At 40.0% G+C, this 144179-nt stretch overlaps 1 protein-coding gene across 3 annotated transcripts; it reads right to left on the bottom strand.

Moving 5' to 3' along the window:
- Window positions 1–4670: 4670 nt before the first annotated feature.
- Window positions 4671–113189, bottom strand: RNF145 (ring finger protein 145). Of its 3 annotated transcripts, XM_060144145.1 has the most exons (16): window positions 112876–113189; window positions 106131–106334; window positions 97442–97550; window positions 77177–77268; window positions 69294–69529; window positions 66646–66821; window positions 63112–63252; window positions 60417–60599; window positions 53058–53205; window positions 51803–52159; window positions 49341–49533; window positions 42756–42824; window positions 30019–30062; window positions 6053–6089; window positions 5348–5394; window positions 4671–4862 (listed from the first exon to the last, which is right to left on the bottom strand). In XM_060144145.1, the coding sequence occupies exons 2-14, from the start codon at window positions 106312–106314 to the stop codon at window positions 6075–6077; spliced, it is 1947 nt and encodes a 648-aa protein (XP_060000128.1). In that variant the 5' UTR covers window positions 106315–106334; window positions 112876–113189; the 3' UTR covers window positions 4671–4862; window positions 5348–5394; window positions 6053–6074. The 3 variants fall into 3 exon arrangements, with proteins under 3 accessions (XP_060000128.1, XP_060000129.1, XP_060000127.1); XM_060144146.1 differs by lacking the exons at window positions 4671–4862; window positions 5348–5394; window positions 6053–6089; window positions 30019–30062 and adding an exon at window positions 44560–44599 and having other exon boundaries at window positions 42759–42824; XM_060144144.1 differs by lacking the exons at window positions 4671–4862; window positions 5348–5394; window positions 6053–6089; window positions 30019–30062; window positions 42756–42824 and having other exon boundaries at window positions 47908–49533.
- Between the last annotated feature and the right edge of the window lie 30990 nt (window positions 113190–144179).

The following is a 144179-nucleotide window of genomic DNA, read 5'->3' on the forward strand; positions in this document are numbered from 1 at the left end:
CAGGATATGGAGGACACCTGGGAAGGCACCCAGCAGCCCACGGGGCTCACATGGGCAGGCCCCTTCAAGGGCACAGGGGCCATCTGGGCAGGCACCACTACAGGGCTGGGCACACAGGAACCATGCATGTAACCCTCATTGCAGAGCACCCCAAGCCCACTTGTCGCTCAGAACTGACACAGAGCACCTCAGAGCAGGACTTGAACTAACAAACAGCAGCTCCGACAGGTCTGTGACCCTGGGCATCACTCTGTGCGGCCTCCCTCCACCTGGTCTTCCAGAGACTTCCACTGCAGCCGGGGCACCAGGCCTCTGTCTCCACCCACCACCCAGCCCTCCTCTCCCTGACTGCTGGGTTCCTCTCATTAGGAGAGGGTTTTCTTGAAGTTGTCTCCCACTCATGGGCCAGATAAAATGATTAGAAAACAAGCCAGAGCTGCAGCCCCTTGTCTATCCTGACTCTCAGGAGCCCACACCTGTTCCTTGGACCTGGCCGGTTTCAGCAAGTTCCATTTTCTGCAACTGTGAGCCCCTGAGGGGTGATGATTGGCTGACCTGGGCAGCCTGACCGTGCCGGCCAGCCCTCCCCAGGTGTGCCTGGGTTGAGATCAATAGAAACACCGCTCCAGGCAGCAAGAGCCCCTGCAGCCGTGCCTGACGCCATTTTCTCTGCCCTGTCAGCAGTCTCGGGGCTGGGCTGGTGGGAGGGAGTGAGAGGCCACGGCTTTGTGGGTGGCCCAGTGTGAGTGGGGCTCTGCTGGACTTTCTGCAGCAGTTGCCAGGCTGCCACCTGCTAAAGAAGAGGATGTGTCACCCATACCTGCTGCTGGAATTTCTCCCCGGGCAGAGGTGAGGAAGCAAGAAAAAAGGCAGTGGGGGTCAGGAGAGGAGGGGTAGCTCAGGTAGATAAATGGAAAGCTTCCAGAAGAGCGCCCGGGGCTAGGACCATCCTGCCTGGCCTGCGGGAGCCAACTCAGCAAGCGTGCTGTCACTGGCGTGGCTCCAAGCCCTTTCCTCCAGCCTGTAAGGCCCTTACACATATTTAGGTTTGCTTCCCTGGGCAGGGTGGATAAAGTTCAGGAGCAGCTGGCCTGGGGCTCAGCTAAGGTTCACTCAGAGACCTCCACACCAGCTTTGCAATGAGGACGCTCCTGTGGGGCTGAGGTGGGTGCCAGCAGGCAGGCTGCTGGCTGCATGTGAGAAAATTCCCCACCTCTGACCAACTTCAGAATTGTTCATCAGTGTAGCAAGTGTCCTGATAGGGTTTTCCTTTTCTCTTTTTTTCCCATCTTTATTGGGGTATAATTGCTTTACCATGGTGTGTTAGTTTCTGCTTTATAACAAAGTGAATCAGTTATACATATACATATGTTCCCATATCTCTTCCCTCTTGTGTCTCCCTCCCTCCCACCCTCCCTATCCCACCCCTCTAGGTGGTCACAAAGCACCGAGTTGATCTCCCTGTGCTATGCGGCTGCTTCCCACTAGCTATCTATTTTACATTTGGTAGTGTATATATGTCCATGCCACTCTCTCACTTTGTTCCAGCTTACCCTTCCCCCTCCCTGTGTCCTCAAGTCCATTCTCTAGTAGGTCTGTGTCTTTATTACCATCTTGCCCCTAACTTCTTCCTGACTGATAAGGTTTTCATCTGTGTAACTGGCGGGTTCTTAATTAGCAGCTTGAATGGTGATATCAAAAGTCCTGAATCAGGATTGAAATACTTACCCCCCACATGTACAGGTGTAAGAACCTAGGGAGGCCGTGTGCACACAACACCTTTAGGGCTTCCAACTTGACCGCGCAACATTCTGGTGTCCAGCTACTGCTTTCGGATTTCTGGGGGCCCAGTGCTGACTCTATGGGTTCCATAATCCAGCCTCTGTCTGCCTTAAGTAAGACCCACATTTCCAGGATCCTACAGAGCAGGGTCTGTGTGACTGTTCTGTAGCTTCTCTAACAAATGACCACAAGCTGGGTGCTTTAAAACGACAGGAATTCATCCTCCCCCAGTCCTGGAGACCAGACATCTGAGATCAATGTCTTGCAGAACTAAAGTCCCTCTACAGGCTCCAGGATAGGGTTCTTCCTGCCTTTTCCAGCTTTTGGGGGCTCCAGGCATCCCCAGGCTTGTGGCTGCATCCCTCCTGTCTCTGCCTCCATCTTCACATGGCTTCTCCTCTGTGTCTCTGTCTCTCTTTTGTCTCTTACCAGAACCCTGTCATTGGATTTAGGGCCATTCTTAGAAATGATAAGATGACCTTATCTCGAGATCCTTAACTACATCTGAAAAGACCCTTTTCCCAAATACGGTCCTGTTCATGTGTTCTGGGGGGACACATCTTTTGGGGCCACCATTCAACACATTATCTGTGCATGAAATAACCCTCTCATTTTAGGAGATTGCCAAGGTCCTGTACAGACTGGCACAGACATCAGCCATGTGAGTGGGGGTTTGGGGAGAATGAGGACCCAAGAAGCACCTGGAAAGGATCAAGTCGTGGTGAACTCTTCCACCATGGGGCCATGAAAACAGCCACTGCACTCTGTCCGTGGAAAGGGTCCCAGTGCCAAGTCCGAAAGTAGTTACCTTGCAAAGCTGGCTCTTCTGGGATTTCATCATCAATAGCATCATGTAACCAATAACTATGGTCTTGGAGGAATCGCTTTCTGGTGTGTGATGACGGCACTGTCACTTTAGGCTCATCAGACCTAGAATAGGAATGTTTGAAGAGAAGAGTTTGGGAGATTGGGAAGGAAACTTCTTAGGGAGATTTTGAACCAATCTTCCCTGGTTGTCAAGGAAACCAAGCAGGTTTGTTCAGGTTGTCAAGGAAACTGCTTTGAAGCACCATTACCTGAGTGGTGGTCTCAGCATGAGCTGTGGTTTGAGAAAAGTGTGATGAGACTAAGCCTTACTTTCTGTGACAGCTGGGGAGGCGTTTGTAAAGTACCTTGGTTTTTAGGGCAAAGGTTCACTGCTGGAACCAAGTGTCTCCCAAAATGGGCCGAGCCTCAAGGTGTTTCTTTCCTCTTCATGCGAGAGTCCAGGGCAGGTGGGTGTCAGGGCCCAGGCTCTGTTCCCCTTGTTTCTCCTCCCTGCTTCTGGGTGGAGAGCTCCAACCAGCAAGGTGGGATGACCATGTGGGCACCAAGCCCTCTGTCCTACCATGCAGACTGGCCAAGGCCCTCACCTCCTCCAACACTTCCCCTTTGTAACAGGAGACACTGTGCCCCAGCTGCAAGGGGTGGGAAGGCTGGGAGGTGCAGGGGAGCCATGAACAGGGAAAAGGGAAGTGGGTTCTGGTGGGCAGCTAGGCAGCCCTGCCGTGAGGGTCACCCGGACACCAACACACAGTCTCTGGGTCCTGTGAAATGTGATTACACATCAGCATGATCTCTTCGATGCTCTGTGTTTCTGGAAATCCTATAGGAGGTGGTTCACAGCCGGTAAAGCTAATGTTCTCAGTGGAGGTAGTCAAGCCAAAGGTCTGCAGTTCAGACTGAAGGTGTCAATGTACATACAGAACAAAACCATCTAGTGTGAATGTAGTTCAGGCACGTTTAGCATGAATGCAGTCATGTTGTGCCTAAAATCTTCTATCTTGTGCCTCTCCTCAGGGACCCCCTCCTCAGTTCCTGAGGTTCCTGTAACTCACATACAAGGGAATGGAGAGTGGGCTCTGTCCAGTCTGAGCCCTGAGTTACCCTGTGTGTGAGTCTGCTCGGGGATGCCATAACAAATACCACAGACAGGGCAGCTTAAACAACAGACCAATCTCTAGCCCTGGTTGCTGTCCGCAGGCTGGTTTCTCCTGAGGCCTCTCTCCTTGGCATATAGACAGCCATCTTCTCCCCATGTTCTCACATGGTTTCCCCCTGTGCCTAAATGTGTCCTAATCTCTTCTTGTAGGACATCAGTCCTATTGGATTAGGATCCACCTTACTGACTGCATTTTACCTTGATCATCTCTTTAAAAACTCCATCTCCAAATATAGCCACATCCTGGGGTCCTGGGGGTTAGTGATTCAGCATATGAATTTTGGAGTACACGACTGAGCCCACACCAACCTGCTTAGGAAAAAACACATGTCTTGGTCCCTCTTTCCCTCAAGTTACATGGGAATCATGCGATGGCTCAGGGAGAGGCCACTCCTGCAGTGTTTGTGTCCCAGCTGGGGAACCCTTCTCTGCTCTATTTGATCACACAGCAGCAGTGCCAGCCCCTTCCTGAGGTGAGCAGTTCTGGGGTTTTGTGCCATATTGCCTGGCTTGCTGAGGTGCTCAGTGTCAGGTAACCAAGGAGACAGCAGTCTAGTAGGGATGCCGGGGACTCTCAGGGCAATGGCAGATGTCTCACCAGACACCACAGCAAATGAGGGAAAACCTTTGGGGGGAATCAGGAGGGAGAGAGTCACAGTCTCATTTATGCTTCAGAAAGACCACACTGGGGTGGGATATGAGATGCACCATGAGGGTGTTACCAAGTCCGAGCTCACACTGTTCGCTGCACGACAGGCCAATGAGTCAGAGACGAGGTGTTGAGGCAAGGAATATGACTTCATTCGGAAAGCCGGCAGACCGAGAAGATGGCAGACTAGTGTCTCTGAAAAACCATCTTATCGGGGTTTGGATGCCAGCTTCTTTTATGGAACAGAAGGGGAGGAGATGAGGAAGTAAAGTAAAAACGTCATAAGATTTGCAAATGTCCCCTGGAATGGCCAGCCTCGGGGAGGTGATGTGTCAATTTCTTCTTTCTCGATGCCATACACAGGTAGACAGGGTCAGAATGTACGAAGGCACTTTGGTTTAACATTCAGGCAGAGGGGCAGGGTTCCCTGAGGCAGGCCATTATGTATGACTATAATAACAAAAGCAACAAAGAGCAAAGGTTAAAGTCAAAGAAACAGATCGAACTTGGAGTCCTATTTAGCTCTTCCCTGTTAAAATTCCCCACTGTCAATGTCCATTCCACAGTCTTGTGGAAAAAGGGATGACAACGTTCTAACTGCCCAGTCAGATGGATCTTTCTGGGAGTGTCCGCCATTGGTGTCAGTGTTCCAAATGGTGAGATTTGTCTTTTGTTCCGCTTTGGAAGTGTCTACTTTACACCTGTAGATTTAAAAATATTCACAACCTAGAAGTTGAGAGTTATCAGGAATTTTGAGGGCTTCAAGCCCAGGAGGCCGCATCTCAAGTTAAGGAATTTAGCTTTTTTTTTTTTTTTTTTTATGTATAGGAAGATGCAAGAGTCTGGGCTCACCAAAATCATTTTTTTGATATGTACCACAGCTATCTGGGATCTGTATCCTATATTTGCATATCCTGAGTTTCCTCAGAGCTCACCGGTTCATGTTGGAGTGCTGCAATCACTGATGACTGATCCTCTCCTCCTGGTCAGGAATTTGACCAATATTAGGGAGACATTTCATGATCAAATTTTGTCCCTTGGTGCTGGGAGGCCCATCCCAGGTCAGGCAAAAATTCTCAATATGCCACTCCAGGTGCTAATTTTCGGATTAGGCCCTATTGATAATTAAAGATTCTCTGGCTCCTCTGTCTAATTATGATAAAGTCAACATTTTCCCTTGTTGCTCCTTCCCATAATTAGAATCACATTATTACAATTATTTTATGTTATAAAAGTGATGTACTTCCTTAAGATTTTTAGCCACAGAAGTTTTGCTGGAGGCCTGGTTACACACTGGGTACTGCAAGAGACAACAATATTATAAAATAGACAGGATATAAGTAATGCAGCTAGTAACACTGAGAAAGACAGAGTGCAGCAGGGAGACACTTGGAATTTGGAAGTAAAAACAAAATAAAACTATGATTATCATAATATCAAGTCCACAGGAAAGCCAGGTGGAGACGACAAATTCTGACAGGACCCAGTAGAAAGAAAAAGATAAAAGTTTTGTCTTTGTTTACAAAGTCATACTTTATCAACTTGTTGTAGGTCACAGCATAAGAGAAAATGTTTTTCCGAAAAACAAAGATTAAAGCCAATATATTTCCCAAAGTCATAAAGTTATAAATCATATTTACCAGTTTATTCAGTCCCATGTCATTAATTCCTGTTGATCTGGATGAAATAATCAGGTTTCCCATTAGTTTTGTCATTTGTTGCCCAGTCCACTGATATTATCTAAAGGCTATCAGAAACTTATATTTGTTAAAAAGTTCCTTTCTATCAGTCTTCTTAAAAATCTTCATTTTGTAGAAGCATCCGGACAAAATTTAAAATAGGATGGTTATGCTGGCGAGGGCCTGCACTCTGCTGAGTACTCACCGCCCCCCACCAAGTGGCCGGACTCCAACATTGACCAGGGACTGGGTCTTGGTGCTCCGGTCTGGTGTCAGGCCTGAGCCTCTGAGGTCAGAGAGCCTAGTTCAGGACATTGGACCACCAGAGACCTCCCGGCCCCACAGAATAACAATCAGCGAGAGCTCTCCGAAAGATCTCTGTCTCCACACTAAGACCCAGCTCCACCCAACAGCCAGCTAGCTCGAGTGCTGCACACCCCATGCCAAACAACTAGCAAGACAGGAACACAGACCCACCCATTAGCAGAGAGGCTGCCTAAAATCATACTAAGTTCACAGACATCCCAAAACACACCACCAGATGCGGCCCTGCCCACCAGAAACACAAGACCCCGCCCCACCCACCAGACACAGGTGCTTGTGTGCTCCACCAGGAAGCCTACACAAGCCACTCACCCACTAGGGGCAGACACCAAAAACAAAAACAACAGTAACTATGAACTTGTAGGCTGCAAAAAGGAGACCTCAAACACAGTAAGTTAAACAAAATGAGAAGGCAGAGAAATATGCAGCAGATGAAGGAGCAAGGTAAAAACCCACCTGACCAAACAAATGAACAGGAAATAGGCAGTCAACCTGAAAAAGAATTCAGGTAATGATAGTAAACATGATCCAATATCTTGGAAATAGAATGGAGAAAATACAAGAAATGTTTAACAAGGACCTAGAAGAACTAAAGAGCAAACAAACAATGATGAAGAACACAATAAATGGAATTAAAAATTCTCTAGAAGGAAATAATAGCAGAAAAACTGAGGCAGAACAGATAAATGACCTGGAAGATAAAACAGTGGAAATAACAACCACAGAGCAGAATAAAGAAAAAAGAATGAAAAGAATTGAGGACATTCTCAGAGACTTCTGGGACATTAAATGCACCAACATTCAAACTATAGCGGTCTCAGAAGAAGAAGAGAAAAAGAAAGGGTCTGAGAAAATATTTGAAGAGATTATAGTTGAAAATGTCCCTAACATGGGGAAGGAAATAGTCAATCAAGTCCAGGAAGCACAGAGAGTCCCATACGGGACAAGGAGAAACACACCAAGCCACATATTAATCAAACTTTCAAAAATTAAATACAAAGAAAAAATATTAAAAGCAGCAAGGGAGGGGGCTTCCAGGAAGATGGTGGAAGAGTAAAACGCGGAGATCACCTTCCTCCACACAGATACATCAGAAATACATCTACATGTGGAACTGCTCCTACAGAACACCTATTGAATGCTGGCAGAAGACCTCAGACCTCCCAAAAGGCAAGAAACTCCCCCACGTACCTGGGTAGGGCAAAAGAAAAAAGAATAAAGACAAAATGATGGGGATGGGACCTGTACCAGTGGGAGGGAGCTGTGAATGAGGAAACGTTTCCACACACTAGAAGCCTCTTCGCGGGCGGAGACTGCGGGAAGCGGAGGGGGGAGCTTCGCAGCCGCGGAGGAGAGCACAGCAACAGGCGTGCAGCGGACAAAGCGGAGAGATTTCCACAGAGAGGATCGGTGCCGACCGGCACTCACCAGTCCGAGAGGCTTCTCTGCTCACCGGCCGGGGGCGGGCAGAGATGGGAGCTGAAGCTCGGGCTTCAGTCAGAGCGCAGGGAGAAGACTGGGGTTGGCAGCGTGAACACAGCCTGAAGGGGCTAGTGCGCCACAGCTAGCCGGAAGGGAGCCCGGGAAAAAGTCTGGACCTGCCGAAGAGGCAAGAGACTTTTTCTTTCCTCTTTGTTTCCTGGTGTGCGAGGAGAGGGGATTAAGACCGCTGCTTAAAGGAGCTCCAGAGACGGGCGCGAGCCGCGGCTAAAAGCGCGGACCCCAGAGACGGGCATGAGACGCTAAGGCTGCTGCTGCTGCCACCAAGAAGCCTGTGTGCGAGCACAGGTCACTATCCACACCTCCCTTCCGGGGAGCCTGTGCAGCCCGCCACTGCCAGGGTCCTGGAATCCAAGGACAACTTCCCCGGGGAGAACACACGGCGCGCCTCAGGCTGGTCCAACGTCACGCTGGCCTCTGCCGCGGCAGGCTAGCCCCGCACTCCATACCCCTCCCTCCCTGCGGCCTGAGTGAGCCAGAGTCCCCGAAGCAGCTGATCCTTTAACCCCGTCCTGTCTGAGCGAAGAACAGACGCCCTCCGGTGACCTACACACAGAGGCCAAGTCCAAAGCTGAGGCCCGGAAGCTGTGAGAACAAAGAGAAAGGGAAATCTCTCCCAGCAGCCTCAGAAGCAGCGGATTAAAGCTCCACAATCAACTTGATGTACCCTGCATCTGTGGAATACCTGAATAGACAATGAATCATCCCAAATTGAGGAGGTGGACTTTGAGAGCAAGATTTATGATTTTTTCCCCTTTTCCTCTTTTTGTGAGTGTGTATGTGTATGCTCCTGTGTGAGATTTTGTCTGCATAGCTTTGCTTCCACCATCTGTACTAGGGTTCTATCTGTGAGTTCTTTTGTTTGTTTGTTTTTTTATTTTTTTCTTAATAATTATTTTTTATTTTAATAACTTTATTTTATCTTATTTTACTTTATTTTCTTTCTTTTTTCCTTCCTTACCTCCTTCCTTCCTTCCTTCCTCCTTCCCTCCCTCCCTCCCTCCTTTCTTTCTTTCTTTCTCTCTTTCTACTTCTACTAATTCTTTCTTTCTACTTTTTCTCCCTTTTATTCTGAGCCGTGTGGATGAAAGGCTCTTGGTGCTGCAGCCAGGAGTCAGTGCTGTGCCTCTGAGGTGGGAGAGCCAACTTCAGGACACTGGTCCACAAGAGACCTCCCCGCTCCACATAATATCAAACAGCGAAAATCTCCCAGAGATCTCCATCTCAACACCAGCAGCCAGATACACTCAACGACCAGCAAGCTACAGTACTGGACACCCTATGCCTAACAACTAGCAAGACAGGAACAAAACCCCACCCATTAGCAGAGAGGCTGCCTAAAATCATAATAAGGCCACAGACACCCCAAAACACACCAACAGACGTGGACTTGCCCACCATAAAGACAAGATCCAGCCTCATCCACCAGAACACAGGCACTAGTCCCCTCCACCAGGAAACCTACACAACCCACTGAACCAACCTTAGCCACTGGGGACAGACACCAAAAACAATGGGAACTACGAACATGCAGCCTGCAAAAAGGAGACCCCAAACACAGTAAGATAAGCAAAATGAGAAGACAGAAAAACACACAGCAGTTGAAGGAGCAAGATAAAAACCCACCAGACCTCACAAATGAAGAGGAAATAGGCAGTCTACCTGAAAAAGAATTCAGAATAATGAGAGTAAAGATGATCCAAAATCTTGGAAATAGAATAGACAAAATGCAAGAAACATTTAACAAGGACCTAGAAGAACTAAAGATGAAACAAGCAACGATGAACAACACAATAAATGAAATTAAAAATACTCTAGATGGGATGAACAGCAGAATAACTGAGGCAGAAGAACGGATAAGTGACCTGGAAGATAAAATAGTGGAAATAACTACTGCAGAGCAGAATAAAGAAAAAAGAATGAAAAGAACTGAGGACAGTCTCAGAGACCTCTGGGACAACATTAAATGCACCAACATTCGAATTATAGGGGTTCCAGAAGAAGAAGAGAAAAAGAAAGGGACTGAGAAAATATTTGAAGAGATTATAGTTGAAAACTTCCCTAATATGGGAAAGGAAATAGTTAATCAAGTCCAGGGAGCACAGAGAGTCCCATACAGGATAAATCCAAGGAGAAATACGCCAAGACACATATTAATCAAACTGTCAAAAATTAACTACAAAGAAAACATATTAAAAGCAGCAAGGGAAAAACAGCAAATAACACACAAGGGAATCCCCATAAGGTTAACTGCTGATCTTTTAGCAGAAACTCTGCAAGCCAGAAGGGAGTGGCAGAACATATTGAAAGTGTTGAAGGAGAAAAACCTGCAACCAAGATTACTCTACCCAGCAAGGATCTCATTCAGATTTGATGGAGAAATTAAAACCTTTACAGACAAGCAAAAGCTGAGAGAGTTCAGCACCACCAAACCAGCTTTACAACAAATGCTAAAGGAATTTCTCTAGGCAAGAAACACAGGAGAAGGAAAAGACCTACAATAACAAACCCAAAACAATTAAGAAAATGGGAATAGGAACATACATATCGATAATTACCTTAAATGTAAATACACTAAATGCTCCCACCAAAAGACACAGATTGGCTGAATGGATACAAAAATAAGACCCATATATATGCTGTCTACAAGAGACCCACTTCAGACCGAGAGACACATACAGACTGAAAGTAAGGGGATGGAAAAAGATATTTCATGCAAATGGAAACCAAAAGAAAGCTGGAGTAGCAATTCTCATATCAGACAAAATAGACTTTAAAATAAAGACTATTAGAAGAGACAAAGAAGGACACTATATAATGATCAAGGGATCGATTCAAGAAGAAGATATAACAATTGTAAATATTTATGCACCCAACATAAGAGCACCTCAATACATAAAGCAAATACTAACAGCCATAAAAGGGGAAATTGACAGTAACACATTCATAGTAGGGGATTTTAACACCCCACTTTCACCAATGGACAGACCATCCAAAATGAAAATGAATAAGGAAACACAAACTTTAAATGATAACGTTAAACAAGATGGAGTTAATTGATATTTATAGGACATTCCATCCAAAAACAACAGAATACACATTTCTCTCAAGTGCTGATGGAACATTCTACAGGATAGATCATATCCAGGGTCACAAATCAAGCCTTGGTAAATTTAAGAAAATTGAAATTGTATCAAGTATCTTTTCCAACCACAATGCTATGAGACTAGATTTCAATTACAGGAAAAGATCTATACAAAATACAAACTCATGGAGGCTAAACAATACACTGCTTAATAACGAAGTGATCACTGAAGAAATCAAAGGGGAAATCAAAAAATACCTAGAAACAAATGACAATGGAGACACAACGACCCCAAACCTGTGGGATGCAGCAAAAGCAGTTCTAAGGGGGAAGTTTATAGCAATACAAGCCCACCTTAAGAAGCAGGAAACATCTCGAATAAACAACCTAACCTTGCACCTCAAGCAATTGGAGAAAGAAGAACAAAAAAGCCCCAAAGTTAGCAGAAGGAAAGAAATCATAAAGGTCAGATCAGAAATAAATGAAAAAGAAATGAAGGAAACGATAGCAAAGATCAATAAAACTAAAAGCTCGTTCTTTGAGAAGATAAACAAAATTGATAAACCATTAGCCAGACTCATCAAGAAAAAAAGGGAGAAGACTCAAATCAATAGAATTAGAAATGAAAAAGGAGAAGTAACAACTGACACTGCAGAAATACAAAAGATCATGAGAGATTACTACAAGCAACTCTATGCCAATAAAATGGACAACCTGGAAGAAATGGACAAATTCTTAGAAATGCACAACATTCCAAGACTGAATCAGGAAGAAATAGAAAATATGAATATACCAATCACAAGCACTGAAATTGAAACTGTGATTAAAAATCTTCCAACAAACAAAAGCCCAGGACCAGATGGCTTCACAGGTGAACTCTATCAAACATTTAGAGAAGAGCTAACACCTATCCTTCTCAAACTCTTCCAAAATATAGCAGAGGGAGGAACACTCCCAAACTCATTGTACAAGGCCACCATCACCTTGATACCAAAACCAGACAAGGATGTCACAAAGAAAGAAAACTACAGGCCAATATCACTGATGAACATAGATGCAAAAATCCTCAACAAAATATTAGCAAACAGAATCCAACAGCACATTAAAAGGATCATACACCATGATCAAGTGGGCTTTATTCCAGGAATGCAAGGATTCTTCAGTATACGCAAATCAATCAATATGATAAACCATATTAACAAATTGAAGGAGAAAACCATATGATCATCTCAATAGATGCAGAGAACGCTTTCGACAAAATTCAACACCATTTATGATAAAAACACTGCAGAAAGTAGGCATAGAGGGAACTTTCCTCAACATAATAAAGGCCATATATGACAAGCCCACAGCCAACATCATCCTCAATGGTGAAAAACTGAAAGCATTTCCACTAAGATCAGGAACAAGACAAGGTTGCCCACTCTCACCACTCTTATTCAACATAGTTTTGGAATTTTTAGCCACAGCAATCAGAGAAGAAAAGGAAATAAAAGGAATCCAAATCGGAAAAGAAGAAGTAAAGCTGTCACTGTTTTCAGATGACATGATACTATACATAGAGAATCCTAAAGATGCTACCAGAAAACAACTAGAGATAATCGATGAATTTGGTAAAGTTGCAGATACAAAATTAATTCACAGAAATCTCTGACATTCCTATACACTAATGATGAAAAATCTGAAAGTGAAATCAAGAAAACACTCCCATTTACCACTGCAACAAAAAGAATAAAATACCTACGAATAAACCTACCTAAGGAGACAAAAGACCTGTATGCAGAAAATTATAAGACACTGATGAAAGAAATTAAAGATGATACAAATAGATGGAGAGATATACCATATTCTTGGATTGGAAGAATCAACATTGTGAAAATGACTCTACTACCCAAAGCAATCTATAGATTCAATGCAATCCCTATCAAACTACCACTGGCATTTTTCACAGAACTATAACAAAAAATTTCACAATTTGTATGGTAACACAAAAGACCCCGAATAGCCAAAGCAATCTTGAGAACGAAAAACGGAGCTGGAGGAATCAGGCTCCCTGACTTCAGACTATACTACAAAGCTACAGTAATCAAGACAATATGGTACTGGCACAAAAACAGAAAGATACATCAATGGAGCAAGATAGAAAGCCCAGAGATAAACCCACGCACATATGGTCACCTTATCTTTGATAAAGGAGGCAGGAATGTACAGTGGAGAAAGGACAGCCTCTTAAATAAGTGATGCTGGGAAAACTGGACAGGTACATGTAAAAGAATGAAATTAGAAGACTCCCTAACACCATACACAAAAATAAGCTCAAAATGGATTAAAGACTTAAATGTAAGGCCAGAAACTATCAAACTCTTAGAGGAAAACATAGGGAGAACACTCCATGACATAAATCACAGCAAGATCCTTTTTGACCCACCTCCTAGACAAATGGAAATAAAAACAAAAATAAACAAATGGGACCTAATGAAACTTCAAAGCTTTTGCACAGCAAAGGAAACCATAAACAAGACCAAAAGACAACCCTCAGAATGGGAGAAAATATTTGCAAATGAAGCAACTGACAAAGGATTAATCTCCAAAATATAAAAGCAGCTCATGCAGCTCAATACCAACAAAACAAACAACCCAATCCAAAAATGGGCAGAAGACCTAAACAGACATTTCTCCAAAGAAGATATACAGATTGACAACAAACACATGAAAGGATGCTGAACATCACTAAGCATTAGAGAAATGCAAATCAAAACTACAATGAGGTATCAGCTCACACCAGTCAGAATGGCCATTATTAGAAAAATCTACAAGCAATAAATGCTGGAGAGGGTGTGGAGAAATGGGAACCCTCTTGCACTGTTGGTAGGAATGTAAATTGATACAGCCACTATGGAGAACAGTTTGGAGGTTCCTTAAAAAACTGAAAATAGAACTACCATATGACCCAGCAATCCCACTACTGGGCATAGACCCTGAGAAAACCATAATTCAAAAAGAGTCGTGTACCACAATGTTCATGTCAGCACTATTTACAATAGCCAGGACATGGAAGCAACCTAAGTGTCCATCGACAGATGAGTGGATAAAGAAGATGTGGCACATATATACAATGGAATATTACTCAGCCATAAAAAGAAATGAAATTGAGTTATTTGTAGTGAGGTGGATGGGCCTAGAGTCTGTCATACAGAATGAAGTAAGTCAGAAAGAGAAAAACACATACCGTATGCTAATACATATATATGGAGTCTAAAAAAAAAATGTTTCTGATGAACCTAGGGTCAGGACAGGAATAAAGATGCAGATGTAGAGAATGGACCTGAGGACAGGGAAGGTTAAGCTGGATCGAATTGAGAGAGTAGCACTGACAGATATACACTACCAGATGTAAAATAGATAGCTAGTGGGAAGAAACTGCATCGCACAGGGAGATCAGCTCTGTGCTTTGTGACCACATAGAGGGGTGGGATAGGGAGGGTGGGAGGGAGACACAAGAGGCAGGGGATATGGGGTTATATGTATACGTATAGCTGATTCACACTGTTATACAGCAGAAACTAACACAACATTGTAAAGCAATTATACTCCAATAAAGATGTTAAAAAAATAAAATAATAAAAAGACATGAAAAAATTGTCAACATCATGAATAATTAGAAATATGCAAATCCAAACAACAAAGCAGTATCACCTCACACCAGGCAGAATGGCCATCAGCAAAAAGTCTACAAACAGTAAGTGCTGAAGAGGTTGTGGAGAAATGCGTACCCTCCTGTGCTGTTGGAGATATGTAAACTTTTAACAGCCACTAATGTGAACAGAATGGAGGTGTCTTTAAAAGGTAAAAACTGAGTTATGATATGATCTGCCAGACCCACTACTGGGCCTATAACTCGAGGAAACCAGAATTGAAAAGGCAGAGACACCCAAACGTGCACTGCAGCATATTTACAACAGCCAAGACTTGTAAGCCACGAAAATGTCCATCGACACATGAATGGACAAAGAATAAGTGATACATGTACACAGTGGTATATAAGCCCGGAAAAAGAATGAAACATTGATTGCCCTTTGTAGCACCATAGATGAGCCTAGAAATAATCATACTGTGTGAAATAAGTCATAAAGAGAAAGACAAATATCCTATGATATCATTTATGGGATTATCTAAAAATTGATTCCCTGGTGGCACAGTGGTTGGGAGTCCAACTGCCGATGCAGGGGATATGGGTTCGTGCCCTGGTCGGGGAAGATCCCACATGCCGTGGAGCGGCTGGGCCCGTGAGCCATGGCCGCTGAGCCTGCGCCAAGGAACATATTTTCACACAGAAAGACACTCACAGACTTAGAAGACAAACTTATGGTTAAACAAAAGGAAAGTTGGGAGGAATGGATAAGTTAGGATACGGGAGTTAACATACATATACTAACACATGTAACATATGTAATCACCAAAGACCACCTTGTACCAAGGAACGTCTACTCAACACTGTGTAATAACCTACATGGGAACAGGATCTGAAGATGAATAGATATATGTATATGTATAAAGGAACCAGATTCTCTACACCTATAACAAACAAATTTTTTTTTCAAAAATTGTCCTGAGGTCGGTAATAGACAAAAAAGTTCAATACAGGGCAAATTTTCAAGAAGACAATTTCAAGATGTAAATTTTACTCACACTTAAAAAAAAAAAGGACATGGCAAAATGCTCAATATCACAAATTATTAGGGTCATACAAATCCTAACTACAAAAAGGAGCGGCAAAGGGATGAGACACAAGCCCTTGGGTGTTTGTCCAGGTACATTCCACTCTAATTTCCAATCAGCAAAAGGACTTTCCCTAAGGCTCAGGTTGCCCCAATTACCAGAGCGGGACATGAAGATATCAGGTTGGTTTGTGGACAATTCCCAAAACAACAACTTGAAAACTGGTGCTTGGGGGAACTACATAGTCATAAGGCCCTCGAGGCTGTAAATGACACATGTGTCTTGGGGTTATTTATAGAAAACAACTTCAAAACTAGGCAGAATTTCAGGAACCAGATATCAAGATGTAAATTTCCCTCAGAGTGATTTTATTATTATTTTTTAAAATGCCCACCAGAAGCTGCTCAACATCGGAAATTGTAGGTAATGCAAAAAAAGACTGCAACGAGGTATATCACCTCTCACCTGTCAGAATGACCATCACCACAAAGTCTCAAAAGAATAAACGCTGGAGAGAGTGTGAAGAAAAGGGAACCATGTTATACTGTTGCTGGGAATAAAATACTAACAGGCACTCTGGAGAACAGTATAGAGGTTCCTTAAAAATAGAAAATTAGAGCTACCTTAGGATCCAATAATTCCACTTCTGGGTGTAAATCCGGGGAAAACCAGGAATTGACAAGACACATGCACCCCAACGTTCACTGTAGCACTGTTTCCAAGAGCTTAGACTAGGGAGCAATGACAGTGTCCACAGAAGGATGAATGGATAAAGAAGATGTTAGACATATATACACTGGAATATTACTCAACCATGAAATGAATGAAATAAGGCCAGTTGCAGCACCTTGGATGTACCTACATGATCACACTAAGTGACATAAATCAGACAGGGAAAGATAAATTTCGTATGATATCACTTAGAGGTGGAATCTAAAAATTGATACAAATGAACTAATTTACAAAACAGACAGAGAGTCACAGATTTAGAAAACAAACTTATGGCTACCAAAGGGGAAAGGTGGCGGGGGTGGGGGGGGGATGGGGAGGCATAAACCAGGAGGTTGAAATTGGAATACATATTCTTATGTAGAGAAAATAGATAATCAAGAAGGACCTACTGTATAGCACAGGGAATTCGACCCCACAGATTCTAATAACCAAAAAAGAATACATAAGAATATGTAAGAATCCAAAAAAGAATATATAGACATCTTTGTATAACTGATTCCAGTTGTTGTACTCAAAAGAGGAACACAACTTTGTAAGTCAGCTATACTCCATTATACAATGAAAATTAAATTCCAAAAAAAAAAACAATAAAAAAACAGAGAGAGAGAGAGAGAGAAATGGTTTCTAAATTGCTTCAGGTGCAATGACCCAAATTGGCATCACATCCCTGGAGCCAGAGCTGGCTTGGGTGCCAAGGCTGTGCTGTCATGGGGCTGAGAGAGCTGGGGAGGAAGTGCCAGCAAATGAGGTGCCCCTAGAATTGCACTGCCTGATCCCACTACAAGGATCCAAAATCCCCAGGTCCAGGCAAGCCCACCTACTGCTAAAACATGGCTCAGACACCGAAAGGATGGGGGACGCCCTGGGCTGGAAGATATTTAAAAAGTCACCTAGTCTCCACTTCTGCTGGTGTTGGGGTTCCCACCTCTAGACTTTTTTTAGAGCCACCCCACAGATTAAGACAGTACCCTCAACAGCCGGTTGTACAGCGTGGAATGAACAGGAAGGGGGGAAGGAATGAGACACAAGCCCTAGGGTGTTTGGACAGGACCAAGCCATTCTAATTTCCAATCAGGAAGAGGAATTTCCCGAAGGCTTAGGTTGCCCCAGTAACAAGAGTGGGACTTGAAGCATCCTGCCCCTTTGTGGCAGGTTCCCGAAACAACAAGTGGAAAACCAGTGCTCGAGGGCACTGCTATTCACAAGGCCTGCAGGGTAGTAAATGACACCTGTCCTAGAAAAATGTATTGGAATAAGAAATTGAAAAGGACTTGAAAATAAGGCAGACTTGCAGGAACTGGATTTCAGGAAGTACATTTGACTTGGCATTAAAGCCCATGAAAAGCTGCTCAACATTACCAATGATTCGGTTGGCCACAAAGGGCGTTCAGGTTTGTGGCCAACCGAATATGCAGGAAATGCAAATCAACAATACAAAGAGGTAACACCTCGCACCAGTCAGAATGGCCATCCTCACAAAGTCTAAAAACAAGAAATGCTGGAGAGGGCCAGGAGAAAAGGGAACCCTGCTATGCTGATAGTGGGAATGTAAATTGCTAACAGCCACTCTGGAGAACAGTATGGAGTTTCCTTAAAAATCGAAAAAAATAGAGCTACAGAGGATACAGCACTTCCACTGCTCGGGGTGTATCTTGGGGAAACCATAAATCGACAGGACACAGGCACCCAATGTGTAGTGCTGCCCTGCTTTCAAGAGCCTCTACTTGAAAGCAACTTAAATGTCCTTGGAAGAAAAAATGGATAAAGAAGATGTGGTACTTATATACAATGGAATATTACTCGCCATGAAATGAAGGAAATGTGGCCATTTGTAGGAACTCAGATGGACCTAGATACGATCATACTAAGTGACATACGTCAGGCAGAGAAAGAGAAATATCACATGATATCACTTATAGGTGGAATCTAAAAATTGATACAAATGAACAAACTTACGAAACAGTCACAGATTTAGAAAACAAACTTATATTTACCAAAGGGTGGTGTGAGGGGGGGAGGTATAAACCAGGAGGTTTAAATTAGCATACATACCCTTACATAGAGAAAATAGTTAATCCATAGGGACCCACTGTATAGCACATAGAACTGGAATCAATGCACTGTAATAGCCAAAAAGGAATATATGAGAATGGCAAAAATCTGAAGAAGAATATATAGATGTCTCTTTGTAAGTGAATCAGGATGCTGTACAATAGAAAGAAACACAACATTGTAAATCTGCTACACTCCATTAGAAAAATAAACTTAAAAACAAAGAGAGAGAGAGAAAGTGTTCCTAAATTCATTCAGGGGCAGTGACCCAACCTGCTGTCACATCATCTGGAGCCAGAGCTGGATGGGGACCCATGGCTAGACTGCCGTGGGGCTGAGAGAGCTGATAAGGTTCTGCCAGCAGATAATCCCCATTGGATTTCTACTGCCTAATCCCCACTTCATGGGTCCCAAAACACCAGGTGCAGGGGAGCCAACCTAAAGTTAAACATGCCTGGGAAACCCAAAGGATGGTGGACCCTCTTGGTGGGGGGGCGCGGGGGGGGAGAGATTTTAAAAGTCACCTAATATCCACATCTCCTGATGGTGGGGTTCCCACCTCCAACCTCTTTCCTTAGAGTCTCCCCACTAGGGCAACACAACAGACTCAACAGCCAGCTTCGCACGTGTTTAAATTTTTCCGGTGGATGGAGGGTTGTGGGGGAAGGGAGGAGACCTTAAGCCCTGGAGTGTTTGGACAGGCACAGGCCACTCTAATTTGCAATCAGGGAGAGGACTTTCCCAAAGGCTCAGGTTGCCCCCGTAACCAGAATGGGGCTTCAGGAACTCCTGACACCTTGTGGCCATTCCCCGAAACAACAAGTTGAAAACCGGTGCTCAGGGGCACTGCAATTCACAAAGCCCGCAGGGTTGTAAATGACACTTATCCTCGAAACAAGACTTAGGGTAAGTAATTGAAAAGGACTTGAAAAGGCAGAACTGCAAGAACCGGATTTCAAGAGGTACATACGACCCGCCATTAAAAAACATGAAAATCTGCTCAACATCGCTGATGATTGGCTTGGCCAAAAACGGCATTCAGCTTTATCCATAAGGTATTAACGAAAAAACCAAATGCTCTTTTTGGCCAACCCAATATTCGGGAAATGCAAGTCAACACTACAAAGAGGTATCAGCTCACACCAGTCAGAATGCCCATCATCACAAAGTCTAAAAACAAGAAATGCTGGAGAGGACGTGGAGAAAAGGGAACCCGGCTATGCTGATGGTGGGAATGTAAACTGCTATCAGCCACTCTGGGGAACATTATGGAGTTTCCTTGAAAATCTAAAAAACTGAGCTACAGAAAATACGGCAATTCCACTCGTGGGCACATATCTTGGGAAAAGTATAAATCGACAAGGCACATGCACCCCAACAGGGCTGAAGTGCAGCCCTGTTTAAAAGATGCTAGACTCGGGACTTCCCTGGTGGCACAGTGGTTAAGAATCCTCCTGCCAATGCAGGGGACACGGGTTCGAGCCCTCGTCTGGGAAGATCCCATGTGCCGTGGAGCAACAAAGCCAGTGCGCCACAACTACTGAGCCTGCACTCTAGAGCCCATGCTCCGCAACAAGAGAAGCCACCGCAATGGGAAGCTCGTGCACCGCAACGAAGAGTAGCCCCCACTCGCCGCAACTAGAGAAAGCCCGCGCGCAGCAACGAAGACCCAATGCAGCCAAAAATAAATTAAAAAAAAAAAAATAGATGCTAGGCTTGGAAGCAACCTAACTCTCCTTGGAAGGAAGAATGGATAAAGAAGATATGGTATTTATGTACAATGGAATATTACTCAGCCATAAAATGAAGGAAATAAGGCCAGTTGCCGCAACTCGGATGGATCTAGATACAATCATACTAAGTGACATAAGTCAGACAAAGAGAAATATCATATGATATCACCTAGGTGGAATCTCAAAACTGATACAAATGAACAAACTTACAAAACAGAAGCACAATCACAGATTTAGAAAACAAACTTATGGCTACCAAAGGGGAAAGGAATGGGAGGGGAGTATAAACCAGGAAGTTTAAATTAGCATACATGCCCTTACATAGAGAAAATAGGTAATCAATAAGGACCTACTGTACAGCACATAGAATTCGACTCAACACACTGTAATAACCAAAAAAGAATATATAAGACTGGTAAGAATCTGAAAAAGAATATATATTTGTCTCTCTGTAAGTGATTCAAGTGGATGTACACCAGAAAGAAACACAGCATTTTAAATCATCTACATTCCATTATAAAAATAAAGTTAAAGTACATAAACAAAGAGAGTGAGAGACAAATTGTTACTATTTGTTCAGGGGTGGTGAGGCAACCTGGTGTCACGTCATCTGAAGCCAGTGCCGGCTTGGGTCCCAAGGCTGGACTGTCATGGGGCTGCGGGAGCTGGTGGGGATGGGCCAGCAAATGCAGCCCCATTGGAGTTATACTGCCTGATCCTCACTCAATGGGTACAAACTCTCCAGTTGCACGGGAGCCAACCTACAGCTAAAACATGTCTGGGACACACAAAGGATGGTGGACCCCGTGGGCGGGAAGAGATTTGAAAAGTCACCTCATCTCCTCATCTCCTGGTGCTCGGGTTCCCCCCTCCAGCTTCTTTCCTTAGAGTCTCCCCGCTTGGGGAAGGTTCACCCTCAACAGCCAGTTTTGCATGGCTTGGAATTTGTCCGGGGGATGAAGGGGAAGGGGGAAAAGGAATGAGACACCACCCCTAGGTGTTTGGACAGGCACTTGCCACTCTAATTTCCAATCAGTAAGAGGAATTTCCCGAAGGCTCGTGGTGCCCCAGTAACCACAATGGGGCTTGAAGCAATCCTTCCGCTTTGTGCCTTTTCCTGAAATAACAACTCGAAAACTGATGCTCAGGGGCACTGCATATTCACAAGGCCTGCAGGGTTGTAAATGACACCTGTGCTCCAAAAATGTCATGGGATAAGTAATCAAAAAGGACTTGAAAAGTAGGCAGAATGCAGGAACCATATTTCCAGTGGTAAATTTTACTCCCACTGTTTGGAAAAACAAAGTACATGAAAAGCTGCTGAACAATGCCAAGAAGGAAGGAAATGCAAATCCGCACTACAACGAGGTATCACCTTTCACGAGTCAGAATGGCTCTCATCAGAAAGTCTAAAAGGAAGAAATGCTGAGCGGTCATGGTTCCTCCAAAATCTAAAAATTGAGCTAGCAGAGGATACTGCAATTCCACTCCTGGGTGTCAATCTGGGGAAAACTATATATCGACAAGATACACCCAAACGTTCACTGTATCATGGTTTACAAGAGCCTCAACTTGGAAGCAATGAAAAGTGTCCACTCAAGTATGAATGGATAAAGAAGAGATGGTACATATAAACAATGGAATATTACTCAACCCTAAAATGAATGATATAAGCCCATTTGCAGGAACTCGGACAGACCTAGATAGGATCATACTAAGTGACATAAGTCAGAGAAAGATAAATTTCATATGATATCACTTAGTGGTGGAATCTAAATATTGATACAAAAAACTCACTTACAAGACAGACACTGAATCCCAGACTTAGAAAACAAAATTATGGCTACCAACGAGAAAGGTAGGGGAGGGAGGAGGCATAAATTAAGAGGGTTAAATTAGCATACATACCCTTATATAGAAAAAAGAGATAATAAGTTTCTACAGTGTAGCACGGGGAACTCAACAAAACACACTGTAACGACCTCAAAGAAAAAAGAATCTAAAAAGAATATATAGATGTCTTTGCATAAGTGATTCAACTTGCTGTTCACCAAAAAGAAACACAACATGTAAATCAGCTATACTCCTCTATACAAATAAAATTAAACTACAAATAAGGAAAGGGGGGAGAGACGGGCTTCCCTGGTGGCGCAGTGGTTGAGAGTCCGCCTGCCTTTGCAGGGGACACGGGTTCGTGCCCCGGTCCGGGAAGATCCCACATGCCGCGGAGCGGCTGGGCCCGTGAGCCATGGCCACTGAGCCTGCACGTCCGGAGCCTGTGCTCCGCAACGGGAGAGGCCACAACAGTGAGAGGCCCGCGTACCGCAAAAAAAAAAAAAAAAAAAGCGAGGGAAAGAGAAATGGTTATTCAGTTTCCTGAGGTACAGTGACCCACCCTGGACTCACATCAAAGGAGCCAGAGCTGGCTTGGGTCCCCAGGCGGCACTGTCATGGGGCTGAGGGAGCTGGGGAAGTAGTGCCAGCAACTGCAGCCCCCTTGGACTTGTACTGCCTGGTCCCCACTACATGGATCCATATTCACCAGGTCCAGGCAAGCCCCCCTACAGCTAAATCATGCCTCAACACCCTAAGGATGGTGGACCCTCTGGGCTGGAAGCGATCTGAAGATTCACCTGGTCTCCACATCGCCCGGTGTTTGGGTTCCCACCTCTAGCCTTTTTTTTTTTTTTTTTTTTTACAGTCGCCCCACCTGCAGGAGACAGCGTCCTCAACAGGCGGTTGGGAGCTTGGAATTAGTCCAGGGCATGCTGGGTGGGGGGGAGAAGGAATGAGATACAAGTTCTTGAATGTTTGGGCTGGCACATTCCCCTCTAATTTCCAATCAGGAACAGGATTCTCCCTAAGGCTCAGGTTGCCCCAGTAAACAAAGTGAGGCATGAAGAAATCCTGCCGCCTTGCGGCCGTTTCCCGAAACAACAACTTGAAAACCGTTGCTTAGTGGCACTGCATATTCACAAGGCCCTCGAAACTGTAAATGTCAGCTGCGTCTTGAAGCTAGCCATCTAAAATGACTTCAAATTAAGGCAGAATTTCAGGAACTGGATTTTAAGTGGTAAATTTTACTCCCACTGTTTGGAAAAACATAAAGGACATGAAAAGCTGCTCCACATCACAAAGAGGAGGGAAATGCAAAATAGCACTACAATGAGGTATCACCTTTCACGAGTCAGAATGGCTCTCATCAGAAAGTCTAAAAGGAAGAAATGCTGGATGGCAAGTGGAAAAAAAGGAACCCTGCTACAGTGGCTGCTGAGAATGTAAATTGCTAACAGCCACTCTGGAGAACAGTATGGTGGTTCCTTGAAAATCTAAAAACAGAGCTACCAAGCTACAGACCTACTAGAGAATGGACTTGAGGATGTGGGGAGGGGGAAGGGTAAGCTGTGACAAAGTGAGAGAGTGGCATGGACATATATACACTACCAAACGTAAAATAGATAGCTAGTGGGAAGCAGCCGCATAGCACAGGGAGATCAGCTCGGTGCTTTGTGACCACCTAGAGGGGCGGGATAGGGAGGGTGGGAGGGAGGGAGACACAAGAGGGAAGAGATATGGGAACATATGTATATGTATAACTGATTCACTTTGTTATAAAGCAGAAACTAACACACCACTGTAAAGCAATTATACTCCAATAAAGATGTTAAAAAATAAAAATAAAAATAAAAACTGAGCTACCAGAGGATACTGCAACTCCACTCCTAGGTGTCAATCCAGGGAAAACCATAAATCGACAAGACACATGCACCCCAACGTTCACTGTAGCGCTGTTTATGAGAGCCTCGACTTGGAAGCAACAAAAGTCTCCGTCGAAGGATGAATGGATAAAGAAGATATGGTACGTATAAGCAATGGAATATTAACCATGAAATGAATGAAATAGGCCAGTTGTAACAACTCGGACAGACCTAGATATCATCATACTAAATGACATAAGTCAGACAGAGAAAGATAAATTTCATATGATATCATTTAGTGGTGAAATCTAAAAATCAACACAAATGAACTAACTTCCAAAATGGACACAGAATCACAGAATTAGAAAACAAATTCATGGCTACCAACGGGAAAGGTGGGGGAGGGGAGAGGCATAAATTAGGAGGTTTCAATTAGCATACATACCCTTATATAGAGAAAACAGATAATCAATAAGGACCTGCTATATAGCACAGGAACTCGACTCAACACACTGCAATGACCTCAAAGGAAAAAGAATCTGAAAAAGAAAATATAGATGTCTCTGTATAAGTAATTCAAGTTGCTGTACACCAAAAAGAAATGCAACATTGTAAAACAGCTATACTCCTCCATACAATTAAGTTACAAAAAAGAGAGAGAGAGAGATGGTTACTAAATTTTTTGAGTCCCAGTGACCCAAACTGGCGTCACATCCCTGGAGCTAGAGCTGGCTTAGGTCCCCAGGAGGCACTGTCATGGGGCTGAGAGAGCTGGGGAAGTAGTGTCAGCAAGTTCAGCCTCCTTAGACTTGTACTGCCTGGTGCCAGCTACATGGGACCAAATTCTCCAGGTCCAGGCAAGCCCGGCTACAGCTAAATCATGCCTAGTACACCCAAAGGATGGTGGACCCTCTGAGCTGGAAGAAATTTGAAAAGTCACCTGCTCTCCACATCTCCTGGTGTTGGGGTTCCCACAGCTAGCCTTTTGTTTTCTACAGTCGCCCTACCTGCAGGAGACAGCATCCTCAACAGGCAGTTGGGCGGGGCTTGGAATTAGTCCAGGGCATGATGGGTAGCGGGGGAGAAGGAATGAGATACAAGTCCTTGAATGTTTGGGCTGGCACATTCCCCGCTAATTTCCAATCAGGAAAAGGATTTTCCCTAAGGCTCAGGTTGCCCCAATAAACAAAGTGAGGCATGAAGAAATCCTGCTGCCTTGTGGTCATTTCCCAAAACAACAACTTGAAAACTCGTGCTTAAGAACACTGCAAAATAGATAACTAATAAGGACCTGCTGTATAAAAAATAAATAAATTAAAAAATTTTAAAAAAGAACACTGCATATTCACAAGGCCCTCAAGACTGTACATGACACCTGTGTCTTGGGGCTAGTCATCTAAAACGACTTCGGAACAAGGCAGAATTTCAGGAACCGGATTTCAAGTGGTAAATTTTACTCCCACTGTTTGGAAAAACATAAAGCACATGAAAAGCTGCTCAACATGGCAAACTAGGAGGGTAATGCAAATCAACACTACAAGGAGGTATCACCTTTCAGGAGTCAGAATGGCTGTCATCAGAAAATCTAAAAGGAAGAAATGCTGTGGAGGGCGTGGACAAAATGGATCCCTGCTACTCAGCTGCTGGGAATGTAAATTGCTAACAGCCACTCTGGAGAACAGTATGGCAGTTCCTTGAAAATCTAAAAACAGAGCTACCAGAGGATACTGCAATTCCACTCCTGGGTGTCAATCCAGGGAAAACCATAAATCGACAAGACACATGCACCCCAACGTTCACTGTAGCACTGTTTACAAGAGCCTCGGATTGGAAGCAACGAAAGTATCCACTGAAGGATGAATGGATAAAGAAGATGTGGTACATATATACAATGGAATATTACTCAACCATGAAATGAATGAAATAAGGCCATTGCAGCAACTCAGACGAAACTAGATACAATCATACTAAGTGACATAAGTCAGACAAAGAGAAATATCATATGATACCACTTATAGGTGGAATCTAAAACTTGGTACAAATGAACAAACTACAAAACAGAAACAGAGTCACAGATTTAGAAAACAAACTTATGGCTACCAACGGGGAAGGTGGGGGATGAGGGGAGGCATAAATTAGGAGGTTTAAATTAGCATACATACCCTTATAGAGAGAAAACAGATAATCAATAAGGACCTACTGTGTAGCACAGGGAACTCGACACAACACACTGCAATGACCTCAAAGGAAAAAGAATCTGAAAAAGAATCCATAGACGTCTCTGTATAAGTAATTCAAGTTGCTGTACACCAAAAAGAAACACAACATTGTAAAACAGCTATAGTCCTCTATACAATTAAAATTAAATTCCAAAAACAAAGAGAGAAATGGTTACTAACTTTCTTGAGGTGCCCATGACCCAGCCTGGCCTCACATCCCTGGATCCAGAGCTGGCTTTGGTCCCCAGGTGGCACTGTCATGGGGCTGAGGGAACTGGGGAAGTAGTGCCAGCAAATGAGGCACCCCCGGAATTGCACTGCCTGATCCCACTACAAGGATCCAAATTCTCCAGGTCCAGGCGAGACCCCCTACAGCTAAATCATGCCTCAGTGCCCAAAGGATGGTGGACCCTCTGGGCTGGAAGAGATTGGAAAAGTCACCTGGTCTCCACATCTGTCAGTGTTGGGGTTCCCACCTCTAAAAACATAACCTTGAGTGAAATAAGGTGCAGAAGAGTACATACAATATAATTCCATAATTCCTAAACTACATGGCTTAGGCATGTGTGTCTAAGTGGTAAAATACTATGAAGAAAAACAAGTAAATAATTATCATATAAGTGAGAACAGTAGTTACCTTTTGGAGGAGGAACACTTTGTAGTTACAAATGGATACATGAAGCACAGGGATAGTTTCTGAGTTGCCAATACCATTCTATTCCTTGACTTGGATGGTGGTTAACAAATGTTCACTCCATAGCTGTTTCTTAAACAATGTATATAATTGTATGCATGTTTCTGTATGTATATTACAGGTGACCCCTGCACAATGAGGGCATTAGGGGTGACAACCCCATGCAGTCAAAAATAGGAGTACTTTAATCTGCGCCTCAAAAACAAAGGAATTGATAAATGACTCACCCAAGGGCATGAAGCTGAAACAGTTCCGATAGCATCAGGACTCAAACCCTAGTTCTTTTGATTCCACATATTGTGATTTCTAATTGAACACAAACTTTTCCCCACACTTAAATATCTATAAAATGAAAATACAAGTACTATATTTATTGGGAAAAAATCTGCATATTAAGTGGACCCATTCAGTTCAAACCCATGTTGTTCAAGGTTTAGCTATCTATATCACAATAAAAAATTGTATGAGTCATACTATTAATTTGTTAATTTATTCAATAAATACTTATGGAGCAACTTTAGGATGAAAGGCACAGTTCCAACGAGCATACAGTAATAGAAAGAGAAGGTCTCTATTCTCATGGAGCTTACAGCTTTGTGGGGAGATAGTAAAAAGTAAGCCAATAAAAAGTAATTTCAGATTACTATAAAGAGTACAAAAAACAGGGCTACATACAATAGAAGGAGGCGTTGGGGATGAGAGCCTTGAGCCAGATTTGTCAGAGCAGGACTCTCTGAGAAGATGACATTTGAGAACTGGAGAGTGAGGTGCCTCATATAATAATTTGGAGTAAGTGAAAGGCACATACTTAGGGGAAGTGCCTTTCAGGGAGAGAAAATAAGTTCAGAGCTCAGAAAAGTCTGGAGAAGGAAAAGTGACACGGGAAGGACCTGCAAGCTAACATCAAACATCTGAAGGATTTGCTTTGGATGGACTCAAGGAAGTGGAGTGAGGATCAGCAGGTAAACCGCAACTAAGGCGCCCGCAGGCTGCGTCTAAGACCCAGCACAACCAAATAAATAAATAAATAAATGTTTTTTAAAAGAAAATATCAACTTAAAATCATAGACTGTCAGAGCTAGAGGAGACTAGGAGCAGACAATCTGAATGCCCTCGTTTTACATGAAGCCCAGGGACAGGGCAGGGACTGCCAAAGAATTGACAGTACAGCCTGTAATGGCAGAGACAAGCTTTAATCTAAGCTTGCTACCTCCTCCTCCAGCGCTGTACCGTTATTTAACTTGTAGTCCTCTCAAAAGCCATACGTGTTAGAACTGGCTAAATGTGGCCAGTCCACAAAGGTGTCAGGAGGCAGGCCACAGAGGAATTTTTTTTTTTTTTTTTTTTTGTGGCACGCGGGCCTCTCACTGCTGTGGCCTCTCCCGTTGCGGAGCACAGGCTCCGGACGCGTAGTCCCAGCGGCCATGTCTCACGGGCCCAGCCGCTCCGCGGCACGTGGGATCCTCGCGGACCGGGGCACGAACCCGAACCGCCCGCATCGGCAGGCGGACTCTCAACCCCTGCACCACCAGGGTAAGCCCCCCACGGTGCAATTTATATTCTTTATTGACAGTTAAAACTTGTGCAACTTGCAAAACCACAGTGACATCTAGTGGTGCTATTTGATAATGCAACTTTTGATGCAACCCTCGGTTTAAGCAAGCTTGTCGTAAAAAACCAAATATTGTTCTGTCATCTGGGGTTGGTCTGCTTTCTCATAAATAGGATTAATTTTTAACAGAAATATAACATACATGAAGTTGTGCCTTCCTTAATGCATCACACCGAAAGACACATGGTGATACATGCCCTCATTGTGCAGGGGTTGTAAGGTCGGATCTTAACAAACGGCACCGCGAAACAGAGGAAAGCTTCAAGTGAGCTTTATTAGGGAGCGCTCCCGGGCGAGGTTCACTGGTCCGAGAGAAAGGGGCCAGAGAAGTCGCACCCGGGCGAGGGTTGGGCAAGATCTTATAGGGGAAGAAGGGAAAGGGGTGTGGTGAATCTGGGAGCGCGCAGGGTATTTCTTATTTGGTGGTCTTTTCGGGTATCCTGGGGGACCGTTGGTCCCGCCCCTCGAAAGGCGGGAAGGCTGGGCTGGGTTCAAAGTCCCCAGGTCAGTTCCTGGAACTGGGTGGTCCGGAATGTCTCCAGGGCAGCTTCTGGAACTGGGTGGTCCGGAGAATTTCGTTCTGATGCAACCTGTGAATCTGATTGTGTTCCCCTGCCTCGGGCCAGTTGGCCTTACAGGGGTCACCTGTAATATACATACAGAAACATTCATACAATTATATATTGTTTAAGAAACAGCTATAACACACTAACAAACGCAGTAAGGTAGATAGCTAGTGGGAAGCAGCCGCATGGCACAGGGATATTGGCTCGGTGCTTTGTGACAGCCTGGAGGGGTGGGATGGGGAGGGTGGGAGGGAGGGAGACGCAACAGGGAAGACATATGGGAACATATGTTTATGTATGACTGATTCACTTTGTTATAAAGCAGAAACTAACACACCATTGTAAAGCAATTATACCCCAATAAAGATGTAAAAAAAAAAAAAGTTACCAAATCACAAAGATAAAAAAAAAAAAAAAAGAAACAGCTATAGAGTGAAGATTTGCTAACCACCATCCAAGTCAACGAATAGAATGGTATTGGCAACTCAGAAACTATCCCTGTGCTCCATGTATCCATTTGTAACCACAAAGTGTTCCTTTGGGGACACATGGTCCCCATCATTGGTGATACTAACTTTGATGACTTGGTTTACCCGCCTTAAAGTTACTCTCTTTTCCTTTCTAATTAATAAATGATTTATGGAGCAATATTTTGAGACTATATAAATTTCTTTTTCAAACTTTCTTCCGCTAGTTTTAATATTCATTGATGATTCTTGCCTGAATCGGTTATTACTTATAATGGTTGCAAAATGATAATTCCATAATTTTGTCATTCCTTCCTACATTTGTATTAGTTATTATTTTACTGAAAGAAGAGATTTCCCTATTCTCTTATTTATGTTTATGTTCCTTAGTCTGGATTCATGAATTCTTACATCATCTATCACCTATACAATAGATTATATGTACAGATATTCAGTATGGCTACCATACTGGACAGCAGAAACAAAAAATTTCTTTAGGTTTTCAACCAACTATGTCTTCTCTTACCTCTGGAACTTTGTCTTTGCTGTTGTTCCCTCTCACTCGAAGACCTAATCCCAATAGATTATAGATTATGAAAGAATTAATGAGTATGTTCATGTATGCATTATATGGTACACATTATATATGTTCGATATGTTGTAGATTATATATTCATGTATATATTATAAATTATAATGTTTACTATACATAATCTATACTCTATCACTATTTTTATTTCTCTTCAAAAATACAAATGTCATGAAAGTCAAAAAAGTATGAGAAGGGTGGGAGGGAGGGAGACGCAAGAGGGAAGAGATATGGGAACATATGTATATGTATAACTGATTCACTTTGTTATAAAGCAGAAACTAACACACCATTGTAAAGCAATTATACTCCAATAAAGATGTAAAAAAAAAAAAAAGTATGAGAAACTGTTCTAGATTAAGGAGATTGAAGAGCTATGACAGCTCAATGCAATGTTTAATCCTGGATTCAGTTTAGTTATCAAGGACATTTTGGGATAATTAATGAAATTTGAGTAATCCTGTCAATCACCTAGCATGGATTAAATAATGATACTATACTGGTGTTAAATTCTCTGTCTTGATCATTTTACTGTGATTATGTGAGAAAACATCCTTGTCTTAGGAAATATGCTGTAAAATACTGAGGGGTAAAGCAGCATTATATCTTCAGCTTATTTTCAAGTGGTTCAAAAAATAATAATATTACTCGTGTACTGAGAAACAAAATGATACGCAAATGTGGCAAAATGTGAACAATTGGTGAATCTGGGTGAAGGGTACACAGATTTTTTTGTACTATTCTAGCAACTTTTCTTTAAGTTTAAAATTTACATCAAAATAGTAATGACAAAAAAAGGTAAAATGTTTTAAGGAATTTGTCTTATTAAAAAACAAATTTAAAAAAAGATCAGGACGCGGAGCTCACCTTCCTCTCCACAGATACACCAGAAATACATCTACGCGTGGAACAACTCCTCCGGAGCACCTACTGAACGCTGGCAGAAGACCTCAGACCTCCCAAAAGGCAAGGAACCCCCCACGTACCTGGTTAGGGCAAAAGAAAAAACTAAACAGAGACAAAAGGATAGGGACGGGTCCTGCACCAGCGGGAGAGAGCTGTGAAGGAGGAAAAGTGTCCACACACTAGGAAGCCCCTTCGCGGGTGGAGACTTCGGGAGGCGGAGTGGGGGAGCTTGGGAGCCGCGGAGGAGAGCACAGCAACAGGGGTGCGGAGGGCAAAGCGGACAGATTCCAGCGCAGAGGATCGGGGCCGACCGGCACTCACCAGCCGAGAGGCTTGTCTGCTCGCCCGCCGGGGCGGGTGGGGCTGGGAGCTGAGGCTCCGGCTTTTGTCGGAGCGCCGGGACAGGTCTGAAGTTGGCGGCGTGAACACAGCCTGCAGGGCGTTGGTGCGCCGCGGCTGGCCGGGAGAGAGTCCGGGGAGGGGTCTGGACCTGCCGAAGAGCCAAGAGACTTTTACGTCCCTCTTTGTTTCCTGGTGCACGAGGAGAGGGGATTAAGAACGCTGCTTGAGAGAGCTCCAGGGACGGGCGCGAGCCGCGGCTAAGAGTGCGGAGCCCAGAGACGGACATGGGACGCTAAGGCCGCTGCTGCCGCAGCCAGGAGGCCTGTGTGCGAACACAGGTCACTAGCCACACGCCCTTCCGGGGAGCCTGTGCAGCCCGCCACTGCCAGGGTCCCGGGATCCGGGGACGGCTCCCCCGGGAGAGCGCTCGGCTCGCCTCAGGCTGCAGCGTCACGCTGGCCTCTGCCGCTGCAGGCCCGCCCCGCACTCCGTGACCCTCCCTACCCCCCGGCCTGGGTGAGCCAGAGCCTCCGAATCAGCGGCTCCTTTAACCCCGTCCTGTCTGAGCAAAGAACAGACGCCCTCCGGCGACCTACACGCACAGGCGGGGCCAAATCTAAAGCTGAGCCCCTGGGAACTGTGAGAACAAAGAAGAGAAAGGGAAATCTCTCCCAGCAGCCTCAGAAGCAGCGGATTAAAGCTCCACAATCAACTTGATATACCCTGCATCTGTGGAATACTTGAATAGACAACCAATCATCCCAAATTAAGGAGCCCTGTGGATGAAAGGCTCTTGGTGCTGCAGCCAGGAGTCAGTGCTGTGCCTCTGAGGTGGGAGAGCCAACTTCAGGACACTGGTCCACAAGAGGCCTCCCAGCTGCACATAATATCAAAAGCAAAAATCTCGGAGAGATCTCCATCTCAACGCCAGCACCCAGCTTCACTCAACGACCAGCAAGCTACAGTGCTGGACATCCTATGCCAAACAACTAGCAAGACAGGAACACAACCCCACCCATTAGCAGAGAGGCTGCCCAAAATCATAATAAGTCTACAGACACCCCAAAACACACCACCAGACGTGGACCTGCCCACCAGAAAGACAAGATCCAGCCTCATCCACCAGAACACAGGCACTAGTACCCTCCACCAGGAAGCCTACACAACCCACTGAACCAACCTTAGTCACTGGGGACAGACACAAAAAACAACAGGAACTACGAACCTTCAGCCTGCAAAAAAGGAGACCCCAAACACAGTAAGATAAGCAAAATGAAAAGACAGAAAAACACACAGCAGTTGAAGGAGCAAGATAAAAACCCACCAGACCTCACAAATGAAGAGGAAATAGGCAGTCTACCTGAAAAAGAATTCAGAATAATGATAGTAAGGTTGATCCGAAATCTTGGAGATAGAATGGACAATAGAATGGACAAATTGCAAGAATCAGTTAACAAGGACCTAGAAGAACTAAAGATGAAACAAGCAACGATGAACAACACAATAAATGAAATTAAAAGTACTCTAGATGGGATCAATAGCAGAATAACTGAGGCAGAAGAACGGATAAGTGACCTGGAAGATAAAATAGTGGAAATAACTACTGCAGAGCAGAATAAAGAAAAAAGAATGAAAAGAACTGAGGACAGTCTCAGAGACCTCTGGGACAACATTAAACGCACCAACATTCGAATTATAGGGGTTCCAGAAGAAGAAGAGAAAAAGAAAGGGACTGAGAAAATATTTGAAGAGATTATAGTTGAAAACTTCCCTAATATGGGAAAGGAAATAGTTAATCAAGTCCAGGAAGCACAGAGAGTCCCATACAGGAAAAATCCAAGGAGAAATACGCCAAGACACATATTAATCAAACTGTCAAAAATTAAATACAAAGAAAACATATTAAAAGCAGCAAGGGAAAAACAACAAATAACACACAAGGGAATCCCCATAAGGTTAACAGCTGATCTTTCAGCAGAAACTCTGCAAGCCAGAAGGGAGTGGCAGGACATATTGAAAGTGATGAAGGAGAAAAACCTGCAACCAAGATTACTCTACCCAGCAAGGATCTCATTCAGATTTGATGGAGAAATTAAAACCTTTACAGACAAGCAAAAGCTGAGACAGTTCAGCACCACCAAACCAGCTCTACAACAACTGCTAAAGGAACTTCTCTAGGCAAGAAACACAAAAGAAGGAAAGGACCTACAATAACGAACCCAAAACAATTAAGAAAATGGGAATAGGAACACACATATCGATAATTACCTTAAATGTAAATGGACTAAATGCTCCCACCAAAAGACACAGATTGGCTGAATGGATACAAAAACAAGACCCATATATTTGCTGTCTACAAGAGACCCACTTCAGACCTAGAGACACATACAGACTGAAAGTAAGGGGATGGAAAAAGATATTTCATGCAAATGGAAACCAAAAGAAAGCTGGAGTAGCAATTCTCATATCAGACAAAATAGACTTTAAAATAAAGACTATTAGAAGAGACAAAGAAGGACACTACATAATGATCAAGGGATTGATCCAAGAGGAAGATATAACAATTGTAAATATTTATGCACCCAACATAGGTGCACCTCAATACATAAGGCAAATACTGACAACCATAAAAGGGGAAATCGACAGTAACACATTCATAGTAGGGGACTTTAACACCCCACTTTCACCAATGGACAGACCATCCAAAATGAAAATGAATAAGGAAACACAAGCTTTAAATGATACATTAAACGAGATGGAGTTAATTGATATTTATAGGACATTCCATCCAAAAACAACAGAATACACATTTTTCTCAAGTGCTCATGGAACATTCTCCAGGATAGATCATATCTTGGGCCACAAATCAAGCCTTGGTAAATTTAAGAAAATTGAAATTGTATCAAGTATCTTTTCTGACCACAACGCCATGAGACTAGATATCAATTACAGGAAAAGATCTGTAAAAAATACAAACACATGGAGGCTAAACAATACACTACTTAATAATGAAGTGATCACTGAAGAAATCAAAGAGGAAATCAAAAAATACCTAGAAACAAATGACAATGGAGACACAACGACCCCAAACCTGTGGGATGCAGCAAAAGCAGTTCTAAGGGGGAAGTTTATAGCAATACAAGCCCACCTTAAGAAGCAGGAAACATCTCGAATAAACAACCTAACCTTGCACCTCAAGCAATTGGAGAAAGAAGAACAAAAAAACCCCAAAGCTAGCAGAAGGAAAGAAATCATAAAGGTCAGATCAGAAATAAATGAAAAAGAAATGAAGGAAACAATAGCAAAGATCAATAAAACTAAAAGCTCGTTCTTTGAGAAGATAAACAAAATAGATAAACCACTAGCCAGACTCATCAAGAAAAAAAGGGAGAAGACTCAAATCAATAGAATTAGAAATGAAAAAGGAGAGGTAACAACTGACACTGCAGAAATAAAAGAGATCATGAGAGATTACTACAAGCAACTCTATGCCAATAAAATGGACAACCTGGAAGAAATGGACAAATTCTTAGAAATGCACAACCTGCCAAGACTGAATCAGGAAGAAATAGAAAATATGAACAGACCAATCACAAGCACTGAAATTGAAACTGTGATTAAAAATCTTCCAACAAAGAAAAGCCCAGGACCAGATGGCTTCACAGGCGAATTCTATCAAACATTTAGAGAAGAGCTAACACCTATCCTTCTCAAACTCTTCCAAAATATAGCAGAGGGAGGAACACTCCCAAACTCCTTCTACGAGGCCACCATCACCTTGATACCAAAACCAGACAAGGATGTCACGAAGAAAGAAAACTACAGGCCAATAGCACTGATGAACATAGATGCAAAAATCCTCAACAAAATACTAGCAAACAGAATCCAACAGCACATTAAAAGGATCATACACCATGATCAAGTGGGGTTTATTCCAGGAATGCAAGGATTCTTCAATATACGCAAATCTATCAATGTGATAAACCATATTAACAAACTGAAGGAGAAAAACCATATGATTATCTCAATAGATGCAGAGAAAGCTTTTGACAAAATTCAACACCCATTTATGATAAAAACCCTGCAGAAAGTAGGCATAGAGGGAACTTTCCTCAACATAATAAAGGCCATATATGACAAGCCCACAGCCAACATCATCCTCAATGGTGAAAAACTGAAAGCATTTCCACTAAGATCAGGAACAAGACAAGGTTGCCCACTCTCACCACTCTTATTCAACATAGTTTTGGAATTTTTAGCCACAGCAATCAGAGAAGAAAAGGAAATAAAAGGAATCCAAATCGGAAAAGAAGAAGTAAAGCTGTCACTGTTTGCAGATGACATGATCCTATACATAGAGAACCCTAAAGATGCTACCAGAAAACTACTAGAGCTAATCAATGAATTTGGTAAAGTGGCAGGATACAAAATTAATGCACAGAAATCTCTGGCATTCCTATATACTAATGATGAAAAATCTGAAAGTGAAATCAAGAAAACACTCCCATTTACCATTGCAACAAAAAGAATAAAATATCTAGGAATAAACCTACCTAAGGAGACAAAAGATCTGTATGCAGAAAATTATAAGACACTGATGAAAGAAATTAAAGATGATACAAATAGATGGAGAGATATACCATGTTCTTGGATGGGAAGAATCAACATTGTGAAAATGACTCTACTACCCAAAGCAATCTATAGATTCAATGCAATCCCTATCAAACTACCACTGGCATTTTTCACAGAACTAGAACAAAAAATTTCACAATTTGTATGGAAACACAAAAGACCCCGAATAGCCAAAGCAATCTTGAGAACGAAAGAAGGAACTGGAGGAATCAGGCTCCCAGACTTCAGACTATACTATAAAGCTACAGTTATCAAGACAGTATGGTACTGGCACAAAAACAGAAAGATACATCAATGGAACAGGATAGAAAGCCCAGAGATAAACCCACGCACAAATGGTCACCTTATCTTTGACAAAGGAGGCAGAAGTGTACAGTGGAGAAACGACAGCCTATTCAATAAGTGGTGCTGGGAAAACTGGACAGCTACATGTAAAAGTATGAGATTAGATCACTCCCTAACACCATACACAAAAATAAGCTCAAAATAGATTAAAGACCTAAATGTAAGGCCAGAAACTATCAAACTCTTAGAGGAAAACATAGGCAGAACACTCTATGACATAAATCACAGCAAGGTCCTTTTTGACCCACCTCCTAGAGAAATGGAAATAAAAACAAAAGTAAACAAATGGGACCTAATGAAACTTAAAAGCTTTTGCACAGCAAAGGAAACCATAAAGAAGACCAAAAGACAACCCTCAGAATGGGAGAAAATATTTCCAAATGAAGCAACGGACAAAGGATTAATCTCCAAAATTTATAAGCAGCTCATGCAGCTTAATAACAAAAAAACAAACAACCCAATCCAAAAATGGGCAGAAGACCTAAATAGACATTTCTCCAAAGAAGATATACAGAGTGCCAACAAACACATGAAAGAATGCTCAACATCACTAATCATTAGAGAAATGCAAATCAAAACTACAATGAGATATCATCTCACACCAGTCAGAATGGCCATCATCAAAAAATCTAGAAACAATAAATGCTGGAGAGGGTGTGGAGAAAAGGGAACCCTCTTACACTGTTGGTGGGAATGTAAATTGATACAGCCACTGTGGAGAACAGTATGGAGGTTCCTTAAAAAGCTACAAATAGAACTACCATATGACCCAGCAATCCCACTACTGGGCATATACCCTGAGAAAACCATAATTCAAAAAGAGTCATGTACCAAAATGTTCATTGCAGCTCTATTTACAATAGCCCAGAGATGGAAACAACCTAAGTGTCCATCATCGGATGAATGGATAAAGAAGATGTGGCACATATATACAATGGAATATTACTCAGCCATAAAAAGAGACGAAATTGAGCTATTTGTAATGAGGTGGATAGACCTAGAGTCTGTCATACAGAGTGAAGTAAGTCAGAAAGAGAGAGACAAATACCGTATGCTAACACATATATATGGAATTTAAAAAAAAATGTCATGAAAAACCTAGGGGTGAAACAGGAATAAAGACACAGACTTACTAGAGAATGGACTTGAGGCTATGGGGAGGGGGAAGGGTAAACGGTGACAAAGCGATAAAGAGGCATGGACATATATACACTACCAAAAGTAAGGTAGTTAGCTAGTGGGAAGCAGCCGCATAGCACAGGGAGATCAGCTCGGTGCTTTGTGACCGCCTGGAGGGGTGGGATAGGGAGGGTGGGAGGGAGGGAGACGCAAGCGGGAAGAGATATGGGAATATATGTATATATATAACTGATTCATTTTGTTGTGAAGCTGAAACTAACATAGCATTGTAAAGCAATTATACTCCAATAAAGATGTTTAAAAAAAAAAAAGATCAAAGTAAATACATAAACTTGCACCTAGAGGCTTTAGAATTTCAAAGTTTTAGCTACTAAGCTTCTTTCCACTGCTGCTCTTTTCATTAGGGAATTATCTTGCTAGTCAAGGAAATCTATTATAAATTACTAGTTCAAATTCCTCAGATGCCTGAAGAATCCCTCAAAGGTACACATATTTTATAAAAGCTCACACATTTAATATCATCATGTACAAAAGACTTTTATCAAGGCTGGGTCTGGCACTGAACCCAACCAACCAACCAACTGTGATTACCCTTAATTTGGAATAGAAGTTGGCTATGAAAAAAAATTTAGTGGAAGAGACTTCACTAAAAATCTGGATTCCCGGCTGGATGCTCTGGCGAGATTGGAACATCTGGGCCCACATTCACTTCTGCTCAGCAACAATCAGCTGGACTCTCTCCAATGTGGTAGTTACTAGGCACATGTGGCTATTTATATTTAAATTAATAAAAATTAAATAAGATTGAAAATTCGATTCCTCAGTCTCACTAGCCACGTTTCAAGTGCTCAAGCCACATCTGGCTAAAGGTTACCCTATTGGCCATTTCCTTCATCGTAAAATGTGCTCTTGAGCTGCATTACCTGGAGGGTAGTGGGAGGGCTGCCTCTCGCAGTTGGAGAAACAGCTCTTCAGGTCTCTGTGGTCCCCAGCCAGCCCACTTCATCCCTTTATGTTACCTCCCTGACCCCTGTAGGCATTTGAACTTGAGAACCTTGACTACCATGTGCGTTAGGGTTTCTGCTTAGTTTTGCAATGTTTTGGAAAATACCACCAACCTTATCTGGTCATGAAAGTATAAAAGGAGTAAGAGCTAGAAGTGATCTGAAAAAGTGATTACAAAAGTAGAGATAATAAACCTGGATAGTGTGTGTGTGTGTCTGATCCTTGGTAGAAACTATTCAAGCAGGAAGCAAACTGTGGTTAGAAAGTGCTGTGCATATGTAATCAATGTTCAACAAAAGGTGAGCAACAGCACCTGTCAAATGGAGTAATTCCTGAATATGTGACCTGCAGGGGTCAAAGGTAACATAAATCACGGCGTCTTGGTAGGACTCGGTGAAGTAGGGGGCCAGGGGAGTCAATGCCAGCTTAAAGGGCAGGAGCCCCTAAGCTCCTGTTGAATATTACAATTGGGAGTGGGCTTCTACTTTCTGATTTTTCCAGAGAACTCAAGAACCCAGATTCTTTTTTTTTCTGCGGTATGCGGGCCTCTCACTGTTGTGGCCTATCCCGTTGCGGAGCACAGGCTCTGGATGCGCAGGCTCAGCGGCCATGGCTCACGGGCCCAGCCGCTCCACGGCATGTGGGATCTTCCCTAACCGGGGCACGAACCCGTGTCCCCTGCATCGGCAGGCGGACTCTCAACCACTGCGCCACCAGGGAAGCCCAGGAACCCAGATTCTGTATGTGAAATCTCCTAATTTTTAAATATTAACTCAAATTTTTTAGAAACACTGTCCAAGCAAAATAAAACAAGTTTACCAGTCAGATTTGGTCCCCAGGTACCAGTTTGCCAAGTCTGAGTCCATAGTTTGGTGGTGGCAGCAGAGATCCACTTGCCAGGCTAAGTCAAGAGAAGACTGGACATTGAGAATATGAAGGTTTAGGGTGGGGGGAATTGTGCAAAACCCAGGGACCCTGATTGCAAAGGCCCCCACCTCATCAAGATCCAACTGCAGGGCATTCAAGTGACAGGGCAGTAGAGAATGCTGATCTTTTGAACACTGATTCCCAGACTTTGATGCACATAGAGATCCCTGAGGAAGCTTTTCAAAATCCTGATGTCCAGGTCTCATCTCAGCCTAACAGAATGTCTGCGGGAAAGGGGGGACCCCAGAGGATTCCAATGTGCAGCAAAGTTTGAGAACCACTATGCTAAGGGATGCTCTATGATTCCAAGAACCTGTCTCCACAACATTGATAAAGCTGGTCTTTGGAAGTAAAACATGCTTCAATATGCCTTACAGAAGGCAAGACTATTTCAATTTTAAATATTGACGGTTTCTCACATTTGGTGGAAAATGAATCCAGGAGTAACAAGCTTAAACCCCCTCCTTAGTCACTTTGGACTAAGAACAATGGACTTCACAAACAGCCACAGGTAAGCTGAGAAACTGGGCCCCCCATAAAGGAACTCATCACACTTTATTGTTCTTATTTAACTGTATATCTTCTGAATGGACTATGAAAGCTCTAAGAAGGCAGGGACTACACCTGGCATTGAGCTCATGGCTGGTGCCCAGGAGTTACTTACAAACGTGTTGATTAGATGCCCTGGGGACACAGGGAAGGTAAACTAGTTGGGGAACGGGGAGGATGTGAGATGGGATACTGGTTGGAGCTATGTTTCTACAACACCTTACACAGAACTGAGAAAATATCAGTTATTCATATCAAAGAACACAGGCGGAGTTTGGAGATCATCAGTCAGCTACTGAACAAATGAAACCTACAAAGTACCCAGCACAAAGAAGTGTCCAGGAGGTAGTCCCTGAGATGTCTTCCTTATCACCTCCACCGATTTTAAGGATAAGAATGAAAAATTCTAAAAGCATGCATCTGTGAACAGGCAGGCACCATAATGTAATTATTAAGTAGACTCTGAAGCCAGACTGCCTGGGTTCAAGTACTTAGCACTTTGGACTTTGAGCAGGTCATTGAACTCCTCTGTGCCTCAGTTTCCTCATCTGGAAAATGGGGATGATAATACCTACCCTCAACAGATGGGTATAAGGGACAAAGGAGGTTTTTTTTGTGTGTAAAGAGATTAAAAGAGAACCTGGCAAAGGGCAAGGGATAGCCATTATTTTGCTGGAGAATACAAGAAAAATAGAGGATGTAATGCTACTTTGGATTAAACATGTCAGATATTTGGAAAACATGGACCACGAGCTCAGTTAACTAGAAAGCAGGTATTCATAATGCCTTGGGGTCAACCCTAAGGGAAAAGGGAGGGGATTCAGTTCCCTGGTTCTCAGGCCCTATCTAACTCTCTTTAAATACAAGGCAATAGTCACTAGAAAGATGGGGTGGCTCAGTGAAATGACTGTGCTCACACTGATCCCCTCACCCCCATGCTGGGGGTGGTCAGCCGGGGACCTTCAAAGTCCATGTCCTACAACGTCCATGGTGTGTTATTAATTGTGCCTCCACATTGGATTCTAAAGGCATAACACTGGACCTGAGTCCACTGAACTCCCTCCACCTCTGTCTTCAGAGGTAATGTAAAATGTATGCACATCCATCTGACAAAGCAAAATGTTTGTGTTTGCATTTGTGACCTAGGAAATGTCTGCTCCATATTTCAGTAAAAGGACTCTTTTTCTAAGTAGTTAATACTGCTTTTTTTTTTTTTAAATAAATTTGGGGTTTTTTCTTCCTCCCAAATGACCAAGTGTACTTTGGTTGCTCCTTTCACTTTCCACTCTAGACGCAAATGCATTTCTTAGGTATCATTTCTTCAAGCTATTATTTGCTTTTTTTTCTTAAATGTGATAGAAATGACAAAAACCTAAACCCCTAACATAAAATAAATGGCAGTGGCATGAAGGCAGGCTGTGGGCCTGTGAGATACAGATTGAAAGTTTTAAATGTTCTCATGATACAAAGTAGCTCAGTTAATTGGTTTCCTTCCCTTGGCAACATACTTCCTCACACACATGGCCTTTTAGGAATCAATCCTCTACTGTCAGCAACACGAAAACACAGAGCCTCCCATCTTTCAGGCTGACTTCTGTTTGAGTAGCACATTTGGTTTTTACAAATGTAAAAAACTGTGCTGCTTTTTTTTAAGGGAGAGGGAGGAGTTTCAGGGTAATTTAGGGAAGGCTTTGGAAAAGATTAAACAACTAGAGAGAAGACAGGGATTTATGTATATATTTACATCTATCCCTCACGTGTTGTCCCTCAGAGCTATGTTAATACTTATCTAGGGAAGGAAGCAGTTTTATTTTAAAATTCTCCAAACCAAGACTTGACTCCCAGTCTTAATTACTTTCCATCTGTCCTCACAGTGTGATCACAGGGTCTGCATGATTTGTGGTTCTAACAACATGCACAGCATTTTCCAAATAAATGGTACAAGGACACCTTACAGCCAGCAGCTTACAACTTCCATGTCTTGATGGGCTGTAGCTTGCCATACATTGATTTATTCTGCACCCCAACTTTTATTTACTTGCCCTTTTCCCTTTTTAAGCAATTCACCAAAATTTTGATGTCAACTTGATAGTTTTAAATTTTATAATATCCCAGAAATTCTGCTTTATCTTTTCACTAAAGCTTACATATAATACCTTTAAATGTAATGAAACGGCTCTCGTGAATGCAACGTAATAGTCACAGGTATTTGGATATAGTTTTGAGGTGAGCAGATTATAAAAGGAAGAGTACCAGACTGGAATTCAGGATATCCAAGCAATGTTCCCAGCTCTGCCATCAACTGTGTGGCCTTGGACGAGTTGGTAGTTTGCTCTCTTATAAAATAGGATAAATGATCGAAATCTCTGAAGGCTGGTTTACCTCCAAAAATTCTATGGTTCTTTAATTCTGTATGCTTGTGGAAAAGAAACTGACAATGTTTTACCTTCAAATATAAATAGTTTCAGACATTTCTGGGTGGCTAATCAAACAAAGCGGTCAGTAACCTAGGTCAGATCTCATGCGTGCACCTGCACTGATGTGCCAGCCAGGCTTTGCTGCTTCACTGCATAAGCCCTGTAGACTGTTACATCAGCTGCAATCCTTAACCACAAGTGTTCCTCAGAGGCAAACATCTTCATGTCTATTTCTTCTCTAAGAATCTTCTTCCGTAAAAGCAGTAGTTCCAAAAACAAGGACCCCCGCCCCCCCTCACCAAAAGAGCAGGAGTATTTGTTCCAGATCAAACACTCTCACCTTCCAGTGGAATCAGAATCATCTGCAAAATCTGTAAAAAGGTAAATACTCAGGCTCCATCCCAAACCTACCCAATGAGAAGCTACAGGGTGGGCCCAGGCACTTGTATTTTTCACAAGCTTTCCACCTGCTTCCAATGCCTAAAAAAGATGGAGAAACACTGTAACAATTTGGTGATATCAACAATGCAAAATTCAGATGTAGATCCAAACTGAAAATACATTCAAGTCAAACACTTGGTCATTGATTTTTTTTAATGACTAATGTAATTAAAGGCAAATGAGGTTTATCCACATTGCTTCTGGTTCTCATATTTTTCATTTTGATCAATACAGAATATTTGCACTATACGATTTTATTAAATGAGAAGCCAAACTTGCCCATTAATCACAGCATCTCTCATGTGAACAGAGGGGTTTGATGACTACAATCTAATTTTCTAGAGCAGGTAGGGGTGGGGAGGGTATCTAGGGTGGATTAGAAAGCCCCCTAGACCCACCTCAACTCCTGGCAACTGCCACCAGGCAGGAATGAGTAACTTCAAGGGGCCAGCTCTTCCAATTTTCCAAAAGAAGCTAGAAAATTTGTATGTATAGTCTTGCAACTTTTAAATGGTTGGCAACTAAATCAAATGGTTTCTTCAGGGCTTCCCCGGTGGCGCAGTGGTTGAGAGTCCGCCTGCCGATGCAGGGGACACGGGTTCGTGCCCCGGTCCGGTAAGATCCCACATGCCGCGGAGCAGCTGGGCCCGTAAGCCATGGCCACTGAGCCTGCGCGTCCGGAGCCTGTGCTCCACAACGGGAGAAGCCACAACAGTGAGAGGCCCGCGTACCGCAAAAAAAAAAAAAAAAAAAAAAAAAAAGGTTTCTTCAAACATCATCTAAAAATGCACTATTGAGGCCCAACAACAAAACAAAGCAAAGTTCATCAACCCAGATTTCACCTGAATACTGAAGTTTTTAAGTTCTGCTCTACGAGTTCTGAGTTCTGTATCCGAATTCGGTTAGATAATCAAAAATTATCTCACAGAAATTACTTCCAGCTGACACGTAACATTATGCTCTCTGCCTCTAGAACTAACAGAAGTCTCTGCCATTTTTGAACTAAGGGGTTTACACAAGGAGCTACGTACTAAGTCCCTCTGTTCACTCAGTAGGTATGCAGAGGGCTCCTGCCCTATGCCAGGCACTGAGAACACAGCAGTAAACTGAAACTTAGTTAAGTTTAATATTTGGCGTAGCACATAAAAAGTACATAAAGTTCATCACTCCATCGGCGGTAAAGATTAAAAATACAGATGGGCAAAGCCTTAAGAGCAAAATGGTACCTCAAAGATTATTTTTTCAGATGAGGTTGAAGTCCAGAAAAACAAAGGCTGGCCAAGGATCATACAGCTTGAAAGGGAGTAAAAATGATAACTCAGAGCTTCTGCCTTTACTCAAAGCTCCTCTCACCCCTTTTGCTGCCTATTTCCCTAAATACAAGGGGACTGATAAAGGATCGTCAAAGGAAATTAGCAGGCTTGATGCCCATCAGAGATGAGTTCAGTTTGGCAAGTTGTCATTTGGAAAATAACAGAATATTCCATCTAGAAATGACTCAGAATTTCATCTGCATTCATGGAGATTATTATTTCCAGCTAGTCAGAGGCCATTCTCTCTTACCTTAGAACATATAAAACAATAGAAAAGCAAGGAATTGCTTATATCTATTAAGAATAGAAATAAAAATTAAGGGTCATACAGCCAACATTCATAAAAAAATAGGTTAGGAAAAGAACACCAAGATCAGTGTCGGCGAGATTAAGTAAGATGAACAGGACACCAGGAGTGTGGTTAATAGCAGGGTTTACTGTCTTCACTGGCCATGTCCTACCTTTTACTCTCAACCATACTGCAACCGAATGTCCAGTCCACTGGAGGAAGGAAAGAAAGTATTTTTCTGAGTGGCCACAATCACTCATTGTATAAACTGCTCCTAGTATTTCTGATTATTTTCTAAGTAAGTACTACCTACAAATACAACCCTGTTTTTAAGAGTATTCTCTATCTTCAAAGGTGGGAGAAACAGGTGTGCCTTAACTGATAAACTACAAAATTGTTTGGAATGTATTTGAATTTCAGAAGCTAATGACAGGCACTGGACTTCAAAAAGAGATGTGAAAGAGATCCCTGGGTGGGCAGGGTGCTTGTCAATGGGGGTAGTTCTGCTATCACTGAATATAAAAGCATCTTGAAGAGACTAATTCCAAAAGTGAGATTATGGGTGATTTTTGGGTTTTTTAATTCTTTACTTTCCAAATAATGTGTTGAAAAAATTAGGGGAAAGTATTTTTTAAATCATATAGCATTTAAAAAAATAATCAAAATCTAATAATTCCTGTTTTCAACTTGCCACAATTCTAAAACTGGAGAAATTCTATTTTTAATATGAAAGCCAGAGTAGAAGCAACTGGAATGTAAAACTTGTTCTTTACAGCTTTTTTTTCCCCCCCGAAGATCAGCACATGATTTAGTAAGACTTAAGTCTCTGTAAGGTTCTTGTCCCATTACCACAGACATAGAAAAAAGCCTTCCCACTTAAACCGGAGACTACAAAATTTTTCCTTCCCCATTAACCAATTAAATTTACAATTTGACATATGTCAAAACCTTCTGAGAAAGCAGAGTGTTTCCGATGTAAAAGGCTTATGAAAACAGGGCATGTTCTTAAGAGAAAACACGGAAGCCCTAATGAGGGATTTCAGGGAGCCACATGTTCAGTGTTGGAAAATCAGACCTCTAGAGACATGCTGTGCAAATAACATGATTTAGATCATTAGGACAACAGTTTTACATGAAAAAAATGAAAAGCAACACGAAGTGGAAATATAAGTTGAACGAGTATGACAGTTTCAACTGTTTAGTACTAACTTTGATGTCAGAGTTCATAAGGTGATAAAGTTTTTAAGAGGGAACTGATCATGACAGAAAATACATATACACTGTCTGAAAAACAGTGGAGATCATTAAGCAGACAGGGCTTACAGGGATGTGATATTTTCTCACTTAATTTGATCAAGTATCATAGAAGGGAAATTGAATCTAATTTTCTGGTTTTCTCTTTAGTAGTACAAACTAGGTGGTTAAACTTTATGTCTTCTTCTTAAATCAGAAGTCTGACAGTGAGTTGAATACTATTAAAAAAAAATGACCAGAAAACAGAAATTTGAAAGACAGATGGCATTATACAGTGCTACTGTCCCAGCATATCAGAACAAGGAACAAATTAAGTCAGAGGTGCTCAACTGGTATATTTTCAATCATTCACAGGTGTGCTCCCAGATTTTGAATAACGTGTAAATAAAAAATTAAGTGGTGCTTCCATTGAGATGTGGCAGTCATCAGCATAGCTGATGCGTTCTCTTTCCAGGCCCAGGAGGAAGACTGAACTTCCGCAGCCTCTTGTGCAGGTGGGACCACAGCTCTGGCCAGGGGGTGGTGCATCCACTGCTGGGAGGAGCAAGTAACTGCTAGAGGACAGCCTTCCAGAGCCTTTTCCCTTGCCATGACCATCAGGAAGGTTCAAGTCAGTGACTGTTCCAACAGCCTAGATCCCTGAGTACCTGCACCAAATACAGCACCCCACCCACTCTCCAACAGACACATATGCAGTGTGTGGGATGTAAACCTTTGTTTTGAAGCCATTGAGATCTTGAGGGGTTTTGTTACTACAACATAATCTTGCTCTCCTGACTGAAACAAAAGGATATGCGCTGATAAAGAGAGTTATTTGCCCACCAGGCTGCTGGGCTGAGAGGCTCATGTGACTTGGTTAAGTACAGCTGGGGTCTCTGTGCTATTAGGAGGTTAAAAAGTGGTTTGTAGGGCTTCCCTGGTGGTGCAGTGGTTGAGAGTCCGCCTGCCGATGCAGGGGACATGGGTTCGTGCCCCGGTCCGGAAGGATCCCACATGCCGCGGAGCGGCTGGGCCCGTGAGCCATTGCCACTGAGCCTGCGCGTCCGGAGCCTGTGCTCTGCAGTGGGAGAGGCCACAACAGTGAGAGGTCCGCGTACCGCAAAAAAAAAAAAAAAAAAAAAAAAAAGTGGTTCGTAGGGGCTTCCTTGGTGGCGCAGTGGTTAAGAATCCGCCTGCCAATGCAGGGGACACGGGTTCCATCCCTGGTCCAGGAAGATCCCACATGCCGCGGAGCAACTAAGCCTGTGCACCACAACTACTGAGCCTTCACTCTAGGGCCCACGAGCCACAACTACTGAGCCCGTGTGCCACAACTACTGAAGCCCACACGCCTAGAGCCCGTGCTCCGCAACAAGAGAAGCCACCACAGTGAGAAGCCCGTGCACCACAACCAAGAGTAGCCCCCGCTCACTGCAACTAGAGAAAGCCCGTGCACAGCAACGAAGACCCAACACAGCCAAAAATAAAAATAAATAAAATAAAATAAATTTATTTTAAAAAAACTGTTTTGTAATATGAAACTATGACAAAGAAACAGTTCTATGAAAACATCTGAGAACTTTTCCTGAAGTCTATATGAGAGAGTCAGTCCTTTGGTGCTTAAGGATGGCCGAGTTCGCTGTGCCATAAATAATTTCAACTTCATATGCAATTTTATTCCTTTAAACAAGGCACCAAACATTTAATATTTGAATATGTACCTTTTACACAAGGGCTGAAATTCAGTTGTTGTTGTTTTTTTTTGAAATTCAGTTTTAAATCCAAGATTGCTGCTAGGTTTTTGGACAACAGCCTGACTACCACCAGAGGGTGCCATCTGCTGTTTTCTGCCTGACCAGGATCACCAAAAGGACGGTGAGAAACTTCCGGCTATACCTGGGGAGAAATCCATTCTGGTCTAGCCACTTCCTTTCTAATTGTAAAATCATGCTGGTGTCAGGCTAGTTGGATAGAATCACCCAGGAAGCTATGAAATGCACATTCTCAGGCACCCCAAAGGCTAACTCAGTAGGTCTGAAGTGGGGTTCAGAAATGCGTAATTTTTTTTAAAAGTTCCCTAGATACTTCTGATGCAGAGCTAGGTTTGCTACCACTGGTGTAGAAGATTTCAAAGAACTGATCCTTTTCAATCAAAATGTTTTGCCATCTGCAGGGCATTTTTTGACAGGGATCAAGATATTAGAAGCCCAGCTGGATAAGCAAAACCTCCTGAAAACAGAATTTCGTTAAGACACCTTACAATAATAATTATCACAGAAATAAAACATTGTTATCTTCAAATTTAAATTTATTAAGACATTCAGCTATGTCTGTCAGTCTACATCCAAATTTGCTACTAAAAATAAAATAAAGTCACGTCCCACATTAGGAATACCGAGTCTGAAAAACACTTTTTGAGCCAAGCCTATTGTATAAATAAATGACTAGTTTCTTTTCATATCAAAATTCCCATAAAAAATTACATTCCCCCCCTCCCCAGTTCTACCTGTAGCCATGATGAATGTAAAAATTTAAATATGACAAATCCTTGTCAAAGAAAAGGTGCAAAGTCTATTAACAGCTTTAAAAGTGGCATTTGCAGAGTGTGATCATACAGTTATGTACTCATTCCCAAAGTGCAAATATTGCCATAATTTAACACTGTTTTGATTCAGTTGCAAGAATTAAACATTACACAGGATTGAAAAGTACACTTAGGGCCTTTATCAGTGCCCTAAAGCCCTTCCCACTTTGGTCTCCTATACTAACGTGGACTCCAAAGTGTTCATTAGAGTTTTAGTTTACTTCACACAGCCAACACAGTATACGATGTATTAACAAAAGTTTCATATACATCAAAATATTGAAGACTCCATCATAAAGTTCAAGAGTCTCAGATTACATGAATGCACCCGCAAGGCCCAAGTGCCCACCCACCCCCTCCCCCAAAGCACATACGAAGTATGAGCGTGCTTCAATCTTTGAATACAATCAATGCTTTTACGTCTTTGATTTCATTTCAGTGCTGTACAAATAATCACCTGACTGAGTTCCAATTAACTGAGGGAAAAGGGGGTAGAGAAAAGGGCTGGTCACCACTCATACTCTGTAACAAGAATGGTCCTGTCCCATAGAAAGTGAAATATCAGTTCCACTTCTGCCTGCTTCCTCCCACGGTGTCCTCACGCTCTTTATCCTCCTTTCTTTAGCCCCTTTCAGACACTCAAATCTGATTTTATTTATCCCTTACAAATCAGGGGCCGTTTCTGAAGTTGCTGAGGTTGAATTTTCTTGGCAAACCTCTACCAAACATCAGCATAGGATATATAAATACATTTTGATTAGCATACTTTGCAAAATTTCTCCCACAAAGTCAAGGGGATGAAAGCAGGTGGTCTCCACTGAGAGTACTTCCTGGATTAGATCCTTGGAATGTCAAGTTTCCTGCCTAATCACCTCATACATTCACTCCTCAAATCTGGGCACGAACTCCATCGTGAGTTAACTTCTCCTCCAGAGTAGCAAAGCATTACTCCTGCTGCTTTTCTTCTAGGCTGACCTCAACAGGATGTGCTGCATCTTTTGCGCTAAGAGGATTTTCCTTGGGATCACAAGTCCCTTCCTGGCTATCTGATCTTCTGGCAATGCACTCGTCATTGTCCCTAGAACCTTCTTGCACCCCAGTACCCTGAGGATGCTCCTGGCCTGGGGGTACAGTACCTTCCTGAAGCACATTTTGCTCAGCTCCAGCAGGAGGCTGTGGAACCGGGTCAGCCCCTAACCCTGGCAGCTGCGAGGAGTTTTTGAGGTGGCAGTGGCACAGAGGGCAAGTCTCCTGGACATACAGCCACTTCTTGAGACACCCTGCGTGGAAGAAATGACTGCAAGGTGTGATCACAGCAGATTTCATGTCCTAAAACGGGGGAAAAAGATAATTCGTAAATGTCTATTATCTAAAATCTTTGCTGCTATGCTCGAGTTCTAGTTCCAACATTTCTTTCTCACAAATTCTCCAGAGAAAATTTGCAACACAGATCTTAGAATAAAACTCATTTTATATTTTTGTAATAATCTTCTTGCCATCAGAGACCCCTTTATACAAATAATACATGAACCACTGGCTAAGCAATTTTTAAAAAGAAGTAAAAACCAAAAATGAGGAAGAAACGACCTTCGTAACGGGGTTCGGACTTAGTATGAAACAAAGGTTATAAAACTGTAGCAGTATGATCACTGGGTCTCCACGAGTATAATTATAACCTCAGGAAATCTGATGAAGATTGGACTTTTTCCACTTTTTTCCTTCAACACAGCTCAACACATTATTCCATGATGAGATTATTGGCAAGGAGACAAAATCAGCCACATAACACCAGGGTATTGGCAAGGAAGTGGAAACTTCATTAGGGACAATGTACATCCCAGTTTTCACGATATAAGCCAGTGTTTTTTCAAAGTGCATCAGAATCACCTGGAGTGCTGGCTAACCATGCATATTCTGGGGCCACCCCAGACCTACTGGATATCTGAAGATGGCATTCACAAATCCATAGGTAAAGCAAGCCACCCATGTGACTTTAATGCACACTTAAGTTTAATAACCACTGGAATAAGAAATGGTATACTTTGCACTAGTAGTCCTTGCATAAGATATATTTGGGGAGGGAAGGCTAGGGATATGAAGTTTAAATTGTAACAACATACATTTGGTTGATCAACCATTAATTTTGTTTAAAGTCCCAAAACAAGGAGTTGTGGCTATAATAGAAATTCCTTGCCAAGAACTGGTAACACCTGGGAGTCAACTTTTAAGCAGAAAGCCATCCAAGGAAGAGCAGCCAGCTAGGAAGGTAAGCAATTTGAGTTTTATTTTCAGTGTGATATCAGCAGGTAGTTCAAGCACTTCAAAAAAAGTGATGTGACAACAGGAAATACAAAAAGAGGACTCTCAAATCCCAGAGATGGTATATTTAGACATAGGCTGTTGAAGTTGATGTGCCACAAATCTGTCTTGGATATGCTTTGTCCTGCATACAACAAGGCTACCGAGCACAAAGGACCCAAAAGAAGACAATGACCACTTAACTTTGGGGGAATCTACATTGCTCCTCAATCCCCGCAAATGCAAAAACAACCTGGAAAATATTATTTTGCTAGTACCCAAAAGTATGCTCTAATAACAATCAAAAAGTGGCTGCTTAATTTTACTCTTAGGAAAAATTCTTATTCTAGATGGCCTTCACGCACAAACACATACACATCCCATCTACACTGTAAAGCAGCCTTGGAGCAGGTACCTCCTCTGTATACTCATTGACACTATCTATAGTTTTTTTCCCACCAGCCCACACTTTTTAAGAGTGATTTGAAAGGAACAGTTTGTGCTGTGGCCCAGAATTTCTGCCCATACTTCCAACAGTACAGTTAGCTGTAAAAAGCTGCTTACTCAATCACCCTCCTGCACAGGTGACAGGTGACTAAACTCTAGGCCTGTTGTTTGTTACTGTTGTATTTCCAAGCGGATTTAAATACTATCTTTCAATTCTTGCTAGAAGGCAGTCATCAGCTATTGAGGGCTCACGTGCCAAAGATGCCAGGGAGGCCAACCATAATGTACACCAACTGGGTGCCTCTGCCATATCTCCTGCCCCCCACTTCCACACAGAGGCTGCATCCACCTCAGATATACCTCAGCCCACAGGGAAGCGCATACTCTCTCCACCTATGTCAAGTGAATGAACGTTTACTCCCTACCCTGGAAATAACAGAGGGAAAGAGTCAGAATCTTGGCACACCACTTTTCAGAAGTTGCTGACTCCTGAATGATAATATGTATTTGATAGTACGTGTGTGTGTGTGTGTGTGTGTGTGTGTGTGTGTGTATGTGTGTATATTCAGGAGTAAATATAAAATACACCTGACCTGTTTTTCCTTTATTTATGGGTGAGCAATAATGTTGAAAATAACAATAAATTAGAACTTGAGGAACTAAATTTAAAACTTACTTTAGAAATAAAATGGAAATATTTTATCAGGTCTTTAATAATATCTGAGGCCCACTTTTTTTTTACCCAGGAGATAATTTCTGCCTGGAAATTTAACGTGAATTTGGATAATGTGGTTAAAGTTGCAAGGGATACATGGTATGAACCACCCAAATGGCTTCTTACTGTATGAGTTACCTGATAACAGATGGCACAAATATCATTGTGTTTCTCAAGCTGCTCTTTCGTAGCAATGGGTAATGATTTAATCTTATTCACAGCGTCCCTTCGGAGAAGGAAGCTCTTCCACCCCAGTTGGGCCCGAAGCCACACATTATAGTAGGAATGGATGAAGATGATCATTGAGCCCATTACTGTCCATTCTCCAAAGATGGTCTCGGAGACGCCATAGGCCACCACACAGAGGGCCACGAGAAACTCCAGCAGGCGGTAAGTGCCGTTCACATAGTAGATGACATCATCCATGTTTTCTACTGGCTCTTTTCTGAATTCCTCAACCATAAATAAGACATAAATAAAAAGTGTTCCTAGAACCTGAAAAAAAAAAGATGTATATAATCACTAATAAAGTTTTTCCTAGACTTTAAGTGATAACACATTACTAATATCTTTAGTATACCAGATTTCATATCCATAGGAGACACTGGTACAATTAAAATGTGGGTGATCTCAGTAATACAGATCTTTGATACTGAAAAGTACCCTGAGATATAACTTTACTAAAATGATTCTGATTAGTAATCAGTCTTCTCTGACATTCTTTCCTTCTTTCCCCTGGTCACCAAAACCCTCACAATTCTATCTAAAATTTCCTAATTCTGTACTCATATCTATTCCTCAACTTTCAAAGAACCTTTACTTCTACAAGAAACAATGAATAAATCTTTATTGCCAGTGCTACGTTTTTCTTTTACTTGTTACTGATTAGGCAGCCAAGATACACTTTTAAGTTACAGTAAGTTTATCCATTCCATGGTAACATTGTGTGTGTGTGTGCGTGTAAAGTATATATCATGTCCGTGTAATACATACACAGGTATCATTTATTTATATACATTATGAAACTATGGATATTTTTGAGTGGGCAAAATGTGCTCCAAACAAGCACTAAAATCTTTTAATATTTTATAGTTACTTATCTATTTAAGATTTACATGACAGTTCTGTATCATATCATTTTGAAAAAGAGATATTGCAAAGTTTAATTACCTTGATTAAAAAAAACTACAGTGACAGATAGGCTTAGTATTTTAATAACCTACCTTCTAACGCCTATGCTCAAATAATGTAACGCATTCTAGTAAAGAGAATGGGAAGTAATCACCTAAATAGACCACTTATCATCATTAATCTTGAAAAAGTTTAATTCCTTTCCTGGAAGGAAAAGTAAGAAAATCAGTTATTATATAAAGTTAATTAATCCTGGGCTTACCTGAAGAGAGGTGAGAATGCTGCTAGAAATAATGATAAGAAGCCAAAAATCCATGTGGAAAAACTGGCAAATCATATAAGCCATATATGCAGGGAACACCAGTAAAAATAAACAAAGGCTCACGGCACGGAAGTGTTTCCATAAACTCCTAGAGAAAGAAAAGTATCCTTTTAACATGCCTGTAACCTAGCAGCACCACTAACCAATCTTGTGCCATGCTTCAATTTCACAGCATTTTACTGCACACCCTTCTCCATGCCAGTCACAGTGCTAGATTTCAGGGCAAGTCATGTCAAAGGCTTCAAAGCACCTTTTCTCTTAACACCCCATACTCAGTCAATTGACAAGTACCACCAATTCTTTTTTTTTTTTCTGAATAGTTTGCTTTCAATCTCATTCCCATTCCAAGCAATCTCAAAGCGATGTCAGGCTTTTATAGCATTAAACTTCAACAATTTTAACAGTAATGTGCTGTCTTAAATTGTGACGTCCTCTCCTCACCTGCACCACCCTGGATGAAAATCTCTGCAGCCGTGAGTGCAGTGTTACTAAGAGGAATGGCTCTCCGATGAGCAGGGGTATTACCCCTCACATCTGTTGAGGTTGGGGAAAAACTATGAACCACTGCACTTTAAGACCTACTAGCTGATCTTCCTTCCCTTCTAGCCCCTGTTCCTAGAGAGATTAATCGTTCTAAAGCTCTGCTAGCATAATACTGTCAATACCTTCTCTAAACTTCCTAGCCTGGCATTTTAGGTCCTCCACTCCCAATTTTTTTTTTAAAGCCTTTTTAAAATTTATTTTTCGGGGGCTGTGTTGGGTCTTTGTTGCTGCACGCGGGCTTTCTCTAGTTGCGGCGAGCGGGGGCTACTCTTCGTTGCAGTGTACGAGCTTCTTATTGCGATGGCTTCTCTTGTTGCAGAGCACGGGCTCCAGCAGTTGCAGCATGCAAGCTCAGTAGTTGTGGCCCACAGGCTTAGTTGCTCCGCAGCATGTGGGATCTTCCCAGACGAGGGCTTGAACCCATGTCCCCGCACTGGCAGGTGGATTCTCAACCACTGTGACACCGGGGAAGTCCCTATCACTCCCAATTTTTTGGTCCAAACTTGCCAACATCTGTCCCTCACTACAAGCAAAGATGGTTAACTCTCTTCCCAAAAAGACACAAGCACTCTTAAAAATCCCACCAGAAATGCCTGCATTCCACTCTCTCCTTTTCTAAACGCTTTAGACCAGCTCAAGCTAAACAAATATATTTATACAGGTAATGATATCCTTTCCCCAGGAATCACCTACCCTCTCAGAATTCTTAACATCTGTACCAAACAATCATACAATAAATTGAAGCACTGCTTCAATATATAGATATTTATATATAATATTTTATATATTATGTATCATATATACCTAAACATTCTTACTTATATTTTTATTTTATATTTATTATTTAAATAAAAATATTTTATATATATACACACATTTAAAAAAAGTCTTATCACCCATATTTAATCTCCTCAAAAATAGGATAACTCCAGCTCCTAAGCACAGAGGCTTGTTTGAAATAAGTGCCAAATAAAACTTGAAAACTTATTTCTGCTTGATATTTTTCAAATTATTTTCCATCAATTACTACCTTTTCTTACCTACCCATCTATCCACCCAAGTGCAAAGCCCTATGATATAAGCAGGACAAAAGTTAATTGTGGTCATTACACAGCAGAACCGTTCCATGTATAACTTTATGCTTTTAAGACACCCAACAAGTCAAGAAATTTCTTAGACTTAGATTTCAGCTTCTGATTCCACTTGAATCCTCCTTGTCAATAGTGGAATACACAGCAGGAGTCCCCTAGTTATGGCAAAAGGAGAAGGAACATAATCTTTTCTTTTATTTAGCTCTTCGTACATTGTACTATTCTAACAGCTCATTCCTTAAATATACCCCAAATTTAATACAGATTGTAAACCAACTTCTAAAAGAAAAATGACACAAAACCCTCCCCCAACAAGTGCCTTAAGCAGAACCTTGAAAAAATCTTTTTGTGCAATAATAAAAAAGGTATGATTTCCACCCCCTACAAGTTTATTATTTACTTTATATATCCCATTTATAAGACAAATGATGATGTAATGACTTATTACCCCAAAAGGGGTTTAAAGAGGAAAAAAAAAAGATGCTAGATACTTCCATTTCCTTGGTAAATAAAAGCCAAAGTTGGAGTAATTTTTTAACATAAGGATCACAAATCTAGAAAGAAATCAGCGTGAGCCCCAAACAGCCATCCCCTCTCTTAAAAAAACTCAATTACAATCTATGTAAACTGAATATCAAGTCCTAAATCATTTAATGATTCTCTAATAAAAACAAACACAGATTATTTAAAAACATTACGAGGAAACATGAATTTCAACCAATATAGTTTAAAGCTCATAGCCACAATAATTATGCTGTTTTAATTAAATATCAGCATCTGTGATATGTTCTCAAGTACATGTGAAGTATCTCAAGGAGACAGAAGAGTAACATAAATCATCCTGCCTACCTTTAACTCTACTACAACATAGGTGGGAGGAAAAATAACCACACTAAGTTAAATGCTATACTGTGTGGGACTGTCCACCGTTAGCAAGTCTGATAAGAAAGTAAATTATTATTCTGGTTAAAATTAAAGCTAGGTACTTTGGAAAGTGTTTTACATCTTTTCTTGTCACACATTTTTCTTATGAGAAGTTAAGGGACAAATATAAACCTGCCACAGTAGCCCTGCTTTGAGATTCCAAACTTTTACTTTTTTTAAAGAAAAGCAGGCAGTAGTTATAATAGGGCAATTTGCCCTATCTTGATTTCAAAATCAAGATAGCTGTGATTCACTTATATAATTTACATATATATACAAACATATATTTATACATATACACAGAAAAGTAAATATAACATGATGCCAACAGTTTTAAACTTATGTCTGATTTCTATGTTTTATATATACACAAACATTACATACATATTTATCCTTATTTAAGCAGTTAAAATTCAATAAAAATCTAATTTAAAATTAAACATAAAACGAATAGTGGGGCTTCCCTGGTGGCGCAGTGGTTGAGAGTCCGCCTGCTGATGCAGGGGACACGGGTTCGTGCCCCAGTCCGGGAAGATCCCACATGCCGCGGAGCGGCTGGGCCCGTGAGCCATGGCTGCTGAGCCTGCGCGTCCGGAGCCTGTGCTCCGCAACGGGAGAGGCCACAACAGTGAGAGGCGCGCGTACCGCAAAAAAAAAAAAAAAAAAAAAAAAAAAAAAAACCAAAAACGAATAGCGGAATTTGAAACTCTGCTATATCATTTGAATACAGTAGACTCTAGTTGTAAAATTCCTTGCTAACAAATGTAATAAAATTCCTGGATAAAAGTAACAATTATATCTACAGCTAAAACTATCTGAGACACATTTTTAAGTTTAAACACTGGAAATTACCTCCAGTCCTAGCAACACCAAGATGTGTGAGGATTTTCCCCTAATAGTTACTTCCTTAACGACAGAGAGAAGCAGAGTTTCAATATTACCATTTGATTGTTAACCTAATGTGAGAATTAGGAAATTTTTCCATTTCCTTTTTTAATGGTACACTTAATTGAATTAATTACAAACCTGGTACACTTAATTGAATTAATCAATCCTCTGTTCAGAATGTACTATCGTTATTGGTCTGTGCATGTCCCCCTTTTTTATTAGTTCGTAATCCAATTAGCTATTTTAAATACCTGAAATGTAGTAAGCATTCATGAACCCATCTCCCCGTACAAAAGAGGCCCTGGACCATGTGGCAGGCCAGCCTAGTCCATGTCCTGCCTCCCTCCACCCAATGAAACCATTTCATGAGTCCTGTACTCTTCACTCTCTTGCTTGCTTCCCTTTCTACAGTTTTGTTTATCCATATGTACTCCTAAAGAGTGTATTTTAAAATTCTGTTTTTGACATAAAAATAACATTCTAGGGCTTCCCTGGTGGCGCAGTGGTTGAGAGTCCGCCTGCTGATGCAGGGGACACGGGTTCGTGCCCCGGTCCGGGAAGATCCCACATGCCGCGGAGCAGCTAGGCCCGTGAGCCATGGCCGCTGGGCCTGTGCGTCGGGAGCCTGTGCTCCGCAATGGGAGAGGCCACAACAGTGAGAGGTCCGCGTACCGCAAAACAAAACAAAACAAAACATTCTATATTGTCATCTTTGGGGATTTACTTTATATATTGCTATGAATCATTCAAAATGTTTAATGCATCACTATGTTTTTAACATTCCACTGTGACTATTATCACATTTATTCACCCCCTTTCCTGTTTGATTGGCACATGATTTGTTCCCAGGTTTTTGCTATTGTGAGTTGTGCTATGAACATTCTTCTACATGTCCCTCCTGAACATGCACAAGAATGTCTTGAGTATCTACGTAGGAGGAGACAATGCTAAACTGTTTTCCAAAGTGATTACACTAATTTACACTCCCACCAGAAACGTGGGATATCTGGGGGCCTATGTTTTCTTCTACCCTAGGTATCAGCTGACTTTCTTTCCTCTCTCTCCCTTCCTTCCTTCTTTTCTATTATTTATTCATTGCCACTTCCACAGGTTTAAAACAGTATCTCACAGCAGTCTTGATTCACATTTCTCTGACCACTAAAGACACTGAACCTCTCTTCATATTCATTGTTTCCGCTTTCACTAAAAGGCTGATGATGTATTTTATCCACTTCTCTCACCAATCTGAGCTATTTACATATATATTCTTGATAGTAATTCTTGAGGAAGTGTGAATACTATAAATATCTTCTCCCAGGTTTGTAACTATCATTTCTAATACAAGTTTCCTTTAGGTTTAGAAAATGTTATTAATTTTGATAGTTAGATTTATCATTCTTTTCTTTCATAATCATAGTCATTCTTAGTCTCAGTCTTTCACGGCCAGTTCCATCAGTTTAATAATTTTTTTTTCCTACTTGAAGGTCCAAAATATACTACTCTATGCAGATTTAATTTTTTATTTTGACATTTAAGGCTCTACCATTCTGGAGTTGATTCTTTTGTTTACGGCTGTGAGACAGGAATCCAATTCCACCTTTTTCCAATTAGAAACCATTTTTTCCAGCTACATTACAGAAGAGAACCACCTGCCCCACTCATCTAACATGCCACTTCGGCCATACACCAAAGTCCCATATATATATGGACCTGTCTGGGGGCTCTGTTCCATTGGTCAAGCTGTCTATACTTGAGCCAATTATTATAAAAACTTCACAGTATCTCCTATTGTGAGTGAAATAAACTTTATCTTTCTCAAATTGTCTGTTTGATTTCAATATGGATTTATACTGGTTTCAAAGAATGAGCAGGGGTGGGGGGATAGTCTTTCTATTGTCTGAAAGCATTTGTTTAAAACAGGGATATCTGCTCCTTCAAAGTTTGGTAGAACTTGCCTATAACACCATCTGAGTTAGGATGTTTACCATTTGCTTCCATTTCTTTAACAGAACTATCCAAGCTTTTTAATTCTTAAGTCAGCTCTAATAAGTTTTATTTTTCTCACAACTTTTCCATTTCATTTGTTTTAAAAAGTACTGCCATTTAACTGTTGATTGTACATTCTAATTACCATAGGCAGTAGTGGGAGAGAAGTAAGAACAGAACCGTAACTGTTCATTCCTATCTCATCCTGTCACAGCCAAGAGCCTCTCTTGCCTCAGGCCAATTAATGCTGCTACAGACACGAGTAACAACAGTGACACCAATCCAAAATAACCACTCCACACCAACACACAGGGCTTCTCAGTCTTGCTTCTTTCCCTCTAAATTTCCTCTGTATTTGATCTTGGAGGAAGAAGCCAGTAATGATGCTAGTTCAGCACCCTGGAAGGACCCAGAACTGAATTTACTGGTGCCTGTGGCAGTGAAATTATGGTCTTATTTCTCTCTCTTTTCCAAACTTTCTATTGTATTATATCAGTCTTTTAATTGGTATAATTAATAATACTAAAGGATACTGCCAGAGATGACAAAATAGTAACCGTACTTAGGTCAAAACCCCAATTTAAGTGACTATTTAACTAAGTTCACCATTGAATTCAACATCTTAAATGCTTCTGCTGAGAAACCTTAAACCTAAAAACCAAATCTCAAATAAGTATAATGATTAAAATTATCTGAAACATATCCAAGAGCTTTGAGCTTATTTAAATTAAATTGACTCTTTCAGCCATTCTATGGGTTTGACAAGTTTTCAGAATATTTGGCAATATGGGATATGGGGATAGAAAGATAAATCTGATTAACTATAATTAAAATGTTAATTTCCTTACTTATAAAGCACCACCAAGGAAGCAATTAAATCGGGTATTTCAATAATCAATAATCAGAGTGTGTAGAAGCATGCTGGAAAAAAATAGTGGCAGAGTTTTAAGCAATTCCTTATAGAAAATCCTTGTATAAATTACCATAAGCCTACCATTAGGTAGGTTACACTCCTACCATTCTTAGATATCCACTGAATTATACATATTTACATCATAGTATCTTAAAGAGCCAAATAATTTGACTTTTATTCCTTATGAAAATTTCTGTAATATGAGATGAATATGAATCCAGCTGGTCCCATAAGGTGTCAAGAACCCCCATTATAACCTCAGTTAGTTGCAAAACGCCATCAGATGAGACTGTTATTCCATAAATGCCTATCGTTTTTTGGGGTTTTTTTCCGGTACGCGGGCCTCTCATTGTTGTGGCCTCTTCCATTGCGGAGCACAGGCTCCGGACGCACAGGCTCAGCGGCCATGGCTCACAGGCCCAGCCGCTTGGCGACATGTGGGATCTTCCTGGACCGGGGCACGAACCCGTGTTCCCTGCATCGGCAGGCGGACTCTCAACCACTGTGCCACCAGGGAAGCCCCATAAATGCCCATCTTTATGATTGTCTGAAACCTTTATTTTTCTCTCCTTCATTTGCCCTTTCTCTCAATGCTTCCTCTCCTTTAGCACTGCACAGAATAAAATTGTATATTATTTGTTATATTTACTGTGCTGAATTTTATGCTCTACATTCTTAATTTTAAAACTGTATAAGTATAAAAAAGTACTACATTTCTCTGAAGAAGAAAAAGCTGATTTGTAATTACTTGGCCTTTAATGTGACTTTTTATATACAAGAATGTTGAGAAAAAGAAAACAGAAAAGTCAAATACATACAAAAAATAAAAAGGTAAACTTGTTAATAAGCTAATACCAATTATTTATCCATCTTGTCTCTAAACAATACCTAGATCTTCAGACAACAAACTTATGTAAACAATATGACAAAAATTTCTTTTAGGAAGTTTCTTACTTGTCTCGAGATGCTCCCAGCGCCAAAACAATAGGATCTGCAATCTCTAACATAGACTGCAGGATAGAAGCTACAACAATGAAAAGGATAATACTGAGCAGGAATGCCCGGTGAACAACCTGCAGCTCTATCAGACCAGTCTGCACTGCCAGGATTAACAGCGTAACTCCTTCTGTCATGCCCCTAGAAAAGCACACGTTTTTGGAAAAACAAACAATAATCAGAATCACATTTAATTCCGAGGGAAAATAATCCAAAGGCTTAGACTGTTATTACATATTTGTGATCTATTCTGACTTCGACAAAAGAACTTGATCAGAATATTAATGTCAGTGTAATAATATACAAGCATAATGTATCACTACATGTGCAAAACATAATAACTATAATTTTAGCATACAGTGAGAAGAAAAAAAGCAACTTCTCAGATAAATAAAAGTATTCAAACCAGGCTTGGCTAACGAGTCAGACACTCCTACCATTCTTAGATATCCATTGAATTATATACATATTTACATCATGAGCTCTATCCCGATTATAAAATAGAGAACCACAGGTGAATGTCTCTATAATCTTGGAGTAGGGAAGGTCTATTTAAGAAGACCATAAGAACCAGAAACGTAAACAAAAATACTTTTTTTGAAATTCAATTTCCATATGGAAAATATATACAAAGTCCTAAGACCTTTTTATCCTATTGACTTGAATTATAAAGAATCTTACAAATAAACGAGAAATGAGCCAAGGACAGGTACAGTTTTCAGATACACAAATTAGCAAATATTTCAAAGCCTGATGACCCAAGTACTGACAAGGAATGTAAAAAAATATGGGCAGACTAATGTTGAGATATAAACAGGTAAAATGTTTCTGGAGAAGAATTGCTAATAAATTTAAAATGTACATATCCTTCAATTCAATAATATTACTAGTAATTTACCCTATGGATGTACTACAAAAGTTAAGATATATAGATATAGATTTTTAAGATATATACACACACACACACACACACACACACACACAGATTTGAGAGATAAAGTGAACAATGGAACATGTTATGTGACATCATGGGGATACAATCAGTAAAATCCAGACTGAAAAACTAAGTAGGACAAACAATCCGATGTCTTCAACAAATAACATTAAAGGGAAAAAATAAAGAGATAGCAGGAAACTAAATATTGAAAGAGACTTAAGAGGCATACCAGTCAACTACAACATGGGCATTATTTGGATCCTGAGTTGAGCAAACAAAATGTTTTTTAAAATTTAGACAGATAATTAGGGAAATATGAACACCAACTGGGTATCTGATGTCAAGGAATTCTTCTATCAGAAATGAATGCTCTATTGTAGTTATGGCTTTTTCCTAAAAGATTTAGAGGTAAAATAATATTATATCTGGGATTTGCTCCAAACAAATGCAGCTAGGGAGGGGGTGTTATGGGACAAGGTAGGTGGAATTGACAGGGGCACACAACACACAACACTGGCCATATTACTGGAGATGGGTGCCAGGTACATACATAGGGGTTCATTTTACTATTTTCTCAGCTTTACTGGTTTAAAATTTTCCTAATTAAGGGTTTAAAAAGAGAGACATGAACAAAGACACTCATAGCAGCATTATTTTTAAATAGCAAAAAAAAAAAAAAGATAACATTATTTTTGCAATACTATGCATTCATCGAAAAGAATGAGGTGTATGTGTTGACATAAAAACAAAACAAAAAACCTATCTAAACCATATTAAGTGACAAGATAAGGTACAGAACAATGTGTATAGTATGTGGAAAAGACTATATATACTTTTCCCTATAAGAAATGTTTTAAATTACCATCTATAGCTGTTACCTTTGGGGAGAGGAAATGGGAAGTAGGGGAAGAAAGTTGTCATTTTCCATTTTGTGCTTTCTGAATGGTATGAATTCTGTGAACTTAAACATGAATTATTTTTCTGTCTTGTCCCCACTCCCTTTTTCCATTATAAAGGTGTTAGCTGGGACTGGCAGGAAAATTACAGAGCATAGGTTTTTTCTTTTCTGTCATTAAAAAACTAATACACAACAAATTAAAATTTCCCCTCAATTTACAAGGTACTCAGCATCTACTAATCATGAAATAGTCCATAAAAATTTAAATACTTTAAGAAGAGGTTACATAAACTTATATAAATGAAACCATTAAACCTCTATGTTAATTCAGATAACAGAAATCATGACAAGTTCTAGAAGTAGTTTCCTAATACCTGATCTTAGTGATTTAATAACAACTGGAATAACTATTCTGCATCCTCATTAATGCATCCTTTGAAACTTCAATCAGTATCAAAATTATGTTCAAACATAAAAAAAAATCTTTAAGAAAGTATCGAATTTAGAAATCTGATTTTAGCAGAGCAACACAAACGTCAAATGGGAAAAAGCAAGCTATCCAAAAATCTCTTAAATAAATCTAGGAAAGGAAAGTGTCTAATATACATTGTTATGTAGATATAATAAAAATACATCTTTTATACACAGAAATTTAGTTATTTTTTCATAGTATTTTAATCTAAATATTGCAACCATTCCAAAAAAAAAGTCCTCAAAATTCAATTTCCTCTAAAATTCATCAACAAAGAAATTCATCATTCCTTCTTCAAGTTACATAAGATTTAAATGTCTAGAGCTATTCAGGGTGAAGAACTTACCGATTCATGGCAGGATCATTCATGAAAGCTCGATAACCCTGCAAGTAAAACTTGCAGAGTGTCAGAACACCCAAGGCAACAAAAGAAACCGTGAAGACCAAACCCAAAAGTGAGTAAGGAGTGCTGCAGCATTCAGCAATACTAGAAAAAAAGGGGGGGAAATATTGTCCGATAAAAATTGTTTATTTGGAATTGAAACATCTTAGGCCTTTAAATAACCACCAAGCTTGATCTGATCCTCAATGAAAACACCCAAAATTTGAGATGAAATCACCTAACCACTCTGTTAATAATTTAAATCCATTCTTATTATTATCCTAACCTCATTTTTCTAACTCTTTGGCAAATATTCAGCACATAGCACCAAATCTGAAACACAGTCTTTTTTATTTTTATTAACTATCATCTCCTTCAAAGGTAGTAAAACTCTGAAGGCTTAAATCTTGTTCAAACCTTAAGAACATCTAATTAACATGCTGATAATATTCAAAAGAAATGTATATAGTTGCCCATTGTTCTTCTGAAAGGTTCTGGCTGTTCAAATTGATCAGACTGTACTGCTAATGTGGTTCCTTGTCAAAACTCCTTCTCTGACCAAACTGCTATGGGGTAGGGCCTGTGCAGACTCTGCAGCCCCTGACTCCTCTCACTCCAACAATGTCTTCCATGCTACTGGTGCTTTACATTTTAATTAATTTAGGCGTAGGTAAATGCAGGTCTTTTCTGGGTTATTTCAAAAGCATGTCCAAGAATATAGCCCAAGACCATTTCAAAATAATTTTAATAGCAATTTTTAATAAGGAGAACTGGACTTGCACTAAACCTTGGAAATACTTTCATATTTTATAGAAATACATTCAATACTTTTATTGAACACATTTGAGAATAATTTCACAAGTATTTTGCAAATATATGTAATATTATGTACCAATAATTTGGATTTAGCATTTACAAAGCAACTAATAAAAAAACATTCAAAGCATGGTATCAAGTTTTGAAATTTCAGTGAATAATGTCTTGCATGGATGAGGAATTCATTCAGGCAAATCAGTATCTGCCCTTTACTATGTAGCTCCATGCCTCTGCTACACGGTTATCCTTCTTACACAACTGTTTTTAAGTTACTTTTTATGTGAAAACATCTAATTTTACGTAGACCACTGTGCATTATGATGAGGAAAAAAATGTCTGGTTTTCCATTAGAAGCCAAAATATCTACCAATCATGGTAGTTGACAGCTAAAGAATAAATAATTTTATGGCATTCTTAAAAGTCTAATTTCTGAAATGTTTGATATTTTTCTCAGAAAAATCATTATATACCATGTTTCAACAAATTGTCCAGTAATTTAAAAATATGAGGATCATGGCTAAAAATAACACTAAAAATTTTACTTCATTGCCATTGGAAAAGTCTGAAAGTTTTACTCAATGTCCAAACAATTTCTCTATTCTTGTGTCTATTTTTAAAGAAATCTTTTTTACCCAAACAGTATGATTTAATTACATTTTCAAGAGGCGCACATTCTTTTTCTCTTACTTTAAAAAAATGTGTGGGGAAAAAAAAAAATGTGTGGTGCTATTTTTCAAGAGCATACTAAAGAAAACAAAAGGTTTCAACCTAGCTTTGGGGAAGTGAAAGAGGCTGGGAAATTTATAAAACTTTTCTTCCCATCTCTCCTCGATGAGACATTTTATTGATTTTAGTTTCTCTTTCCTGGCTGCAAAAAAACCCTTCTTTTTGTTTTTCAGTTTGTTTGCCATGCTTTGTTGGTTTGTTTTAGTCAGGGTATCCTGGTAAACTTGTGATCCTCCTTTTTGAGAGTAAGTTGTTCATTGGCAAAGCAACATACACACATAACCTAACGCACAAGTGCATCAAGAAGGACAAAGAACAATGCTTACAGAGACACAAATTAATGAAAGAACCACACAGGAACTTCTCTATAAAACACCAAATTAAAATATTCTTATATAGAGAAGGGGCAATCTATCCTATGTATGGAAAAGGAATAAAGAAGAAAATTATTTTGGCAAGATATCTAAGCCTCACCTAAAATTGCAGCATTATTTTCTTACTTTGTTAAGTCCAAATTCATTCATACCTTACTGATTTGTTAAGCCTCTTACATTATACTATGCTTCATTTGATTGTGCTTCACAATGGATAATAATCTGATTTAAAACATGACCAATCCCAGTCCCACACTTAGGTTATCCTAACCACTGAACTGTATATCTCTCTTTCTCTTTAAATTCAGTTACTTTTTGGACCATTTTAAAACTCTGCATAAAATCTCCATGATACTTACATAAAAACAAATAGCAGTGAAACAATGAATTGGCCATTAAAATGTGTTTGATATCAGTTTATTGCATGTTTATAAAAGCTACTTTTTAATTAAAAGTCTCAGAAAGTACAAAATCTGACTCAGTACCAATAAGTTTATTTTACTTACTTGTCAAAATAGGTATCGCTCCATGACATTTTTATTGCTGTTTAACTTTGTAACGTTTTCAATCTTAACAAGTAACATGCTCCTTAAAGAGAGTAAATCTGTCTTAAACTTCTCCTCCCCTACACCACTTGGTGCACAACACTCCATCATTTTGGATGGCTGCGAAACAACAGCTCTACTAACTAAAACTCTAAAGTTGTATTCGCCTATACTTCCCAGGAGGAGAGTTTCTTTCTTGCCTTTTAAAGTGACAATGAGCCAGGGAATGAAGATGTAGACCCATCTGCTAGATTCTGAGGGACTGAGATGGAAACTTGGAATTTAACAGTGACAAATGTCTAGATAAGCTCACAACAAAGATAATGAGGTAGAAAAAGGACTCTAATGACTTAAGATTTTTTAAAAATAATTTATTTTAGAAACCAAGTCTTAGAATTCCTTTAGGTTAAGTAGTAAAATACTATGATATACTCATTTTACCATTATTTGACTCTATATTAATACGGAAGCAAAACATTGAAAATAACAGGGCATAGTGAAAGTGTATAGGTAAGTCATAGGATTTGGACTCAGATGGGGTTTGAGTGTCAGCATCCCTTCTTTTGGCACTGGCACCTGGGCAAGTTACTCTTGGTACAATTTCCTTACCTCTGAAATGCTAATGATAATAAGGTACCTTTCTTGCAGGGCTGCTATAAAAGTAAGTATGAAGAAGTGTTTATTAGTGTGGCTGGCACATATTAAATACTCAAAGTGATAGTTATTTTTAGTAACATATTCCTTTTCCAGTAGTTTAACTTGAAATTGAAAAAACATTTTTACAATTTGCTACATACCTTTCCACAAATCATTTGCTGTACTACGGTCTACAGTGCAGCCAAATATACCACCATTATTATATTAGCACCTCCTTACACTGCCAGACCTAGGCATCCACTGAGTGAAAATCCTATTTTAATTGAATATGAAGCACTATAAAAAGAGTGACAAAAGTTAATTTGAAAAACTTACTATTCCTAGATCAAAGTTTTCTCTTCCTAGGGTTATATATAGTATCGTATACTCTTATTAATTACCTTGTGAGGAAAAGGAAAAGAAGCCTCTCTCGTGATGCAGGCTGATCCCGAGTACTGAAATAGGAGTAAATCTGAAGAGCAAATAAGACGAGCCAGAAAACCATGAACAGTACAGGGACTACCAGCTGATTCCACAGGGACATCCCCAAGGCTAGAAGGCCATATACCTCCACTACCTGAGTAAGAAAATAGGACTTTAGGAAAACACCTTGTATCACTTCAATAAACACATTTAAACACAAAAGAGTTTAACCTAAAGTACTGAAAGAGAAAAACTGAGTAGCTTTTCTTTTCTTGCAAGATTATTTCAACTAAATTCCTTCAAAGTTAGCTCTACACATACAAGTAGGAATTAGCATGTCTTTGTTAATTTTCTGACTTTGAATTATTATTAACTGTTGACACACATTCATCAAATGGCAACAGTAAACTGCCCTAAGAGTTCAGGGATAATGTCAAAATAAAGTCACAGTCAGAGTTAAACTACGTCAAGGGAGTGTGAGGAGCCTTGGTAAACTTACTCATGTCTAATCAAAATGATCAGGACTAGCATGAACAATGCAATACTGCTTGAGGGGCTAGGAGGAAGGGAAATATAAAAGAATTTTCCAGAGTTTATTCAGGAAGGTCACAGATGAGAAGTAGTTTGATGGAAGACAGAATAATCATTGGAGAAGTTTATGATGGAGCAAAGACAGGAAGTCTTTTCCCTCAGACAAATCACTTCCCCTTGCTCCTACTGTGTATTTATCAAGCAACATTTCTCAAATGATTTGGTTTGCCAAGTGTATTAACACCAGAGAAAAAGGTACACCTAAAAAAAGTTTATTAAACTACTATAAGTCAATAAATTAGCTGTCTAGTTTATAAAACAATTCCTTATGAGACTGATTAGGAGGAATTAATTCTCATAATCTGATTCAGCCTAGGAGTACAGCTGTAACCAAGTTTCTGGAGTTACTAAGCCAGGGACTCGACCCTGGTAACACAACAAGGTTCTGCCAAGTAGGTTACAAGCTCTAACCTAAGCAGCCAATTGGTCTTGCCGGAATGCTCGGTGTGACACCAGAATTTTTCAAAAACTATAAAGACCTTAAATAAAAATACACTGACTTGTAGCTTATTCTAAATTTACATTTTTTCATCTGTAAATCAAATATTTTTTCTAAAACTGAGTCATGATTAACCCCCATTTTTTCCCAACTAGAAAATATTGCAAGAAAAAGGAAATTGTCCAGCTAGCTGCAAAATTACTATTAGCAGCAAACTAATCACTGAGAGGTAGAGTACTTTTCCTTCTTTCCATTCAAGGAAAAGACCACTAAAATACCTGACAGTTTCCACTTCTTGTCTATCCAATTCTTTCCAGGTCGCGAATTTCATAACCTATACTTTATTTTCAACTGCAACACCTTGTGCTACAAGAACCTTATGGCAACCAAGAAGGTAAACATGACACTGAAAAACGGAGGCTTTGTCCTTATGGTAACTAAATAAACAGTATCCAAGTAATATTTACTGAATATCTACCACTTCTTACAAACCAGGGTAGTTCCACAAGATTGAATTCAAATAAAAAATACATAAATTCATCATTCTGACCCTGCATACAACAACCCTTCCCCACGAAGAAACTGTTCAATGAGAGTATGAAAATAACTTCATCTTCTTCTGAAGATCTACTTTCAAGAAAGTTGCTCAAGTTAATCATTATGTAAGATGAAGAAATCAGTAGAATCAGGGTAAGGCCAAGAGCTTAGGAAATTTTTCTGGGAAAATCTGCCCCTGGGGCCACAACAATAACAACAAGGAAAGGATTCATTTAGTAGTATCAGTTTGACCAATCTGAAAGCTTCCTGTACCTTAGGGTCACGCACACAGTAAAGAGCTAGGAGAGAATGCCCATTTTAATACTCTCTTTATACCAATGTCAGTTTTAAGACCTATTTTATATACTGAAATTCACTGATTAAATCAAATGAACTATTTATCTCCTCAATACCTACTGTTTGTGTCTGGAAATAATCTGTTTGAGAGCAAAGGCTGATAAAAGTAGGAGAGACAGAAGCACGTTATGTTGGCAAAATCAGTCCAAGCACCACATCTAAATGAAATCTGTCATACCATAGCCCAGAACTATTTAACTTCTCAGTCTATTAAACAAACATAAGGAAAAAACTGTACTCACAGTAGGGCTATAATCAGGAAAAAAACAGGATTTGACCTCTAGGTATTCAATTCTACATCATTCTTGTCTTTGTTATCATAGTTAACACTGAATATCATCTACCTGGCACTGAACTCATTCAAATCTCACGGCTACCCTATGCGTTAAGTACAACAGTTATTATTAGCTCCATTTTACAGATAAGTAAACTTAAGTGACTAACCCCAGGTTACACAGCTGGTAAACAGCAGCATCAGAGTGAGAACCCAGACCATCTGCTTCTGGAGAAGCACTTACTTCACTTTACTGCCTCTCAATAGAACTTAATAAAGAATCTCAGATGCTCCTAATTAGGTTGAAAACAGTTACTATTTTGAAACTGTCAAACATAATGTTACCATGACCATGACTGTGAAATAAAAGTGAACTAAATCTTTAATATACTTAATATTTATGTAGAATTTTATCTACACAGTCTTACCTGAACCAACTCTCTGTATGCAGACTTGGCAAGGTTATAAGGTACTAGAAGGTTAGACCCAAGAAAATAAAGAACTTCCAATCCAGTAAAAATCATAGCAAATTTGTTGATGATAACAATTGTCTCCAGAGGAACAAGGCAGAGGCGTGCTAGGAGAGGAAGCATGTGAGCTGAAAAGAGCCAAATCTGCTTCGTTTTCATGACACAGGAGCATAAAGTACACACCACCAACTGACCTAAAATGGGGGGGAGAACATATTTAATTTCGAGATTTGGTAATCACAAAATAAAAACAAAACACTGTTGAAAAGGATGATGACACAGCTTTTGAAGGAGTTTAGTTAGGATCTCTTAGATAATATTTTAAATCAAATTTTAATTTCATCTGACCAAAATTACATGTTCTGTGAATTTTGGGCACCCATTCCCTAGGACTAACTTAAAAGAAGCAGCACAAATATCCACTGGTCTTCATCACATTCCAGATGGCATATATAATATGGCAATTTTTTAAAACGTCTCATTCAAAAAAGAATTCAGTTACAACTAAATATATTTAGCTCCTTTTACAAAGGCCCTCAATATTTAACTGTTCTCCTCTAGAGGTGAAAGTATAAAATCCAAGAGATACAGTTACTTGTCCAAGATCATGCTGTGACAAGATTTATTCTGAGGTTTTCAATCTTTAATTGTTTCTACAGGACCATGCAAGCCTTCCCAAATGACTCAATAATGAGAAATTAAAACTGAGAAGTTTAAACAACAAATTCTTCTCACAGAGGATTATGCATGATTATAGAAAAGTTAGGAAATACAGAGAAGGAAAAAGGAAAAAGAAGCCTCAATCTCCTACAATCCTGTCACCCAAAGGTAGCACTGTTAATGTCGTGTTCATTAAATAAGGTATTGCACGTAAAGCCTTAGCATTTTATCTGAAACCTAGGCAGTGCTCAAAGTTATTCATATTGTTACCTTTTCAGATTTATTCTATGCATGTGAATATACACAAATGTTTTATATAAAGGAGATTATAGCATACACACAATCAACTTTTTTCATTTATACATATTATGCATATATCTCTCAAATAAATAAAGGCTTTTGTTGTTTTTTTAGTTAAAAAACTGAATGCACATGACAATATTAGCATTTGGCTATTTTCAAATGTTTCATAATTATAAAATGCTTTGTTATGAATAAGCCTGTACATTTATGACATCATTGTATAAACTACTTGGAGCACATTTCCTAATATTTTCTTAGCCTAAATTCCTATAAGTGGGATTACTGAGTCAGAAGAAACATTTTTTAAGGCTTTTAACACATACTGTCAATTGCCCTACAGACACAAAACACACAGTGTACAGGGGTGCCCATTTTCTCACCTACCTGTCAACAGTGAAAATAATTTAAGAAAGGGAAGGGCAAGGAATATTTTCTAAGTTTTTGTTAAATTTGTATTTTATCGTTTACCAGTAGCACTGAACATTACCAATAAGTAATGGGTTGGCCAAAAAGTTCGTTCAGGTTTTTCCGTAACCTTACAGAAAAACGCAAACGAACTTTTTGTCCAATCAACATGTAAACACATTTGCAATTATTTGGCAAAACGTTTGTTCACATTCTTTGTCTATTCTTTTACTAGGATATGTAGCCTTCTGTTGTTTGATCAAGATATTAACCTCCTTTATCATATGATTCTATTTTCCCAATCTGTTATTTGAGTATTTTAATAACTTTTTCTCTCATAGTATAGAAGTTTGTATTATAAAGAGTCAAACCTATCAATCTTTTCCTTAATGGTTTCTACTTCTGGTGCCATGGTTAATTATATGGCTCCCCCTACTCAAGATCATACATGTAATCACCTATATTTTCTTTAATTTAAAAATTAATATATATGGAAATTATTTTAGAATAAGGTAAAAAGTAAAGACCTATGTTTGTTTTTCCAGATGTGTAGTCAGTTGTCTCAAAACTAGCTATTGGAATCATCCAATTCTTTTCTCATTAATTTGAAATGCCACTTTGGTATACTTCAGAATCTTCTGTGTATTTTGTGTCTGTGTCAGAACTTGCTAATTTTTTTCAGTGCTCTACTCTGATGACAGTGCCCACTATTCCTTTTCACTGACTGGACAAGTCTCCTCTTATTGCTCCTCTCAGAATTTCTTAGAAATTCTTGAACATGTCATCTTCCAAATTAATTTAGGAATCAAATTCTCTTCCTTCTTGCCAATGAAAAGCAAAACAATATTTTTAGATTCTAATTTGTGTTCTATCCATATTATTGTTAGAAGAATTAAAAAACTGCAACTATTTTTATACAAAGCTGAAAATTTATTAACAATCTACTACACTGTATGTAACATATGTGGTATTTTTTCCCACAAAGTACTAATTTTAGCCTTTAAAGAACTGATATTCAAATCACATGAAAAACATTCATAAAGGCATTAAGAAAGAGAAAAACACCTAATAATAAAGAAAACTGAGGCAGATCCCCTCCCCCACAGCTTGCTCTCACCCTCTGCTCCCTTGCAGTGTACTCAATAGATCTCGCTTTCTACCCTCACTTCTGGCTCGGTGAATTCTTTTACCACCCACATTGCCAGCCCCATCACCACATTCCACAGCATTTTGGTGGCCCATACAGGGAATGCCTCTGCCTGCCTTTTCTAATCAGTCTTCCAATAGTAGTGATCGGCCTAATGACTTGGGGCAATTGAAGGTCCCCGGCCAGGGTTATTGCTCAGCGGGACCCAAGGTCTCCAGACGGGCTCCAACTCACTGTCACCCCAAGGGCTACATTCTGGAAAGTCTTTTCTCCTCTTCAACACTGCCGATGGTCTAAGGTCCCTGGAGACCAGGGATTGCACATCCTGACTCTCTGGCGGACCTAAAGCCCAGTCCCATGTCTACTGACTGTCCCTGCCCGATGGGGTGGTAGTGTCCTTTGGGCCTAGCTTTGGGACTCCTCACTTCTAACACCTGGTGCATTCGGCAGCGGCAGCTCGTCTGGGGCAAATCCAGGCACACTGTGAGATCCTCTTTTCTCTTTCCATCCTGATCCACCAACGTCACCAAGTACGTCAAACAAGTTGCTACAAAACCAACTTCATTCCATCAAGCTACAAATGGTGACAAGACAAGGATTCCAACCTCTAGAATCAATACAGTTGACTACTCTCAAACAGGCCTCCCAAAATTTCTATTCACACAGAATCCCACAGCCCCACAGCCGACCAGCAAAGCCAACTGGGACCCAATGTCACCCTTTCTCAGCAGGAAGTAGCCCAAGATGATGTCGTTGCCCAGATGTCAATGATTTGACTCTGCTGATCTGACAGGGGGGAAATGTAGAGCTTAACAAAAGAACAGCCATCTTAGGCTGGGGCGGTCCTTTTAAGATAAGACAAATGCACTCTCCCCCCAACGGGAAATTATCAGTAGTCACAAGCAGTTGGCATTCCAGGCAGATAGAGCTATGACACACCCAGCCCTAACCACCAAACGGGTGGAACATTAACCCAAGGGTGACCAGAGGGGACCATAAAAGAAGCCCAGTTTCTCTCCCCCAGCGTAGACCCCCTCTTGGTCTCCCCCGCAGTGTACTCAATAAATCTCACTTTCTACCCTCAGAAAAAAAAAAAAAGAAAGAAAGAAATAGAAAAAGAAAACTGAGAAGAGGCCACCTAGTAAGATAAGTCAACAAAATCTTAGGGGCTAGAAAACAACTATCAGGCCACTACTCTTTCCCCACCCTGAGAAGAAGACTGAATTTTGCTCTCCAGAAAGGCTGAAATAGGCTCCTGGGCACTGTGCACAGCTCAGGGCAGAGGTGAGGTGCAGTGCCCAAATGAAAAACGGAGATTAAAATAAAAGTCTGCACCCAGAAGGATGAGATCACTCTAGATCTCCAAACACTGCTGCCATGTTTATTGCCACCCAGCTCTTGTCACTGACACTAGCCTCCCCTACAGGAGACAGAAAGATTCTTCTTTGGGGAAACTGACCCAAGTCCAAGTGAAAAGACCTACAAATACACACACTTAGGGGTCCCCCCAAAAACAGCCAGTCGCACTTGACACCAAATGTGAAACATACCCGTTGGTAAGCCTTAAAGAGATTCCAATCGACAACTTAATAACTCACTTTAATACAAATGGTCACACAAGGATATTTAAGTAAAACTTACAGTTTATCAGCCTCATATGGGGTCTAGGCATCAGTATTTATAATTTTTTATGTAATATAACCAGGTGATTCTAATCCAGGCTTAAGAAATACTGCTGTCCCAGGTAAGGCAAAGACCAAAACAAATGGAGAGAACGCAAGGAACAAAAGAAAGCTTCAGGGGCTTCCCTGGTGGCGCAGTGGTTGAGAGTCCGCCTGCCGATGCAGGGGACACGGGTTCGTGCCCCGGTCCGGGAGGATCCCATATGCTGTGGAGTGGCTGGGCCCGTGAGCCACGGCCACTGAGCCTGTGCTCCGCAACGGGAGAGGCCACAGCAGTGAGAGGCCCACGTACCATAAAAAAAAAAAAAAGAAAGCTTCAAAGTAAATAATATATCTAAGAAATTTAAAAGACTGTCACAATAAAAAGAAAACAAACTCCAGGATATTAAAATATATAACAACAAAAGGGTTGTAAGATAAAGTTGGGAAATCTCAGAAAGTAAGACAAAGAGAGAGACAGAGAGAGAGAAAAAGGAAAATGGAACAGTAAGAAAATTAAGGGCTCAATGTGGGAGGAACCTTACCAATTAAGAGAATTTCCAGAAGGGGACAAAAGAGAAAACAGCAGGGAAAAGTTAGGTGAGTTGAAAGGAGAAAGGCCTCTGCGGAATGATACCTGAGAGTAGAGAGGAGTGGTACAGGAGAAAACCGATTTTCATCATAAAATTGTGGTTTTTCTTGAGTTTTAAAAGTAAGTATATTTCTTTGATTAAAAAATTAGCTAAAACTCTGAAAGAAATAAAATACTCAGAGGAAATGCTTTAATATTAGGAATGATTAGGAATTTTCATTCTGGTATGTCTTACTTTCACTGTACTCATAGCTATGATATTTAAATTTCCTTTTTCAAATTCTCAGAGCTTTCTGAGAATCTGCTCCCTGTGTTATAATCGTCAGTTTGGCTCAAATAAAATTCTCTTTTTTCTTCTTAAAAAAAAAAAAATTTCCTTGTTCAGCATGCTGTAAACTTCCTTTAAGCTCTGAAAATTCCCATAAGTCTAGGACAGCACATTCGGTGTTCAGCTCTGGGGTTACAGGCTTCATTTAATTTATCTTCTTTCACAGAAGACTATGACTCATATGCTGTGATTCTCTTTAAGAGAAGACTACTCTTCTTATTTAGGTGAAAGAAGGAAGGAGTCATACTGTTAGTGGAAATCTTTCCTATAGCTCCAGGAGAAAAGGAAGTTGTTTAACTTGACATGCCTATTCCAACTGACAATTCTGAATAAATCAAAATCACAATGTACTCTTTGGATTTCAGAATTCCACTGTAAGAACTATCTCCAAGAAGTCTGTAATCCTAAGAAATGATGGCATATTCAAATTACTTAATTTTTCATTAAAAGTTCATTAGTGAAATGGAAGAAAAGGAGTAGAAAGTTACTTTAAAATCAAAGTCTAAAGAAAATTGCTACTTAATAGTTTACGGATTTTGTTTTATTTCCAATTAATTGAATCTTAGTTGAGTAAACACACTATCATAACCACTGATAGGAAAAATTTAAGGAAATATACAGATTTATACTAAATTGCATCCATTATAGAATAAAAGAGAACACTTTATGAGTTTTCTAACCTAGCAAATATTTTCATACTTGGATGTCACCACTACTGAATATACCAATTCATGGGATATAGCCATAAAGCAACATTATTTTTGTGTCCTACTGTCTTAAAAGCCACTCTGTGAACTGAGTGTTCTCCTGCCCCTAAGGCAAGTCCCATACCTTTTCTAATCTAGCACAGGTTATACAATCTAATCTAATCTAATCTAATCTCAATCTAATAACAAACAAAACTTTGAAACTGATTTAAAGTTGAGGGTTTTCCTTTATTCCAGCTGAGGCCTCCTACGGCATAACAGAAAACCTGCAATTGTGAGAGGGAGTAGAGAGGTTAAGGCAATCTTCTTCCTCTTTCTCTGCCAGCACAATCTCACACTCTTCCTGACTTACGACTGAAGCAGGCAGGGAAGGAGAGGGAGGGAAGTAGAAAATTCTTACTGAACTATGTTCTTACAATGGTATGGTATTGGTGCTCCCTACAGTTGGCGTATTTAAAATGGATCTCCTTTCTCCTGGGCACTTTTAAGGATTCTTCTGATTGTTCCCATCACTGTGGATCTCTCATCTGCAGTACCCTTGATGCTTGTTATGTACCCTCCTCTGGCTGTTTTTGGTTCTTTCCTCAGCTCCTTAAATTCAATCCCTGTTGGAGTCTTCTCATCCTTTTTAAGGGCCGTCTTGGGAGGACTTAAGAAAATTCCATTGACTCTTGGGGCCCTCATCTAGTCCATAGTAAACTAACATCCTTTGCCTACACAGATTAGATGATACAGGAGAACCTCTCAAGACATTTTCACTCCACGGTCAGAAACTCAACAGCCAGCCAACCAGCCCAGTGCTGGCCTTTATATCAGACTAGAATTATAATACAAGCCATATATATAATGTTTAATATTCTGGTAGCATCATTTTATAAAGGTAAAAAAAAAGTAAAATTAATTAATAATATATTTTATTTAATCTAATATTTCCCAAATATTATCACATAGACATTCAGTCTATATTAAAAAATTAACAAGACAGTCTACATCGTTTTTGTACTACGTTTGAGAAATTGGATGTGTTTTACACGACAGTATATTTTAATTTGGACTAGTCACATTTCAAGGGCTCACAAGCCACATGTGGCTTGTTTTGGATGGTGTAGCTTTAGATATTGCAGGCCTAGATTGGACACCAGTCTGTAGTATCCCCACTAAGCCACAAAAAAATATGTGTCTCCAAATGGTCTACCACTAAATTCTCTAAATGAGAAGGGCCCAGCAGGTATTTTAGAGAAAACAGCTCCCTAAAGAAATCCTCCTTCAAATCCCAACATTCAACCTCTTAACACCCTCTACATGGGTGAATTTAAGAATTACATACTATGGGCTTCCCTGGTGGCGCAGTGGTTGAGAGTCCGCCTGCCGATGCAGGGGACACGGGTTCGTGCCCTGGTCCGGGAAGATCCCACATGCCGCGGAGCGGCTGGGCCCGTGAGCCATGGCCGCTGAGCCTGCGCGTCCAGAGCCTGTGCTCCGCAACGGGAGAGGCCACAACAGTGAGAGGTTTTCTCTCACTTTGTTTTTTGCAACTTTGGCATGGTAGGGTCTAGTATTTCACTTTGGACTGTATCTATATTGTTTTGGGGTCCTAGCCAACACTTCTGTTTTAAGCATTCTGCTACCTGAATATTTCAATCATGTCTCAAGTTCTTGATGTTTCTGGCACTTTATTTTTGACTATAGGATAATGGCTTTCAACAACAGTAAACAATACTAAGACATTACGTATTTCATTTTAATCTTACAAAGTAATTATTAGCTTTATTTTAAAATTAATCTTCCCAAATACTTACATTACCCTTAAAAAAACACAAGCAACTACAGGCTATATGTGATCATAAACATGTAAAATAAGAAACACCTATGTATGAAAGAAAAAGACTAACATTTAACAATGGCTATGTTTTGAAAGTCATCATGAATAACTTTTGAGTTTTCCAGTTTTTTGTATTAAGTATGAACCAATTTTAGAAAATAGTAATTAAGATTGGTTGGTTCCTACGTACACTTTTAATTCTTTTATAATACTTACCTATTAAGGCTGTGGTAAACCGATTCATGGAGAGAGGTTCTAAATACATTGGTCCTTCATAGGCGGACTCCAGTTCACTCCTAACGTAGTCCCTAAATAAGTAAAATGATAAGAATGTATTAGATACATTCCAAGCACATATGGGAGATAGAAGCTGCTATAGCACAGCATTCTTATAAAAAGCATATTATGTTAATAACACCTCTATCCACATCTATACTAAGGAAAACTTTAGGTACAAAAAATTATAGAGGGATGGCCTTCATCTTCTTCGTCCATGCACTGGAAAGAGAATTTACTGAAACTGAATTTTACTATGCAGAGAAGCAGCCAAGGCTCTACTTTGTGGGATTTTCTTTCTTCCCACGACCTTATTAAATAATTTATGCCCAGGAAAAAGCCAGTTGAGATGCCATCTCTCAACCCTACTACTTAACTGATAACACCTAATACTATTACATTGAATTTCCCCTCTTTTGACTAGCTTCCATCATCCTTCCCATCTTCTTTTCCCCAAAGTTTTGTCCCAAGTTATACTTAACTAGTTACAGGTAAAATCACAAACTAGCTAGCAAACTAGCTTGTAGCAGGACAATCCTTAAAAACTGTCACTTTCAAGTCTACAGGGAATCTATAATTAGAATTATAATATTTTGTAGGCTACAAACTTATTTTGAGATAAATTTTAAATCAAATCAAATATTCCTTTTAAAATTTAATTCATTTAACATTGATCATTGAGAAATAACAAGATTTAAGTATTGGCCAAAGAGTCTTTACACTCTGAGAAAACAGAACTTTTAGGGCAGAGGCAGGAAGCACAAAAAGGGAGAATTTACTTAATTATCAATAAGTTCAGTGGTAATAGTAGAACATGGTTGTCTTAAGTTCTTCTGACATCAAAGTAGGAAAGTTTGTGTTAAAAAAAATTCTCCTTTTCTTCAATTGCTGAATGCTTTATTCACTGTACTTTAATAGTTTTAATGTTTCAAGTATTTCTGAAAAACTCAGATGGCTGTATTTACTTTTTCCATGAAATTACTTCCTATTAGGCAATCAAGTTGAATTCCTTCAGCATAACATAGCCAAACAAGAAATGACCTTTACATAATCAGCAAGGAGAGTATTGCCAAAAATCAACATTAAAAACTAAAATAAAAATTTAAAGCAGTTTTGGGAACAATTATAAAAACCAATGAATGACTAAGCTTCTTGGGTGATTTTGCAATTCTCCTCTATAACTCTAGGAGGATTATTTTTAACAAATAAAGTCTCTTTCTAGTAAAGAGAAAGCCAAATTCTCAAGGGGAATGATTCTAATGCAGTGGCTGTCAACCAGGGGTGATTTTGCCCCTGAAGGGATAGTCTGCAATGTCTGGAGACATTTTTAGTTGTCACAGCTTGGAAGGGTGGAGGGGTGCTACTGGCACCTAAGCCAAGATGTTGCTAAAACATTCTACAGTGCACAGAACAGCCCCCACAACAAAGAAGTACCCACTCCAGAAGGTCAGTGGTCGAAATCCTGTTTTAATGTAGAGAGACACAAACGCTACACGTGCAAATTATATATAAATATCTGATTACTAGAGTAGTATAGGTAACCGTCAATGTAATTATTATATTTTATATAGCTTTAAGATAGAAAGCTAAAGAATTAAGAGAATTATGAAGTTTAAAATAAAATAGACACATAACTACCATGTACGCTTACGAAGTCTTTGAAAATGCTATTAAAGAAATAAATTTATATTTTAAAGAGATGTAGCTCTGAGTCCCAGTACTACCTAGGCCTTTAAAGCCAAATAATTTCTTTTTGGCCATAGCACATCCCTCTCAAATAGATCCAGTTTAAAGAGAGGCCACGTGGGACTTCCCTGGCAGTCCAGTGGTTAAGACTTCGCCTTCCAATGCAGGGCGTGCAGGTCTGATCCTGGGTCAGAGAGCTAAGATCCCACATTCCTAGCGGCTGAAGGACCAAAACATAAAACTGAAGCAATATTGTAACAAATCCAATAAAGACTTTAAAAAAATTAAATTAAAAAGTAAAAAGAGGCCAGGGACAACCCACAAAGACAAAAGGCAGGTTGGTGTTTGCCACGGGATGGGGGGAGGGGGAATGGAAACAACTATTTAAGGGTTGCAGGTTTCATTCTGGGGTGATGAAAATGGAATTAGATAATGGTGACGGTTATACAACATTATGAACGTACTATATGAACTGTTCGCTTTAAAAGGTTAATTTTGTTATGTGAATTTCACCTCAGTAAAAAAGGGGGGCCTACAAGAGCACTACCTCCAAGGGGAAAAGCCAAAAGATGGACCAAAAGGACCTCAGTCCCAGGAGCTCTCTCACAGAGAGGGGTGAGGGGAGGAGATGACAGAGTTGGGTTCCCTGTCTTATTTTCTCTCACATTTGCTTTTGTCATCATATTACTGATGTTTCATAAGAAACTCAGGAAACTCAACATTATCAAGAATTTCTTATTGCTGAGACATTTGCTAATTGTTTTGTATTATTTCCTAGCCTACTTCAGCTTACCCTCTTTTTAAAAGCCTCTTTTTCTTTAGTCCCTTACCTTAAATTCTAATTTCACATAACAAAACTTCTAAGGAAAATTAATATTTTCTATACTTTTTTATTCTAACTCAAAAAGAATCTGCTGTATACCTATGTTGCTAGCACACTGCTAGGCCCTGAAAATACTGCGGTAGACAAGAAAGACACAGTTGCTGTTAGGATGAAGCTTACAAACCAGGAGAGGAGACATACATTAAACAAATACTCATGCTAACCATTATTAAATTACAATTGTGACAAATGCTGTAAGAAAAAAATACAGAATGCTGTAATGGTCTTTTAAATTTTTATTTTTATATTCACAACTCTATTTAAAAATTATCTTCTATTATCTTCATTTCTAGATTCATATTTTTCCATTTAGCTAGTTTTTTCTGTCTTTTTATTTTAAATATCACTTATTTTACCTCTCATTCTATTTCATAGGGTTTAATGCACCTATTTCCTTTTCTTTTATCCTACCCTATGTTTCTTTGGTGGTTTTGTTGTTGTTGTTGTTGTTGTTTTTTGCGGTACGCGGCCTCTCACTGTTGTGGCCTCTCCCGTTGCGGAGCACAGGCTCCAGACACTCAGGCTCAGCGGCCGTGGCTCACGGGGCCCAGCCACTCCGCGGCATGTGGGATCTTCCCGGACCGGGGCACGAACCCGGGTCCCCTGCATCAGCAGGCTGCAGGTGGCAGGCGGACTCTCAACCACTGCGCCACCAGGGAAGCCCTGTTGTTGTTGTTTTTAAAGTTTCCTCTTAACTTTCTAATTCTTTTTATGATTTTCTTTTTAGTTCTTTTTCTCTTTCCATGTTTCATTACTCTGTGGTTTGTTGAGATTACAGGACACTAAGGGACGACTACATTCCAGAATAATCACCAACCTTTAGGCCACAATGACAACACCCTGAGTTTAAGCAGTTTCTGCCCACTAGCTCTCCCACTTTGCCCTCTTCTAAGGCCCTATGAACAGCTCTCTCTCAATGCTGCAGCCTCTCCCAGGACTGCCCGACCTGTCATTGCATCAATCACCCTACCAAAGAAATTAACATCTTTCCTAGGCACCTCAGACCCTCTCCCCTTTGCTCAACTCCTATCTCTCAAGACAGTCTTCAGAATTTCTCTGTTTGGCTGACTCACCAATAGGCCCCACCTCAGTAAAGACAGCCAGACCCAGAAGGCCTGCAGTCCCTTTGGGTTGGCCGAGCTTGGCTTGCCAGAGCCAGGGCAGTGGCTTTGGTGGAGGCTAAACTACTCGTCTTGCCAAGCAGCCACTACTTACCTATCTCTTCTGAGAGAAGAATCTGAGCACTGCCTCCCAAACTATACAGAAAAACTGGTGAAAAAAAAAAAACAAAACTGGCAACATTAACAAAGATCTCTATATCTAAGTGATGTACAACTTCAGGGAATCTCATGCTGGCAATGAAAACTCTTGGTTACTCAGTTTCAACGGAGTGGGTCACTTACAACAGTAAAAAACAAGACAGTAAGCCTAAATAAGAAGGATCCAGAGAAAGAATTATCCAAAATTCCATGAGTCATTTTAGGCCAAAATTTATTCTGAGGCAAGAGCCATGAAATTCTATTTTTAACAGAATTTTATACCTATTTTAAGACTGAATCAGATGGAATGTTCAAAAGCAGTATCAGAATTTTTAAATTTAGATTTAAAGAGTAGAATGCATTAAGTTAGTCAGAAACAAGAATTCCTGCATTCTGCTTGTAACTGAATAAAATCTTCCCCTTCTTAAACCTCTTTTCTCACTTGTGCAATCTGTGTAATGCTAACAATTAACGCTGAGCACCAGTAAACTGAACACTTTGAAAATCCACTTCTCTACACCCCTTGTGGTAGGCTACTTTCCTGTTGTTGCAACTGTTTGGGGGCATAAGGAATGTGTAAGATGTATAAAAAGAGCCCCAAGGATAGCTTACAATAGGAAAAACTCTTGCTATAAAGAGAAGTATACAAGTTATAAAAAAATAAATAACAACAAAACCTAGGAGCTTATCAATTCATCAGCTGATTAAAGACCTTTATTTCTAAGTCTCTCAAGCAACCTGGCTGCGTCACTGAACAACCTAGGAACAATCTGTACATTCTGGCCACTTAAAGCTTTCAAACAATATTAATTCCAAAGAAACCTAATCTATTTGTACACAGAACAAAGTGGTGAGCCCTCCAAGTTATCTTTCGCAATATGTGCGAAAAAAAGGCACTGCTCAATTTAAGAGATCCCAGATAATGAGATTTTTTTTTTTTTTTTTTTTGGGCCGCACAGTGCAGCATGCAGGATCTTAGTTCCCCAACCAGAAAGTGCAGAGTCCTAACCACTGGGCCACTAGGGAATTCCGAGATGTTCAAACACCGGGATTTGAGTACCTACCACACCCTAAGCATTGTACTAGCAATTGAACAGTTCATCTACCCAGTTTCATCATTTAAATCTTCTCTGCCACACGGCCACCCTATTTTCTCTCTTCAGCTTCTTTCTGACCACCTACTAAATATTTAGTGCCTTGATCTGATAATGTTCAAAAGAAGAGAACATATCTGACACTGAAATGGACCAATTTTATTCCTGTCAAAATTAGGAGTTGAGTGTATAATGATAAAATTCATTTTACAATTCCTTTATCTAACAACAGTTCTCAAATGAAAAAATCTTGTTCCCCGGGTGACAACGTTTGGCAATTAGTGATACTTTCTGGTTTCACAATTGTGCGGAAGGGGTATTCTGCAATCTGTTAGCAGAGACAGGGTGTTGTTAACATCCTGTAATGCACACAACTGCTCCATAGCAAAGAATGACACAGCCCAAAATGCTAACAGTTCCAAAAGAGACAACCCCTCATCTATAGCTTTGAATTACACAAGCTTTCATAAAATGGAGACCTAGTTATCTGTATTGACACATAAGTAACTCTTGGGAAAGTTTTACATTTGAAATCATAGTTACACACCCAAGACAAGGATGAAAAAGAGTACACTTTTATCATTTGAGACCCATGGGCTCTTAAGTCATACATGTACAAAATTGATACATTGGTTCATAAACCTAACAATAACACAAGGCATTTAAGAATAATGAAGTTTAAAATTTTAGAGAAAAACACTTAACTGTGGATGTAAACCATGAAAACACTCTCACAGTAATGGTCATGTCACTTTGTACAATTTCTCTTTTTTTCCCTGTAGTTCTGGATTGTCTCAATTTTAAAGTAGGGTTGACGCTGTAAAATACATTCCTTAGATCACTCAAAATGAAAAGCATAGTTTAGAATTTTAAGTATTAAAGAACCTGACATTTATCAAATTCTAATGAGTTCAATTAGAATATTAATATTAAATGTTCATACTGAGCTGTGCCCATGGATTTTCTAAAGTTTAATTCTTGTGAAATGCAAGTTATACCCATTTTATAAACATATTCTAAACTAGTTTTTATTCACTTAAGGAGAATCAGCTTCATTATATGAGTAAAGGCATACCTTGGAGATACTGGGGGTTCAGTTCCAGACCACCACAATAAAGTGAATACCACAACAGAGCAAATCACATGAATTTTTTGGTTTCCCAGTGCATATAAGAGTTACGTTTACACTATACTGTAGTCTACTAAGTGTCCAATAGCATGACGTCTTAAAAAAAAGTACGTACCTTAAAATTTAAAAATACTTTTTTGCTAAATAAAAGCTAACCATCAGTTGAGCCTTCAGCGAGTCATAATCTTTTTGCTGGTGGAGGGTCTTGCCTCAAGGTTGATGGCTGCTGACTGATCAGGGTGGTGGTTGCTGAAGGTTGGGGTGGCTGTGGCGATTTCTTAAAATAAGACAACAATGGATGGAGGACCTCCAAGATGGCGGAGGAGTAAGACGTGGAGATCACCTTCCACCCCACAAATACATCAAACTATATCTACATGTGGAACAGCTCCTACAGAACACCTACTGAACGCTGGCAGAAGACCTCTGACTTCCCAAAAGGCAAGAAACTCCCCAAGTACCTGGGTACGGCAAAAGAAAAAACAGAGACAGAAGAATAGGGACGGGACCTGCACCAGTGGGAGGGAGCCGTGAAGGAGGAAAGGGTTCCACACACTACAAAGCCCCTTCGCGAGCGAAGACTGGGGTAAGGGTGGTGGGGAAGCTTTGGAGCCACAGAGGAGGACACAGCAAGAGGGGTGCAGATGGCAAAGTGGAGAGATTCCCGCACAGAGGATCGGTGCCGACCAGGCTGAGAGCTGAGGCTCGGGCTTTGGAGGTCGGATCCCAGGGAGAGGACTGGGGTTGGCTGCCTGAACACACCCTGAAGGGGGCTAGTGCACCACAGTTAGCTGGGAGGGAGTCTGGGAAAAAGTCTGGAACTGCCTAAGAGGCAAGAGACCATTGTTTCGGGGTGCACGAGGAGAGGGGATTCACAGCACCGCCTAAATGAGCTCCAGAGAACAGCATGAGCCACGACTATCAGCGTGGACCCCAGAGACAGGCATGAAACACTAAGGCTGCTGCTGCAGCCACCAAAAAGCCTGTGTGCAAGCACAGGTCACTATCCACACCTCCCCTCCTGGGAGCCTGTGCAGCCCACAACTGCCAGGGTCCCGTGATCCAGGGACAACTTCCCCGGGAGAATGCATGGCGCGCCTCAGGCTGGTGCAACATCACGCTGGCTTGCCCCACATTCCAATTATAACTACCGTAGCCCTCCCTCCTCCCAACCTGAGTGAGCCAGAGCCCCCTAATCAGCCGCTCCTTTAACCCCCTCCTGTCTGGGCAAAGAACAGACACTAGAGGGCAACCTACACACAGAGTGGGGCCAAATTCAAAGCTGAACCCCAGGAGCTGTGCAAAGAAAGAAGAGAAAGGGAAATCTCTCCCAGCAGCCTCAGGATCAGTGGATTAAATCTCCACAAACAACCTGAGGTACCCTGCATCTGCGGAATACCTGAATAGACAAGGAATCTTCCCAAAATTGAGGCCGTGGACTTTAGGAGCAACTGTAGACTTGGGGTTTGCTGTATGTGACAGACTAGTTTCTGATTTTTATGCTTATCTTAGTATAGTTTTTAGCGCTTATTATCACTGGTGGACTTGTTTATTCGTTTGGCAGCTCTCTTATTTTAAAATTACTTTTTAAATTTTAATAATATTTACTTATTTTTTATTTCAATAACTTTATTTTATTTTATTTTTTTCTCCCTTTTCTTCTGAGCCGTGTGGCTGACAGGATCTTGGTGCTCCAGCCGCGACTCAGGCCTGAGCCTCTGAGGTGGGAGAGCCAAGTTCAGGACATTGGTCCACCAGGGACCTCCTGACCCCACGTAATATCAATCGGCGAGAGCTCTCCCAGAGATCTCTGTCTCAACGCTAAGACCCAGCTCCACTCAAAGACCAGAGAAGTCCAGTGCTGGACACCCCAAGCCAAACAACTAGCAAGACAGGAACACAACCCAAACCATTAGCAAAGAGGCTGCCTAAAATCATAATAAGTTCACAGACATCCCAAAACACACCAGTGGACGTGGTCCTGCCCACCAGACAGACAACATCCAGCCTCATCCACCAGAACACAGGCACTAGTCCCATCCACCAGGAAGCCTACACAACCCACTGAACCAACCTTAGCCACTGGGGACAGACACCAAAAACAACAGGAACTACGAACCTGCAGCCTGTGAAAAGGAGACTCCAAACACAGTAAGATAAGCAAAATGAGAAAACAGAGAAATATGCAGCAGATGAAGGAGCAAGGTAAAAACCCACCAGACCTCACAAATGAAGAGGAAATAGGCAGTCGACCTGAAAAAGAATTCACGTAATGATAGTAAAGATGATCCAAAATCTTGGAAATAGAATGGAGAACATACAAGAAACGTTTAACAAGGACCTAGAAGAACAAAAGAGCAAACAAACAATGATGAACCACACAATAAATGAAATTAAAAATCCTCTAGAAGGAATCAATAGGAGAATAACTGAGGCAGAAGAATGGATAAGTGACCAGGAAGATAAAATATTGGAAATACCTACTGCAGAGCAGAGTAAAAAAAAGAATGAAAAGAACTGAGGACAGTCTCAGAGACCTCTAGGACAACAGTAAACGCATCAACATTCAAATTATAGGGGTTCCAGAAGAAGAAGAGAAAAAGAAAGGGACTGAGAAAATATTTGAAGAGATGACAGTTGAAAACTTGCTTAATACAGGAAAGAAAACAGTCAAACTAAAGTCCAGGAAGCACAGAGAGTCCCATACAGGACAAATCCAAGGAGAAACATGCAAAGACACATATTACTCAAACTATCAAAAATTAAATACGAAGAAAAAATATTAAAAGCAGCAACAGAAAAGCAACAAATACCATACAAGGGAATCCCCGTAAGGTTAAGAGCTGATCTTTCAGCACAAACTCTGCAAGCCAGAAAGGAGTGGCAGGACATATTTCAAGTGATGAAAGGGAAAAACCTACAACCAAGATTGCTCTACCCAGCAAGGATCTCATTCAGATTCAACAGAGAAATTAAACCTTTACAGACAAGCAAAGGCTAAGAGCCTTTAGCACCACCAAACCAGTTTTATAATAAATGCTAATGGAACTTCTCTAGGCAGGAAACATAAGAGAAGAAAAAGACCTACAATAACAAACCCAAAACAATTAAGAAAGTGGTAATAGGAACATACATATCAATTATTACCTTAAATGTAAAGGGATTAAATTCTCCAACCAAAAGACACAGACTGGTTGAATGGATACAAAAACAAGATCCATACATATGCTGTCTACAAGAGACCCACTGCAGACGTAGGGACATATATAGACTGAAAAAATGGAAATCAAAAGAAAGCTTGAGTAGTAATTCTCATATCAGACAAAACAGACTTTAAAATAAAGATGATTATAAGAGAAAAAGGACACTACATAATGATCAAGAGATCGATCCAAGAAGAAGATATAACAATTGTAAATATGCACTCAACAGAGGAGCACCTCAATACATATGGCAAATGCTAACAGCCATAAAAGGGTAAATTGACAGTAACACAATAATAGTAGAGGACTTTAACACCCCACTTTCACCAAACGACAGATCATCCAAAATCAAAATAAATAAGGAAACACAAGCGTTAAATGACACATTAAGTAAGATGGACTTAATTGATATTTATAGGACATTCTATCCAAAAACAACAGAATACACTTCTCAAGTGGTCATGGAACATTCTCCAGGACAGATCACATCTTGGGTCACAAATCAAGTCTTGCTACATGTAAGAAAACTGAAATCGTGTCAGGTATCTTTTCCGACCACAGAGCTGTGAGACTAAATATCAATTTCAGGAAAAAAATCTGTAAAAAATACAAACACATGGAGGCTAAGCAATACACTACTAAATAACCAAGAGATCACTGAGGAAATCAAAAAATACCTAGAAACAAATGAAACTGAAAACACGATGACCCAACACCTATGGGATGCAGCAAAAGCAGTTCTAAGAGGGAAGTTTATAGCAATACAATCTTACCTCAAGAAACAAGAAAAATCTCAAATAAACAACCTAACATTACAGCTAAAGCAATTAGAGAAAGAAGAACAAAAAAGAAAGCAGAAGGAAAGAAACCATAAAAACCAGATCAGAAATAAATGAAAAAGAGATGAAGGAAACAATAGCAAAGATCAATAAAACTAAAAGCTGGTTCTTTGAGAAGATAAACAAAATTGAGAAACCAGACTCATCAAGAAAAAAAGGGAAAGACTCAAATCAACAGAATTATAAATGAAAAAGAAGTAACAACTGACACTGCAGAAATACAAAGGATCATGAGAGATTACTACAAGCAACTCTATGCCAATAAAACGGACAACCTGGAAGAAATGGACAAATTCTTAGAAAAGCACAACCTTCCGAGAATCAATCAGGAAGAAACAGGAAATATAAACAGAACAATCACAAGCACTGAAAACTGAGACTGTGATTAAAAATCTTCCAACAAACAAAAGCCCAGGACCAGATGGCTTCACAGTCAAATTCTATCAAACATTTAGAGAAGAGCTAACACCTATCTTTCTCAAACTCTTCCAAAATATAGCAGAGGGAGGAACACTCCCAAACTCATTCTGCAAGGCCACCATCACCCTAATACCAAAACCAGACAAACACGTCACAAAAAAAGAAAACTACAGGCCAATATCACTGATGAACATCAATGCCAAAATCCTCAACAAAATACTAGCAAACAGAACCCAACAGCACATTAAAAGGATCATACACCATGATCAAGTGGGGTTTACCCCAGGAATGCAAGGATTCTTCAATATACGCAAATCAATCAATGTGATACACCATATTAACAAATTGAAGAAGAAAAACTATATGGTCATCTCAATAGATGCAGAAAAAGCTTTCGAAAAAATTCAACACCAATTTACGAGAAAAACTCTCCAGAAAGTAGGCATAGAGGGAACTTACCTCAACATAATAAAGGCCATATATGACAAGCCCACAGCCAACATCGTTCTCAAGGGTGAAAAACTGAAACCGTTTCCACTAAGATAAGGAACAAGACAAGGTTGCCCACTCTCACCACTATTATTCAACATAATTTTCGAAGTTTTAGCCACAGCAATCAGGGAAGAAAAAAAAATAAAAGGAATCCAAATCAGAAAAGAAGTAAAACTGTCACTGTTTGCAGATGACATGATACTATGCATAAAGAATCCTAAAGATGCAACCAGAAAACTACTAGAGCTAATCAATAAATTTGGTCAAGCAGCAGGATACAAAATTAATGCATAGAAATCTCTTGTATTCCTATACACTAATGATGGAAAATCTGAAAGAGAAATTAAGGAAACACTCCCATTTACCACTGCAACAAAAAGAATAAAATACCTACGAATAAACCTACCTAAGGAGACAAAAGACCTGTATGCAGAAAACTATAAGACACTGATGAAAGAAATTAAAGATGATACAAACAGATGGAGAGATATACCATGTTCTTGGATTGGAAGAATCTACATTGTGAAAATGACTATACCACCCAAAGCAATCTACAGATTCAATGCAATCCCTATCAAACTACCAACAGCATTTTTCACAGAACTAGACCAAAAAATTTCACAATTTGTATGGAAACACAAAAGACCCCGAACAGCCAAAGCAATCTTGAGAAAGAAAAACAGAGTTGGAGGAATCAGGCTCCCTGACTTCAGACTATACTACAAAGCTACAGCAATCAAGACAGTACAGTACTGGCACAAAAACAGAAACATAGATCAACAGGATAGAAAGCCCAGAAATAAACCCACACACATATGGTCACCTTATCTTTGATAAAGAAGGCAAGAATATACAATGGAGAAAAGACAATCTCTTCAATAAGTGGTACTGGGAAACTGGACACCTGTATGTAAAAGAATGAAATTAGAAGACTCCCTAACACCATACACAAAAATAAATTCAAAATGGATGAAAGACCTAAATGTAAGGCCAGACACTATAAAACTCTTAGAGGAAAACATAGGCAGAACATTCTATGACATAAATCACAGCAAGATCCTTTTGACCCATCTCCTAGAGAAATGGAAATAAAAACAAAAATAAATAAATGGGACCTAATGAAACTTTAAAGCTTTTGCACAGCAAAGGAAACCATAAACAAGATGAAAAGACAACCCTCAGAATCAGAGAAAATATTTGCAAACAAAGCAACTGACAAAGGGTTAATCTCCAAAATACACAAGCCGCTGATGCAGCTCAATATCGACAAAACAAACAATCCCATCCAAAAATGGGCAGAAGACCTAAACAGACATTTCTCCAAAGATATACAGATTGCCATCAAACACATGAAAGGATGCTCAACATCACTAATCATCAGAGAAATGCAAATCAAAACTACAATGAGGTATCACCTCATGCCGGTAAGAATGGGCATCATTAAAAAATCTACAAACAATAAATGCTGGAGAAGGTGTGGAGAAAAGGGAACCCTCTTGCACTGTTGGTGGGAATGTAAATTGATACAGCCACTATGGAGAACAGTATGGAGGTTCCCGAAGAAACTGAAAATAGAACTACCATATGACCCAGCAATCCCACTACTGGGCATATACCCTGAGAAACCATAATTCAAAAAGAGTCATGTACCACAATGTTCACTGCAGCTCTACTTACAATAGCCAGGATATGGAAGCAACGTAAGTGTCCATCAATAGATGACTGGATAAAGAAGACGTGGCACATATATACAATGGAATATTACTTAGCCATAAAATGAAATGAAATTGAGTTATTTGTAGTGAGGTGGATGGACCTAGAATCTGTCACACAGAATGAAGTCAGTCAGAAAGAGAAAAACAAATACTGCATGCTAACGCATATGTATGGAATTTCAGAAAGTGCTACTGATCAATCTAATGGCAGGGCAGGAATAAAGACGCAGATGTAGAGAACAGCCTTGAGGGCACTGGGTGGGGGAAGGGGAAGCTGGGATGAAGTGAGAGAGTAGCACTGACATACATACACTACCAAATGTAAAATAGATAGCTAGTGGGAAGCAGATGCATAGCACAGGGAGACCAGCTCCGTGCTTTGTGACCACCTAGAGCGGTGGGATTGGCAGGGTGGGAGGGAGAGCAAGAGGGAGGGGATATGGGGATACACATATATGTACAGCTGATTCACTTTGTTATACAGCAGAAACTAACCCAACATTGTAAAGCAATTATACTCCAATAAAGATGTTAAAAAAAAAAGACAAGAATGAAGTGTTCCACACTGAGTCTTCCTTTCATGAAGGATTTCTCTGTAGCATGCAATGCTGTTTGATAGCATTTTACCGGCAGTAGAACTTTTTTTTTTTTTCGGTACGCGTACCTCTCACTGCCGCGGCCTCCCCTGTTGCGGAGCACAGTCTCCGGAAGCGCAGGCCCAGCGGCCATGGCTCACGGGCCCAGCCGCTCCGCAGCATGCGGGATCCTCTCGGACCGGGGCACGAACCCGCGTCCCCTGCATCGGCAGGCGGACTCCCAACCACTGTGCCACCAGGGAAGCCTGTAGAACTTCTTTCAAAATTAAAATCAATTCTCTCAAACCCTGTTGCTGCTTTATCAATTAAGTTTATGTAATATATAATATTCTAAATCCTTTGTTGTCATTTCAATACTCTTCACAGCATCTTCACCAGGAGTAGATTCCGTCTCAAGAAACCACTTTCTCTGCTCATTCATAGGAAGCTACAGTGCTTCAGTTTTTGTTGTTAGATTCCAGCAATTCAGTCACATCTGTAGGCTCAACTTCTAGTTATCTTGCTATTTCTACCACAGCTGTAGTGACTACATCCACTGAAGACTTAAACCCCTCAAAGTCATCCATGAGGCTGGAATCATCCTCCAAACTCTTGTTAATGTTGATATTTTGACTTCTTCCCATGAATCACAAATGTTCTTACTGGCATGTAGAATGGTGAATTCCTTCCAAAAGGTTTTCAATTTACTTTGCCCAGATCCATCAGAGGAATCACTATCTTCAGCAGCTACAGCCTTATGAAATATATTTCTTAAATAAGTCTTGAAGATCAAAATCAAAATTACTCCTTGATCCATGGGCTGCAGAAAGGATGTTGTATCAGCAGGCATGAAAACATTCAATTTTGTTATATATCTCTGACAGAGCTCTTAGGCAACCAAATGCATTGCCAATGATCAGTAATATTTTGAAAGGAATCTTTTTCTGAGCAGTAGGTCTCAACAGTGGGCTTAAAATATTCAGTAAACCATGCTGTCATCTAGGTTTTGTTATTCCATTTATAGGACACTGGCAGAGTAGATTTTAGCATAATTCTTAAGGGTCCTAGGGTTTTCATAATGGTCAATGAGCATCGGCTTCAACTTAAAGTCACCAGCTGCATTAGCCCCTAATAGAGTCAGCCTGTCACTTGAAGCTTTGAAGCCACTGACCTCTCTAGGTATAAAAGTTCTAGACTGCATCTTCTTCCTTATAAATATAACACTGCGTTGTCTACACTGAAAATCTGTTAAGTGTAGCCACCTTCATTAATGATCTTAGCTAGATCTTCTGGATAACTTTTTGCAGCTTCTACATCAGTACTTGCTGCTTAACCTTGTACTTTTATGTGATGAAGATGGTTTCTTTCCTTAAACCTCATGAACCAACATATGCTAGCCTCAAACTTTTCTTGGGCAGCTTCCTCACCTCTCTCAGCCTTCAGGGAATTGAAGAGAATTAGGGCCGTGCTCTGGATTAGGCTTTGGTTTAAGGGAATGTTGTGGCTGGTTTGATCTTCTCTCCAGACCACTAAAACTTTCTCCATATCAGCAATAAAGCTGTTTAGCTTTCTTATCATTCATGTGTTCACTGAAGTAGCACTTTAATTTCCCTCAAGAACCCTTCCTTTATATTCACAACTGGGCTAAGTGTTTGGCACAAGAGGCCTAGCTTTCAGCCTATCTCAGCTTTCGACATGCCTTCCTCATTAAGTTTAATAATTTCTAGCTTTTGATTTAAAGTGAGACACATGACGCTTCCTTTACTTGAACACTTAAGAGACCACTGTAGGGTTATTAACTGGCCTAATTTCAGTATTATTGTGTCTCAGGGAATAGGGAGGACCAAGAAGAGGGAGAGAGATGGGAAAAGGTCAGTCAGTGGAGCAGTCAGAACACAGAGCATTTTCTTAAGTTTGCCATCTTATATGGGTGCAGTTTGTGGTGACCTAAAATAATTACAATAGTAACATCAAAGGTCACTGATCATAGATCACCATAACAAATATAATAATGAAAAAGTTTGAAACACTGCAAGAATTACCAAAATGTGACAGAATCATGAAGCATGAGCAAATGCTGTTAGAAAATTGGAACTGGGGCTTCCCTGGTGGTGCAGTGGTTGAGAATCTGCCTGCTAATGCAGGGGACATGGGCTCAAGCCCTGGTCTGAGAGGATCCCACATGCCACGGAGCAACTAGGCCCGTGAGCCACAACTAACTGAGCCTGTGCGTCTGGAGCCCGTGCTCCGCAACAAGAGAGGCCACGAATAGTGAGAGGCCCACGCACTGCGATGAAGAGTGGCCTCCGCTTGCCGCAACTAGAGAAAGCCCTCGCACAGAAACGAAGACCCAACACAGCAAAAATAAATTAATTAATTAATAAACTCCTACCCCCAACATCTTCTTAAAAAAAAATAAAGAAAGAAAAATGGTACTGATGGACTTGTTTGATGCAGGGTTGCCACAAACCTTCAATTTGTAAAAAAAAACTGCAATATCTGCAAATCAAAGCGAACCCCAATAAAACAAGGTACGCCTGTACATGAATTAAAGCAAAGAGAGACCCAGCTTTTCAAGAGTTTATGAAACTTTCAATATAAGGAATACTTGCAAATGTCTTTTTCTACAGCCAATTTTTGACGTATCAAATTAATTATTTAAATTATCCAAGTATTGATTTTCCTTCTCAGGATCATACTACACTCTACCTTGATATAACTAGACTGGAGTGACTGCTGGAAAATATTTGCAAATCATTTAACTGAGAAGGCACTTGTATCTAGAATATATAAAGAATTCCTACAACTCAATTTTTTAAAAAAGACAACCCAATTAAATAATGGGCAAAGGATCTGAATAAACATTTCTCCAAGGAAAACTTACAAATGGTTAATGAACACGTGAAAACATGCTCAACATCACTAGCCATCAGAGAAATGCAAATCAAAAGCTCAATGAAACATCTCTCCACGCTTACTATGATGGCTATACTGAAAAAGACAGATATCAACAAGTATTAGCAAGGATGTGGTGAAACTGGAACACTCATACACTGCTGGTGGAAATGTAATAGTGCAGCCACTTTAGAAAATAGTCTGGTAGTTCCCCAAAAGTTTAAACATAGATACTATATGATCCAGCAATTCCACTCCAAGGTATATGCACCCCCCAGACAAAAAGGACACCTACACAAAACCCACAAATGTTCATTCGTATCAGCCAAGTAGCAGAAACAACTCAAATGTCCATCAATGGATGAATGGATAAACAAAATGTGTTATATTCATACAACAAAATATGATCTGGACAGTAAAATGAAGTAATGATACATGCTACAACATGGATGAACCTTGAAAACATGCTAAGTGAAAGAAGCTAGGCACAAAGGATCACATACTATACAATTCAATGTATACGAAATGTCCAGAATAAGCCAATCCATAAAGACAGAAAAAAGACTGACATGCATAGGGCTAGGGGAAGGGGATTGGTAGAAAATTGGAAGTGACTGCCGATGGATACAGGGTTCCTTTCTGGAGTGATAAAAATGTTCTAAAATTGTTTGGGGTGATGATTTACACAGTTCTGTGAACACATTCAAAACCATTGAGCTGTACACTTGAAACAGGAATGTGAATTATATCTTAATAAAGCTGTTACTTTTTTAAAAAGATACTTGTTCAGGAAGCTGCCACATGAAATATGAACCTTTATGCTTTTTAAACTAAAAAATTCAGCCTTAATAGTCTATAAATGAGACACCTTCAAGACACAAAATTTATTAAACGTGACATTTTATTAATAATTCAAGGATTAACACATCTTTGCTAATCTTTTTGAGATAGTACCATGTAGTGTAAATTATACTAAAAAGAGAAATACTAAAATATTCCATAACTTGAAATTTGTTAGTTTAACATCAAAACTAACTCCGTAAGATAGGCATTGTCTTACTTTACAGTTTCGAAGAATCAACTTGCCAGGGTAACATATTTACTAAGTAGGGAAACTACTTCATATCCTACTGATTGTAAAACTAATTTTCTTTCCACTAACCATGCTATTTCCCTAACAGGACAGAACTAGGAATCCGAAAACCTGGATTCAAGTTAAAGTCTGGGATCATGCCTTCCTAGATGTTGGCCAATTTCAGTTTTTTCATCTGTAAATCTCAAAGGATTATAAGAAGGATCAAAATGAAATAAAAAACAAGAAATGTTTTTGCACACTGTAAAATTTTATTACAATTTTTTTTACTGTTTAAAATAAATATAAATTTTCTGATAATGAAAACAAACTTTAAATATTGGAAAAAACATTCCTATAAACTAAAAGTAAAACGTTGAAATTGGCAAAGAAAAATGGTTAGAAAAAGGCTTTCTTTATCTCTGACACTGTTAGGGTCCCCTTTATCCCTACATAACAGAATTTTGATCTCTCTAGAAAAGCCTGGATGATAATACTGCAGATAAAAATAGAGCTACAAGGTTTTAGCCATCACTACATCACTAAACCTCATGGAAACAAAAAAAACGTAAGGGGAAAGTGCTGGTTCACTGTTCTTTCACCAGGAATTATAATAACATATAAAAATAACAATTTTAATAGCTCTACCTTCAACTTTCAGATTTCTTTGATTAATCATCAAAATCCTATCAACTCTAAAAAGCTAGCATTATATAGCTATACCATGGAATACCCTGCCATGAAAAAAAATCATTTTTTAAAGACTAACAACACAGGAAAATGCTCACAAAACATCGCTGCATAATAAAAGCAAGACATAAGGAAGTTAAAATTCACTGAGCACTATGATGCGTCAGAAATTTTTTTTTTGCGGTATGCGGGCCTCTCATTGTTGTGGCCTCTCCCGTTGTGGAGCACAGGCTCCGGACACGCAGGCTCAGCGGCCATGGCTCGCGGGCCCAGCCGCTCCGCAACATGTGGGATCTTCCCAGACCGGGGCACGAACCCATGTCCCCTGCATCGGCAGGCGGACTCTCAACCACTGCGCCACCAGGGAAGCCCTACATGCTTAATCTTAATGAATCTTTATAATAGCCCCTTAAAATATTATCAGCATTTTACAGGTGAAGAAACTGAGATGTACCTTTCTGATAAGTGACACTAAGGTTACAGAGCAGTAAATGAGAAACATGGATTTGAACCTATCCAATCCCCATCCGTTCTTCCAAAAGATATGTCATTCTTAGGTGCCCAAACACTCATTTTACACACTAAAATGGTGACTAAGGAGCCCATACTCTAACTACTGCATTATACTCCCTAGATACCATTTTTATTTAAAAATGAATAAGTTAAGATAGGTTAGTGTCTCCAGCTTGAGCTGAGATTCAGAAGTGTCTGGGTAAGGCCACAGGAACAGACTGTGTCAGGGTTTGGGGCTGGTGGTCCTGGAATGGGAAGGATATCCTGTTGTCTGAATCAGTGCTGGCCCTTGGACTCCTAGTCTAGGCTCTATGGAGAAAGATGCTGCAGGAAAAGGCTCAAGTTGGTCCTGTGAAGGAGGCTAAGAAACAGGGACATACTTGTGTGACACGAAATTAGAAAAGCCGAGAGTAAAGCAGCTTGATTTGAAACACTGTGACAATTACAAACACGCAGCACTGCTCTTGCAGCTCCATATTTTGCAATTCTGACATCCAAGAACATCCCTGGGCAAGGATAGCCGCAGAAGTTAAGGAGTAAGATGCCACCCTCCAGGTACCATTTTGAGCAGAGGAAATCAACCAGATAGGAACAGAGGAGAGGAATCTGAGAAGACTGAGTTTCTGGGAAATATTTGGGGGACTTCAGGAAATAACTAGATGAAATAAGGAAGATGGCGGTCCTGCTTCAGCAAGAGGGACCAAGAGTCAGTGACTGTTAGTAATTGTCACTCTTTTGTACCCAATGAAGTGGTGAAAAGTAGAAGGTATTAAAAAACTGGAAGGAAATAACAGAATCTTAACAGGTCTATCTCAGGGTGGCATAATTTCAGGTGATTGCTACTGCCTTTAAATTTTCTATATTTCGCAAAAACTGCCTACAGCGAACAGTATAATTTTATAATCAGGGGGAAAAAGGTTTTTTAAAAGTCAACCATTCAATTCTAGTAATACAAAAATGCTATTTCTAAGATTAAATTTCAAACGTACACCAAAATCTGTGTTTCAAACCTCTAGAAAATTATATCTTGTTATATATGCAAAGTAACTGCCACTCTTCTTAGAACTGGGAGTACATTTTGTTACAGTTATACATTTCAATCAAAACAAAAGAAGTATTGTACCCACAAAACTTATTCTACCCCATTACATTTACTGTTAACAATATTAACAATTTTAATATTGTTTCAAAGTAAGAAGCTCATATTCATTGGCAGACCAGAGTCTTAAAATTTAGGACCAGCAGACCAAGACAAACAGACAATACTTCTAAAGAGGCAGAAGTTCTGAGCTATACAATTAACCTCATGAAATAATTTATATCAATCATCCACTATATACATGGTTGCACCTTACGCTGATAACTCATGCATCATAAACCGACTTCCTAAAATGATGACAGTAATGAAGTCCATAATTGTTAAATAGTTCCTATAGCCTGTCTTTGGATATTCTTTTCTCAGGTAATAAAGAAAAGCTCATGGGTATCTTTGTAAACATACCCTTAAGGTCCATTTCATAGTAAGACTGTTTGTAAAAGCAGAAAAAAATTTTGAGACATAACCCCAGCTATTAATCCTGTATGATAATATTCATTTAGAAAACAAGTATCAAAAATAAAAATCTGTTTTGGATACCTACCAAAGCCTCAGTTTCTTAACAGTGTTCATGAAAAGTATTTTACTGGTAAAGGAAAACTTTAAATTCAGTCATACATTTCAAAAATGGCTCACATTCTTACCTGGAGATTTGATGTCCAGCATAGAGGAGCAGGGCAGTCAAAACATATAAGTAAAGCTGAACCAGATGCTGCCTGGGCAAGGTTAGTAGCACAACACTTAAGATATAACCTGTAGTAGAAGTTAAGAGAAATACAAATAAAATTCGATTCTAATTTAGTCTTCCAGTTAATTACAATAATAAAAAGAGCTTGAAGTAAATTACTTCCCAATTAGGTTTCAACAACTTTGAGCTTTTTTACTTCACTACCAAAGCAAGTTTAGGACAGCAAAAATCAGTATGGATTTTTCTATTAAAAATATAAAGCATTTTTCACTTCCTTTGTAGATTTTTCTACTTTATAATCACATATATCACCCAAAGGTACAAGAGGATTACTCCATCATCTACCTTTCCTTGTCTCCTTATTTCTTCTATGCCATTTCTCTCATTCTCTAGTCCAAGAAGAACTGAGTGTCTTACTGTCCCTCTCTATGACTGCGCCTTCTGTGACTCAGATTTTATTTTTCCAACTCCGAAGGACCCTCTACCTCCTATATCTTCAATCATTCCCCTGACACCATCCTCACCTCTCTTTTCAAAGGATGTGCAGGGCTCTTCTCCCTAGTCTTAAAGAAAAACTTCTCTCCACAGATTTCTCCTTTTCCTGTTACCTATTTTTCTCATTCCACTGACAAATGTTATAAATTATCTGTACCAAAGCCTCTATTTTCTAACTATTATTCCCTCTTTACCCTTTACAATCTTAGATCCTCTACAAATCCCCTTTTCTTTTCTCTAAAGAAACTTGAAAGTCAACAATTACCTACTTGACAAATCTAAGACTCAAGTTTAATCCTTGTCCCAGCATCTGAAGCAACTGACCTCAAAACTTATTCTCTAGGGCTTCCCTGGTGGCGCAGTGGTTGAGAATCTGCCTGCCAACGGAGGGGACACGGGTTCGAGCCCTGGTCTGGGAAGATCCCAAATGCTGCGGAGCAACTGGGCCTGTGAGCCACAACTACTGAGCCGGCGCGTCTGGAGCTTGTGCTCTGAAACATGAGAGGCCGCGACAGTGAGAGGCCCACTCACCGCGATGAAGAGTGGCCCCCGCTTGCCAAAACTAGAGAAAGCCCTCGCACAGAAACGAAGACCCAACACAGCCATAAATAAATAAATAAGCTTTCATTAAAAAAAAAAAAAAAAAACTTATTCTCTGGCTCTGTGACGTGGATTTCCTTTTACTCTCTAAATCCTTCTCTCTACTTTCTTTTCACCCTCTCAAGTGAACATAGAAAATTTAGTTCCTGAACAACTTCTATTCTCTATATAAAGTATCTAGCTCAAAGAATCTATTTTCTTGTTTCAAATATACCATTCCAGATGACACGATAGTTCTGAGAACCCACTACATAAGCAAAAAACCTTTAATCATTTCCTATTCTAAGTAGACATCTCGTAGCTCATGATGCCTGAGATATACTCCACTTAAATGTCCTCATATACAATGAGTACAAATCCTCCTCCCTCAACAAGCTAGCTCACCTCACCCTCTTTCACTCTCCTAAATCCCATTCACTCTGACTCAAACCTGAGTCCCCTGTTATCACCCAGTCCCACTGAGTCTTCCTCAACAGATCTCTTACGTTACCCCTCCCTTCCAGACCCTATGCCCCATCTTAATCTGCTCTGTAATGTAATAATTTATTGATACTAATTGCTATTTTTCTTTGTCTCTTCCCATCCTTATCCATCCTATGCTTTGTTACCAGGGTAATATTCCCAAAACTATCACTTACATTGACACAACCCTCTTGCTCTAAAACCTTCAAAAGTATTGAACCTCTCAGTGTAACATTCTATGTCTTGCAAAAATCTGATCCTAGTTTATTTTCCCCTTATAAATGAGTCTTTATTAGGGCACAGATGTCCCTTCTTAGCACCTAATGTCTCGCTCAGGCTGAATCGATCATACTTAAAGCTAAACAAACAGGAGTGGTGCTAGAGACTACAGACTTCCCACACATCCTAACTTCAAGAACAACCCAGCAGAAGCCAGAGATATATATTTCTATTTGCTTTTCACTTCTTAAAATAATTTCCCCAAAATAATTATGTTAATCCCTATCTCACAGGACCTTAGAAGTATTTAAAAGGATATTTACTATATCTAGCAAGCATTTTTACTGTTTGTGGCTGAAGGATTTTCTAATCAGTCTATTGCATGAAACGTTTCCTTAAATTCTTGACTTTTAATGAACTATCATTTTCCTTTCCATATATTATCTTTCCCTTCTCCAGCACATCTCATAAAATGAGCTCTAGATCATCTAGATCGAGCATATTCATTTCATTCATTCTTTCAATTATTCAGTCATTCAACCAACATTATTATGTGTAAAGTATGATCCATATGCATTCCTAGACATGGAAAATCCAAAGAAAAAATAGGAAGATTCACAGTCTAGTGAAAAAACAAACAAGAACAAAAGTATGATACATTACTGGTGCTCTATTAAACAAAAATTAGAATGGCTATGGTTAAGTGATTAAGTTTGACCTGGACCTCAAAGAATGAAAGGATCTTTACTAGGCTAAGAAAAGGGGGAAACATTCTAAGAAAAAAGAACATAGCAGGTCCAAAAGCCATGAAAGCACGAAGGATATTTTCAGGAGACAGTAAATTCTATAGGCTAGACTAAATTCTGGTGTAAACAGAAAGAGTATTGGGAGGGTACTGGGAGATGATGCTGATAGAACTGGTGGCTAAAGCCTCAGTATAAAGACTAAAATATGATAATAAGGAGCTTAGCCTGGGCTAATGTTCTCAGATCCTTTAGATACCATTTTGGTGAGGTAAGAAAACAAAAAACAACAAAAACCCTATGGCTCACCTATACCCCCATTTTCACAATCCAGTGAAAAAATAATTCTGTGATAATAAAATATATCACACAAGAAGATTTTTGAGAGATTATGAATACTTATGCTGATATAAGAGCAGTAGGAATAAATCATCTGAACTACAATAAACAGTTGATCCTTGAACAATGCCGGGGTTAGGAGCACCAACCCCTCCCCCTCCTCTTCAGTAGAAAACCTGAGTGTAACTTTACAGTTGGCCCACCGTATCCACAGTTCCACACCCACGGATTTAACCAACTGTGGATCATGTAGTACTGTAGTACGTATCTATTGAAAAAATCCGCATATAAGTGGACCTGCACAGTTCAAGGGTCAACTGTATACATAATCTAATTATTTGAAAAATACAAAACTACTGCCGATGCAAATATGCATCACTATTCATGCTACAGGATTATCCAAACAGAACACAACAAACTAAATTGATAATGATGAAGCTAACCCAACAGTAATGCATAATTAAAAAGCAAGACTGGCAGTATTTAAAAATGATGACCTGCTTAAAATAACATTGATGAATCTTCCTAACAAAATATAGAAATTTCTGCTATTTAAAGGATTATTTTAGCAGTGGGGGAAAAAATGAGGACATGGAATAAAACAGTAGCTTTGAATATAGAGTTGGCAGGGTCAGCTATGAGATACATATTCAAATAGGTCTTAGTGGTGATCTACTGGTGAGTGGTTGAGAACAAGGAAGTGAAGATGGTTCTGATGTTTTTAGCTTAGATAATTGAGAGGATGGCTTTGCTATTAAGACAGGAAATACACAAGAAGGAAGAGGATTGAGTTGAAGTAAAGATGATGAGTTCAGTAATAAGTTGAGGTGTCTGTAGAATATTTAGGTGGAGATATCTAACGGTAGTTAGAAATTCATTTATTCAGCATCAGGCACTAGCTCAGTACTGGGAATACTGAGATGACAGACAACCCCAATCCTATCTTAAAGGAGTTAACAATCTAGTTAGGAAGATAGATGAGCATATGGACCCTTAGAATTCAGCACAATAAGTGCTATGGTGGAGGTACGAACTGGATACCGTGGGATCAAAGAGGAGGAACACTACCATAGACTAAGGTGCTCAAAAAAGCTGTGAAAAATGTAGATAGAGATTTGTAGCCAAAACTATGTGAAATCACCCAAACAACAGAAGATGAAAATTAAACACAAATTCTGGAATATCAAGACTAAAGAAGTCCAAAGAAAAAAATACAGCAAAAGAGTCAGAAGGAATGGTCAATAAGTTAGAAGAATCCAGAAATATTTTTAAGAAAGAGAAAGTGGTCAACAGCTTCACAAACATGGAAAGGTCTGCAGAATAGGGATATAAATGAAGTCTGAGTTTTACATGTTAGGTCACTAATGATTTTAGTGACTGCAGTTACAACAGAACTATTCTCACATCCACTCTTTCCTTTGCTATTGCTACCATGCTAGCTCTGGCTCTCATTACCTCTTGCCTAAAATCCTAATTGGTCTTCTTACCTCCAGTTTCTCCCCTCCCCAACCCATTACCCTATACAACATTGCCTAATCAATTTTAAGATGCAGCTCACCTGCTCTAAATTCCTTACTGACCCATCATTAGCTACCAAATTAAGCACAATACCTAACATCTGTATTCAGGGCTTTTCACAAATGGCCCCATTCTTCCTTTTCAATATTATTTCTATTCCCCTTTTTATATCTCATATGCTGCAAAACAGTTCTATAATTAACATTCCACCAATTACATCTGGACAGTCACTTTTCTTTGTTGTTCTCAGACAGAACCAACACTGGAAAGCTTCTAAGTTCAAAGGTACAATTATACTCCATAAGCACAAATATTAACACTGCTCACCTTGATTTTTAAGCTCTTAATAACAAACAATTAGAGGCTATAAAGGGGAAAAAAACTTATAATAGTAATAAAAATGATAAAATACCTAGGAACAAACTTAACGATAAGCCTAAGACCTATATAAAGGAAACTTTAAAACACCCCAGAAGGACTCAGAAGAAATCTGAACATAGCAAGTCTCTCTGTGTTAAGGAAGAGTTAGCATCCTTAAGTTCTCTCTTCATCCTAACTTAAAATTTTAATAGTTTGCAATCTCAGCAAAGAGGTCAACAGGGTTGTTTTTGGAAGAAGATTAGATAATTCTGAAGTTTATATAGAAAACTAATAATAACAAAAAAACTCAGAGAGGGAAATAAAGAAAAATGAAGAGACTAATTCTATCAGACAGTAAAATATAATCTAAATCCTCAATAATAAGAAACTAAAAAAACAGAGAAACGTTTAGAAATGGAATAAAACACACTGTACAAGCAGATAAATTCTAAATGGAGCAAAAGACTTAAATGTAAAAACAAAAATAATGCAATAAAACATGACAATTCTTTATAAACTCAAAAACAGAAAAGGCTTTTTTAAATTGATTCAAAATCCTAAAGCTACAGAAAAAAAATGATAAATTCAATCACATAAAATAAATTCTGCATGTCAAAAAAATCTTAAGCAAAATCAAGAGAACTGAAATTGGAAAATATAATTCCAACTCATCACACAGGGTTTATTTCCCTTATACCAAACTCCCATAAATTGGTAAGAAAAGGCTAACAAACCCATAGAAAAGTGAGGAAGGGACATGTACTGACAACTCTCAGAGGAGGAAATACGTTTTTTTAAAACACGTGAATAAATTCAATCTCACTCATAAGAGAAATACAAATTAATACTACATTAAAAAACAACCATTTTTCACCTACTGAGCAGCCAAATACTAAAGTTTGATAACTCTGTTTTGATAAGGATGTAGGATTTCAGGAACTCTCATCCACCATTTGTGGAGGTACAAAATAGTAAAATCCTATGGAGAGCAGTATCAGTCAATAGTACAAATGTATATATACTCTTTAACCCGGCAGTTTCACTTCTAATAACTTATCCCAAGGCTATATTTGCACCTGTTGAAATGATGGCTATACAAAATTATTTAGTACAACACTGAATGAAACAGCAGAAGACAGAAGCTATCTAAAACGTCCTCCAATGAAGTAATTCGTGCAATAAATTACGGTACAGCCATACAAGGGTACTATGCCACTATGAAACAGAATTGGAGGGCTGGGGGGAGAGTGAGGCCTCAACAGTTAATCAGAATCTTAAGATTTGGCAGAACAGATAGTGTCAACGTAAAAAAACAGTAAATATCTAAAAACAGCAGTTATGGCTCTATGATACATCATTAAGTTAAAAGTTTCAGAAGAGTAGTATTATGCTATCATCTGTACTAAAAAGGGAAATATATACATTTGTACTTCTACATTATACTTACATTTATATACCAATATATCTTTATATTTACTTATACATGCATAAAAATATCCATAGAATTATACACAAGGAAATAAAAAGAGCTACTTGTTGGAACTCAAAGTGAGAACTTAGTGGATGAGGAACAGAGATAGGAGGAAGGCACTTTTCACTGTGTACCTTTTATGCTTTTTGGTTTATGAACCATAAACTACCAATTTAAAAAATTTATTTAAGGGTGAAATTCTGTAAACTGGAACATTACATAAACACTACATAATACTGACACAGAGGTTACTCTAACCAAAAAACTGTTCAAGCTGAAAATATCTACTCATGTAATCACTGAGCTTACTCCACCATACCATGTAATTAAATGTATTTAAGGAGGCTCAATTGGGGCGTCCCTGGTGGTGCAGTGGTTAAGAATCCGCCTGCCAATGCAGGGGACACGGGTTTGAGCCCTGGTCCAGGAAGACCCCACATGCCGTGGAGCAACTAAGCCCGTGTGTCACAACTACTGAGCCTGTGCACCTAGAGCCCGTGCTCCGCAACAGGAGAAGCCACCGCAATGAGAAGCCCGCGCATCGCAAGGGAAGAGTAGCCCCTGCTCTCCGCAATTAGGGAAACCCCACGGGCAGCAACGAAAAATAAATAAATAAATAAGAATAAAAGACGACTGAAAGCCTCCAAATTCTATCTGAATGAGGCTAAGCTTGTAAAAGTATTGATGTCTTTCCTTAAGGAGGGCAGAAATTCCAATGATCTGTCCTTTGTTTCTATTTGCATAAAACGGTATTTTTAAATAAATAAATAAATAATAAATTCTTAAAAAAAAAAAAGAAGGCTCAGTTGAGTTCCCAAAGTTATAAGCTGGTGAGTATGAACTACAACTGTACTAGGACCCATACAATTTCTGCAATTGATGTTTCTGGTTATTAGGCAGCTGTTTTTATAATAAACATTTCAATCTATTCAGAAATAATACATATGATAACCACATTTTTTTTTTTTTTTTTTTTTTGCGGTACGCGAGCCTCTCACTGTTGTGGCCTCTCCCATTGTGGAGTACAGGCTCCGGACGCACAACCTCAGCGGCCATGGCTCACGGGCCCAGCCGCCCCGTGGCATATGGGATCCTCCCGGACCGGGGCACGAACCCATGTCTCCTGCATTGGCAGGCGGACTCTCAACCACTGCGCCACCAGGGAAGCCCCGATAACCACATTTTTAAAACCACAGTACGAATTACTTTAGCTGATCAAGCTAAAACTCTAAGCCAAGTACCCAACTGTTCTACTACAGACTGGAATTATTTTCCATATATTGGCTAACATACAAGCCTTGAATAAAGGGCTGAGAATTAGTGTTTTGCAGCATAAAAGAACCTTCTCATTTCAGAGACTTTCCCAAGGTAGTGCCAACTAACAGAGATGAGTTTATTGTACCCAGATGTTCTGCCTCTCGTGCACTGTCTTTTCTACTATACCATACTCCTTCCCACAATGGCTTACTTGGTAATCTCTTAGAGCTGTAAGGGGTTCTCAGGGCTAAGCTCTGAAACGCAGAAAGTTCTTTTATAGATTAAAATAAGTCTCATAGAGACAGGACAACCCTTAACAATTTTATAAAGATAACCTTCACAAATTTTAAAAAGATATACTTGCTGACAATTCTAATAATAAAAATATTAATAAAACCACTACAGTACATCATTCACACCACATCTTGAATTATAAAACAGCAATGTTAAATGAAAATATATTGTTACTATCATTACATATAAAACAAAAACTAACCTAAAAATTAAGAATCATGACTTTTATTCTAGATGGATTTTATCTGCTTCCTGCCTGTATCTCTTGACTTTAATTTCTTTAACCTTTAACTCTAATTTCTTTCCACATTATTTCTACCACTAACTCTAAATCATATCAATTATATTTCAAGGAGTACTTTAATATTATAATATCATTTTCCATATTTCATTTAACTGAAATGAATACTTTATCTTCAAATGATACTAATGTTTTAGAACAATAAAAATACTGCATTTTAAAAAGCTTACTTTCTGAATTACTACCAAACCCCAAAATAATGACAAATTAGAACAGGCCAAATGCCTGGAAAGGTATTTCCTGTTATTTATTTTATTCATATTAAAATCTAAAATGTTTTCTTCTATGTACATCAATTATATCTTATAAACCTAGAAGAAAAAAATAAATTAAAAAATAAAATGTTTTCTTCTGCCTTCTAGTTTCATACAGTAAAATCCAACACTATCTGTTTTCCTCTACCCCTAATAATTCATGTGCAGTTGTAAGACAAATAAGACTATAAACAAGATTCATACTCATCGACTATATTACAGTCATCTCAATGTAAAAGGACTTCATTTTACCCAAATTTAAGAATATTCAAAGACATAAAATAAATCAGAATGCTCACTAGAAGCTTAAGAAAGATGCTGTAGACACTTACCTACATAATGCATATTAAGAGCCAAATACTTATACTGGAAAAGAGGATTGTTATTGAGGCTACTCCTCTGGATCTGCTGGAAGAAGGAGCTGACATCCCATCTGTACAGGACATCCAACAGCATGATGCTTGGCACCCGCAGGGCCACATTTAACACTGCCTCCAGTTTCTCCTTTGCAGCCATGTTTTTTTCTTGGAGCAGACCTAAAATTCAGGAGATACAATATATAAAAATAAGTCACCTCAAATAGCTTTCAGATATCCTCTTATCAATCTAATGGATTCTCACATACTACACAAAAACTATGTTACAATGTAAAAAAAGCTCCTTAGACACATCTACTACTTCTAGATATTTAGGAAATAAGCTTTGTATTGTGTTTTCACATGGACTCTCTCAGGTCTGCTCAACTTTAAGACTCTGATGAAATGTTCAGACCTCAAAATGTGTTTATAAAAAGCTCCTGGGCTTCCCTGGTGGCGCAGTGGTTAAGAATCCATCTGCCAATGCAGGGGACATGGGTTTGAGCCCTGGTCCAGGAAGATCCCACATGCCACAGAGCAACTAAGCCCGTGCGCCACAACTCCTGACCTTGCGCACCACAACTCTTGACCCTGCGTGCCACAACTACTGAAGCCAGTGCTCCTAGAGCCCGTGCTCCATAACAAGAGAAGCCACCACAGCGAGAAGCCCGCGCGCCACAACAAAGAGCAGCCCTCGCTCGCCACAACTAGAGAAAGACTGCGCACAGCAACGAAGACCCAACGCAGCCAAAAATAAATAAATAAATAAATAAATCCCATAAGCTGCGCGGCATGGTCAAAAAAAAGCTCCTAATTCCAAATTTAGGCATTTAACAAAACACCCTATAAGAATACTGTAACCTTTGTCCAATTACCTTGAAAAGAAAAATTCACTCCTATAAAGATCTTTGAGATTTATGCAGCTTTTAAAAAAGAGGGCAAGTTTTAAATAGTTATTACATGAAAAAGCCTAAGTTACTCAACAAGCATTTCATGATTGCACATTTAGCACACAGCTTCTCGTAGTCTATCCTTTTCCTTATTACTTAAAATCAAAACTGAAGTACTGAATTTACGTGATATAGATACAGTTCAGAGAACTCATGATATAGGTAAAGATAACATTATTTGCAATATTGTTTCCTTGAATCATTAAAATTAAATTCTTAGTCTGAAATTCCCACAATCTGCCTTCAAAGTAGGAAAAAGCTCATTAAATTATTCCCCTGACACACCAACATGCTGGCACGTGGAAGAAGTCAGGCATTGTGAGTCTGCAGCCTGTGTCTTTGCTTAGCTGTTGATTACTAGTGGTGGAATGGGGAGAAGAAAAAAAAAGAAAGGAAATGAAGGATCTCCCAGACAATCTACTATTTAAAAGGACAATTTGGCGTAATACTGCTTTATATGATACAGATGCAAATTAATCCAAGGAATTATAGACAAGAGAACAGAACAAACTAAAGTGGTAAAGGACAATTTTAGGACTAATGATAATTCTAGATTGTTGGCTCTGACAATATTCTTTTAAGAACTTTGCTGAGAAAGCAAAACACACTTCTAGCTTTGGCAGTAATTTCAGACATTACAGGACAAATGAAAACATTGATTTCTGAAGAAAATTATAGTGATAGATTGCTATGCTATGGTTAAATATTTGTCAGTATTTCCATTTCACCCTCTAATTTTCATAGCTTCCTAGCTCAGATAGCTGGGGGAAAAAAAGGCAGCTCAACTTAGCAAACGATTAATATAAGTTTTTCAATCACTTAAAAACTGATTTATTATATATCATTCCCACTACCCAAATGTTATGTATATCCTATCAATAATGTAGAATTAACATTTTTATAAATAAGAACTATAATTCTGATTACTTTAAAAGAACAAGACTGCTTTAATAATTTTCCTACATAAGAAAAAGATAATATTGTGAGAGAATCACAACCAAATAGCTGTGTCCTAAGGAGAAAAAAGCACTGAGAAATAAAATCTCTAATCAACATTTATTACAAATTATGCCATTTAGGAACCTAAATTTCTCAAAGCTCATGATATCATAAAGAAAAAAATATATATTCTGGGAAGAAATACACCAAAATATTCACATTAACATCCTTCCAACAGTGGCCCTGGCGTGGTTTTTATTTCCCTCTATCTTTTTCTGTTTGCCAAATGTTTCAGTATACCCATGTATTATTTGGTGGGGAGCAGCCAACTTGAAAAAATAAATTCTTGGTAAAAAGTGTAATGTAATGTGCCTAAGCTAACTAGATGACTTAAGGAAATACACAGAAAGTAACTACTTACTCTGGTGGTCAAACTGATAACTGAATGCACTCTTGGAGTTCATTTCAAAGTACACAAATGGGGCTTCCCTGGTGGCGCGGTGGTTGAGAGTCCGCCTGCCGATGCAGGGGACACAGGTTCGTGCCCCGGTCTGGGAAGATCCCACATGCCACGGAGCGGCTGGGCCCGTGAGCCGTGGCCGCTGAGCCTGTGCGTCCGGAGCCTGTGCTCCACAACGGGAGAGGCCACAGCGGTGAGAAGCCCGCGTACCGCAAAAAACAAAAACAATACACAAATGATAGATTTTTCTCACAAACCACCAGTCACCAGTGTGACTGGACCTAGGTAAAAATATCACTGACAGGCTTTATTCTATAATGGAAAAGTATTTTTCCATATTCTAGAATCCAATATAAATCACTACTGCTTTTGTAAGTAACAACAACAACAAAAAGAGACAATTACTGAGTTAATATTTGTGGTCCAGGACTTTGCTGGTGGCGCAGTGGTTAAGAATCCACCTGCCAATGCAGGGGACACAGGTTTGAGCCCTAGTCTGGGAAGATCCCACATGCCACGGAGCAACTAAGCCCACGTGCCACAACTACTGAGCCTGCGCTCTAGAGCCCGCAAGCCACAACTGCTGAAGCCCGCAGCCCTAGAGACCATGCTCCGCAACAAGAGAAGCCACCGCAATGAGAAGCCTGCACACCGCAACAAAGAGTAGACCCCACTCATTGCAACTAGAGAAAGCCCGCGCGCAGCAACGAAGAGCCAACGCAGCCATAAATACATACATACATACATACATAAATTTTAAATATTCGTGGTCCATATGTATTTCATCTGACTTAGAGCCTTTGTACGTTTTTAATGTTTTCGTTATTTTTAACTGTGCCCACTTCACTATTTATTGTAGCTCTTACAGGGGTAAAGAAAAAATTTAAACCAATCTTGCATTAGAAATCAAAATTTGAAATGCTAAGGAAAAAATCTCCCAGTTCTTAAAGAGGACCATATTTCTATTACAAAAGGCCATTATCAGAATGGTATACATTCCCTCTTAATTACCACTACTTCTGCCTCACAAACAGAAGAATAAAAAGAAAATCTTGGGTTCCTAAAGTTATTGATACAGAAGAACGTCCAAGACAGATCCCTAAACTCTACTGCCTGCAGAGAACGAAATATCCCCTTTAATAACAAATATATTGCTTACTAAATGTTTCATTTATTTCTGTATATGAGTGATATTTCAGTACATCGCTGGCAAACTGGCCATGTATAGGGAGGGACATGGAGGAAACAAATTTAACACATAGAAAACCAAATCTAAAATGTTACCCACAAGAGCTGTGGAAACAAGAGGGGCGAAAAAAAAACACATTTTGAACCTTTCTACAGCAGAAGTGCCACATGATAGGGTGGTGACCATCACAGATAAATACCATACACCACACTCCAGCACCACACACTAAACCAACACCTAAACAAAATGTTGAAATATATCTTACTTGCAGATACCTGAAATCACTCACACGTGCCAAATGACTAACTTAAAAACATGAAATAAAAATGGAGCCTTCTCTACTGGGGTAAAGAGATTATTATACCACTAAGATGTTTGGTTCAAGCCTAATTTATCTTTTTCTTAGATTTGTTAGTGCTAATGAGCATATTCTAAGTCAGAGGGAGCTCAAAATTCTCTTAAAACCAAAACAATACCAAATAAGCCTCAAAAATAAGCACAAGAGCTGAAGGCAAAGAAAATTCAAAGGCCTGACACTCTCTAAAGCCAAATATATAAGATACTTCCTGCCTTGTTCAGTTACGTACATTTTGCTTTCTGTGCATGATTTTTTTTTAACATCTTTATTGGAGTATAAGTGCTCCACAATGGTGCACCAGTTTCTGCTTTATATCAAAGTGAATCAGTTATACGTATACGCATATCCCCATATCTCCTCCCTCTTTCGTCTCTGTCCCACCCTCCCTATCCCACCCCTCTAGGAGGTCACAAATGTGCATGATTTTTAAATTTCCTCCTTGAAATGTGGAAAGAACTGGGAAAGTAACACTCCACCACACCATCTCAGAAAGTAATGAAAACTAAATGCGACTCATAGATGCTTTACACAGTAAAACAGCTTTAAAGAAAAAAATCCATCCTTTCTTTCCAATAACGGCAAAAAAAAAAAGGCTCAACAAAAGCTAACCAAAAAGAGGACCAAACGATTTCATTAAATGACATTCCCAGGCTTGGAAGCAGCAAATTGCTACTTACAAACACAAGAATGCCCTGTACAAGTATAACATTGCACAGTTCATCCTTCATGTTTGTGGTTAGGAAACACAGGGGGCCTCATTCTACACTTCCCTGAAAACACTACATTTTGGTTTTGAATATGAAGAAATCAAACAAATCATCAACAATATGAAAAAACCTAAGTTTTTAAAGTCATAGCTCTTCTCATCTGCTGAAGAATTATGTTAAATAAGAAAAAGAAATGAAAATGTTATCTTACCCAAAAAATGAACAGAATTCACATCTCCTGGACAAAACAAAGAATGCCATATAATCCAATTTAAAATTATTCAGTAGAGTATTAGATAATTTAATGCCGAAAGTTTTTACACCTTTTTCCCTCAGCACAGAAGAAAAACTATCATTCATCATCACTCCCCTTTCTTTGTCCAATCCAATTTGAAAAACAAAACAAAATTCTACCATCAGCTAAAGCCAATCTTCAGAAAGACAGATTTTCTGGCTGTCCATATCCCTGAAAATGTCAGAGGGCAGAGCAAAAACCTAAAATCATAAGTAAACTCAGCCAAAAACTTAGATACCAGGGAGAAGAACGCACTTCTTACATAAGCACTGGCACACGTTTTAAATATAGCTGGTCCTCCCCACTCCCACTCATTGCTAGCTAACTTTGTATGTACCTGATTTCCACATAAACTACTAGCAATTCTGTGGTTTCTGGTCATCTCCAAATCGACAAAGATAGGGAGTCCACTCTGAATACAAGGGCCATCCTTCAACTTAAGCAGCCAGACAGAGGAAATAAAAACTGCTATCTCTGTCATTGGGCACTCAGCCTGGGTCATGACTGCAGCACCGACAGCTCATCCTTTGGGCAGGATTCAAGATTCACCAGAACTGCACAGTCCGTATTTTAAAAAATAAAAAGATACACAGTCCCTCTCCTTTCCTTTCAAACTAGTTTCCTGTTTACTGCAGACTGAGATGCAAAGCCATCCATTAATCTTTGATGCCTTCTCACTGCAAAGCCCCCTTCCTCTCTCCCCGCACCTCCTCCCCCGCCCCCCACGCCTGCTGATCTCAGTTGCGTTTGAACTATAGTAACCCCAACCCAGCTCGCTGCAAAGCAGGCGCTGCCGCGGGGCTAAGGGATTACGTCCACAAAAACTCTGCCAGGAGAGAGGCCCGTGCCAGGGAGCTCCCCTCCTGTCTGGCCAAGGGTGCTGGCTCCGCCGCGCCACGCACCAAAAAGATTCTGAAGAAAGACACGGGCGAAGTTCTTCATCCCTGAACAGAAAGGGGACCCATTGATGAAGGAGGGCAAGGGTCTCGGGGTCCTTGGTTGGTAAAAGCATAAGTGGAGGGGGATGCAGAAAGGATGGCAAACGAGAGAGTAAGCGATGGGGACAAAAAGGGATGAGGACCCCTTTTACTGTAAAAAAAGGACTGACAGACGCGATGCAGAGCAAATGGGTCCCCAATTGAAGAATGACTTGGCAGGCCTTTCCGCACCCCCAAACAACCTCAAACCGAATGAAAGGGGAGAAGCTGAGTTTGGGGCTGCGTAAACCGAAGAAGACTAGGGTGAAATAAAAGAGGGAGGGAAGCTTGTGAGCAAAGTGGACAAAAACGAAAAAGAAGGAAAGTTGGAAGTGGGAACTGGAAGAAAGGAGCTAGAAAGGGGCAGCTCAGGAAGGGGCTTACAAAAGGCCCCGAAATGGGGTACTGGAGAGGCGATGGGGGAGCGCTCGGAGTGAGGGCATCTTAGGAATGCCGGGGGAGATGAGAGATAGCTCCAGGAGGGTGGAGGGTGGAAACGCGGCAGACAAGGCCCGGGAGCCGGGAAAGGGGGCTCTAAGCTGGGCCCCGGGAGGGGAGGGCAGAGTCGGAGACAGCCTAAGGGGGGGCCAGGAGGACGGCGGGAGGGACTGGCGGTTGGGAGGGAGAGAGGAGCGCTGCGGGTGAAGAGGGGATGTGGACGCCGCCGAAGCTTGGGAGAAGAGGAGGGAGGCGAACGGGGGAAGGGGAGAAGGGGGAGAAGAGGACAGAGCGGGCGACTGGATGGGGGAAGGGAGGAGGGAAGGGGAAGCGGGGTAAGAGAGGATGTGGCATGCGGACCGGGCACCGGGATAGGAATGGGCCGGCCGGGGCGGACGGCTCGGTCACCTCAGGCTGCGGCCTCCTTCCCCGCGGGGCAGCGCCGCCGGCGGACAGACGGACTCCGCAACTCCCCGGCTCTCTCGCCTGCCCTCCTCTTCTCCTCGGGCGGCGGCGGCGGGGGCCGGGACGGCGGGGCTCACAGCGGCGGCTCCTCCGCGCCAGGCCTTGGATGCAGCGTCTTGGGAGGCGGTGGCAGCGGCGGCGGCAGCGGCCCGACCCGTGCGGTCACCATCGTACGCGGCGGCAGGCGCTCGCGGGCCGAGCTCTTCAGCAGCCGGCGGCGGCCATAGCCTCTTTCGTTCACTCCTCCAGCCCCCGGCGCTCTGCGGCGGCTGTGGCCGGGATCTCGCGCTCTGCGCCTGCGCGCGGCGCTGCCAGCGCGGCGCGCCCCTCCCCCGCACGGGCGCGTGCGCGCACACGCGGTCACTCGCAGTCTCTCTGGCCGGGTGGTTCCCGCGCCGCCTCCGGTAAGTGGGCGGGAGACACAAGCCTCCCGCAGCCCACACAGGCGGGCTCCCGCCGCAATGGAGACGCGTACCACGCCGACATCTGCACGCGCACTGTGACACGCGCCATTCTGACACGTGCTCTTTCACACTCCCCAAACATCAGGAGCCACACGCGCTCACACCTATACTTACCTGACAGGACCACGTGGGAGAGTTAGTTAGAAGGGTTGATCCTCACCCGATGCAGCCGCAGAGGAGCAATGATGCCAGAATTTTTTTTAACCCCCTTACTGACTGGCCTAGACTGTCAACTCCTTAGCGTCAGAGACCACATCTGTGATGGCTCAGCAGTGCCTAGCACAGAATAGGCGCTCAATAAACTTCTGTTGAATAAGTGAGTGGATGTATGAATAAATGAATTAGACCTATTCACTATCTGTAATTTTAAAATTCCGACCCCTTGGTTTAAAGAATTTGTTCAAAGAATTTTACTGTAGTATGAAATCAAGTAGTATGTGTTTGTCTTTTAGTCCACAGTTAAAAACAGATTAGTGTACACACCCCCTTCCCAAGGTTAGGAAATCCATTTGTTCTGTCCAAGTCCCTAGCACTGACCAGCATTCCTACCTTAATTTAAATGTGAACACACCTTGTGCAGCAGGAACTGTTCCACACTTACCAGGATACAAAGCCTGAAACACGTTGTGCACAGAATGAATCAAGGATGTTGCTGGTCTTCTGGGCTTTGGCAGGACTCCTTATTCTCCAGTTTTTCTACTTTCCTGCCTCACCACGACCCTCCACAAATGCCCTCTCCCTCGGCCCCTTCCCAAAAATACCCCTACACTGTTCCTTGCTTTGTCTTTGGTTAGTTCCTAGAGAGCCAGTTGCTACCAGAAACCAGTCTGGCCTTTGAGGTTGGCAATGCCTACATACACAGAAGATACACACCTAATAGTGGATAAAATGTTGCCACTAGATTGGAGCATCTTGAAATTGTAAAGCCTCAACTTCTGTGTGTTAGAAAAGAAATTAACATCCTTCAACCTAGATTCGTGTTGCCGGCTCTCCTTGGAAATTCAAGCCTCTGGCTTCTGTACTCTAAATGATAAATCCCCAATCCTGAGCAACCTTTGTATCTGGCTAAAATTGTAAATGCAAACTCAACATTTAGCAGATGTAATTCCTGTAGGCATCAATCAATCAAATTCAGAGTAACTTCCCTTCCACCAGTTTGATATCTCTATAGAAAACAAGTTTTTAAAATTCCTGGGAATTGCGTTAACTCTTTATAGCCCCCTTTCATCCTGGTGCCTTAGACTACTTAAGATTAATCGTGAAGCCTGCTACATTGCCAGGAGGCAGTTTTATGAGTCTCTTTATATAGCCTGGTAAATGAGAAATTACAGAGGCCACATGACTAATGACTGGAGTAGGAAACTGCCCAAGATAGCAAGGCCTTTCCTTTGATTTCCTCCCTGTTTTAACAATTTTACTACTGACTCAGTCAAGAAAACATAAGGCCAGAAACAAGATTACAATGAAGTCAAAACCTATATAAACAGATTCGAACTGGATTTATTTATTCTACTAGGGTGAATTACAGAATCTTGACAGTATTATTTTAGCATTGTTACTGGATTTGTGTGTTTTGTTTAAATGGAGGAGACGCCTACCTCAGCTCTCACCTTTCCTTTTTTAAAGGAAAAAACACATTGGTGCGAAGCCCTATAACCCTCACAGTAAGTTCTCTGGACTGGTAAAAGCAGGAAAAAGTCACGTGTCTTTTTCACATTTGATTTTTACAGCAGCTTCCTGTAAAACGCTGGAGCTCAAAACAAGCAAAGAAAATTACTCTGGTAATTAAAGGGTTACTGCTGTTATTGCTGCTAATCCAGTTTCGGGAATGCTCCACATAGCCAGAAACAGGTAACCAAATCAAACTAAAGAGAAAAGCAGAGGGAAAAAGAACAGGGGGGTGGGGTATTAGAGAGGACTGCTCAAATAAAAGAAAGCAATCACAGTGCAGAGTAAGTACTTTCTAGAGGCACCCAAACCCACACAATCAGGAAAGGTCAGGAGAAAAACATGGTAAGTACCTGGAACCAAGCTTAAGGAAATACCCAAATGCCACAGCTTAGTCATAGAAGGAATTAGCTTCATGTGCTAGAAGGAAAGAAGTGGAGTGTTAATGACTATGGAATAGTCATAAACAGTTCAGGTTTCTAAAGGTTATCTTACTGTTCACTAACTGTATTCAACATGGAGGAGGAAGTCAGTTCCAAGTTTGGAAGAGCGCATATTTTTTACAGTTGAAGCCATTCCAAAAGGCAAGTCTCTGAATTCCTTATAGAACCAACTGTTGCTAATAATCACATAGAAATACTCCTTTGGTTCCAACCTGCAGATAAGCGGTGGCCAGTTATGCCCTGCCTTTTAGATCCAGAGATAAAAGCTCATATACCAGACTTCACATAATGGGGCCAAAATCCAAAGAACTTGGATAGCCAACATTGGAAATACGGGGAAAGGAAAACTTTCATGAATTCACTTATTCACTCACTTTATTCATTCCTGATGGTTTCTGGGAACTTCAAGGGTTTTCTCTGTCCAATTCAAAGAGTTAACTCTCTAGAATAGAAGAGTCTTGATATATAAAATCTCATTCAACCTGGCACCTCCACAGTTTGATTTTGAAAGCCAATTCTAAGAGAAAAACTATAGTTTTCTCCAGTAACATGGGTCAGTAAAGGGGAGAGTCACTCTTTTTGAGATATAATTGAGATATAATTCACATACCATACATTACACCTATTTTAAATTGTAAAATTCAGTGGGTTTTAGTATATTTACAGAGTTGTGCAGCCATCACTGCCATCAATCTTGGAACATTTTCATCACTATCTCCCTTCTGAAAAAATCCCTGCATCCATTAGGAGGTCACTCTCCCTTCCCCCTAGCCTTAGGCAACCACTAATCCTTCTGTCTCTACAGATTTGCCTATGCTAGGCATTTCGTATAAATGAAGTAATATAAGATGTGGCCTTTCACATCTGGCTTATTTCACTTAGCATGATGTTTTCACGGTCCATCCATGTTGTAGCATATATAGGTACTTCATTTCTTTTTATTGCCAAATAAAATTCTATTGTTTGAGTATACCACATTCCATCTATCCATTCATCAGCTGATGGACATTTGGGTTGTTTCCACTTCTTGACTCAGAAATAGAGCTGCTATAAACATTCATGTACTATAAGCTTTTGTGTGAACAAATCTTCATTTGCCTTGGGTATATACTTAGGAGTAGAATTAAATTGCTGGGTTATATGGTAACTCAATGTTTAACTTTCTGAGGAACTGCCAGACTGTTTTTCAAAGTGGCTGCTCCATTTTTACATTCCCACCAGCAGTGACAAGGAAAGATTTACCCTTAGATTCAGATGCCCCCTACTTGTTAGATGTGGGACCCTGCGCCAAGTATACAAACGCCTCCATTTGTCATCTGTAAACAGGAATAATGATAGTATCTACTTCACAGGGTTATAATGAAAAATAAATGAAACGATGTATGCTAATATTCCTGGTACAAAGTAAGCCCTCAGTTAATGTTATTAGTTCCCTTCCTTCTGCCTTTGGTATTTGGTTGGCAACATTTATTCTGTAATAAAGTCAGATAGAGATAAAATTATAACTCCCTATTAACAATGCGATGCATACACATAGTTGGTGCTGAGTAAATATTTTTCATGGATAGTTGGAAAAGCAGTAGCACTTGTATATTGTTTTTTTTGTTTGTTTTTTTTTTTTGCGGTACCCGGGCATCTCACTGTTGTGGCCTCTCCCGTTGCGGAGCACAGGCTCCAGATGCGTAGGCTCAGCGGTCATGGCTCACGGGCCTAGCCACTCCGCAGCATGTGGGATCCTTCCAGACTGAGGCACGAACCCGTATCCCCTGCATTGGCAGGCGGACTCTCAACCACTGCGCCACCAGGGAAGCCCTGTATATTGTTTTAATACCAAAATAAATTTATTTTTTTCTACCTCTTGTGGAACTAAGACCTAGACTACAGGAGGAAAAAGCATAGAAACACATCAGCTTTTTGTTTGGTCAAGATTTTTTAGATTTTCCCTCAAACATTTTTTTTTTATTTCCCCAACTTTTTATTTTGAAGTGTTTCAAATATACAGAAAAATTAAAAGAATATTACAATCATCGCTCACACACTCACCATCTAGAATCAACAATTGTTAAAGTTTTGAGCATTTGCTTTATCTATATGTGTGTGTCTTTTGTTAAGCTATTTGAGAATAAGTTGCATACATCAACACATTGCACCCCTAAATGCTCTAGCCTGCCTCTTCTAAAAATAAGAGCTTTTTCCAATATTACCAAATGCCATTACCACACTTAAGAAGATAAGGTATAAGTCCCTAAATCTTTTACTGTCCAGCCAATACTCAGTTTTTCCAAGTTCTCCTTGAAATATCTTTTACAGATAACTAGAACAAAGATCCAGTCAAGATCTTTTATAACCTAGATCCAATCAAGTTTCACTCATTGCCTTATTGTTATGTCTTACAAGCCAGCTTTGCTTTTAATCAGTCTGAGCGCTTGTGACTATTTTGAATCTCTAACATCAGCAGAGAAAAAAAATGTTTTGTTGTTGTTTTAAGATTTAAGCTCAGCTGGTGTACCTCTATCCTACCCAGCCACCTTCTTTGTCTTGATTCTGAGTAAGCCTGAGATGGTTAATAGTATAAAACTGTGTGTTACTTTTGAAGCATGATAATATCCAACTAAACAGAATGGATATTGATTGTCGTAGACATTACTTATTTTGCCTCCTCAATATCTATTTCTCTCTCTCTCTCTCTTTTTTTAATACTACCTTGAATGTTCTAGCCATGTAGCCTATTGGTTATTGGCCATGGATGGATCCATCAGTTTATCCTATCTCCCATAGTGATTAGTCCAGGGAAGGATCCATGACCCAAGTCAAGCCAATCAGGGAAGACACAATAGGGCTTATGACTGAACTATTGAGAGAGTAAAGTTTCTCTTTCCTGCTAGACCTAAAGAAGGAATCCTATAATTTCATGGACTACAGGCAGCCATCCTGGATCCAAAAGGGAAGAGCCAGTCTGAAAATTTTCCAGAGGAAGTAAAAGAACCCGAGGCGTAAAAAGAAACCAGGACCTGGTCACAGTGTATAAGCACTGATCTAAGCCTCATCTGCAGCCAGCATGTCCATCCCCTATTCTTTAATTATATTAGTCAATAAATTATCTTTTTTGCTTAAACCAGTTTGGGTTGTGTTTTCTGTTATCTGCAGTGAAAAAAGTCCCAAGGCCTTCAATCCTTTTAATTTGCTGATCAGTATAATATGCTGTTATGAAGATAAGGAAGTAACTACAAAAAATGATGATGATAAGTACAAAGAAACACAATTGTACAACTGAACAAGTTATTGAGAAACACAGCCATTTAACTACTATCCAGAAATAGAACCTTGCTAATACTCAGAAGTCTCCCATGTAGTCTTTCCTATTCAAAACTGTCTCAGTAACCACAAAGGTAACCATTTTTCTGATGTAATATAGTGACTTTCTCTTCTTTGTTTGACCATCTAAGTATGAATCCCTAAATACTGTAGTTTCCTTTGCCTGTTGGTGATTTTTTTATACATGAAATAATATGGTAACTGTTGTTTTGTGTCAAGCTTTTTCTGCTTTACATTGTGTTTGAGATTCAGTTATATTCTTGGGTGAAACTGCAGTTCATTCATTTTCACTTCAGTATAGAATTCTATCTTATAACACTATTATTTATTTATTCTTCTATTTATGAACATTTGGATTCAGGAACACCCAAATTCCAGTTTGATGCTACTATGAATGATGCTGATATCAACACTTCTGCAGTTGTCTCCTGGTGCACATGTGCACACATTTCTCTTGAAGAGAACTGCTGGCCCAAGGGTCCGCAGGTGTTCAACTTTCTTAGATAACTCCAAACTGTCTTCCAAGACGTTTGCACCAATTTACACTCTCAACAGCACTCTGTCAGGGTTCCTATTACTCTATATTCTAGACTGCAATTAAGATTGTCAGTCCTGGACTTTCCTGGTGGCGCAGTGGTTGAGAGTCCGCCTGCTAATGCAGGGGACACGGGTTCGTGACCCGGTCCAGGAAGTTCCCACATGCCGCGGAGCGGCTGGGCCCGTGAGCCGTGGCCGCTGAGCCTGTGCATCCGGAGCCTGTGCTCCGCAACGGGAGAGGCCACCACAACAGTGAGAGGCCCGCGTACCGCAAAAAAAAAAAAAAAAGATTGTCAGTCTTGTTAATTTTAGCCATTCCAGGGGAGTTTTTAGCTTGCATTTCCCTAATTGCTGATGAGGTCAAGTATGTTTTCATATATTTGGTGGCCTTTTATATTTCCTCTTTTGTGAATTGTTCAAGTCTGTTACCCAATTTTCTCCTGGGTTATTTATCTTTTGCTTTTTGCTTCGTAATCCTTTGTATATTCTGAATGCAAACCCCTTGTTAATTATATATGCTGCAAAAATCTTCTTTTGTTCTGTAGCTTCCCTTTTCATTCTCTAAGTGGTATTGTTTTTTGATGAACATAATTTATTCATTTAAATTTAATATTTTTATGTTTAATACTTGTTTTAAGCGTGTTTTCCTCCTTCTCCATAGAGCCTTCCCTGTCATAAATCAAGTGTAAATATCTGAGGAGCTCTGTTTCTGAACTTTCTGTTCCAAACAACTGATTTGTTTGTCTATGCTTGTGCCAATACCAACAGTTTCAATTACTCTGGCTAAAGAAGAAGTCTTGATATGTGGTAGAACAAGTCTTCGCACCAGGTTTCCTTTCTTCTGTTTTGTTTTCTTCAAGAGGATCTTGGCTCTTTGCATTTTCTTATCAATTTTGGAGTCAAATTTGGAATTTTGGCTTGTTGAGTTTTCCAAGACACCACTGAGATTTTAAGTTTTCAGCATAGAGGTCTTGCATATCTTTTATTACATAAATTCCTAAGATATTTGAGGATTTTTATGCTATCGCTAATGATAATTTAAATTGTATTTTGTTAGACTTTGAGGATATAACAGTACATCTCAAGAGTCCCTGCCTTCCAGAACTTCCAGTCTCATGAGGTTAAGGACAAACACAGAAATGGCTTTAATACGAAGTGGACTGCATTGGTTATGACAGGTAGGCAAAGGTTACCATGGAAATACAAATAAAAGAGATTAGCCCATTCTATGGGGTCATGGGGTGAGAGGAAGGGAGAGACATTCTAAGTGTTGAAAATAGACAAGGGTCAGCTAGGTGAGTAAAAGGTAAGGCAAACAGAGGGGGAGGAGAGAACATACTTCACACACACATTTCAGAATGGTAAGATGGAACACTTCCTACCTCAGTGACAAATGAGGTGCCAAAACAACAGATTCAGAGACTAGCATAAGTATAAGGCAAATTCCCCCATGGCCATAATTTATAAAAGGAATGTGAGTCAACTAGTTCCAAGACTCTCCAATGCTCAACATCACTAATCATTAGAGAAATGCAAATCAAAACTACAATGAGGTATCACCTCACACCAGTCAGACTGGCCATCATCAAAAAATCTACAAACAATAAATGCTGGAGAGGGTGTGAAGAAAAGGGAACCCTCTTGCACTGTTGGTGGGAATGTAAATTGATACAGCTACTATGGAGAACAGTATGGAGGTTCCTGAAAAAACTAAAAATAGAGCTACCATATGACACAGCAATCCCACTACTGGGCATATACCCTGAGAAAACCATAATTCAAAGTGAGTCATGTACCACAATGTTCATTGCAGCTCTATTTACAATAGCCAGGACATGGAAGCAGCCTAAGTGTCCAGCAACAGATGAGTGGATAAAGAAGATGTGGCACATATATACAATTGAATATTACTCAGCCATAAAAAGAAACGAAACTGAGTTATTTGTAGTGAGGTGGATGGACCTAGAGCCTGTCATACAGAGTGAAGTAAGTGAGAAAGAGAAAAACCAATACTATACGCTAACACATATATATGGAATCTATATACATATTTGAATCACTTTGCTATACACCTGAAACTAACATGACATTGTAAATCAACTATAAGTCAGTTAAAAAACAAAACAAAATGAAAAAAGCCAGCTAGCTTCCTCTACTTGAAGTAGCAGTAGCAGTAGGGTGCTGATTGTTCAGATTCTACAAAATAACTAGTAACCAGTGTGGAAGCAGCCTGCGCACTCTGCAACCAGGGCCCTATTCTAGTCACTGTATGCAGTAGTTTCCCAGAGCGATTAGAGAATCAGTGATACTGTGAGTCCTCTTCTATCAATTATATCACTTTCTGTTATATGTCCATATATCCTTTTCAATAAAAAGCTTCAGGTGGCCTCCACCCAGGTGGGGTCTGATGTAGCTGCTGGTTGACCACAGGCCTTCACACATGGAGAGAACTCTCACTTTTTGAACAGAGATGGAGGTATTTAACTAATCTCTTAACTAGACACATTCTAATTACAAATCAAGACTGTTATTTGTGACCTAAAATGAGTAGCACTGTCCATTAATTAAGATGTCTTGGGATTTGCCCAAGTTTGCATTGGAGGGCAGGGCAAAATTAGCTCTTCTGAATAAAAATGCTAAGGGCTAGTGGGTGACAAAATTGGGTTGTGCTTTGACTACATCACGAATATTGCTAGGTATGCCCAGAAAGTGAAGTACATGCAAGAAATGACAAGCATACAATTATGACAGGATCTCAGATTTACAGAGGGAAAGTGGGGAGAGATAAGGTAAACTGGGGTCTATTTGGGAGTTAAGGAAAGACTTTCCAAGCCATACTATGGAGTTTGGACTTTAACAGGAAATGGAGCACCGCTGAGGAGTTTGTGCAGGAGAGTAGTTTGTATTGGGCATTCACTCTGCTCTAGGTTCTGTACTAGGTGGTTTACATGAATTATCACACTTAATCTCACAAAAACCCTAGGAAGTAGATAGGATAATTATCTCCATCCTTAAAGTGAGGGAACTGAGGTAGAGAGAGGTCAGGTAACTTGCCTGATGTCACACAACTAAGTCAAGAGCAGAGCTCAGTGGTGCTTTGTGACCACCTAGAGGGGTGGGATAGGGAGGGTGGGAGGGAGGGAGACGCAAGAGGGAAGAGATATGGGAACATATGTATACGTATAACTGATTCACTTTGTTATAAAGCAGAAACTAACACACCATTGTAAAGCAATTATACTCCAATAAAGATGTTAAAAAAAAGAACAGAGCTCAGATTCAACGCAGACACATCTGGGTTGGTTGTGTTGTGTCCCTGACCACACTGTACCCTGACCTCTGTTGGACTGACTGTACCAGACAGCTAATTGAGTTTGTTCACGAGGCACATCTCAGAGTCTAGAACACAAACTCCGCTGGTCTCCCTTTGGTAATGAATACATTGGTATTAGTTTTCCCTAAACTATCTATATAAACCGGAAGGAGAGTAACACTTCAGGAGTATTCCCCGTGAGCACTCTTTGATGTCTGTACAAGGTTGCACAAATTGAGAAAGTTTGCCTTGGGCCATAGACTTCAGAGTACAGTGTGGAAAATTGCCTTTTCTTAAATAGGAAATAGAGATGGTGGTTAAGAGAGTGGAGTCGGGAGTTATTCCACCTGGATTCACAGCCTGGTTCTGCCACTTCCCAGTTGTGTGAGTTTGAGCAAGTTATTCAACCTTCCTGTGCCTAATTTCCCATGTAATAACACCTACCTTGTAGATTAAATTTTATACACACACACACGCACTATACATATATTGCTTAGAACAAGGCCTAGCACAAGAAAAGCAGCAGTAACTATTGTTATTGTTATTATTGTTGTTTCTATTTTGGCTCATCTTGCTAATAACTTCACTATTCAAAGATATAAAGATACTAAATGTCAGTCAATATTTATTAAGCACATTCATAGCCATTTGTTAGATGGTAGATAGGATATAAATGAATCAGAACACACAATTCCTGCAGATGTTAAGTATGATATAAATGAAACAGATAATTCCTGCCTTCAAGCCTCTTATTGATGTTAGATGAATGGACTACTTATGATTTCTTGTATTAAATCTACTTTGTGTGTATTTTCTCCTTTGCTTGATTATAAACTCTTTCAAGGTATGAACCAATGTTTATTTTTCTTTTGAATCTCTCACCTTCTCTCCCTTCCGCTTAGGATATTATATATAGCTAAGTCTTTTAAAATCTGGTTGAGTGAACATGAAGCAAATGAGGAACAAGTTTATAGGGTTACACACTGTTGGGACAGTATAAATGGAATGACTTCATGCTTAGTCTCTCTCCCCCATTCACTGATAACTTTACACCTGGCTCACTGAGTCCCTCTCTGTCTCTGCTTATGTCCTCATTCTTGGTGACTTCAACAACCACACAGATAATCCATGTGTTTTTTATTCTTTTTTTAATTATTATTGAGGTGAAATTTACATATGATGAAATCAACCATTTTAAAGTGAAAAATTGAGTGACATTTACAATGTTGTACAACTACCACCTCTACCTAGTTCCAAAACATTTTCATCACCCCAAAAGGAAACCCCATACTTATTAAGCAATTGTTTCCCATTCTCCCCTTCCCAATCTTCTAGTTTAACCCTCCCACTTAAATCATCTTTTTCTCCAACCCATCTACATCCATAGTTACCTCTCAAACTGTCTTTAACATCAACTTCCAAACCTTTATTTCAAGCATCTTTCTCTCTGGTCACTCCTACAAACATTCTGATTCTGTTTTTTATAGTGCTTACACTTGTGTTCTTCTCAGCATCAAGCTTCCAATCCACTGAGCAGACCAACTCTTTATATACCCCTCTTAGGTCTTTACATCTCTCTTTACCCACCATAAATTCTATAGTCTACCATTTAAATTCTTGCCTGTAAATGTTCTTAACTTTCTCTCCCCTCTATCAGCTCTGCACCTGAGAGGCTGATATTGCTGGATAAACTGTACAACCGATCACTAATCTCAAAGCTTAGCCCTCAGCACTGCTCCACAAGCCCACTGCATTATTCTGATAAGTTATTCTTCATTCCCCAGAGTGGCTCACTCTACTTTCCACTCAAACCTCCAATACCACCCACCCTCTGTCTCCTCCACTCACTTTCAGCTGAGTGAGTAGCTGAGAAAATAGAAACAATCTATCAAACTCCTCATCCTTCCACTGGGAATCTACCAGCTTTAGAATGATATTCTGGGCCTTCCTTCTTCCTACAGTGGGAGAAAGTTCCCTGCTCCTATCAAAGACCAGATCTCTACCAGTGATCTGAATCTCAGCCTCTCTGGCTTTCTAAGGACTTAAAAATCTGCAGTAATTCCCTTCCTCCTCTGTACCGTCAACTTTTCTCCCTACTGGATGATTGCCACTAGCAATATAAACATACTTAGGTTGGCAATCTTTAGAAAAACGTTTTCCTGACTTCATGCCCCACTACCATCATCCCCACAGTGAACATGTTCTGAAAAGCTGTCTATAGCTACTGTCTCAACTTCCTTACCCCCCATTCTCCCCTCAATCAGCTCCAGTCAGAATTCCATCCCAAATATTCAGCTGAAACTGTTCCAAGCAAGGGCATCAAAGACTTCCTCATTGTCATATCCAATGGTCCCTTGTCAGACCTCATCTTATTCTACTTCTCAGCAGCATCCCATGGGTCCATCAATCCTTCTTCGGAAAACACTTCCATTTCTTGATTTCCGCATTGAATTTCCAGGGCTGCTGTAACATATTACCACCAATGGGTGCCTTAAAACAACAGAAATTTATTTCCTAACAGTTTTGGAGACTGAGAGTCCAAAATCAAGGTATTGACAGCGCCATGCTCCCTCTGAAGGCTCTAGGGAAGACTCATGCCTTGCCTCTTCCTAGCTTCTGGCAGCCCCTAGAAATCCTTGGTGTCCCTTGGCTTATAGATGATGTATCCATCATCACGTGGCCTTCATACAGGACATCAGTCTTTAGATCCAGGGCACACCATAATCTAATAAAAAGCTCATCTGAACTTAACTAACTATATGTACAAAAACTTTATTTCCAAATATGGTCACATTCTGAGATTCCAGATAGACATGAATTCTGCAGGGGGTGGGGGGACGGGGACACACAGACACACACACACACACACACACACACACACACACTGTTCAACCCAGTACATGTTCTGTGACTGTGCAGTCTGCTGGCTTTCCTCCTACTTCCTGGCTGGCTCCTTCTTGCTCTTCTTTGGTAGCAACTTTGTTTCCCCTGCCTCAGCTCAAAATGTTGCAACCACCCAAGGCTTGGCCCAGGGTCTCCTTGCCTTCTCTAAATGCACTCTCTCCTGAGGCAATATTATCTAATACCATGATTTTGAAATTCCACTGATGACTCCCAAATTTATGCTCCAGCCCTCACCTATACTCAAATCCCAGCCACATATTGTTAATAGTAGTTAACATTTATTGAATACTTACCATGTGCCAGGTCCTATAGTAAGTGCTTTATATGTATTAATTCATTTAATCCTTAAAACAAACTTATGGGTTGAGTACTCTTTTTATCCCTAATTCATAGATGAAGAAACTGAAGCACAAAGGGGTTAAGTAAATTGTTCAAGCCCACATAGCAAGGAGAAGCCAGGATTTGAAGCTAGGTAAATTGGGTCCAAAGTCTTCTCTCTTGACCACTGTATACTCTGGCTTTCTACTGGGCTCCAGGCTCACATATTCAACTATACACTTGACATCTGCGCCTAGATGTCTATAATAGACATCTTAGACATGAACTAAATAGAATGTCCCTTAATCTTAAACTACCAGCTTAATCTTTCCTTCCCTGTTTCCCCATCTCAGTATATGGCACCACCAACACCCAGTTGCTCAAATTAAAATGTGTAGAAATCAAATTTGATTCTGCTCTTTCCCCATCCACCCTTTCCTCCATTACCACCCCCAACAAATCCATCAGTGAGCCAATCAATCAATCAATAAATCCCTGATCTGTCCATTTCTCTACATTTTCACTACCATTCCAGCTCACACTGAGTTACCATCATCTCTCGAGTTACTGCAATTACCTTCTACCTGGTCTTTCTGCTTTCACTTTTGTAGTCTATCTGTAATCCAGCAGCTAAATTAGTTTTTTGAAACATAAATCAGAATGACACACCCAAGTTTCAAAGCCTCCAAAGTACCTGCTTACATTTAGAATAAAATGAACACTCTTATTCTTAGCCTACAAGTCCCTGCTTGATCTGGCCCTGCTCACCACTCTGCCCTCAATCCTACCACTCTCTTTTTTGCTCATGCAGCTCCAGGCACGCCCTCACCCCTGCTTTTCCAGAACACCTTAACCTTGTGCCTGTACCAGGTCCTTTTTACCTGTTCATCTTCAAGCTGGAAATGCTGTCATAAATGCTCTACCCTAATATCGTCTTCCCACTATGCAGGTCTCAGCTCAGAGTCCTTTTCTGAACCCTTGTTTAATTTTGTTCCCCAGTCACTCTCTATCACACCGCCCTATGTTTGTGTTTTAATAGCATTTATCACTATTTGAAAATACCTTATTTATATATTTGTTTATTTGAATAGACACATCCTCTGTCTTAATTACAGTTATATCCACAATGCCTAGAATGGTGTCCAAGGCATAGCAACTGTTCTGTATATATTTTTAAATGGATGAATGAATGAAAATGAGTGAATATATGAGTGAGGTCAATCACGGAAGGCTGTTTGGAGGTCAGTTTTAAATCATAGTCTGAAAGTAGGGAAGATGATGAATTATTAGAGTGGAGAAAGGACATTTTTAGCAAAGAAGATATTCAAAGAAGTGATCCAGTCTTGAATAAGTGACAAACAGAGGCTAGTAACCATACTAACTCAGGTGATGTGGAAAGTTGGTCAATACCCAAGTAAAATTAGTTTATCAGAGCAGGAAGTCATCATCATTTGGTTAATCATACTGAACGTCAACTTAAGGAGTTTAAATTCATTTATGCCTTCAACAGATATTTATTGAGTTTCTGCTGGGTGCTAGGTACCATCTAGGTGCTTTTTATACAATCATGAGCAAGAGAGATATAATCTCTGTCCTCATGGTGTTTACAGTCTAGTGGAAGATTGACATCAAATAATAATATTCCATAAACATTTGCAATTGCCAAATAAACCATGAAAGTGTATGCTGGGTTAATATTTTGATAACATTAATCAATGTGGTTTCTGTTCCCAGTATTTTCTGTTCCCCTTTGGTCCTTACTCATTCACTCAGCTTAGTATTCTGTATGTAATGACTCAGAAAAGGTATGACACAGCAGAATCCAATATATAACTAACAGTAATCTTGTCCCAGCTTTTGTCTTTAAAATCCCAGTCTTCAGGAGGCACAGAATATAACTCTGGCATGAAGAGTGATTTTGGAAAATACTTGATGAGTCAAAGCAAATCTTCCTGGCCCAAAGACTAGCACATTTCCAGGTTGGAGAAGAGGAGAATCAGATGGGAAGTGATTAGAGCTTAGATGTTGCTGGATCTCTGGGCAAAGGAGCCTCTATCCTCTCTCATTGCCAGCCCATGATCTGGTGAATGACAGAAATCCAAGGTAGGTTTGTGGTGCATGAAACCAGAAGAGAATGGTGGTCCCCTTCTCACATGGAGCCCAGCAAGCCGACCAACCTCAGAGTAGAAATGGCTTTCTGATAGGTCTAGGCACTTGACTTTTGAAGCCTCACTTAGTCGCCAGTGCTTCTCTTTGGTGCAGAAAAGCAAAGTGATCCAAGGGCACGGAGGAATAAAACTCAAAAAAAGCTTAGTATTGTTTTGCTGACAGCAAGCCTGTCATTTTCCAACAACAACCAATTCTCTAATTCTCTGATACCAACAGGGTGTCCAACAATTCAATTCAATTCTGATCCTAACTATGTGGAATTAGTGCCTACACATAAGTTAAGGGAGTTTGTGGCTCAGTCCAACAAAAATGCCCCTACTTTGCATGCCAGCCACAAATGGGATCCCCAAGCTACTCACAACTGCCCAGCTGATTACACATTTGGGAATTCCCACTCTTCCCCTTTCCCCAGGTTCAGTAACTCACTAGAACAACTCATAAAACTAAGGAAAGCTCTATACCTACCATTACAGTTTTATTATAAACATACAACTCAGAAACAGCCAAATGGAACAGAGGTATGAGGCAAGGGGTGGGGGTGGTGTGAGGCGTACATAGAGAGCTTCTATGTCCTCCTTGGGTGCACCATCCTCCCAGCACATGGATGTGTTTGTTCACCAACCTGGAAGATCCCCAAACCTTGTTGCTCCGAAGATTTTATTAAAGCTTCATTACATAGGCATGATTGATAAAGTCACTGACCACTGGTGACTGAACTCAATCTATATAGCCCCTCTTCCCTCCCCAAGGTTGGAGGTGAGGCTGAAAGTTCCAACCTTCTAATCATGTGGTTGGTTCCTCTAGTGACCAGCCCCCATCCTGAAGCTATCTAGAAGCCAAGAATCACCTCATGAGCATAATTTCAGGTATGCAGGAAAGGGGCTTCTTATGAATAACAAAAGACATTCCTATCAGAAATTCCCAGGGTTTTAGGAGTTCTCTGCCAGGAACCAGGAACAAAAACCAAATATATATATATATATTTTTTATTATAACACACACAGAGAATTTTCCATAACTTAGCGTGGTGCAGGAGCAGCAGAATGGATTGCCCCACACCTAAGGGATAAATGGAAGAAGACAGGCAGAGCTGTACCTAGAGGGTCCTATAGGTGGGAGCCAGAAGGTGACAGAAGAGGCCAGTGTAGGCTGTTACTGAGAAACTGAGGTGACAAGGGACTTCACAGCAGTCATCAGCTTGAATGAATGACAATCAAGGACCATATTCCCCCTCCCCTAATGTCATGGCGCTAAGTAAGTCCCTGGGACCCCAGGAAGAAAAGGAGGGTGAGTAATGATTCTAATATTGTTTTTAATTTCTGGTTGAATGGAGGCTCATATTATTAATTAAGGTCAGTTATATTTTTAAAAAGTAAGAGTTTTTTCAGAACTGAGTTTGTAGATTGAGATCCATCTCTGTCATTAAACAGGGCTGTAGAAACTGTACGAGATATGTGAAAATCCAATTGGATGCTATTTAAATATCAATAAGAGATGAGCTGGACCAGCTAGGAAGAATAAGGTAATTTAGAAATAATTTAACTTAGAAGATAGTTTAAGAGATTAAATAAATTCAATTATAAAGTGAAACAACCTAGGTGAGCGACTATAGACTCAAATTTGGTTAGAATTAAGGAAGTGGATATGGGACCCTTTCTGGCTACGGAATCCCTGTTATAATGAACAAACAGGCCTCAGTGTGCTGGGAGAACACAAAAGCCTAAGTCCCAGACAAATCATGGGTCAATTTGTATCCTAATTGCCATCCTGCCTGAAAGATAACCCCAAATTGCTTGGTTTAGTGTAACTGTCTGCTTCATCTGCCCATTTTAATTCCAGGAAGATTTTTTTTTTTTTTTGCAGTACGCGGGCCTCCCACCGCCGTGGCCCCTACCGCCGCGGAGCACAGGCTCCGGACGCGCCGGCTCAGCGGCCATGGCTCACGGGCCCAGCCGCTCCGCAGCATGTGGGATCCTCCCGGACCAGGGCACGAACCAGTGTCCCCTGCATCGGCAGGCGGACTCTCAACCACTGTGCCACCAGGAAAGTCCTATGACTGTCTTATATTTATAAAAGTATGGGTGCATTCTGAACTGTCATATATATTTTTAAAACTTTTTAGTTTATATTGGAGTATAGCTGGTTAACATTGTTGTGTTAAGTTTCAGGTGTACAACAAAGTGATTCAGTTATACATATACATGTATCTATTCTTTTTCAAATTCTTTTCTCAAAAGAATTTGTAGGTTGTTACAGAATATTGAGCAGAGTTCCCTGTGCTATACTGTATGTCCTTGTTGGTTATCCATTTTAAATATATCAGTGTGTACATGTCAATCCCAAATTCCCTAACTATCCTTCCCTGCCACACTTTGCCCCTGGTAACCATAAGTTCGTTCTCTAAGTAATTCCAGGAAGGTTTAGAATTGCAATTAGAGATAATGGAGTAAATGATGATAACTGATTAATTCAAACTTATTATATTGATATATTGTGGTAAGTAGAGGAGTAATAGGGGTATGCTTGCTGTTTAGAATACTTGTAGTGTTTTGGAGAATTTTGTATATTAGCAAATCAAACAGAATTGCCTGTGATTTCAAATTGTAGTATAAATTGAACAATCATTTGATTTGTGATTTTAAGTTCAGTTAATAAGAACATTTTACTAAATTTAAAGACAGTATTGAAATACTTAAGAGAATCTAATATTCACCATATTTATGTGTTTAATATATTAGTTACTTAAATTATTTTTGTTAGACAATTGAATGACAAAATAACAATTACACTAAATTTATAAATGTAATTTAAAATGTTTGAGAAGCTAAAATTAAGTTTGTAAATGACCTCACACATTAATGAAGGTCTCCTTAAAAGTAAATGCAAAAAGTCTTGTCTAGTGGCTTCCCTGGTGGCACAGTGGTTAAGAATCCGCCTGCCAACGCAGGGGATACCGGTTCGAGCCTTGGTCCGGGAAGATCCCACACGCCGCAGAGCAGCTAAGCCCGTGCACCACAACTACTGAGCCTGCACTCTAGAGCCCAGGAGCCATAACTACCGAGCCCACGTGCCACGACTACTGAAGCCTGTGCGCCTAGGGTCCGTGCTCCGTAACAAGAGAAGCCACCTCAATGAGAAGCCGGCACCACAACAAAGAGTAGCCCATGCTCACCACAACGAGAGAAAGCCCGCGCGCAGCAATGAACATCCAACACAGACAAAAATAAATAAATTTATTTATGGAAAAAAAAAAGTCTACTTATAAATAGAGCAATGTATTTTTATTTTGAATTCAGAGGCTTGTGGACAAAAAATATTGCCAGCTATTTCAGTAAACAAAGAATGTTGCCTGCCATTCCAGTAAACTACAAATGTTGCCCACAATCAAGCCATCAGCCACTGCAGGTGTCTCCAACGGTACACCCTGATGGGAATTCATGATGGAGAAAACAGGATGCCGGCCCTAGATAGTTAAGATGCATATCTAAGGAATGATTTCAGTGAGCTCAGACTTTTGCATCTTCCCATACTTAGAGAAGCACTAAAATCATTAACTTGAAATGTCTGGTTTTTTTAAGATTAGCAACAATCTTTTCATGTTTGACAGCTTTTTTTTTTTTCAGCCAGAATTCCTATATATCCTGGTTCCTCCCTTAAGTTTTATGAGCTATTTGAGAGGCTGCCTCCTGGGCTATAGTCCGTAGTAAGATCCCCGAATAAAACATAACCCGCAAATTTTAGGTTGTTCATTTTTCTTCAGTCAACAGGCTTAAAGATGAATAGATTTTTGATATTATAACCTTAAGTGGAGTATTAAATTTTAAAATCAAACTAATCATTGCTAATCTTTTCTAGACACAAAAACTGCCACCAAAAAGCTCACACTGACACAACTCACTATAGTGCCTTGAAGACAAAGAGTATGATGCCATGAAAGAGAGTAATTGAAGGAGTTTAATTTAGATTAGGGGTTCAAGGAAGGCTTCTCTAAGAAAATGTGTTGTGAGCAGAAATCTCAGAAAAAGGACTTACCAGGGAAAGAACAAGGAGAGGGGAGTTCCAGGTGGGATCCTGGAAAGAGTTTCTTGGAGTGGAGGAACTGAACAAGTCCAGTGTACCTGGAACAAAATGAATCAGAGGGAAAGAAACACAGATGGGGCTGGATGGAGAGGGAGTTTGGGCCTGGTCATACAGACCTTCGGAGGTCATGTTAAGTCATCTATTATACAAATACAAATACTATACAAATTCCTAAATGTAATGGAAAACCACTGAGGATTTTAAAGAGAGGCCATAGGTGCTGAGTAAGGGCACTGTACCACTCCATAGGACACTGCTGAAAAAGTCCCTAGTGTGGCACATTGCCTCCCTGAAGGTGACACAGTAAAATTAGGGTTTTTAAAAGAACACTCTGGGTACTGTGTGGAAAAGAATTATAGGGCCAGAGTGGAAGCAGGGAGCTCATTTAAATGACTAATGCAGTCTTCAATCAAGTGGTCTAGCATAATATTTGTGATAAGGAAAATTGGACAGATCATATTTGCTGTTTCCATGGTAGGCAGTAGAAGCTCAGGTAGATTCCTAAATTTGAGAGCAACCTGTTTTAAATGTGCTTTAGAAAAATTAATCTTCCAGCCAGTGGCAGGCCAGAGCTGATCTGTAGCAGCACACACTGGCTCATTAAAGCTAATTGTGTACACTTCTTAATTCCTCATTCAGTGACACCAAGTTAATAGTCTGAAATCTGTCTTGGTCGGGATACTTAAACCATGGAAATTGGCAAGTGCTACAAATGGAGCTTCTTTCTCCAGAGAATTGGTTGTGATACATTTACCAGCACACCACTCCTTCCAGCTCTTTTTGATATTTCAGCACTAGAATACTATTTATAGAATCAGTGCATAAGATATGGTTTGAAGTTATGGAACATTCACAAGGCTGCTATAGTTAAAATGAAAGAGATAATTATGAGAGACACTGGGAAGAAAAAATTCTGTAAGATTTGATGGTTTATAAATGGCAGCAATGGGAAGAGAGGAACAGATTGTGTTTTATCACCTGGAATAAGGAATCATTTCCATATCTGGTGAAGATAACAGAGAGAACATTACACAGTTTGGTTCCCTGTCATATGTATTTTAAATGTTCCTGCTTCAGCTGTCAAGGATTTTAAGTACCTTTTTAAAATTCCACATTATTGTAGCTCAGAGTTCTGAATTCTATCACCATTTACTGGTGGAATTAAATGAATGGAATAATAATTGAATCCCAAACTTTGAGTCACTGAGTGTAACTGTCTTGCCAAAACAAAAGCTCTGCAGAGATCTGGAGAAGAACATTCTTTAAAACTCAAAAACATCTTCCACTTTGTGATGTCGCAGAGTCAAGGCAGCATGGGTGGAGACAAACCCTGGCTTTAAATAGATGTGTGGAAAGTTCACATAAGGGCTTCTAAAGGGCATCAGCCAAGGAAGTAGAAGGAGATAGTAAGGGATTGCTCCAAACATTTTTTTACATGAAAATAAGTATTCTGTAGAATTGAAAACTTATGTCCCAAGAATAATACTAAACACCCTTTATCATAAACTCGTACATCCAGCATTCCAGAGTTACTAAATGTGTTAACTCCTAATTAATATTAAAAATATAATTACATAAAAACATATAAATATATAAAATACATTAAAAAACAAATTCAAAATGGATTAAAGACTTTAAATGTAAAACCCGAAGCCATAAAACTAAAAGAAAACATAGGCAGTACATTCTTCAGTATCAGTCTTATCAATACTTTTTTGGGGTATGTCTTCTCAGAAAAGGGCAACAAAAGCAAAAATAAACATATGGGACTGCATCAAACTGAAAAGCTTTTACACAGTGAAGGAAGCTATCCACAGAATGAAAAAGCAGCCTACTGAATGGGAGAAGATATTTGCAAATGATATAACTCATAAGGGGGGTTAATATCTAAAATATATAAAGAACTCATACAACACACCAAAAAAACCAAACAACCCAATTAAAAAATGGGCAAAGGACCTGAAGAGACATTTTTCCAAAGAAGACATACAGATGACCAACAGATGCTCAACATCATTCATCATCAAGGAAATGCAAATCAAAACCACAATGAATATCACCTTATACCTGTAAGAATGGCTATTATCAAAAAGACAACAAATGGGCTTCCCTGGTGGCACAGTGGTTGGGAGTCCGCCTGCCGGTGCAGGGGACGCGGGTTCGTGCCCTGGTCCAGGGGGATCCCACGTGCCGCGGAGCCGCTGGGCCCATGAGCCATGGCCGCTGAGCCTGCATGTCTGGAGCCTGTGCTCCGCAACGGGAGAGGCCACAACAGTGAGAGACCCGCGTACCGCAAAAAAAAAAAAAAAAGACAACAAATAAGTGTTGGTGAGGATGTGGAGAAAAGGAAATCCTCTTACACTGTTGGTAAGAATGTAAATTGGTGCAGCCAGTATGGAAAACATTTGGAGGTTCCTCAAAACATTAAAAATAGAACTACTATACAATCTAGCAATTCCAGTCCTGGGTATTTATCCAAAGAAAATAAAAACACTAATTCTAAAAGATATATGCACCCCTGTGTTCATTGCACAATTATTCACAATAGCCAAGATATGGAAGCAAGCTAACTGCCCATCAACAGATGCATGGTTAAATAAGATGTGATATTTTATACATATATAATATATATATAATATATATAATATATATACACATATAATATATACACAAAGGAATATTACTCAGCTATAGAAAAGAATGAAATCTTGTCATTTGGAAAAATAAGGATGGATCTAGAGGATATTATGCTAAGTAAAATAAGTCAGACGGAGAAAGCACATATTATATTATTTCACTTATATGTGGAGTCTACAAAACAAATGAACAGTCATTGATACAGAGAACAAAGAGGTAGTAGCCAGAGGAGAGGGGAATGAGGGGAACTAGGAAATAGGTGAGGGAAATTAAGAGATACAAACTTCCAGTTTCAAAAATGAGTCACAGGGATGAAATGTACAGCATGGGAAATATAGTCAATAATAATGTACTATCTTTGTATGGTGACAGATGGTAACAAGACTTATCACGGTGATCATTTTGTAATGTATAGAAATATCAAATCACTATGTTGTACATCAGGAACTAACAGTGCTGTGGATCAAGTATACTTCAAAAACAAAGAAACAAACTCAGAAAAAGAGATCAAGTTTGTGGTTACCAGAGGTGGGGGTGAGGGGAAATTGGATGAAGATGGTCAAAAGGTACGAACTTCCAGTTATAAGAGAAATAAGTACTAGGGATATAATGTACAAGGTGATTAATATAATTAACACTGCTGTATGTTATATATGAAAGTTGATAAGAGAGTAAATCCTGAGTTCCCATCACAAGGAAAAATGTTTTTTTCTTTTATTTTGTATCTATTTTAGTTGATGGATGTTCACTAAACTTATTGTGGTCATCTTTTCATGATGTATGTACGTCAAATCATCATGCTGTACACCTTAAACTTATACAGTACTGTATGTCAATTATATCTCAATAGAACTGGGAAAAAACCAAAATAAAGAAATAAAATAAAGTGATAATGATTTTGTTATTTCTTAATTCTTTCAGCAAAACTTTGTTGAAGGCTTCCATGTGACAAGTAGTTCCCTAGATCCTGGAGATAGGAAAATGAATAATTTGGGCATACTAATTGGGGAAGATAGAGTCATAAACAGACTAGAGTACAATGTGGACAATGAAGGAATTCAGTATTTAGAAGATACTACGGAAACCCAAGCAGTGCACACAACTCAGTGTTGGAAGAACAGAGGCGGCTTCTTGGGGAGATGATGTTAATCTGAATCTTAAACTTCATCTTAACCAGATAAAGTGTGTGTATGGAGTGAGGAAATTCCAGGCAGAGAGGAGAGCATGCCAAAAGACACAGAAGTGAGAAATGACAGAGTGATGCAGCTTTAGATCCTTACCTGAAAGGCAGATGAAATAAGTGAGGAGGTTGGAGACTTTCAAATTTTCAATGGTATATCAAGGAGAGGGCAACTGGAGTGGTTTGCCCCAGGTGCAGGCAAAAAGGGGGTGCACTATCTGTGGGGTATTTGAAAGCAATAATGATTAAATTGCCAACAATTCTAAACAATAATAAAACACTCCTCTCTTTCAAGGTGGCCACCCCACTGAATGCACCACTGCGTGTTTTTCCTAAAGATCTGGGGCAAGGAAGTGACATAATCAGCTTCCTGACCCATGCAGATACAGAGATCCTGGTGGCAGTAACATGTCAGTGAGAGAACCTTTTGTTTTATCCCTACTCGCCATCCCAGACAGATGAAGAGCACCTCCAGTGAACATCCTCAGAGCACTAAACACTTTTCCTTAGTAACTTTAGCAGTTTATAATCGTATCTACCAAATGAAGGAGAGAGAAAGAAAATGCAGGAGAAAGGTTTCCAGAAGATACATAGAGTTTGGGATTAGTTGAGTTGTTATTGGCTTGTGGGAGATCAAGAGGAGATATATAGCAACTGGACATAGATTTTGCGCTGGAACTGTAGATTCAGGAGTCATTAACCTAGAGGTGGTGGTTAAATCTTTGGGAGTGGAAGAGGTAACCTGGAAAAACTGAGAGAGACAGTGGGCCAAAGAAGGAACACTGAGAAGCTGAAAATTTCATGGGCAAAAGATGGAACAAAAGTCCAAGAAAGAGACAGTGAGGGGATGCTCAGAGACCTAAGAAGAATCTGGATAGCACAAAACTGTGGCAAGACTTCCCAGGACCAAGGGGAGAGAGAGAATCTAAGATAATTCCAGAGAGTTAAATATCAGTAAGTGTCCTTGAGGAAAGAGGTCAAACTCACGGCATCTGTATTGGGAGGTGGCTAGAAGGTTGGGAATACAATGGCAAAAACCCTAGAAGCATTTGAGAATTACAGACTCTCATTATATGGCTTAAGTGGATCTATGGTTTCCCTACCCAAGTCCCATATTGAGCCCGGGAGGTGGCAAGATCCCAGAGTTTACCCACAGGCCAGGGTGTAAGGGAATAAAGTGGACATGGCCCAGTATGGCTCAGGAGCCCGGTGAGTGTCTCCCTTGCCTTAAAAACAGCATGTGCCCACCAAAGAGACTCACCAGACCAGAAAAATCAGGATCCTAGGTGGACGGATGACCAAAGACGAGGTGGAATGAGGCACATCTCAGAAGATGCCATTTTTCTAAGAGCTGAGGCCCAGATGTTCCCCACATGTGACTCAACATTACTTCAGCCTGTGCCCCCCACCCTGCCTCCACTTAAATATTATCTCAGAAAAACTCACATTATCTAAGGATAAGTTTTTGTCCCTGGGTGGAATAATAACAAAAAATAAAATTAAGGTCCAAATATAGAAAAATAAAGTCACATTTCTTACATACTTAAGTTTGTGCACTGGAATCCATATGTTTATTATTATAGGAAAAAAAAACAGCGTAAACTTTGTAAGTCTGAGACTCATTGGCTCTTTTCACTATATGACATTGTGTTCAAAGAAGTACAATCCAAACAGCTAAGAACAATGCAAATGAAATTCTGAGCTTTAGCTTGCACTGCTCAAAAATCTTCTAACCCCCCAGGAACATTCTTCCTCTGTGCTTTTCTCTCTTCCACATTCTCCTCATACCTACAGTTTGCACTGATATTTTGCTTTCTAAATTCCCTAATCTTTCTTTCTTAGTTTTTTAGTAGATCGATTTAACTTCCCTTTCCTTCTTCCCCTCCTCCTCCTCTTTCTCTTTTTCTTCCTTCCTCCCTCCCAAGGTAGAGAAGAATTGTGAATCTACTTGGGCAAAGAGAGCAGCACCTTTATAAGAGGATAGTGGAGAAAGAGAAAACTAGAAAAACTTAAAGGTTAATTTCTTAATCACATCTTTTAAGAAAATATGGATAAGCAAAAGAGGAAACTAAATTACCTGAAATTCTACTACTGTAAACACGTTGATATACTTTCAGACTTTTTCCTATTTATAACACACAAAATATAAATGACAAAAAATAGCTTCGTAATATATATACTTTTGTAGCCCCATTCAAGCAACTTAACTATATTATGAATTTCTGTCTTATGCTTTATATGCACATCATCAATTTTAAGAGCTACACGACATTCCATTGTTTGAATATGCCATAATTTATGAACTTTGTCTCCACTGTAAGACACTTAGGTTGTTTCCTCTGTTATACAATTATACACACTGTTGTTGTCCTTTATTCAGTTGTGCAATTATTTTCATATGATTAATTACTAGGTGTGAATACTCTGGTCAAAGAGCACACATACTACATTAATTTTCTAGGGCTGATGAAACAAAGTATCACATCTGGGTGGTTTAAACAAGAGGAATTTATTGTCTCATAGTTCTGGAGGCCTGAAATCCAAGATGAACCTGTTGGCAGGGTTGATTTCTTCTGAGGACCGTAAGGAGAATCTGTTCCATGCCTCTCTCCTAGCTTCTGGTGGTTTGCTGGCAATCTTTGGCGTTCCTTGCCTTCTGCTGTATCACCCCGATCTCAGCCTTACTCTCCTCATGGCACTCTCCCTGTGTGCCTGTTCAGGTCCAAATTTCCCCTTTTTATAAGGTCACAAGTCATATTGGAGTAGGGGGCCACCCTACTCCAGTATGACCTCATCTGTAATGACCCTGTTTCCAAAGAAGGTGACATCGAGGTACTAGATGTGAGAACTCCCACGTACAAATTGAGGGGACACAATTCAACTCATATCATATCTTTAATACTTTTTATATACGTTTAATAAAATTTTAGAGTGCATCTTTGAGAGATGTAAATGAGGTAGCACTGACATCTTTGAGAGATGTAAATGAGGTAGCACTGACAGATGTAAATGAGGTAGCACTGAGGTAGCACTTATAATCCCTTTCCCAATTATAATAATTGGGGTGACTTATTATAATTGGGAAAGGGATCAGAGGAAAGGAATGTATTGGGTGATTTCTGAATACTGTCCATGAGCAACTGAGTAAAATTCAGGAAAAATATACTGGGAGAGTGAATCTGGTTGGTGATGAGTTACGTTTTAGGTAAACTGAATCTGAGGCATTACAGAACCAACAAGTGGAAAGGTCTAATGAATAGCTATATTCAGAGTTTAAGAAAGACACCAGCACTGGTCTGGAGTTTAGGAAAGCCACAAATTTGTGAATCATCACTACTTAAGGGGAAGTTGAAAGTCATGAAATCACCCACTAAAGTCACCCAGTAACATGAGATAGAGGACCAAGGACAGAATCCTAGAAAGAAAGAATGAGTGAACTTAATAAACAGAAAAGGTTGGAGAAGATGGGAGAATGGGCTGCTGTTATTGGAGAAAGGAACATGGATGGGATCTTGGAATTGGATATAATGAATGTTTCAGACAGTTGAGAGTTCATAGAATATTAACAAAATTTTTTATTGAGGTGAAATTCAAATAACATAAAATTCACCATATTAATCATTTTAAAGTTTACAGTTCAATGTCTTTTTTTTTTTTTTTTTTTTGCGGTACGCAGGCCTCTCACTATTGCGGCCTCTCCCGTTGCGGAGCACAGGCTCCAGACGCGCAGGCTCCAGACACGCAGGCTCAGCGGCCATGGCTCACGGGCCCAGCCGCTCCGCAGCATGTGGGATCCTCCCGGACCAGGGCATGAACCCGCGTCCCCTGTATCGGCAGGCGGACTCCCGACCACTGCGCCACCAGGGAAGCCCAGTTAAATGTCTTTTACTACATTCACAGCATGGCCCAGCACATCCTTCACTTCAACAATAAACATCTCTAGACAAGTGCTGGATTTTGCTTTTTGTCCACACAACTTGAAAACAGAAGTGATGCAGCTTCTAATGAGCCTATTTCTGAAGATCAGAATCATAGGAAAAATGCATCTTTGCTTTCTCCTAAAGTAATTTGGATATTTTCTCTCTTGGCTTCATTCCTATTAAACGATCATTCCAAGCCTCAAATGGAAGATAGAATTATAATTCTTAAGATACTGTCTTACAACTGTAGACTATTTAAATGTGAATCTTAAAAGTAAATTGCTTCCATTTTATTATATTTGTAGGTAGAGTAATTACAGTATTTTTGTTGCTGACACATCCACTAAAATAATCCAGAAACACAGTAAGAATTTTGTCTTCTAAAATAATTTTGATTATATTCTCTTTTAGTTTCATTGCTATTAGTTAACTGATATAAAAGTGCTCAAATGGAAGCATGATAGAAATATTCTCAGGATGTTTTACACACATACATTATATGAATGGGAGTTTTATTAGTAAATTGCTTCCATTTTATTCAATATCTACATATACTATTTTTTGATGTTGCTATTTAACAAGTCTCTTCTATTGGTCGAGCAAAACACAATAATTTTTTCTCTTAAAGTATTTCTCAGCGTTCTCTTCTTTAGTTTTTCTGCTGTAGTTATGTGATTACACAATTGCTCAAATGGAAGATCAATGGAACTGTAATTTTAAAAATAGTGTTTATAAATTTATGTAAAAGTGAATGCCATCTTCTTCTATCTGTAGACAGTATGAAAACAGTATTTCAACTCTTGTTGTTTACTTTAAAGTCCTCAATAACATGAACTGTAGTTGTAGTAAGAGTTTTACATGAGCAATTATAACACATAGAGACATTTGAAATTCAAAGTCTAGTTCTTTATACCAGAGGCTGAATTTACTCTAATTAAAGACTAATGTCTTTATCAAAACAAATTTTAGCTAAAAAAAAGCTGTGTTAAAATAATTTCCTCTTCTGTATGACTTATAAGAGGCAATCTAGGAAAAAGCTACATTCTCAATTTTCTTATGTCAATCATGCTATATGGATTCTTGGGGATCTGGGTTTTCTTTTACCATTACAACCTTATACCAATTAAAGACAAAATATATCTTTAAAATAAAGGAAAAAAGTCTGCCTATAATGTACTTTAGAGACTTACAGAGACAGCAGAAGCAAGAAGAACTTCAATCCTGCATCCTGTGGAACAGAAACCACATTCACAGAAAGATAGACAAGATGAAAAGGCAGAGGGCTATGTACCAGATGAAGGAACAAGATAAAACCCCAGAAAAACAACTAAATGAAGTGGAGATAGGCACCTTCCAGAAAAAGAATTTAGAATAATGATAGTGAAGATGATCCAGGACCTCGGAAAAAGAATGGAGGCAGGGGCTTCCCTTGTGGCGCAGTGGTTGAGAATCCGCCTGCCAATGCAGGGGACACGGGTTCGAGCCCTGGTTTGGGAAGATCCCACATGCCGCGGAGCAGCTAGGCCCGAGAGCCACAACTACTGAGCCTGCGCGTCTGGAGCCTGTGCTTAGCAACGGGAGAGACCGCTACGGTGAGACGCCCGTGCACTGCGATGAAGAGTGGCCCCCGCTTGCCACAACTAGAGACAGCCCGTGCACAGAAACGAAGACCCAACACAGCCAAAAATAAATAAATTAATTAAACAAACAAACAAAAAAAGAATGGAGGCAAAGATCGAGAAGATGCAAGAAATGTTTAACAAAGACCTAGAAGAATTAAAAACAAACAGAGATGAACAATACAATAACTGAAATGAAAAATACACTAAAAGGAATCAATAGCAGAATAACTGAGACAGAAGAACGGATAAGTGACCTGGAAGACAGAATGGTGGAATTCACTGCTGCAGAACAGAGTAAAGAAAAAAGAATGAAAAGTAATGGAGACAGCCTAAGATACCACTGGGACAACATTAAACACAACAACATTCACATTATAGGGGTCCCAGAAGGAGAAGAGAGAGAGAAAGGACCTGAGAAAATATTTGAAGAGAATATAGTTGAAAACTTCCCTAACATGGGAAAGGAAATAGCCACCCAAGTCAAGGAAGCTCAGCGAGTCCCAAACAGGAAAAACCCAAGGAGAAACATGCCGAGACACTTAGTAATGAAATTGGCAAAAATTAAAGACAAAGAAAAATTATTGAAAGCAACAAGGGAAAAATGACAACATACAAGCAAGGGAACGCCCATTAGGTTAACGGCTGATTTCTCAACAGAAACTCTACAAGCCAGAAGGGAGTGGCATGATATACTTAAAGTGATGAAAGGTAAGAACCTACAACCAAGATTACTCTACCTGGCAAGGATCTCATTCAGATTTGACAGAGAAATCAAAAGCTTTACAGACAAACAAAAACTAAGAGAATTCAGCACCACCAAACCAGCTCTGCAACAAATGATAAAGGAACTTCTCTAAGGGGGAATCACAAGAGAAGAAAAGGACTTATAAAAACAAACCCAAAACAATTAAGAAAATGGTATTAGGGGTCTTCCCTGGTGGCGCAGTGGTTGAGAGTCTGCCTGCCGATGCAGGGGACACGGTTTCGTGCCCCGGTCCGGGAAGAACTCACACACCGTGGAGCGGCTGGGTCCGTGAGCAATGACCGCTGAGCCTGAGCGTCCAGAGCATGTGTTCCGCAACGGGAGAGGCCACAACAGTGAGAGGCCTGCGTACCGCTTAAAAAAAAAAAGAAAAAATAGAAAATGGTCACAGGAACATACATATCGATAATTAGCTTAAATGTGAAAGGATTAAATGATCCAACCAAAAGACACAGGATTGCTGAATGGATACAAAAACAAGACCCATATATATGTTGTCTACAAGAGACCCACTTCAGACCTAGGGACACATACGGACTGAAAGTGAGGGGATGGAAAAAGATATTGCATGCAAATGGAAATCAAAAGAAAGCTGGAATAGCAATACTCATATCAGGTAAAATAGAATTTAAAATAAAGAATGTTACAAGAGACAAGGAAGGACACTACATAATGATCAAGGGATCAATCCAAGAAGAAGATATTACAATTATAAATATATATGCACCCAATATAAGAGCACCTCAATACATAAGGCAACTGCCAACAGCTATAAAAGAGGAAATCGACAGTAACACAATAATAGTGGGGGACTTTAACACCTCACTTACACCAATGTAAAGATCATCCAAAATTAAAACAAATAAGGAAACAGAAGCTTTAAATGACACAATAGACCAGATAGATTTAATTGATATTTATAGGACATTCCATCCAAAAACAGCAGATTACACTTTCTTCTCAAGTGTGCATGGAACATTCTCCAGGATAGATCACATCTAGGGTCACAAATCAAGACACAGTAAATTTAAGAAAATTGAAATCATATCAAACATCTTTTCTGACCACAATATTATGAGATTAGAAATGAATTACAAGGAAAACAACGTAAACAACACAAACACATGGAGGCTAAACAATACGTTACTAAATAACCAAGAGATCACTGAAGAAATCAGAGGAAATTAAAGACTACCTAGAGACAAATTACAAAGAAAACACGACGATCCAAAAACCTATGGGATGCAGCAAAAGCAGTTCTAAGAGGGAAGTTTATAGCTATACAAGCCTACCTCAAGAAACAAGAAAAATCTCAAATAAACAATCTAACCTTACACCTAAAGGAACTAGAGAAAGAAGAACAAACAAAACCCAAAGTTAGCAGAAGGAAAGAAATCATAAAGACCAGAGCAAAAATAAAGGAAATAGCAACAAAGAAAACAATAGCAAAGATCAATAAAACTAAAATCTGGTTCTTTGAGAAGATAAACAAAATTGATAAACCATTAGCCAGACTCATCAAGGGAAAGAGGGAGAGGACTCAAATCAATAAAATTAGAAATGAAAAAGGAGAGGTTACAACAGACACCACAGAAATACAAAGCATCCTAAGAGACTACTACAAGCAACTCTATGCCAATAAAATGGACAACCTGGAAGAAATGGACACATTCTTAGAAAGGTAGAACCTTCCAAGACTCAACCAGGAAGAAATAGAAAATGGGAACAGACCAATCACAAGTAATGAAATTGAAACTGTGATTAAAAAGCTTCCAACAGGGCTTCCCTGGTGGCTCAGTGGTTGAGAGTCCGCCTGCCGATGCAGGGGACACAGGTTCGTGCCCCAGTCTGGGAAGATCCTACATGCCGCAGAGCGGCTGGGCCCGTGAGCCATGGCCGTTGAGCCTGTGCATC

Source organism: Lagenorhynchus albirostris, chromosome 3, assembly GCF_949774975.1.
Source record: "Lagenorhynchus albirostris chromosome 3, mLagAlb1.1, whole genome shotgun sequence".
Lineage (NCBI taxonomy): Eukaryota > Metazoa > Chordata > Mammalia > Artiodactyla > Delphinidae > Lagenorhynchus > Lagenorhynchus albirostris.

Bases quoted from the DNA above. Each gene is read 5' to 3' on its own strand.
- RNF145 (XM_060144144.1), bottom strand. From the start codon at position 106,314: ATGGCTGCAAAGGAGAAACTGGAGGCAGTGTTAAATGTGGCCCTGCGG. The intron at 77,269-97,441 runs GTAAGAATGTGA...TTACTTATTTAG, and splicing joins GCTGGACATCAAATCTCCAG to GGACTACGTTAGGAGTGAAC. The intron at 60,600-63,111 runs GTAAGTTCTTCA...GTGCTTTTCTAG, and splicing joins AATGATCCTGCCATGAATCG to GGGCATGACAGAAGGAGTTA.